The following is a 128359-nucleotide window of genomic DNA, read 5'->3' on the forward strand; positions in this document are numbered from 1 at the left end:
GCCAGGGGAGCCATGCTTCTATCTATTAGGGCACTCCTCACACTTAGGTAAAACTGGTGGGTTGGTTAGGAAGTTAGAGAGTAGGAGATAGTCAGTGAGTCCCGACCGAGTTTGGCAGAGGCTGGTTGGAGTGGGTTCCAGCCAGCTCCAGACTGCGGCCTGCGGAAGGCGAGGGTACACGGAGCTGCGCCTGCATCCCATGCGGAAGCATCCTAAGAAAGGACACGAAAGGAACTGTGTTGCAGTGAGTGAGCAACGAAGTCATAGCAACAGGAGAGGAGCATCAGTGAGAGACCAGCTAGAAGCAGGCTGCCTCCTTCTGAAGCGCAGTAGCGGTAGCCAGAACACCGAGGGAGTAAGGATCTCTATGCCGTTACTTCAGAGACTGGCAGGACAGTTGATTCCACGTTGACTGCCCGACCATATACCCAGGAGGCAGGGTGGCAACTTGTGGGGGCCGGGGCATCTCTAGGGTCCCTATAAAAGCCTCAGGCCACCAGTCATACGGGTTTGTCCTATCCATCAGGGGGACAGAGAGGAAGAGACTTAACATCTACAATAGTTGTGAGGACCTCACCCTGGAGCTCAGTAGGGAGGGACTACAACGCCCAGGCGCTAGAGGAAGGCTATTGAATTCCACCTGGATAAGGGGACTCTGGATTTGCCTTCAGACCGGCCGGACTCTGCCTGCCCTGTGATCTGGTGCTCTGGACTGTGGATGCTGAAGCCTTCAGTAAAGGTTAAGAGACTGCAACCTTGTGTCCTCGTTATTCACTGCGCCTTACATCATCCCTCATCCACCATCTACAAAACCTAAGCAGCGTCGGTCACCCTGACCGAATACCACAGGTGGCGTCACGAACATTATCCCTTTAAAGACATCCCCCCACAATTTACAGCGGACGTTCCCCTAGGGCCACTGACCGGGTCAGCCATCGTGACATCCCCACTGAGTACAGAAGAAAGGCCCGGTACCGAGTAACCCCTAGCCCTTGGGGGCGCTGCACCCCCTCTCCATAACCCATACTAGAAAGTGAAATAGCTTTTATGCTGTGGACACCCTTGATGCTGGGCACGTATTTACACGTCCCTCTTTTTATCTACTTTTGGTGTTGGAGAAACCATTTCACTTTCCGCCTCAGGCATCAGAATTGTTGGCTATCTGTCTTCCTATATATTTGCACCATATTTCCATATTTAAAAAAAAAAAAAAATACAGACGGGACATATTTTAGAAGCATCTGCAGCATGTGTCATGGTGGCACACAAGATGGATACAACTTTCTCCTTGATGGCCCCAAAGATATTGCGTTAATAAATTAGTCGAGAAGGGGAAGCAGAGCTATTCAATTTAAGCAACAGTAATCTAGATAAAAGGGTTAATAAATGAGAATGACATTCACTTAGCAGCGACTCCGAGATTTATTTATGCGCATATCCATCACAATTTATACGTCTTGTCTCTTCTCTTTAATATTTCGCTGGGGTTGAATTACGAGCCCTTTATTGCTGTAATATTCTGAAACATGTCTGCTGTGAGGCTGCAGAAACAGCAGCTGCTTTATATCCGCTCTCAGCTAGCAGTGTTTTCACGGGCATGTTCACAGTTGAGTAACGCTATCCACAAGTTTCCCATAATACCATTTGCCAAATTGACCCAACGCTTTCTCGCGTGGCACCAATCCATTAAAATTCATTTGGAAAATATATGACATGGATCTCCTGGGGATATACTGGATGTTCTGACAAGTACCTGTTAGAAGACGCCAGGTGCTGAAGATTACACCCTAGGGGGAGTCCATGGTAGGTTTTGGTGCCAAATCGTAGTTGTCCTGGCATAGTCTACTGGAAAGATGAGAGCTGCTTTCGTAGGATCAACAAGAGTGGTAGACTGAAGATCCTGAATGAGCTTGAGTCAAAAGGGAGGTGACAACCATTCAGGAGAAAAAGTGCCCAAGTACCATACTGGGCGCAAGCGGTGATGTCTAGTGGCCTGACATTGGACTACTATCTATGGCAAGTGACAAGATAGGGTCCAGCTCACCGGCATGCACTGTTTGAAGATCTGGAGCAAAGGACGCATCCATGCCTTGGACGTGAATGATTGCAAAGAAAGAAAAATCCTGCTCCACGAAAATCCCAAAACTCCTCTTTATTGGTGAAATAAATGTTAATTAATTGGGTAATGAACATGATTAAGGGTTTTTACTATCTGAAACTAATTGTTTTATCTACTACCATGGCATTCTATTCACACCAATAAAGAAAAGTTTTGGTAATTTTCATGGTGCTGGATTTTTCTTTCTTTGCAAGCAAGTGGCAACCACTGGTTAGTGGAGATAAGGGACTGGCCTGAGAGAGTTTGGAGTCCAATACCATCAAAGACGAACCATCTCCGATGCTGCAAGAAAAGACCACTGTCAAGTGTCACCATCGTGCCCCATGGTTGTCATAGACAGATACAAAGAATTGTATACTGTAACCATCAAGCCCATATGCCTTGTAGGATTGTAACCTGGAAGAGTTGTAAGTGCAATAACACTAGAGACAAAGCACCTGCGAAGCCACAAGAAAAGACTTGGGTATACTACAGTAATAGATCACAGATGCACAGGAGTCAACGGTGTGATGCAGCAGCAAAAAAGGCAAACAAAGTTCTAGGATGTATTAAGAGAAGCAAAGAATCTAGATCATGTGAAGTAATTATCCTCCTCTACTCCTCCTTGGTCAGGCCTCATCTGGAATACTTTGTCCAGTTCTGGGCACCACACTTAAAAAAAAGTCATTGAAAAACACGAGCAAGTTCAGAGAAGAGCTACCAGGATGGTGAGCGGACTGCAAACTATGTCCTACGAGGAACGGTTAAAGGATCTGGGAATGTTTAGCTTGCAAATAAGAAGACTAAGAGGAGACTTAATCGCTGTCTTCAAATATCTGAAGGGATGTCACAGTGTAGAGGGATCAGCTTTATTCTCATTTGCACTTGGAAATACGAGAAGCAATGGAATGAAACTGAAAGGGAGAAAATACAGATTAGATATTAGAAAATACATTTTGACAGTGTGGGTGATCAATGAGTGGAACAGGCTGCCACGAGAGGTGGTGAGTTCTCCTTCAATGGAAGTCCTCAAACAGAGGCTGGACAGACATCTGTCTGAGATGGTTTAGTGAATCCTGCATTGAGCAGGGGGTTGGACACGATGACGCTTTAGTGTTTGGTATTAACGTGAATGAAGAAATTATAGTATGAAGTTTTGGAGCATATATTTCAGTACTTGTTGAACGAACTAAATTAAAAAAGGTTAAAACATTTTTTTTTTACTGTTATTGGACATTTTTGTCTAAATAAAACAAAAAAAAAAGGAAATGAATACCTCTGGTTCTATATAATATGAAAAATGATTTAAAGAAAGCACAAAAAAGCACTATGAGTTCCGAAAGAAAAGGCAAAAAAAAAGTTAAGGGCGGATTATATCGTATTAAAAGGCACACATTCCAAACGATTTTGCTGTGGACATCAAGGCCCAAAAAACTCCCCCTGGGCTTGAAAGCGATAAAAAGGAGTTGTCTTCATGAGGCAACCACTTTAAGTAATGGATATATTTAGATATGAAGGATAAGTGTGCCCTTGAAATACGCACCGGTAGATTTTACATTTCTATAAATCGGCTGTCGTTTCTGTAGCGCTTTAATGAAAACAGGATAGCAGAGTCTGGATCTGAGGCTTTGATTCATCTGGTATTAGGGGTCAATATATCCTTTTTCTGAGAAAAATACATTGATCTAAGTGGAAGTGGGATCGTAGTTTACGTCACATTGTGGATCGGCCTTTAATGAATTATCCTACTGTAAAAAAGGAAAGTGAAGCCACAAGAAGAAAATATGTTTAATACTGGGCAATAAAGAAAGGAGACGAAGAAATGCGTTGATCCAAAAAATTAAGCCGAAGTCCCAGAGAAGGTCGGAGTACCAGAAAATTCAAGCGTCCACACAATTATGTGCCATAGAAAGTAGAATTGTTATCCATTCAACTAATGAAACCAATTGTTTTGCCGGCTGCTTGTTATGGGTTTACACCACAAAGGATCAGAAAGGAGTTAGAACTAAAGGATCCTCCAGACGACGTTAAGGCTTAGGGTACCGTCACACGGTGGCATTTTGATCGCTACGACGGCACGATTTGTGACGTTCGAGCGATATATCCGTGACGTTCCAGCGATCTCGCTGTGTCTGACACGCTCCTGCGATCAGGGACCCCGCTGAGAATCGTACGTCGTAGCAGATCGTTTGAAACTTTCTTTCGTCGTCTAGTGTCCCGCTGTGGCGGCATGATTGTATGGTGTAACAAAGGTGTGCACGATATTGTATACGATGTGCGCATAGTAACCAACGGCTTCTACATCACACATACGTCATGAAATTATCGCTCCAGCGTCGTACATTGCAAAGTGTGACAGCAGTCTACGACGCTGGAGCGATATTGTTACGATGCTGGAGCGTCACGAATCGTGCCGTCGTAGCGATCAAAATGCCACTGTGTGACGGTACCCTTAGGTTCTAATTGTATAAAGGACCCAATAGGTCCAGAAGAAAACCTCATAACGAGATGACTTTGGGGCTTCTCACTTTTCTTTTAAGATCTATTTCTCATGGGATGATCATGTTGGACTATAGAATACAACAGCTGCAGGCTTTTGTTGTAGAGGAACTATCTTGAGCAAACGTCCTGTTAACTGTTATATTTTGTGTAAGTACCTGTTGTTTCTCTAGAACAGGGGTGGGGAACCTCCAATCCTTTTCTACAGCCCCTGCGTAGATTTGCAGGGATTGCAGTGCTCGGGCAGGCAGCCCTATTTTGCCTGCCACTGGACTTTTGATTGCAACTTAAACTGCTAGCATGTGCATGCAGCTGACATAACATTGGTCTGGGCTTCTGAACCACCAATGAAGACATCAGCCCCAGCGTCTCCTATGTGATGTATATGCTCCAGCCCCAGTGTCTCCACTGTGATGTACATGCTCCAGCCCCAGTCTCTCCTATGTGATGTACAGTATATGCTGCAGCCCTGGTGTCTACTATGAAATGTATGTGCACCAGTCCTGGTGTTTCGTATGTAATGTATATACAGCGGTGTCTCCTATAAGATGTATATCCAGCAGCGTTCCAGTATATTCTATATGATGTATACAGAAGTCTCAGTGTCTCCTATGTGATATATATACAGCAGTCTCAGCATATCCTTTGCGATGTATAAACAGTATAGCAGTCTTGGTGTCTTCTATGTGATATATATACAGCAGTCTCAGTGTTTCCTATGTGATTTATATATAGCAGTTTCTGTGTCTTCTATGTGATGTATATACAGCAGTCACGTGTTCAGCAGTCTTGTGTCTCCTATGTGATGTATACCTCAAACCTCCCACTGTGTGAGTTCTATAAATGTAATATGATAACATGAGCAGTGATGAATTTTCCAGTGAGGAGACCTGCAGTGTAATAAACATCTGTGTTTGGAACAACTTACAGCTGCAGGATCTTTACGAAATTTATCACAAAAATATCACCTGAGCTCCAGACCGATGCAAACCTGGAAAATCAGTTATGAGCAACAGCATCATCAATACCACGTAACATCACATGTCACACCAAAGAGAAGCAGTTCCAGCTGTCATACAGGTCCTTCTCAAAAAATTAGCATATAGTGTTAAATTTCATTATTTACCATAATGTAATGATTACAATTAAACTTTCATATATTATAGATTCATTATCCACCAATTGAAATTTGTCAGGTCTTTTATTGTTTTAATACTGATGATTTTGGCATACAACTCCTGATAACCCAAAAAACCTGTCTCAATAAATTAGCATATCAAGAAAAGGTTCTCTAAACGACCTATTACCCTAATCTTCTGAATCAACTAATTAACTCTAAACACATGCAAAAGATACCTGAGGCTTTTATAAACTCCCTGCCTGGTTCATTACTCAAAACCCCCATCATGGGTAAGACTAGCGACCTGACAGATGTCAAGAAGGCCATCATTGACACCCTCAAGCAAGAGGGTAAGACCCAGAAAGAAATTTCTCAACAAATAGGCTGTTCCCAGAGTGCTGTATCAAGGCACCTCAATGGTAAGTCTGTTGGAAGGAAACAATGTGGCAGAAAACGCTGTACAACGAGAAGAGGAGACCGGACCCTGAGGAAGATTGTGGAGAAGGACCGATTCCAGACCTTGGGGAACCTGAGGAAGCAGTGGACTGAGTCTGGTGTGGAAACATCCAGAGCCACCGTGCACAGGCGTGTGCAGGAAATGGGCTACAGGTGCCGCATTCCCCAGGTAAAGCCACTTTTGAACCATAAACAGCGGCAGAGGCGCCTGACCTGGGCTACAGAGAAGCAGCACTGGACTGTTGCTAAGTGGTCCCAAGTACTTTTTTCTGATGAAAGCAAATTTTGCATGTCATTCGGAAATCAAGGTGCCAGAGTCTGGAGGAAGACTGGGGAGAAAGAAATGCCAAAATGCCTGAAGTCCAGGGTCAAGTACCCACAGTCAGTGATGGTGTGGGGTGCCATGTCAGGTGCTGGTGTTGGTCCACTGTGTTTCATCAAGGGCAGGGTCAATGCAGCTAGCTATCAGGAGATTTTGGAGCACTTCATGCTTCCATCGGCTGAAATGCTTTATGGAGATGAAGATTTCATTTTTCAGCACGACCTGGCACCTGCTCACAGTGCCAAAACCACTGGTAAATGGTTTACTGACCATGGTATTACTGTGCTCAATTGGCCTGCCAACTCTCCTGACCTGAACCCCATAGAGAATCTGTGGGATATTGTGAAGAGAAAGTTGAGAGACGCAAGACCCAACACTCTGGATGAGCTTAAAGGGAACTTGTCACCCCGTTTTTTGAGATTGAGCTATAAATACTGTTAAATAGGGCCTGCGCTGTGTGTTCCTATAGTGTATGTAGTGTACCCCGATTCCCCATGTATGCTGAGAAATAACTTACCAAAGTCGCCGTTTTCGCCTGTCAATCAGGCTGGTCAGGTCGGGAGGGCGTGGTGACATCGGTGGTTCTTCCTCAGCTTTACGTTGGTGGCGTAGTGGCGTAGTGGTGAAGACACAGCGCGCGATCTGCGCTGTAATCCCTTGCATCGGTGGGGGCGGCCATCTTCCTGGGGCCGCGCGTGCGCAGATCGAGTGCTCTGCTGCACGGGGCTTCAGGAAAATGGCCGCGGGATGCCGCGCGTGCGCATTAGAGATCGCGGCGGCCATTTTCCCAAAGCCGAGTTTGCATCTCGGCTTTGGGAAAATGGCCGCCGCGATCTCTAATGCGCACGCGCGGCATCCCGCGGCCATTTTCCTGAAGCCCCGTGCAGCAGAGCACTCGATCTGCGCACGCGCGGCCCCAGGAAGATGGCCGCCCCCACCGATGCAAGGGATTACAGCGCAGATCGCGCGCTGTGTCTTCACCACTACGCCACTACGCCACCAACGTAAAGCTGAGGAAGAACCACCGATGTCACCACGCCCTCCCGACCTGACCAGCCTGATTGACAGGCGAAAACGGCGACTTTGGTAAGTTATTTCTCAGCATACATGGGGAATCGGGGTACACTACATACACTATAGGAACACACAGCGCAGGCCTTATTTAACAGTATTTATAGCTCAATCTCAAAAAACGGGGTGACAGGTTCCCTTTAAGGCCGCTATTGAAGCATCCTGGGCCTCCATAACATCTCAGCAGTGTCACAGGCTGATTGCCTCCATGCCACGCCGCATTGAAGCAGTCATTTCTGCCAAAGGATTCCCGACCAAGTATTGAGTGCATAACTGAACATTATTATTTGATGTTTTTTTTTGTTTGTTATTAAAAAACACTTTTATTTGATTGGATGGGTGAAATATGCTAATTTATTGAGACAGGTTTTTTGGGTTATCAGGAGTTGTATGCCAAAATCATCAGTATTAAAACAATAAAAGACCTGACAAATTTCAGTTGGTGGATAATGAATCTATAATATATGAAAGTTTAATTGTAATCATTACATTATGGTAAATAATGAAATTTAACACTATATGCTAATTTTTTGAGAAGGACCTGTATATAGTAAATATTGTAGAATAAATTTCAAGTTGATCATTTTGTACAGCCCCCGAGTGATGGTCTAAATATCCAAATGGCCCCCGGCAAAAAGAAAGGTTCCACACCCCTGCTCTAGATTCTAAGGGCTTGCAAGTGGACAATTTTTAATGCGTTTTTATTTCCAAAATGATCACTATTATGATTGTCCTCTGCCCATTGAATATAACATTATCGACAGCACATCTTCTATTTACATGTGATGATGTGCTGCCGATAACGATGATTTTTATGCCGGCATAAAATCATCGCACCCAACGTTTTGCTTCTTCACCATGTGATTGCTGGCATATTTGGACTGGCAAATAGTCAGGAAGGAGCCTTCCTATGAAGCTGATAATTGGCTTGTCTAAATGGGCAATATGTTTTTTTTCCTATGATCCTCCATTTTAGGATGATGCAGATAACAATGTTCTACATATTTTCAAAAGTTGTCAGGATGATTTATGAAATGAGCCATTTCTTCATGATTTTGACCTCCCGAATTCAAATCTGACAATGAATATTTTTAATTTTCTCTTGTTTTTATGATATTAAAGACATTTCCTTTTACTACTACATATAATTACTGCATTAAAGTTTCACTACTTTGAAACATTATTATTTTAGCAAATATAAAAATGCAAAAGATATTTTGTTATCCCAATTTTCTGATATTTAGAGGAAACTTAGCAACACCACTGCTAATTATAAACAGTTACAGAAATTGCACTACAAAATTTGGTTATCATTTACTGATCACTCATTTTTGCTTGTCTCTTGTATTCCAGCATCGGATCATCTCTTACAATTGTCCAACAGTAATCTGAAAGCATTGATGGATTCCATTTTCCTTAATATCTTTTTTTTCCATAGCCGCAATATCCTGGTGAAATTTCTCATGGTGCTCGTCGCTCACTGCTCCACATTTTAGAGGAAAAACGTCTAAATGCGAATGTATGAAATGAATCTTTAAAGACATGTTACAGCCAAGATCCTTATATGTTTTGAGGAGATTTTCCACCAACTATTCATAGTCATCTGCTCTTGAGTTTCTCAGAAACTTAGTTACCACTAATGTCAATGCAACACATACAGCCTTGTCCTTGCCCTGCAACAAATGGAGAAACTCCTCATCTTCAAGAAGTTTCACGAACCTAGGTTCAATAAAGGCTTCTTCCCTTATCTTTGCTTCACTCAACCTTGGAAATTTCTCAGTGAGAAACTTGAATGCTTCTGCATTTTTATTCATTGCCTTTACAAAGTTCTTCGTTAGGCCCAACTTGATATGCAACTGGTGGTAACAAAATCTTACGTGGGTCAACAAGTGCTGGATGCAGGACAATTGTATTCCCTGGCTGAAGTGAATGTCAGAGAGGCCAGTCTCCCCACTTACGCAGAAAGCGGCAGTACTTTGTTTATCCACCCTGGAGACCAAGTAAGAGGGCAACCACCTTTAAGTCACCACAGAGGGGGCCAAAAATGTTGGTCATAGTTCAGGCACCTCAACAGCTGTTTCATGTTGTCATAGGTTTCTTCCATGTGGACTGCATAACCAACTGAGATTGAAGGTAGCTGTTTGTCCCATTAAACCGTTCCTTCACCCACAATGTGCTGAGGATTCAGCTGACAGCTGAAATTTGCAACAGGTCATAAGTAACCTATCAGTTCCCCATTGATGACTGGATCATATAGGATTAGATTTTATTAAAGACTCCAATTAAATAAAAAAAATGAGTGTCTACAAATTCTGTATCGAATGGTAGAACCAAAGAATTGTCTCGATTAAGTCGAAGGAAACTCAGTCTGACCCTATGTGCCAATCGTCTGACTACCGTGATGACTAGTCTGTGAATAACCTTAATTCTTACTCAAACTTTTGCCCCATTTTTCAAAATGAAAATCACAGTGTCTGTGTTAATTGGTTGTGTCTCCTCAGACACATTAGGGTACCGTCACACTATAACATTTCGATCGCTACGACGGTACGATTCGTGACGTTCCAGCGATATCGTTACGATATCGCTGTGTCTGACACGCAGCAGCGATCAGGGATCCTGCTGAGAATCGTACGTCGTAGCAGATCGTTTAGAACTTTCTTTCATCGCTGGATCTCCCGCTGTCATCGCTAGATCGGTGTGTGTGACACCGATCTAGCGATCTAGCGATGCGATCCAGCGATGCGTTCGCTTGTAACCAGGGTAAACATCGGGTAACTAAGCACAGGACCGCGCTTAGTTACCCGATGTTTACCCTGGTTACAAGCGTTAAACTAAAAAAAAACAAACAGCACATACTTACATTCTGGTGTCCGTCAGGTCCCTTGCCGTCTCTGCTTCCAGCACTGTGACTGCCGGCCGTAAAGTGAAAGCAGAGCACAGCGGCTGTGCTTTCACTTTCACTTTACCGCCGGCAGTCACAGTGCGGGAAGCAGAGACTGCAAGGGACGTGACGGACACCAGATGTAAGTATGTGCTGTTTGTTTTTTTTTAGTTTTACACTTGTAACCAGGGTAAACATCGGGTAACTAAGCGCGGTCCTGCGCTTAGTTACCCGATGTTTACCCTGGTTACCCGGGGACCTCGGCATCGTTGGTCGCTGGAGAGCTGTCTGTGTGACAGCTCCCCAGCGACCACACTACGATTTACCTACGATCACGGCCAGGTCATATCGCTGGTCGTGATCGTAGGTAAATCGTATAGTGTGACGGTACCCTTAGACTTACGTTGGCCAAACTCGAAAGTATTGAGGGCTTCTGCAACAGTCAAATGCGGATGGGGACCCAAGATGGATGATTGTCAGGAGAGATAGGGATCCAGCATGTCTGATTCAGACTCCCGATCATTTTGTTTCTCCTGAAATAAGCCGTCGACAGAGATGTACGGCAGTGACTCTTTCTTAGGGAGCATAGCAACTCTTGGCTGAGCTAACGCTCCTGCATGTGGGAGAGTTGAATGAGATAGCTGGCGGTTGAACAATAAGCCAAATCATCGTTCTCCAGACTGACATCTACGCTGTATGGGGGGACTCTAGGCACTGTATGGGGGGACTTTAGGCACTGTATATCAGCTCCATTAACGTTAATAAAACTGCTGTACTACCATACACAACCTGCGAACAGGCGCGGCGTTACATTGAAAAAGAAAGCGGACATAGAAACATTAGAAACAGCAAGACGTGGAAACATTTTGCTGCGTTCGTATCTCGCTAGGTCATGTTTGTCTAGTAAGGTCCCGAATCAAAGACCTTCACAAGGTGGGCAGCTGGTGTCTCAATCCAAAAAAAAAAATACCCAATTTTCCATTACACTCGAATTCTAATTTGGCTTTATCTCTAGAGGAGATTTGGCCTTGGCCGCTCTGAATCTTAATTAAATCCTGATGAACTTTAAAGCTTTATTTTCCCACAAAAGACAGATTTATCCTTATCAGGTCTTAACGAAGTGTCTAATGTTTCGCCAAGTGGCAACCACAAGGTACAAGCAACTATGGATGATACTCCTGAAAATCTATCCGAACTAGAAATCAGGTAGGAAAGTGAACACAGAGGTGAACTATTGTTGGCTGAAGCCTGAAATGCATTATTTTTTATTCTCGTCCCACTTTAGCCCAATACAGGCATGCCATATTTACTGTACGTGCAGATACAGGGGTAATCTGCGGACAAATGGTGTTTAAACCCTGTGTAGTCAGCTTACAGGTAGAAAATGGAGGGTCATCCTTCTCCAGAATAGCAGCCATCACACTCTTGGGATGTATTGATGTCCACATCTGCCTTCAATAGTGTTGTATATATCCTGTGCACTCTACAAGGTGAAAAGTTTCCATTAAACACCTGTTCAGCAGCAGCCTTGCTAAAACAAACTTTAATAGGGAGTGCCCTTAAATTCTTTCTGGATTTTTTTTTTTTTAAGATCCAAACCGGCTTTTGTCCAAAAAAGGATAAAGCTAATCACTTTTATAGCACACACTTTCCATGACAGCCATAGGTTTGCCTGAATGACAGCTGCAATTTCCTTCAAGGACAGCTGCAATGCCCTCCCTTATTAACTACAATGCCCTATAGCAGAGCTGGGAAAAGTTTGGCCCGCGGTCCACATCCAGCCCTAAACCGAGACAGCCGAAGAGCTGAAAAGAGAGGCCCACTTCCCAATATCACCACTATTCACATCCTCAGGATGCAGACAGTGGTGAATACATTGGAGACAGGAGAAGAGCATCAGGGGAACAGAAGTAGCATGAGTATATGTTGTTTTTTTTCATATGTGTATGGAATGTTTACCTGTATATAGGAGGCTATGTGGAGGCTCATACTGTATATAGGAGGCTCATACTGTATATAGGAGGCTATGTGGGAGCTCAGACTGTATATAGGAGGGCTATGTGGGGGCTCACATTGTATAGAGGGCTATGTGAGAGCTCAGACTGTATTTAGGAGGCTATGTGTGGGCTCATACTGTATATAGGAGGCTATGTGTGGGCTCATACTGTATGTAGGAGGCTATGTGTGGGCTCATACTGTATATAGGAGGCTATGTGTGGGCTCATACTGTATATAGGAGGCTATGTGTGGGCTCACATTGTATGTAGGAGGCTATGTGGGGGCTCATACCGTATATAGGAGGCTATGTGTGGGCTCATACTGTATGTAGGAGGCTATGTGTGGGCTCATACTGTATATAGGAGGCTATGTGTGGGCTCATACTGTATATAGGAGGCTATGTGTGGGCTCACATTGTATGTAGGAGGCTATGTGGGGGCTCATACCGTATATAGGAGGCTATGTGTGGGCTCATACTGTATGTAGGAGGCTATGTGTGGGCTCATACTGTATTTAGGAGGCTATGTGGGGGCTCATACTGTATATAGAAGGCTATGTGGGGGCTCAGACTGTATTTAGGAGGCTATGTGTGGGCTCATACTGTATGTAGGAGGCTATGTGTGGGCTCATACTGTATGTAGGAGGCTATGTGTGGGCTCACACTGTAAGAAGTTATGTGTGAGCTCACACTGTATGTAGGAGGCTATGTAGGGGCTCACACTCTGCTTAAGAGGCTATGTGGGGAATACTGCATTTAGGAGGCTATGTGGGTGAATACCGTGTTTAGGAGGCTATGTAGGGACTCACTGTATTTAGGAAGTGATGTGGGGGCTCACACTGTATTTAGGAGTCTGTGGAGGCTCATACTATATATAGGGCGCTATGTAGGGGCTCATAGTGTATACAGTGTGAGGGCTCATATTGCATATAGAGAGGCTATATATGGGCTCACACTGTATCTAGAGAGGCTATGTGGGGCTCATAATGTATATAGGAGGCTATGTAGGGGCTCATGCTACATTTTGGAAGCTATGTGGGGGCTCATAATGTATTTAGGAGGCTATGTGGGGGCTCAAACTGTATTTATGGGTTATTTGGGAGCAAATACTGTATATAGGGGCTATGTGGGGGCTTATACTATATATAAGAGGCTATGTGAGGGCTCATATTGTATATAGAGAGGCTATATGAGGGCTTACACTGTATATATAAAGACTATGTGGGAGCTCATACTGTATATAGGGGTTTATGTGCGATCTCATACTGTATATAGAGGGGCTATGTGGGGGTTCATACAGTATGTAGGAGGCTGTGTGAGAGCAGAATTAATTTCAGCTTATTGTTTCAGCCCCCCTCCACAACAGTCACAGACACAGTCTCTGTTGTGGCTCCTCGGGCAAATGAATTGTCCACCCCTGCTCTATACCCAGGGGTGCTCTATACCCAGGGGTGCTCTATACCCAGGCTTACGTGTAGGTGGGCTTCTCACCATGTGCAGGGGAGCAGTATTGTGACATAGCCCATTTTTGGATCAGTTAGGCTAGGTTCCCATTGCGTTAGGGCAATCCGTTAAGCGCATAGCACTAGAGGATTGCGCTAACGCAATGTTTATTTTGGGGCCGCGTTCGCCGTCCCCGATCTGCGCTAGCGAGGGACGGACCCCGGATGCTCCTCGGACGCTGCTTGTCCATCACAAAAGAACGGCACATCGCTAGCGCGTGCCGAAAATGGCACGCGCTAGCGATGCGCTACAGGCAGAAATATCATTGCTGTCAATGGGTGCGCTAACGGACCCGTTGCACGGCGTTAATTGCGACATTTTCGCCGTGCAACGCTGTCGGTTAGCGCTAACCCATTAACGCAATGGGAACCTAGCCTTACAAACAAGGTAGCTAATGGTTGTGGCTGCCTTTCTGCCATCTGTTTAATTGATCTAAGGACATGAACATCAAATTTTTTCTGTTTGCAAAAACAAATCAATCAATAATACAAATAACATTAGTCTGATATAGATGGACGTGATTCAGTGATGAATATCTCATATTTCCAAGCTCTGTCCTTTTCTCCTTGGCACCAGCTTATACAGCAATTCTTATTATATCGCCTGCTGTTTGGTGTCTCCTCGCTTTCTCTGTAGAAGCCACTAGGAATAAAACCTAATCCATGTTCTCCCCAAACACAATTGTTTTCTGCATTTGCTTCATACTGTGTGAGTGAGTGGAGATGAAGTCACCTTGCGACCTGCTACACCCAGCGCCTGATCTGCTATTATTCGGTGCCGGAGAACAGTCGTAACATAACCTTTTCACCACTGGCCACTAAAACACAACACTACGTGCAGCAAAAGATTAAAGGGGGAATAAAACAAAATTGCAAACCTCATAGTGTCATAGTGTCAGGCTGTGTACAAACGTTTCATTGTTTTGCTTTTTTTTCCAACAGTTTTTGCAAAACTGGGGCAAGAACACTTTTGAGAACCTTAGACTTGACGTGTACGCCGATTGCTTTTCCCGACAAATGTATCCAGAGTACTCCATTCATGAGATGAGGGCCACACATTGGGCTTATACGTATGTGTGATGTGCATCATATTCCTCCATGTGGCACTCGATTGTTGGGGCATATTAAGCAGCTACTGCGAATTTGTGACTTGACTTTCCTTCGCCCTGGCCAAACTTTCTGCCCTAGCCCCAGGCAAAGGGAAATTGGCTTCTTTGCCTTCCTGTACATGAAACTCACACATATTTTTCAAAGTTGCATAAAAGTCACGTGAATAATGCCACCAGTCACCAGAGTACTGAGGAGCAGGAGATGATTATCAACTCTTTATTTTAACCCCCGGACCTATTAATTAGGGGCTTTTCAATAGTAGACAACCCCTGTAAGTGATTGATAACATGTTCAAATTTTCCTAACTCCCCCAAAAGTCTAATTACTGGGTATATCCCAACTTCTGCACAAGCTCTTTTGAAGACAGAGGTGCTCAATTACAGCGCAAACTGTGAGGTGGAGAAAAAAGGACATGGAGTAAGAGAACAGGTCCAAAAAAGAACGGAGATGGAACCAGAACCTCTAAAAGTACTAACAAGCTCCACCGTCATGTTACAGCAGTGTTCTCCAACCCGGTCCTCAAGAGCCACCAACAGGTCATGTTTTCAGGATTTCCTTAGTATTGCACAGGTGATGGAATTATTGCCTGTGCAGGTGATGCAATTAACACCTGTGCAATACTAAGGAAATCCTGAAAACATGACCTGTCGGTGGCTCTTGAGGACCGGAGTTGGGGAACACTGTGTTACAGCATAGTAGATATACTACTAGTATCTACTCTACTAGGAAAAGTGAAGAGATCGGCACTTCCACAGGAGAAATAATTCATTTTACCCTTCTTTTCACTTTTCCCGCTGTTGATGAGCCACACCAACTGGAACCATGGAACCCACCGGTTTTTCTCCCATGGATTTTCAACCTACAAAAGAGTAATAAGCTCTGATACTACACTACTACGATCTGACAAATGGGGCCCAGCACTAAACTGCCCTGCTGCTATACCTCATTTTCAACATATGCACCTTCTTCTGTCTCTTAAAAGGGACCCGTCACTTGTCATAAATGTGTATTTTTAATTTTCTGACACAAATGCCGCTGTTCTCCTGAACCCGGCGTTGTTTTTCTTTTGCTCCTGAGCCTCTCCGTTCCTGAGATACGGCCCTCTCTTCCCTGTATGCAAATCTGGTCTTGCTAGTCAACTGGGCGTGATCCTAAAGGAGACACCCATAGAAGACTTGATGACCACTCCCACTTAGTGGGAAAGACTAGATTTATAGACAGGAAAAAAGGGACCATATCTCAGGAATGGAGAGGAGCAGGATCAAAAGAAAAATAACGCCGGATTCAGGAGAACGAGGGCATTTACAACAGAGGAAAAAAATACATATTTATGGTAAGGGACAAGTTCTCTTTAAAGGAGTAGCCTTATGAAGATTGACATGCTTAATTATGGTATTTTAATGTCATAAAGACCGCCGTCCTTGGGCTCATTGTGTGAATTACAACCGTCAGCCATTGATCTATTTGAATGGCCACCACTATACTACATGTGCCCTGCATAAAAAGCTTGCCCTGATGATAACAGCATGAGACATTCCCTTTAAGAGCTCTACGATGCTTCCAGTACTTTGTAAGATGAAAAGAGTCTAATCTACGATGTTCTGCAGGATATACGAGTCCAAATACGATATCGTATATGGAGACAAAGAATGTTCAAATTGCCCTGGAGAAGAAGTAGTGGACTAGAGCCAAACAGCAGATCCAAGACTGGGAGTCTGGAGCCATTAGAGGGGCACACACATATCCGTAGGCATTTACGTGCACATGCTTTCTGGAATATAAAAGGTGGAGTATGTATGTAATGAGGATCAATTAAGGGTTCTAATTCCGGCGCTGCAGATGTGCAGACAGCTGGTGTGTATGCCAGAGGGTCAGTTGATCCATGTAAATAATTTCTACTTTTCACGTTTTATGTAAATATCGAGGGGGTAAATAACTGGTTCTCAGTAGCATACCTAGGGGCTTCAACACATAACAGAAGGAAAAAAATTCTCCAGGTGTGGTAATCATATCAGAACATTTGTAATTTCCGCTATAGATGGCGAGATTTTTGTTACTTATGAGCTTCCAGAAATAAACACTGTGACAAACCCTCAGCTGTGAGCTAGGTCAGGACCAATATAATATCACTATATTTGTAAACACGTAAAAAGGGTTGATTTTTGGTACTCTGGAACCTGTCATGTCACCCAATCTAAGGCCGGTTTCACACGTCCAGATAATTCCGGTAGCGGAGAAATCAGTACCGGAGTTATCCGTGTCCGTGTGCTCACGTGGCACATCAATGTGGCACACGTGCGGCAGCCGTGTGCCACCCATGTGCCGACTGAGGACCACACGGACCGTGCAGGAGACAGCGCTACAGTTAAGCGCTGTCCCCTGCTTTTGGTGCTGAAGCCGGCATTCATTCCTTCTCCCCAGCAGCGCTCGCTGTGTTAAAAATAAAGTTTGGAGGTCACCTCCCGCCTCCCATCCCTTGTGTGCCCGCCCGCTTGCAGAGAGATATTCACCCAGCTCCCGCGATGTCTCCTCTCAGCGCCGGCAGCCTGTCTTGTGTGAGCGGTCACGTGGTACCGCTCATTACAGTGATGAATATGCGCATATTCATCACTGTAATGAGCGGTACCATGTGACCGCTCACACAGGACCTGCTGCCAGCGCTGAGAGGAGACATCGCGGGAGCTGGGTATTTCTCTGCAAGCAGGCGGGCGCACAGGGGATGGGAGGCGGGGGGTGGCCCAAAACTTTATTTTTAACACACAAAAAAAACTTGATTTTTCATCTCGTCTCCTGCAGGGGACAAGAGATAAATGCCGCCTTCAGTACCACACGCTGTAAGCGGTTTCTCCTGCAGCAGTACGTGCACACGGAAGAGAGTGCACACTGTTCTTCGTGTGCGGGACATATTGCGGTACGTGCTGCCGGAGAAAAGCGGACATGTCTCCGTATTTTGCACACGGACACACGGTCCGTGAAAACACGGAGACATTTGAATGGGTCTACGTGTGTCAGTGTCTCCAATACGTGAGAAAACTGTCAGTACACGTACCGGAGACACTGACGTGTGAAAGAGGCCTAAGGCTGACTTCTTTCTGTTGCAAATCACTTTAAACGAAAAAGCTAAGTACACATTAACACTGAATGTTTTTTATTGTTCATTTTGTTGTTAAATGCAATGTTAAGCAATTTTCATAATAATTAAAATTATTGAAAAATGTTCTACCATTTTGCTGTAAGTCCTTTATTTCAGCACTGTAACAGGGATGGTGGAATCACTGTGCTGTGGTCCGTGGAGAGCCTGGAGGGACGTGACTAGGTGAGCACCTGACTTTTCACTAGAGCCCCTGATGGTGAGGTTAAACTTGGATCCCAATGAACTACTACAATGGTGCTACTCCAGGACAGACTATGGATGAACAGCAGCTGACCCCCAAGGGACTGGTAGCTGGAACGACGCAGTAGGAGGGTTCAAGTGATACAGGCAGGCACAGCAGGAACACAGGAACCATGGATACTAATGGGTATACAGAAAGGCATTGGCAATATGGGCTGGTATACAGATGAGCACTGGCAGGTGATGAATTGACCAGCTGGTATATAGATGAGCATTGACAGGTGGAGAGTTGACTAGCTGGTATACAGATGAGCACTGGCAGGTGCGGAGTTGACCAGCTCGTATACAGTTGAGCATTGGAAGGGGCAGAGTTGACCAGCTGGTATACAGATGAGCATTGGCACATGTAGAGTTGACCAGCTGGTATACAGATGAGCATTAGCAGAGTTGACCGGCTGGTATACAAATGAGCACTAGCAGGTGCAGAGTGGACCGGCAAGTATGCAGTTGAGCACTGGCAGGTGCAGAGTGGATCGGCAGGTATACAGTTGAGCACTGGCAAGTGCAGAGTGGACCGGCAGGTATACAGTTGAGCGTGGCTGGTGTGGAGTGGACCGGCTGGTATACAGTTGTGCACTGGCAGATGCAGAGTGAAGAGGCTAATATACAGTTGAGCCCTGGGAGGTGCAGTGTGGACCGGCTGGTATACAAATGAGCACTGGCAGGTGAGGGCTGGAACGGCTGAAATACAGATAGGCAAGCAAGTACGAGCAGACAGGTACTGGATAGGTAGACTGACTGATTGGAACTGGGGAAACTGACAACTAGCAAGCGTGCTGAGGACAGACTAACCACGTTGCTCAGACATCTCCATGCGGGAGGAGGTGCCTTAAATAGTAAGTGTCACACTGGTATTTGCTGGGGACACTATGACGGCACGTGCAGCCCATTAAGAGGGAGTGATCACGATTTTACCTTTCTATAGAGATGAAACATGGCATGGAAAGCATTTTCCATCTGTCTGATATTTTTATAAGTTTAGAAGTATTCGGCCAGCCTTACTGTGATGTGAGTGAATGCGTTATGATTGTCCCTTCACTATGAAGCCGAAATTACATCTTCCATAAATATCGGATCATTGCAAACCCCAATATTCATCACTGACCATTGGCTCCAGAGAGTCTGAGATAACTCTTTGAACAGAGGAAGTCCCTGTACTTCTCCGCCTCTGAGTATACGAATCCTAGACTTGTTGGCTGGTTCTCAGCAGATCCCCTGTGGTAATTACCTGTTCATGGAAGGAGGTCTTACTTCAGTGGAGGTTGAAGGGTCAGCTCTTTCTCACTTCCTCAGTTATAATTAATCCCATATGTTCAATGTGATGGTGACATGTCCCCTCTCCGGAGATTGCTTTATGGATTTTACAATTTTTCTCTACGACTCAGCTGAAAACCAAATATAAAAAAAAAAAAGTAAAAAAAACAAACAAACAAACATTTTTTTTTGTGTGCTGGGGATTGTGCGGCTGATCTGTTATAGTCTCTGCGCTGAACACACTGATCTCATATGTTCTCACAATTGCTAGGTTGCCGCTGATTTATAGCCTGACAGCCCGTTGTTCCGCCAGCCTAACCTTGAGCTCTGCAAACTGCATACAGTATAATGTACCCACTGTACCAATCTGAGCGACGCTCCGCCGCCAGAACTAGTAACATAAACTTGTCTCTCTGGTGACATACGGTGAGGACAAACTAATCCGTCTACTTTCCCCCTCAGTTCCACAAATATCCTGCAGCCCCTCCAATATAAAGATCTGTGCATGGCACTGAGGAAAATTAAATACAAGAAAGCAAAAGAAGCATTAACTATGTCACAACATGCTGCGCTCGGTAATAGCCTGGAATAAAATCAAGTTCTAGGTTGAAGTCGTTCAATACTTTCATATGTTCCCGCACAAAGGGCTGATTCTACTAAAACAGATCAATTTATGTGTCTGTTTATGGGGCATCCAGGAGTCCATCAGTGAGCGGAGGAGACAATAAAAAAGCAACGTGAAATCTATTGCAGGCTTAAAAAAGGGTTTTCAAGTATTTTCATATCGATGGTCTATCCTTAAAGTAGGTCATCAATATCAGATCAGTGGGGTCCGGCCCCCGGCATTCTCACAGATCAGCTGTGATTTCCTTCGGCGTCGGTAGGATATAAACATTGGACATCGAAACAATGGAAAACAGCAGACCTTAGGTATTGCAATTCAGCTTGAAAAGAAAAGGATCTGATTGGCACTAAAAGGCGTACAGATCTGTGGTGTCTGAACAGAGGGCCGGCGTTAGGCGCAGGCAGACCAGGCACCTGCCTAGAGCCCCAGCTCCTCCGGGGATCCCCAGCCAGTGGTGTGCCGCTAATACCACGGGGCCGTTATTGGGCCTGAACACATTCATACATCCAGGCCTCCATTGGATGGGATCCTGGGTGTTGGACCCCCATCAATCTTATATTGATGACCGATCCCATGGACCAGTAGAAGCGCACGCAGCGTGAAACGGCCGTAGTCCGTCTCCTACCTCCACCTTTTCTCTCTGCCGCTATGTTTTAACTATCGATGTGAATAAAGGATTACGCCAGGAACTGTGAGCGCAGCCTTTTTCTTTTTTTTTTATTCTGGACATTGTACTGTACTGCACACCGGCAGCACCCGTTCCCTCTCTTAAACCGGACCACCACAGGAGCTTCTTCAGTAAAGTACACAAACACCGGTGTCCCGGTCATAGAGCCGGGTTGGTGGCTAGTGCCGGGTTTCCTCTTTCCCATAGACTATACTCATACATTGGCCGCATGGAGCAGGCTCAGTGACTATCAAATGTATTTAATCTGATGAGCATGTGCAAAAGTCATTGCGATTCGTGGATCCTGTGTCATCAGGTGTTATCAGTAAACGTAATTCTGCCTCTGATGATAAGGAGCCTCCTGAAAACTCTTCCTGAAAAGACAAGAGGCTAAAATAGCAAAAGTGGCCATTGTGAAAATAGGAAATTTACTCATTTTGCTTTTCAATAAAGATGTATCACCTAGTTTAAGGGTACAGGAGTTGTGATACAATCACAGTTTTTAGATGTAAAACGTAGCAGAGCTCAGAAAGCTAACCCTGCCCACACCCCTGATTAGCATCTTTCTGTCTACCTTATATATTGACAGTAAGAGGCTAAAGAGTGAGAGGGGCGGAGTTGGACCAGGATGCCCGTGAGCACCAGTCCGGGATGTTGATAAAAAAACCCTCAATGTACTAAAACAACAGCACACAGCCTAATAAGTGACACATCACTGGAATCGGGGTCTCTGCCCCTACGTCATGTTACCCTCAGATTAAATAGCAAAAACCAGCTGACAGATTCCCTTTAAGTGATTATCTTACAGTTTTATGCTGCCTGCCCACATAGCAAAAGCAATTTTTAATATTTTCATGTGAGCTGCCTAATACTCTCCAGCCGTTGGCTTTCTTGGGAAATATGGATAGGACAGGTTAGATATTATTTCCAACGATTAGACAGGTGGCGTCAGAGGTGCCTGGTAGACGCCATCTTCATATAAGCCAAACGTGTCTCATTAAAGAGTTATGGCTGCCCAGTGATAGTTCCCGCTGACACTGACCCTACGTCTACGGCTGCCTGGGGCTTTAATAACTCCACATTGGTTCCTTTATTATTTCAGCAGTTCTAGTGCTGTAATCTCATCACAGATCCGATTTTCACTGTCTAATTAGTGCACAGCCCTAATTATAGTTACGCTGACTATTACAGAACATACAGCAGCACTGCGGAAATTAAACATATATGTATCCCCCGTCACTGAGAATAGAGGCTGTACGTATAAGGCCGGCTTCCCACATTCATCATTCATGGTCCTAGAAGGACCATGATGGTCGGACCGACCACTGGTCTCCTGATCTGGTTGTCGAATCTAGGTGAGGAGAACCACAGCCGGATCTGCCATTGTGGTCCGTTACTGGTCCATGAACGTTGGACTGGCGAACCGACCTAATAAGACGCCAGCAGATGCCGATTTATCATCACCATGTATAGGAATGTGGGGGTCTCATTTTGACGAGCGTCTGGGTTAACAATGAAGAGGACACTCCGGAATAATCAAATGGTTGTCCTAAGATAACGCTATAAATGTGTAAGTCCAGGAGAGCCCACACCAAGGCGCTAGACTACTGATTTCTGCCTGGAAAAGGGGACTCTGGATTTGCCTCCAAACCGGCCGGACTCTGCCTGCCCTGTGATCTGGTGCTCTGGACTGTGGATGCTGAAACCTTCGGTAAAGAGACTGCAACCTTGTGTCCTCGTTCTTCACTGCACCTCTCACCATCCACCACCTACACACCGGGAGCCCTGGGGATACACTTCACCTGTGGGAAGGAATACCTTCTAGCTGCCATAACATCACCCCAGCGGACCCCTTAAAGCAGCATCGGTCACCCTGACCGAATACCACAGGTGGCGTCACGAACATTTCCCCTTTAAACACCTTTCCTTTTACATGGACGTCCCACGGGCCACGGACCGGGTCAGCCACCGTGACATCCCCCTGCAAACCGAAGGACCCGGTACCGAGTACCCCACTGCCCACGGGGGCGCTCCACATGCAGGAGTGAGAGGGAGATAATGGAGTAGGCCAAGAAGGAGCCGGTGTTGCTCGGTGAAGATGTGCGTGTTGGTGCCGATTCCCTAATAAGGGGCTGTTGGGAGTAGTCAGTAATGGACAAAAAGCACTGCTAGGAGAAAAAGCGCATGGTCCATGTGTATATTGGATCTGTAATTGGCCTGGGATAAACATTAGGCCTGTTTTCCCTAGAAGATTGTCCTGAGCTTAAACCAGCACTTAGGAGTAATGGTGTTCTGGAGGTTCTTAACCTGTTGAGAATTGGTGGTGGGCTGGAGATTTAGAGAAAAGATTAGAGTTGGCTGAAACCACTGGTTCTGCCACAGTCCAATGTGTATGGGTGTATGGGTTCCCCCTACTCTTCCCCGACAGATGCCGTTAAGGAAGATAAGGATGTTTCAAGCAGATTCCACAACGAATTTACATCAAAGGATCACATGTCGCTTTTTTTCCCCCTCTGCTAGGATTTCGAAACCTCATTAAAAACAAACTCGCAATACAAACAGCAATGTGGTTTTTCTATTGAAGTCAATAGTGTTTAAAGGGGAGTTTGATGAGCATTTTGAACGGGATCTGCTTCAAAATCCATGTTAAGAAACTCCAAATAAACATAAAGGGCGATCAATGAGTAGAACAGGCTGCCACGAGAGGTGGCGAGATCTTCTTCAATGGAAGTCTTCATACAGAGACTGGACAGACATCTTGATAGATGGTTTAGTGAGTCCTGCATTGAGCAGGGGGTTGGACACGATGACCCTGGAGGTCCCTTCCAACTCCACCATTTTATGATCCTACGATAAACATGTCTTCAGGACCTTTATAAACAAAGCCTTGGATAAAGACAAGTGAGACTCTTGAGAGAACAGCCTGGGCTTGAAGAAGTGACCACCTGTAATCCAAACGCTGAGGGTTTTGCTTATTGAGGCCTTTGAGAGGAGACAATGTCCTCGATGTGACCTCTGTAAAGCACCACTAAGTCTCTGTACCTACACGTCGTACTGAAACCACCAAGCAAATTGTGCCTCTTAAAGTGACAGTAACCAAGAAACTTCTTGTATCACATGATCAGTGAAGGTGAACCAGTTTTCAGGTGGAGGACTCCATTACAGATTATGCATGTGGGCCCAGAAACCTCAAGTTACATCTGTGAGTTTCAGTATAGTAAAAAAAAAAAAAAAAAAAAAAAAATCACCTTGCAAAATAATGACTGTCTTTGAGGATGCATGTTTAGTCTCTGCATGCTCCTGAATAGAGGGTTTTGCAGGAGATTGGGCAGCTCCATCCCCTCTTCTAGGACAAATCCCATTGACAACAAGGACTTGGCATCCAGTACAGCTACAAAGCCCTAAAACTACATTGTCGTAATCCAGTAATCCGGCAGATCAGAGTGTCTGCCGCAAAATACTTTGTCTATCGGACAGGGATCTGGAGACGCCAGAAAATGGCATTAATTGTCAGCAGCGGGTATTGTGTGCGCAACGCAGGGCATCACTCCTAGGCTACTTCCTCGACTCGGATCTACTCTAACACCTTTATCCCGGATCCGCTATAATACTCGCCTCTGACCTTTTGTCCACGGCGAAACAATAAATGGATTGTAAAATTGGCCAATATTAGCGGATAAAACAGAAATAACTCTTAAAGGGCAACTATAGTCAAACTGAAATCTACAATCGCACACCATATTTATATAAATATAATATATATACAGTTAGGGCCAGAAATATTTGGACAGTGACACAAGTTTTCTTATTTTAGCTGTTTACAAAAACATGTTCAGAAATAAAATTATATATGTAATATGGGCTGAAAGTGCACACTCCCAGCTGCAATATGATAGTTTCCACATCCAAATCGGAGAACGGGTTTAGGAATCATAGCTCTGTAATGCATAGCGTCCTCTTTTTCAAGGGACCAAAAGTAATTGGACAATGGACTCTAAGGGCTGCAATTAACTCTGAAGGCGTCTCCCTCGTTGACCTGTAATCAATGAAGTAGTTAAAAGGTCAGGGGTGGATTCCAGGTGTGTGGTTTTGCATTTGGAAGCTGTTGCTGTGAGCAGACAACATGCGGTCAAAGGAACTCTCAATTGAGGTGAAGCAGAACATCCTGAGGCTGAAAAAAAAGAAAAAATCCATCAGAGAGATAGCAGACATGCTTGGAGTAGCAAAATCAACAGTTGGGTACATTCTGAGAAAAAAGGAATTGACTGGTGAGCTTGGGAACTCAAAAAGGCCTGGGCGTCCACGGATGACAACAGTGGTGGATGATCGCCGCATACTTAATTTGGTGAAGAAGAACCCGTTCACAACATCAACTGAAGTCCAGAACACTCTCAGTGAAGTAGGTGTATCTGTCTCTAAGTCAACAGTAAAGAGAAGACTCCATGACAGTAAATACAAAGGGTTCACATCTAGATGCAAACCATTCATCAATACCAAAAATAGACAGGCCAGAGTTAAATTTGCAGAAAAACACCTCAAGAAGCCAGCTCAGTTCTGGAAAAGTATTCTATGGACAGATGAGACAAAGATCAACCTGTACCAGAATGATGGGAAGAAAAAAGTTTGGAGAAGAAAGGGAACGGCACATGATCCAAGGCACACCACATCCTCTGTAAAACATGGTGGAGGCAACGTGATGGCATGGGCATGCATGGCTTTCAATGGCACTGGGTCACTTGTGTTTATTGATGACATAAGAGCAGACAAGAGTAGCCGGATGAATTTTGAAGTGTACCGGGATATACTTTCAGCCCAGATTCAGCCAAATGCTGCAAAGTTGATTGGACGGCGCTTCATAGTACAGATGGACAATGACCCCAAGCATACATCCAAAGCTACCCAGGAGTTCATGAGTGCCAAAAAGTGGAACATTCTGCAATGGCCAAGTCAATCTCCAGATCTAAGCCCAATTGAGCATGCATTTCACTTGCTCAAATCCAGACTTAAGACGGAAAGACCCACAAACAAGCAAGACCTGAAGGCTGCGGCTGTAAAGGCCTGGCAAAGCATTAAGGAGGAAACCCAGCGTTTGGTGATGTCCATGGGTTCCAGACTTAACCCTGCTGTTCTGTTGGTCAAAAATGACCGACTTTGAACTTCAATATTCTTTAAAATATTCAAGATGCGGCTCTGAAACCCGTGGCCGACCGACCCATCCTCATTTAAGTCAATCAACCACAAGTTTCAGAACCGCATCTTGAACACCCCAAAAAATACCAAAGTTCAAAATAGGTCTCCCCAGACCGAACAGAACAGCAGGGTTAAGGCAGTGATTGCCTCCAAAGGATTTGCAACAAAATATTGAAAATAAAAATATTTTGTTTGGGTTATGTTTATTTGTCCAATTACTTTTGACCTCCTAAAATGTGGAGTGTTTGTAAAGAAATGTGTACAATTCCTACATTTTCTATCAGATATTTTTGTTCAACCCTTCAAATTAAACGTTACAATCTGCACTTGAATTCTGTTGTAGAGGTTTCATTTCAAATCCAATGTGGTGGCATGCAGAGCCCAACTCGCGAAAATTGTGTCACTGTCCAAATATTTCTGGCCCTAACTGTATGTATATATATATATATATATATATATATATATATATATATATATATATATATATATATATATATATATATATATATATATATTGTATTGGAAGAAACTCTGGAGCATCTTTTTGCAGAACTCTGTGCTGTTCCCGATTTATGAATAAATTAACAAGGGGATGCCACTACTTCGCTCCTCAGAGGCGGGTCTCTGAATTAGCTTCACTGATTGGGCAACGTCAGGCAACGTAGGGACACACCCCTAATTGGGGTCATCCACTTTTTCATACATTTCTCAGGGGAGGAACGGTAAATGGCAACGTTTTAAGAAAAGATGCTCCAGAATAGTTATTACATGAAGAATACAACAATTCACTTGTCGGGGAAAGTTGACAGGCCCCCTTTAACATCACCAAAGACATTAATGGTGGGCTCCTTTTTTTTTTTGAGGTTGATGTCCCGATGTCTTCTGTCATCACTAAGAACATCCTTATATGCAAAGTATAGAAAAATAAAAAGTTCACGCAGTAAAACTTTCTACCCCTCAAGAAGCACCGATCAACCAGTCTGACTAATATCGTGAGTGACTGATTAATTACAGGTTTTTGTTCATACCCAGAACATTGCGTCGCCATCGTAAGACTCATTTACGTTCTTTAGAAAATGTCAATGTAACGTTCTACTTCAATTATCAGGATCAACCTCCTTCAAGCTGTGTACATACTAATTACCCTTTTGATTATTTGTTTTTCTTTTTTCCCCTTTTGATTATTTGTTTTTTTCTTTTTTCCTTAAAAAAAAAAAGGAAAGGAACTGCAGGAACTGAAAAGAATCCTTACCGTCATGTCATCACTCACCCCATATAAACCATCAACACCGTGGACGCAGATATACGGCGACATTTATTAACACTGATAGCCATTGGTTTATTCTATCATCTTGCTATTGGACTATTAATCAAAAAGGTGTCCTGCGGCACAAGTCATTAGCATGACAACCACATATAGGGTAAGTTTTGCCAACCACGGAGAGTAAATCAATACCCCGGTGAGATGAGAAGGATCAGAATTGGACTAATGACCAGAAATTTTTGACATTCTGGAATATACCGTATCTTTATCTCTTTTATGGAGAAGCTGGACCCTGTCATTATTGAGGGTGTGAATGCGAGAAGTGTGGCGGCGGTGAGGACATGCTCCATCACTAATGATCGGCTTGTGCGAAATTATCCAGAATTATATACTTTATAAAATATTAAATTATAAGTTATTATAATAAATCGCATATATGTTGATCATATATATATGTTGATCATTATATATATATATATATATGTGCATGCTATACACACACACATAAATAATAGGCAAAATAATGCAATAATAGCATTGCACTGACACCTCAAGGCGACCAGTGGTACTGCAGCCATGCTCTAATAGGCGTAAACTACAAGACAAGGGCTCCTGATTCATTGTGTTTCGTACAAGAATAAGAATCGCCAAATGCGGCAGGTTTTTGTACTATAAACCAAACATATCGACGTTAGGACACTGCAAATCAGATTAGATCTATACCTATTGTTTTTAGTAATATTTGCTTCAATTCCACAGTTATCCCTTATTCAATATGTACGCAAATGCAAGGGGTCTTGACCCTGCCCTTACCACTCTCCATCCTCTTTCTATCTTTCTCCTGTCCGAAATATCACACAAGCGCCATCACTCCCCACACCTCAGAGCAAGCTAAGATGCAAAGTCCTGATCTAGCTGCATCATTAGGACTTCAGTGGGGGTGTTCCGCAAACAATTTACATTTTAATAGATCTTGGAATAAAAGTAAGTTTCACAATTGGATGTGTTTATAAAAAATGTTCCTGTGCTGAGATAATCTTATAAATGTGTCCCTGCTGTGTACTGTGTAATGGCTGTGTCTGACCATGCAGCGCTGCCCCAGTTTATGGTCTGCACATACCACAGCTCCTGGCAAAGGGAGGAAGCAAAAGAGAATACACAGAATAAAACAGCATAAGAACGCGATCCAATGCGGTACTGTCTGTATACTCTTCTTTTGCTTCATCCCCTGCCCAGGAGCTGTGGAATAAGCAGACCATAAACTGGAGCAGCTCTGCATGGTCAGACACAGCCATTACACAGCACACAGCAGGGACACATTTATAAGATTATCTCAGCACAGGAACATTTTTTAAAAACACATCCAACTGTGAACCTTACTTTTATTCCAAGATCTGTTAATTAAGATGTATAATTGTTCACGGGACAGCCCCTTCAAATGAGCATACGCCGCCGGGAATAACAGTACCTGCGCAAGAATTTGATGGGAGAAGGCAGGTAACTCAGACAAAAATGACCTGTCAGTCAAGGAGCTTCTCATGGCAGGAGGCGAGGAAAGATGGAGAGTTATAAGTGCAGGATCAAAGCCCCCCGCACTTGCACATTATTTCCGTACATATTAGATAAAGGATAACTTTGGAGCATAACTTACTTAACTAAAGTGACAGATACAGTGACCCAACATAGAGTTGTTTGCTTTATGGTACCAAAACCTGCCGACAGGTTTGACGCCTCTCATCAGTGGTGAGCGCCTCCGTCTTGAGAGTTTATTTGCATATTTTTCCCAGAGAGCACTGTCGGTAAGATTCCCTACAAACACTAATGTATCAAACACAGTCGTTAATATCAAACTAACATGGAAAGAATATTTTATTTTTACCTATTTCTATATATGACCCCCCCACCCCTTAATCAGAGTCCGTGGTGCTCCGAGGAGCGGCCGCTCACAAGCTGTGGAGGATAGTGCGGTTTCGGAGCTTCTGCACGTAGTCCTCCGCCTGCTGGAAGCCGGTGATGGGTTGTTCTTTTGGAGGTGGTGGTCCCTCAACCAACTTGACGAAATAATGGCAGTGCACCTTATCCATGATACCAAATTTCCCCCGGCCGTGGATGCGAATCCGCTTCAGGTAGGTGCCTTTACCGGAAAAGGAGTCAGCTGAAAGGCGAATAAGACGGGCGTGTGGAAATAGCATCATATTTTATCTTCAGCCATCATATACATAATAACAGCCTTCCTTCTCTTCAGCTGCTCACCACAATAACTGACCCTGACAATGCCGCACTACTGTCAGCGCTCCGTCTATAGAACCGTACAACGTAACCAGATAACAGCTCATATGCTGCAGTGCCAGAGACCAGCGACCGGAAACAGCTGCTTGTAGGGAGCTTCCTGCCAGCATGTAGGGGATAGGTGAGGACCCCGCTACCGACAAGGGGGAACTCTGCTAAGACTACTAGGGGGCAGCAGGGAGCACAGCTGGGACTACCCAGGGAAGGGGGAACTCTGCTAAGACTACTAGAGGGCAGCAGGGAGTACAGCTGGGACTACCGGGGAAGGGGGAAATCTGCTAAGACTACTAGGGGGCAGCAGGGAGCACAGCTGGGACTACCCAGGGAAGGGGGAACTCTGCTAAGACTACTAGGGGGCAGCAGGGAGTACAGCTGGGACTACCCAGGGAAGGGGGAACTCTGCTAAGACTACTAGGGGGCAGCAGGGAGTACAGCTGGGACTACCGGGGAAGGGGGAAATCTGCTAAGACTACTAGGGGGCAGCAGGGAGTACAGCTGGGACTACCGGGGAAGCGGGAAATCTGCTAAGACTACTAGGGGGCAGCAGGGAGCACAGCTGGGACTACCCAGGGAAGGGGGAACTCTGCTAATACTAGGGGGCAGCAGGGAGTACAGCTGGGACTACCCAGGGAAGGGGGAACTCTGCTAAGACTACTAGGGGGCAGCAGGGAGTACAGCTGGGACTACCGGGGAAGGGGGAAATCTGCTAAGACTACTAGGGGGCAGCAGGGAGTACAGCTGGGACTACCGGGGAAGCGGGAAATCTGTTAAGACTACTAGGGGGCAGCAGGGAGTACAGCTGGGACTACAGGGGAAGGGGGAAATCTGCTAAGACTACTAGGGGGCAGCAGGGAGTGCAGCTTGGACTACCGGGGAAGGGGGAAATCTGTTAAGACTACTAGGGGGTAGCAGGAAGTATATCTGGGAATACTGGGAAAGAAGAAACTGCTAAGACTACTAGGGGGCTTCAGGGAGTACAGCTGGGACTACCAGGGAAGGGGGAAATCTGCTAAGACTACTAGGGGGCAACAGGGAGTACAGCTGGGACTACCAGGGAAGGGGGAAATCTGCTAAGACTACTAGGGGGCAACAGGGAGTACAGCTGGGACTACCGGGGAAGCGGGAAATCTGTTAAGACTACTAGGGGGCAGCAGGGAGTACAGCTGGGACTACCGGGGAAGGGGGAAATCTGCTAAGACTACTAGGGGGCAGCAGGGAGTGCAGCTTGGACTACCGGGGAAGGGGGAAATCTGTTAAGACTACTAGGGGGTAGCAGGAAGTATATCTGGGACTACTGGGAAAGAAGAAACTCTGCTAAGACTACTAGGGGGCTTCAGGGAGTACAGCTGGGACTACTGAGAAAGGGGAAACTCTGCTAAGACTACTAGGGGGCTTCAGGGAGTACAGCTGGGACTACTGAGAAAGGGGAAACTCTGCTAAGACTACTAGGGGCAGCAGGGAGTACAGCTGGGACTACTGAGAAAGGGGAAACTCTGCTAAGACTACTAGGGGGCTTCAGGGAGTACAGCTGGGACTACTGAGAAAGGGGAAACTCTGCTAAGACTACTAGGGGGCTTCAGGGAGTACAGCTGGGACTACTGAGAAAGGGGAAACTCTGCTAAGACTACTAGGGGGCAACAGGGAGTACAGCTGGGACTACCAGGGAAGGGGGAAATCTGCTAAGACTACTAGGGGGCAACAGGGAGTACAGCTGGGACTACCGGGGAAGCGGGAAATCTGTTAAGACTACTAGGGGGCAGCAGGGAGTACAGCTGGGACTACCGGGGAAGGGGGAAATCTGCTAAGACTACTAGGGGGCAGCAGGGAGTGCAGCTTGGACTACCGGGGAAGGGGGAAATCTGTTAAGACTACTAGGGGGTAGCAGGAAGTATATCTGGGACTACTGGGAAAGAAGAAACTCTGCTAAGACTACTAGGGGGCTTCAGGGAGTACAGCTGGGACTACTGAGAAAGGGGAAACTCTGCTAAGACTACTAGGGGGCTTCAGGGAGTACAGCTGGGACTACTGAGAAAGGGGAAACTCTGCTAAGACTACTAGGGGCAGCAGGGAGTACAGCTGAGAATACTGGGGAAGAGCTTGTACTACAAGAAAAGGGAGGGAGAGTCTTAAAACTACAGGGGGTCAGTGGGGAGTTCTACTTTGACTGCTGGAGATGTCACGGGGGAACTTATTTTTAAGCTTATATTCACCTTTCTGTCAAAATCAGTGGTCTGGAGATCACTTCTGGAGCGGTGGGGCTGCCGCGCTGATCCGGGGACAGGAATGCTGGGGTAAGTCCTGCCTGAGATAAAGTCCTGACCGCTAGTCATCCTACCCTGGCCAATCAGTGGCCTCAGGACTCAAGGTGATTGGCGGTCACGATGTCATCACCTCCGGTCCAGCACAAACAATGGCTCCAGAGCTGATCCCGGAGCAAAGCTTTTTTTTTTTTTTTTTTTTTTCCTTGATCTTTGACTGGCTGAACTCCTTTTGATATTTTTTACGGTTATACATTAAATCTTTATGGATCACTCCGTTCTTACCAACGTGTAGGTTAGATTTGTATTCCACATGGTGGTTTCTTACTGCCATTTCCTGAGCTTCTAACAAGACCTAAACCAGAAAATGTGCAAAAAAAAACAAAACAAAACAAAAAAAAAATAAAAAAAATGAATAATTATGGAATACAAAAACCACAAATTAATGTGGCATCTTACAACTTATAGCCTTTAGAGCCATCTCCTTCATTAGAAACAATCTGTAGCTATTCACACCGTACATCATTCCCATCACATAAGCTGCAGCGCCCCCTTGTGGCAGACGGTAACTCTGGTAGATGGCTCCCATCGCGAGAGACGGGCACCTTACATAGGGGCATCCATATATTCTCTCTATTCATTAGAGTGCCGTGAATGGCTGCAGAAAGTATCCAGAGGGAGAGGAGGGGGATGATGCTGCAGTTAGGTAGTCTCAGTGGGTAAGAGGGGAGCTGATCCTTCATCTGCACACACGATTAAAACAAATCAGGCAACAATTACAAGACCATATCGGACTGGGGTTTAAAGGGATTCTGTCGGCTGGATTTCACTCCTCAAACAATTTATATGAGCGTGTAGCTCTTTCAAAGACAAGTCCAGCAATACCTTTACATGGCCGGTCCGTTCCTCAGTTACTGAGAAATCAGCATTTTAATTGATATGCACAAAAAACTGAAGAGCTATGGCAGATCTGAAGCCACCGTCACTCCAGCTCTACTCCCCACCAAGCGCCGCCTCCTGCTGCCTGACTGATGACTCATTTGCATTAAGTCAAACAGCATAGAGGCTATCAGTGAAGCAGCTGGATGTAAAATAGAGCTGGAGTGACAGAGGCTTCAGATCTACCATAGCTCTTCAGCCTCATTTCCATATCAAATGAAGCGCTGATTACTGAGTAACGGAGTAACTGACCGGCCATTTAAAGCTATTGCTGGACTTGTCTTTGTAAGAGCTACATCCCCATATAAAAAGTTTGGTGTGGGGGGGGGACGGGGGTGAAATCCTGTTGACAGGTTCCCTTTAAAAGACATTGTCCACATCGATTTATTATTATTTTTTTTAATAAAAAAGGGGTGTGGGGGGAATAAGAATGTCATAAAAAAAATATATATATATATTGATACTCACTTCACCGAACACATCACTCATTTCATTGCTGTCGAGTTTCCCCGCTAGTCTCTACTTCCTTTTTCCCCTCTACACACAGGAAATGATGGTTCAGCCAATCACCAACTTGGTGTAACCACCTAGGACAGCGATTGGCTGAACAGTTATTTCCGGTGTGTTGCGAGAAATCGGGGAAAAAAAAGTAGAGACCAGCAGGGGACCTGGTAATTGGCGGCAAAGGATCGGTGAGGTGGGCATTACATTTTTTTCATGGCAATCTGACCCCCTTTTTCATTGTACCAGTGTGCAACTCCTTTTTCCTAATTAAACAAGGTGAGGTCAATGAAGGCAAATATATATATTTTTTATTCCTACTACAGATTAGCCTCTTTTTTACCTCTTTAATGATTTTTGCTCCTTTCTTGTCGTTGAACTCCATCTGAGCGATCGCCCGGTCTATAGACATCCCCTTGATCTGGAGATACGAAGAAAGGGTTAATGCTCCATGTGACTGATCCGTTATTACGCTGTCACTAATCAGGCCCCCGGAGGGCTCTGACGCTCGCTGGATAAAAGCCAATTCTATGAAAATCCGACATCATTTACATATCTCCGTCCGCCATCTAGATGAATTAATAACTTGGTTCAATTTCGCTTTGATGACCGAGAAACTCATTTGACAAAAATCTGCGGTTCCGGTGGAAGCTCTAGATTTAGGAAACGAGGAGCCGGCAGGGATTCAGTTTATGAAATGACATTTAAAGACAAAGCCGCCATCCCTGTAAGGAGAAGACCCAGTAATGTGGCTATGAAGCCCAAAGGGGAGGAAAGCCTCGGCAATGACCCGCTTTCCCTGAGGATAAAATTACGTTTACAAGCAGGCACCACTAGGTGCAGCTCACTGCATACACACTCCTCAACACTGAAATTGGATAACGAGCATGAAATCCCCGGACTTACATCCTTGGATGCTATCAATGAGGTTATTAATGGTTGTCTGCGGAACGTTCTGCCACAGTGAACGCACTAAGTAATCAAAATCCGCTGCTGGAAGCTCCTTTTGTGATTTCCGATCAATGGTTTCCCAGATGTCCTCGATGGGAGACAAGTCTGGAGACGCTGCAGGCCATGGTAGCATGGGCAGGCCAAGGTAGCACGGGCAGGCCAAGGTAGCACGGGCAGGCCACGGTAGCCTGGGCAGGCCACGGTAGCATGGGCAGGCCACGGTAGCATGTGTAGGCCATGCTGGCTGCTCATAGTAGAACATGCAGCCTGGCGGTGTTGTGTCGAAAAACAGCTCCTGGGACACTTTGGAGAAATGGCCGAACCACTGGTTCCACGACTGACCCATTCTGGAAGGTAAGTGAAATTTGACGTCACATACAAAGAATGAGGCGTCAAAGAGCATTTACACAAACCATCTGAAGGTGTCTGCAGGACACCGGGCTACGGGCCAGACATCGAGCCACAGGTGTTTCATTGACGTCGCGTCACCACATGGTGCAGAGCAAGAAGGCAATGGAGTCTGGAGTGGAGATCTGCCCTCTTCTGCGATGCACTTTTGTCTTGACTTTTGACACAATTATAGCCGGGCACTAGTCTGGAGACCATATGGAGAACGCCATGAAACGGCCTTCATGAGGGAAGATCTCACCGGTCCTACTCCTGGTGGGATGGCATAATGTGCGGTAGCCGGACCCCTCTAGTCTTCATTCCAGGTGCACTAACAGCTCGATGTTGCATTGATTTGGTCGTGGAACCAGAGGTGCTGCCATTCTCCAAAGGAGATGTTTTCCCAACACAACATCGCCGGCCTGCATGTTGCTCCTGCTACTGTGAGCAGCCTACGTGGCCTAAACATACTACCATGGCCTGTAGCGTCTCGGGACTCGTCTGCCGTTAATCACATCTGGCATGTTATTAGTTGGCAATCACAAAAGGAGCTGCCAGCAGTGGATCTTGATGAATTGCCTAAGTACGTTCAGCATGGAACACACGTTCTTCACCATGGTCACTACCTGCAACCAGTATACAGGTCACATGTGAAGAAGCAGGAAATATGGAGCTCTGCATCAAACAATAAAGGTATATTATAAAGTAAGGCAATTGTACATTTTTTTTATCTAACTTGGTGCCCTTTTTTTTTTTTGTTTAAGTTGGGCCCATAAGCCCTAATCTACACTTTTCTGGCATAAAAAGGAAGCACATGATTGCATATCCAACTTTTTCACCTAGCTTTTGTGACTTTTATTCAATTTTGCCACTTTTCTGGCAAGCGGGAGGGGGACGACCAATAGATTTACTAGAAACTGGAGTCAATTATGGTGGAAATCTACTCCAGCTCGTACCTGGCGAGTTTGTGGTGCGTACGTTGACCAAAGAGGTGCCAAATATATTAAAGGGGTTGTTCGGCTTAAGGCTTCAAGTCTGCCATCACATAGAGTGACTGCAGACTCGTGAATGCTCACATCACGTGCGCTGTGTGCTGTGAAGACTCTCCGGTGCCGGGCACGTGACTGCAAGTATGTGATTTGTATAGATGTGGTCACGTGCTGACTAGACGTGTGTTTTGAGCTAGGCCGGACATGTCTAGTCGGAATGTGGCTGCACTGTACAGCAGATAGGGCTGGTACCTGTAGATCAAGCATAGTACATACCAGTTTGGCCAAGTACCACATCTTGTCCATGCTGTACTTTATCTGTCTACGACAATGGTGAATTTCCTATGGAAATAAATGGGGGGAAAAAAGCGATATAACTGCCAAATACAATCAAAGATCAAATCAGGAAACTCCACATTTGTGGGAGCAAAACCCATTTGTGTGTATGGCAGCTTACAAAGCCAAAATGTCAAATGAGAGCTGAAATGCACATATCTAAATGGACCATCGCTCAGGATCGGTGTAAGATAAGTAATGCAAACTATCTACGAAATTGATCAACTTTTCATGCAGATTTTTGGTCATTAACATGGGTGGATATCAGCCCCTTAACGAGAATTGAGCCACCAAAGGCAAGACCATGGGACCTTGCTTACTGGGCCAACGAAAATCACTGGAAACAGAACATTAATACAACGTTTCGGTTCCCGTACAGCATCAGATTGCAAACTCGGCTTCAGGAAAATGGCCGCCGCGATCTCCATCTGCGCACGCGCGGCATCCCGTGGCCATTTTCCTGAAGCCCCGGGCAGCAGAGTACTCCATATGCGCACGCGCGGCCTCAGGAAGATGGTGGCCCCCACCGATCACCAGGGAAATAGCGCCGATCGCGTTTTTTTCTTCGCAGGCGCAGTGGATTCAGAAGTTGGGCATGCGCAAACCACTACGCCACCAACGGAAATATATGCAAGATCTGGGGGAAGAAACAGCGATGTCACCACGCCCATCTGACCAGACCAGTCTGATTGACAGGCGAAAACGGCGACTTTGGTAACGTATTTCGGCAGCATAGGTGGGGAATCAGGGTACACAAAATACACTATTGTAATGCACAGCTCAGGCCCTATTTAACAGTATTTTTTATCTCATACTGAAAAAACGGGTGACAGGTTCCCTTTAAAGATCCAATCACCCGATTAACAAGAGCTTTCCTCGCCTGTAGGGTGATCGCTGGCATGTTTAACCAGTCCATGACCAGGCCATTTACCTCCCCCACCCACCTGACCAGGCACATTTTCGAGTTTTATCCTACATGCGCTTCTAACGGAGCTATAATTTTTTTTTCTGTGGGAGGAGGGATAGAAATGGTGATTTTTAATGCTCATTTTTTTCTATTTTATTGTAACTATTTTTCATTTATTTTACATACTGTGTCCCCCCCATAAGGTCTTAAAAGACCTTGGAGGGGGGGATATTTTAGCATATCAAAACATTCTTTTAATGGCAGAATTCCCTTATAACCAGGGCTGGTGTGCTACCTCAAGTTATAGGGGAATTTCAGCTTCCTGGCTATATATCAGAGCTGCTGGTTACCTAGGACCCAGCAGCTCCTGCTCCCTCTCTACACCCAGGGATCAAATGACTGCTGGGTCCAGAGAAGGAAGCACTGTCAGTGCTTCCTAATCTGTATACACAAGCACTCCCTCAGACATTGTGAAGGCAAATTCGGTATTAAACCGCATTTATCTTTTGGATGGGGAGTCTGGCGGCGTCTGACAGCCGGCTCCACACCACCATAGCTACATGACATCGTGGAAGCTGCAAATACACCCCTCAGATTTGCATGCAGTGTATGACATCCGGGTCCCTTGCCCCCTCCCGGCGTATGAAATCCAGGCCCCTAACCATGCTCTGTGCCTTTACTAACATGTGGCAGGATGGCCGGTAGTGCAGAGCTCACAGATACCAGTGCGGTCCTGCAATAGGAGCCATGGGGGTAACAAGTCCGGTTATGATATTTCTTCCCTCCTATATCTCCCCCATCACCTGTGAGTGATATTATTGAAAAGCAGAAAAAACACAGAGTCCAGACCTCCTCTGGTATTAACATCAACACTACGCCCCCGCCTGGAGCTCCATGGTCAAACAGCTGCATGCAGCCTTACATCACCAAGCACAATGCTGATCGTCGTATGGAGTGGTGTAAAGCCGCCATCACCACTGGGCTCTGGAGGAAGCATGCTCTGTGCTGTGACTGATCACACTTCTATCTAGTGTCACATGGACAAGTCTGGATTTGGTCAATGTCAGGAGACTGTTACCCGCCTGACTGCATTGTGCCCATTGTAGTTTGGTGGAGGAGGGATAATAATAGGGGGTTGTGTTTCAGGGGTCGGTCTCAGCTTCTCTGTTCTAGTGAAGGGAAATCTTAATACTTCAGCACAAGACATTGTGAACAATTGTAGCTCTCACTACATGACTGTTCCCCATGACTGTGCTCTGTACACAAGATCCATAATGACCTGTTTGGGCGAGTTGGTGGGATTAACGTGACCCATAGAGCCTGGACCTCAACCCCATCAAACACCTTTAGGATGACAAGAATAGAGATGGTGACACCGGCCTCTCCTCAACATTTACCATAACAATGTGCAGAGCGCTAGTTGAACATTTGTTAAAATGCTGCAGCATAGGAGCAGCCAAAAGCTCCAGAACGTACGCAGGGGTGGCATTTTAACTGAAAGAGTCTCTGGATGCAAAATCCCCCAAAGGGGACAGCGTGCAAGGGCAGAGTCCCCCCCAAAGGGGACAGCGTGCAAGGGCAGAGTCCCCCCCAAAGGGGACAGCGTGCAAGGGCAGAGTCCCCCCCAAAGGGGACAGCGTGCAAGGGCAGAGTCCCTTGTCCTGATTTATTCTAATTTTAACCCTAATGCGACAGATGCTACAATAATCACTACTAACAGGAATATGACAGACTCACTGCAGGTCGCCGAGGTTCACCAGGAAGTTGAGGAGGGTAGACCACCCTGTTCTTCATCTCCCAGTTGCGTCTCTCCAGGGCAGCGCTGGTGTGGACACCGCTCTGAGATAGGACACTGCTGGTGGCCGACAGACTGAAATACAATTATTATACGAGATCAGCGAAGTCCAGGAACCTAAGAATCTAAGAAAACTTTAAGGTGACTGAAAAAAAAAATGAAAGGAAAAAAAAAAGAAAAGTTGGTCACTAAGGGGTTAAAACATTATGGATTGTTTTTCCCCAAAAAATATAAACTTTTTTTTATGCAGAATGTTATATTTGTACATTGCAATACTTCTGACAGAAACCTTCCATTTCCATCTGATAAATTAGTTGTTGCATTTGCTCCCAAATGCAGAACCTAGAGCCAGAACACCGAGACTGCTGTGTACACGCCACACAGGAGACACCGAGACTGCTGTGTACACGCCACACAGGAGACACCGAGACTGCTGTGTACACGCCACACAGGAGACACCGAGACTGCTGTGTACACGTCACACAGGAGACACCGAGACTGCTGTGTACACGTCACACAGGAGACACCGAGACTGCTGTGTACACGTCACACAGGAGACACCGAGACTGCTGTGTACACGTCACACAGGAGACACCGAGACTGCTGTGTACACGTCACACAGGAGACACCGAGACTGCTGTGTACACGTCACACAGGAGACACCGAGACTGCTGTGTACACGTCACACAGGAGACACCGAGACTGCTGTGTACACGTCACACAGGAGACACCGAGACTGCTGTGTACACGTCACACAGGAGACACCGAGACTGCTGTGTACACGTCACACAGGAGACACCGAGACTGCTGTGTACACGTCACACAGGAGACACCGAGACTGCTGTGTACACGTCACACAGGAGACACCGAGACTGCTGTGTACACGTCACACAGGAGACACCGAGACTGCTGTGTACACGTCACACAGGAGACACCGAGACTGCTGTGTACACGTCACACAGGAGACACCGAGACTGCTGTGTACACGTCACACAGGAGACACCGAGACTGCTGTGTACACGTCACACAGGAGACACCGAGACTGCTGTGTACACGTCACACAGGAGACACCGAGACTGCTGTGTACACGTCACACAGGAGACACCGAGACTGCTGTGTACACGTCACACAGGAGACACCGAGACTGCTGTGTACACGTCACACAGGAGACACCGAGACTGCTGTGTACACGTCACGTAGGAGACACCGAGACTGCTGTGTACACGTCACGTAGGAGACACCGAGACTGTTGTGTACACGTCACGTAGGAGACACCGAGACTGCTGTGTACACGTCACGTAGGAGACACCGAGACTGCTGTGTACACGTCACGTAGGAGACACCGAGACTGCTGTGTACACGTCACGTAGGAGACACCGAGACTGCTGTGTACACGTCACGTAGGAGACACAGACTGCTGTGTACACGTCACGTAGGAGACACAGACTGCTGTGTATACGTCACGTAGGAGACACAGACTGCTGTGTATACATCACGTAGGAGACACAGACTGCTGTGTATACGTCACGTAGGAGACACAGACTGCTGTGTATACGTCACGTAGGAGACGCTGAGACAGTGGTATATACATCATATAGGGGAAACAGAGACTGCTATATATAAATCAAATATGAGAAGCAGACTGAAACGGAAAGTGAAAAAACCCTTTAAGGTTGAATTCATCCACCCCTACCTGTAGGAATCTGGGAGACTTGCTAAGTGGCAAAAAACAAACAAACAACAAAACTACAGAAGCCAATCCCCCCCCCCCCCCCCCGCATCTGTATTTGTTATACTCACCCCCGCTGGATTCGGGAAAGCGACCCCCATAGAGCTGTAAGAAAAACATTAATATCATTAATATCAGTGTATGTATGAGGGATCCGTGCGCACAAGTAGCAGCCATGAGGGCAGGAGCCGCCTTATACCCGGGGATCCTCTCCCACCACATGCACCTACTTCAGCTTGATGGTTCCCAAGTGATAATGTGTGACAGACGCTGATCCCCCCCCAGTAACACAGAACATGGCTGATAACAGGGGCGCCCTCTCTGGGGCAGGGAGCCGCCATCTTGGTACACCTGCAGAAGCTGCTGATTCCTGGAGGTCCCGCCACCTGGTGTACTCTGTGCCCCCCAGCCTGTAGTGCGCACTGACACCTGCAGACCCCCGGGCCGCTCCGCTTTCCCACCACATCAGCAGCACTTGTCCCCATTATTACACGTCCTGGCCGGGACCTGACACCACAAACCACTCACCGCCTGCCCCGGCAGTGACACCGCGTCCTCCCCGATACTCACCCGCAGACATGGACGCCGCCATCTTGGACAGTGTCTCACTTTACGACAAGCTCGCTGTCAGCGCTCACATGGGAGCCGGTTCTTTACGACAGCAACGCCGTGAAGTGCTGCATCGTGCTGAGGAAAGACAGCGCCGAAGACGGTAATGGGGGAGATAACCTGCCCCGTACACTACATGCCCACCCTGTGTGCCACACAGGAGTGCCCTATGTATAGCATGTGCACCCTGTATATAGTATGTACTCTCCGTATATAGCCTGTGCACCCTGTATATAGTATGTACTCTCTGTATATAGCATGTGCACCCTGTATATAGCATGCACTCTCTGTATATAGCATGTACTCTCTGTATATACTATGTGCACTCTGTATATAGCATGTACTCTCTGTATATACTATGTGCTCTCTGTATATAGCATGTACTCTCTGTATATACTATGTGCTCTCTGTATATAGCATGTACTCTCTGTATATAGCATGTACTCTCTGTATATACTATGTGCACCCTGTATATAGCATGTACTCTCTGTATATACTATGTGCACCCTGTATATAGCATGTAAACTCCGTATATAGCCTGTGCACTCTGTATATAGCATGTACTCTCTGTATATAGCATGTACTCTCTGTATATACTATGTGCACCCTGTATATAGTATGTACTCTCTGTATATACTATGTGCACCCTGTATATAGCATGCACTCTCTGTATATAGCATGTACTCTCTGTATATACTATGTGCACTCTGTATATAGCATGTACTCTCTGTATATACTATGTGCTCTCTGTATATAGCATGTACTCTCTGTATATAGCATGTACTCTCTGTATATACTATGTGCACCCTGTATATAGCATGCACTCTCTGTATATAGCATGTACTCTCTGTATATACTATGTGCACACTGTATATAGCATGTACTCTCTGTATATACTATGTGCTCTCTGTATATAGCATGTACTCTCTGTATATAGCATGTACTCTCTGTATATAGCATGTACTCTCTGTATATACTATGTGCACCCTGTATATAGCATGTACTCTCTGTATATACTATGTGCACCCTGTATATAGCATGTAAACTCCGTATATAGCCTGTGCACTCTGTATATAGTATGTACTCTCTGTATATAGCATGTACTCTCTGTATATACTATGTGCACCCTGTATATAGTATGTACTCTCTGTATATACTATGTGCACCCTGTATATAGTATGTACACTCTGTATATAGCCTGTGCACCCTGTATATAGTATGTACTCTCTGTATATACTATGTGCACCCTGTATATAGCATGTACTCTCTGTATATACTATGTGCACCCTGTATATAGTATGTACTCTCTGTATATACTATGTGCACCCTGTATATAGTATGTACTCTCTGTATATACTATGTGCACCCTGTGTATAGTATGTACTCTCTGTATATAGCCTGTGCACCCTGTATATAGCTTGTACTCTCTGTATATAGCCTGTGCACCCTGTGTATAGCATGTACTCTCTGTATATAGTATGTGCACCCTGTATATAGTATGTGCACCCTGTATATAGTATGTACTCTCTGTATATACTATGTGCACCCTGTATATAGTATGTACTCTCTGTATATACTATGTGCACCCTGTATATAGTATGTACTCTCTGTATATAGCATGTAAACTCCGTATATAGCCTGTGCACCATGTATATACTATGTGCACCCTGTATATAGTATGTACTCTCTGTATATACTATGTGCACCCTGTATATAGTATGTACTCTCTGTATATACTATGTGCACCCTGTATATAGTATGTACTCTCTGTATATAGCATATTCACTCTGTATATAGCATGTACTCTCTGTATATAGCATGTGTACCCTGTATATAGCATGTACTCTCTGTATATAGCATGTACTCTCTGGATATAGCATGTTCACTCTGTATATACTCTGTATATAGTATGTACACATTGTATATACAGTCATGGCCAAAAGTATTGACACCCCTGCAATTCTGTCAGATAATACTCATTTTCTTCCTGAAAATGATTGCAATCACAAATTATTTGGTATTATTATCTTCATTTAATTTGTCTTAAATGAAAAAACACAAAAGAGAATGAAGCAAAAAGCAAAACATTGATCATTTCACACAAAACTCCAAAAATGGGCCAGACAAAAGTATTGGCACCCTCAGCCTAATACTTGGTTGCACAACCTTTAGCCAAAATAACTGCGACCAACCGCTTCCGGTAACCATCAATGAGTTTCTTGCTCTGCTGGAATTTTAGACCATTCTTCTTTGGCAAACTGCTCCAGGTCCCTGATATTTGAAGGGTGCCTTCTCCAAACTGCCATTTTTAGATCTCTCCACAGGTGTTCTATGGGATTCAGGTCTGGACTCATTGCTGGCCACCTTAGAAGTCTCCAGTGCTTTCTCTCAAACCATTTTCTAGTGCTTTTTGAAGTGTGTTTTGGGTCATTGTCCTGCTGGAAGACCCATGACCTCTGAGGGAGACCCAGCTTTCTCACACTGGGCCCTACATTATGGTGCAAACTTTGTTGGTAGTCTTCAGACTTCATAATGCCATGCACACGGTCAAGCAGTCCAGTGCCAGAGGCAGCAAAGCAACCCCAAAACATCAGGGAACCTCCACCATATTTGACTGTAGGGATTGTGTTCTTTTCTTTGAATGCCTCTTTTTTTCTCCTGTAAGCTCTATGTTGATGCCTTTGCCAAAAAAGCTCTACTTTTGTCTCATCTGACCAGAGAACATTCTTCCAAAACGTTTTAGGCCTTTTCAGGTAAGTTTTGGCAAACTCCAGCCTGGCTTTTTTATGTCTCGGGGTAAGAAGTGGGGTCTTCCTGGGTCTCCTACCATACAGTCCCTTTTCATTCAGACGCCGACGGATAGTACGGGTTGACACTCTTGTACCCTCAGACTGCAGGGCAGCTTGAACTTGTTTGGATGTTAGTCGAGGTTCTTTATCCAACATCCGCACAATCTTGCGTTGAAATCTCTTGTAAATTTTTCTTTTCCATCCACATCTAGGGAGGTTAGCCACAGTGCCATGGGCTTTACACTTCTTGATGACACTGCGCACGGCAGACACAGGAACATTCAGGTCTTTGGAGATGGACTTGTAGCCTTGAGATTGCTGATGCTTCCTCACAATTTGGTTTCTCAGGTCCTCAGACAGTTATTTGGTCTTCTTTCTTTTCTCCATGCTCAATGTGGTACACACAAGGACACAGGACAGAGGTTGAGTCAACTTTAATCCATGTCAACTGGCTGCAAGTGTGATTTAGTTTTTGGCAACACCTGTTAGGTGCCACAGGTAAGTTACAGGTGCTGTTAATTACACTAATTAGAGAAGCATCACATGATTTTTCGAACAGTGCCAATACTTTTGTCCTCCCCCTTTTTTATGTTTGGTGTGGAATTATATCCAATTTGGCTTTAGGACAATTCTTTTTGTGTTTTTTCATTTAAGACAAATTAAATGAAGATAATAATAGCAAAGAATTTGTGTTTGCAATCATTTTCAGGAAGAAACTGAGTATTATCTGACAGAATTGCAGGGGTGTTAATACTTTTGGCCATGACTGTAGTATGTACTCTCTGTATATAGTATGTACTCTCTGTATATAGTATGTACTCTCTGTGTATAGTATGTACTCTCTGTATATAGCATGTACACCCTTTATATAGCATGTTCACTGTATATAGTATGTACTCTCTGTATATAGCATGTGTACTCTGTATATAGCCTGTGCACTTGTATATAGTATGTATTTATTATTATACACTTTTTATAGCGCCATTTATTCCATGGCGCTTTAAACGTGAAAGGGGGCAATTATAGACAAATACAGTAAACATGAGTGAAACAAGGCACTAACAGGTACCTAAGGAGAGAGGACCCTGCCCGCGAGGGCTCAGTCTGCAGGGGATGGGTGAGGATACGCTAGGAGAGGGTAGAGTTGGTTGTACAGCAGTTCAGTAGGTTGAGGATCACTGCAGGTTGTAGGCTTGTCGGAAGCGGTGGGTCTTCAGGTTCTTTTTGAAGGTTTTGATAGTAGGCGAGAGTCTGATGTGTTGTGGTAGAGAGTTCCAGAGTATGGGGGAAGCACGGGAGAAGACTTGTATGCGGTTGTGGGAAGAGGAGATAAGAGGGGAGTAGAAAAGGAAATCTTGTGAGGATCAGAGGTTGCGTGTAGGAAAGTATCGGGAGACGAGGTCATAGATATATGGAGGAGACAGATTGTGGATGGGTTTGTATGTCATGGTAAGGGTTTTGAACTGGAGGCTCTGGACAATAGGAAGCCAGTGAAGGGATTGACAGAGAGGAGAGGCCGGGGAATAATGGGGGGACAGGTGGATTAGTCGGGCAGCAGAGTGTGTGTACTCTCTGTATATAGTATGTGCCCCTATAGTATGTGTATATACAGGGTGGGCCATTTATACACCTAAATAAAATGGGAATGGTTGGTGATATCAACTTCCTGTTTGTGTTAGTATATGGGAGGGGAAAAACTTTTCAAGATGGGTGGTGACCATGGCGGCCATTTCGAAGTCAGCCATTTTGGATCCAACTTCATTTTTTTCAATGGGATGAGGGTCATGTGACACATCAAACTTATTGAGAATTTCACGAGAAAAACAATGATGTGCTTGGATTTAACGTAACTTTATTCTTTCATGAGTTATTTACAAGTTTATGACCACTTATAAAATGTGTTCAAAGTGCTGCCCATTGTGTTGGATTGTCAATGCAACCCTCTTCTCCCACTCTTGACACACTGATAGCAACACCGCAGAAGAAATGCTAGCACAGGCTTCCAGTATCCGTTGTTTCAGATGCTGCACATCTCCTATCTTCACAGCATAGACGATTGCCTTCAGATGACCCCAAAGATAAAAGTCTAATGGGGTCAGATTGGGAGACCTTGGTGGTCATTCAACTGGGAGACCTTGGTGGTCATTCAACTGGAAGAAAATGTCCAGCTTCACCGAATCCGTGAAAAAAAGTTTTCTTTATTCGCAAACTTAAACATGGAGGATACAAACTTCAGCACAAACCATATGGGTAAGAATCTATACGCGTTTCTGGAGACTAAGCTCCCTTAATCATGACATACGTATACTTTTTTCACGGATTCGGTGAAGCTGGACATTTTCTTCTTTTGGATTCTACACGCCTGGACACAGCGGGTCCGTGCTCCTGAAATTTGACTTATGCATCACGGGTGAGCTGGTTTATATTCCGTCATTCAACTGGCCCACGACAACCAATCCACCTTCCAGGAAACCTTATGTAGGAATGCTCGGACCTGACACCCATAATGTAGTGGTGCACCATCTTGCTGGAAAAACTCAGGGAACGTGTCATCTTCAGTGCATAAAGAGGGTAACACCTCATCATTTAGCAATTTCATATATCCAGTGGCACTGAGGTATCTTTGTACCCCATATACCACACCATACCATCAATTTTTGTGTTCGAACAGTCTTGGAGGGAGCTATCCACTGTGGGTTAGTGTCAGATCAATAGCGGTGGCTTTGTTTGTTAAATTCACCATTCACAAAAAAGTTTGCCTCATCACTGAACATAATGTTTTTCCACCCTGTACTATGTACTCTCTGTATATAGTATGTACTCTCTGTATATAGTATGTGCCCCTATATACAGTGTCTATGTGCTGTATAGACATCACATAGGAGATACTGAAGCGGCTTTATATACATCACATGGGAGACATTGAGATTGCTTTTTATGCATCACATAAGAGACATTGAGAATGCTGTATATACATCATAAAGGAGACAACGAGACTTCTGTATACACATCACATATGAGACACTGACTACTGTATATACATTACATAGGAGACACTGAGACTGCTGTATATACATTACATAGGAGACACAGACTGCTGTATATTCAGTACATCACATAGGAGACACTGAGACTGCTGTATATACATTACATAGGAGACACTGAGACTGCTGTAAGTACATCACATAGGAGACACTGAGACTATTGGGCATCCCTGGTAAAAAAAAAAATTACTGTTATTGTGAACAGTTAAGCAAGTTGAAGATGAAATTATCTCTGAAACGCCTAAAGTTAAATATGACACGTTTCCTTTGTATTTTAGGCACAAAATAAATAAATATATTTATGTTTTACATTTTGAAAATTACAAAAATGAAAATGGGCAGATGCAAAAGTCTGGACACTCTGGTAGCACCCTTTTGGAAAGTAACACAGCTTGTAAACGCTTTTATAGCCAAAACAAACAGGCAATTGCTGGGATAACACCTTACACGATCGTGCTTGCTCATTACTAGTAGCCAGAGAAGAGACTTTCAATTCTTGATTGAGGGATTTTCATCGACTTTTTCTTTGAAAATTCTTCCAGTTCTGTGAGATTCCTGGGTCGTCTTGCATGCTTGGCCATTTTGAGGTCTTGCCACAGACTTTCAATGATTTTAAGATCACGAGACTATGAGGGCCATTGTAAATCCTTCAGCTTGCCCCTTTTGAGGGCGTCCATTGTGGATTTTGACGTGTGTTTAGGATCATTATCAATTTGTAGAAACCATCCTCTATTCAACTTCAACTTTTTTACAACTGTATATACACTACCGTTCCAAAGTTTAGGGTCACCCAGACAATTTTGTGTTTTCCACAATAACTCATACTTTTATTAATCAAATGAGTTGCCAAATTAATTGAAAATCTAGTCCAGACATTGACAAGGTTTGAAAAAACTGATTTTTATTTGAAATAATAATTTTCTCCTTCAATCTTTGCTCCCTTTGCAGCAGTTCCAGCATTGCAGACCTTTGGCATTCTAGCAGTTAATTTGCTGAGGTAATCTGGAGAAATTTCACCCCATGCTTCGAGAAGCCCCTCCACAAGATGGTTTGGCTGATGGACACTTTTTGCACCATACGGTCAAGCTGCTCCCACAACAGCTCAATGGGGCTGAGATCTGGTGACTGCGCTGGCCGCTCCATTACAGATAGGGAAGAAGCCGGCAGCTGGTATTCTAAATAGTTCTTGCATAATTCGGAGGTGTGCTTTGGGTCATATTCCTATTGTAGGATGAAATTGGCTCCAATCAAGCGCTGTCCACAGGGTATGGCATGGTGCCGCAAAATGGAGTGATAGCCTTCCTTATTCAAATTCCCTTTCACCTTGTACAAATCTCCCACTTTACCTGCAACAAAGCAACCTCAGATCAACACATTACCTCCACCATGCTTGACAGATGGCGTCCGACACTCGTCCAGCATCTTGTCAGTAGTTCTGAGTCTCACAAATCTTGTGTGTGATCCAAACACCTCAAACTTGGATCCGTCTGTCCATAACACTTTTTTCCAATCTTCCTCTGTCCAATGTCTGTGTTCTTTTGCTCATATTAATGTTTTCCTTTTATTAGCCAGTCTCAGATATGGCTTTTTCTTTGCCACTCTGCCCTGAAGGCCAGCATCCCGGAGTCGCCTCTTCACTGTAGACGTTGACACTGGCGTTTTGCCTGTACAATTTAATGAAGCTGCCAGTTGAGGACCTGTGATGTGTCGATTTCTCAAACTTTTTTTTGTACTGTAAATCGGTCACTGGCAGTCACACATCCTTTTTCTGAATGTTATGAAAATGTAGGTTTGCAAAAAGAAAAAAAGTATTAAAAGGTTTACAATATGACCAATGCTTTTGGGACCATGTCACTGAGTGTGTCCGTCTCTGATGGCACAAAATGTTGGCTCTTATGTCAATTCTTTAATATTCATGTTCCGACTCCTTAGGTGACACGAGGATGGGGGATCCGGACCGGATACTCAGCGCATCCCCCAACTGGTACTGCAGCCGTTCCAGTGACGCAGCCGGGGGACTTTTTGGCTTCGCTGCTCGGAATTCGGTCTACCTGCTGCGCATCAGCCCCCAGGAGCCGGGATTTTATGGTAACTTTCTGTACAGCACTGTGGAGCTAGAATACCGTATATACTCGAGTATAAGCCAAGACCCCTAATTTTGCCACAAAAAACTTGACTCAAGTATAAGCCTAGGGTGGAAAATGCAGCAGCTACCTGTAAATGTCAAAAATAAAAATAGATACCAATAAAAGTAAAATGAATTGAGACATCAGTAGGTTAAGTGTTTTTGAATATCCATATTGAATCAGGAGCCCCATATAATGCTCCGTACAGTTCATGATGGGCCCCATAAGATGCTCCATACAAAATACGCCCCATATAATGCTGCACAAAGGTTAATAATGGCCCCATAAGATGCTCCATAGAAACATTTGCCCCATACAATGCTGCATAAAGGTTGATGGCCCCATAGATTATGCTGTTGCTGTGATTAAAATAAAAAAAAAATCACATACTCACCTCTCGTAAGCCTTTGCAGGAGTTTTTTTTTTTTTGTTAATTATTCTAATTTACTGAGATAATGACTTTTGAGTTTTCATTGGCTGTTAGCTATAATCCTCAACATTAACAGAAATTAACACGTGAAATAGATCACTCTGTTTGTAATGACTCTATATAATATGAGTTTCACTTTTTGTATTGAAGAACTGAAATAAATTAACTTTTTGATAATATTCTAATTTTGTCAGACCAGGCATTATTATATGGCAGACTTGAATGACCGTGTGATGGAGTCATCTGCACCTTTTAATTTTTCTACGTGTTTTTAGCTATAGGTGAACTACAAATCGTGCCTCCTATTGCAGAAGGGTCCCCATTTTAGTAGGGGTGGGGGTGTTTCTAAGTAATGCATACATTTTAAGGTTTTGTATTCTTTTCCAGGGGAGTTGGTCGGACATACGGAGAGGGTGTCCGGCTTTGCCTTCTCCCAATACTCTGGTCAGTCTCACCTCTGTGCCAGCAGCTCTGATGACGGATCCGTGAAAGTATGGGACACCCAGACGAAGAGTTTAGTCACAGAACACAAGCTCCACCGGGTAAGAACCGACCGTTTGTCCGTATAAGTAAGTGCCCCCTTTATATTCCACCTGGAACAGCTTTTATGACCTCCCATTCTACATCCATAGACATTTTGGAGGTGTCCGTGGGAATTTTTGCCCATTCATCCAGAAGAACATCCCTGATGTTGGGGTGGGCCGGGCTCACAATCTCCGTTCTCGGTCATCCTAAAGATGTTGGATGGGGCTGAGGTTGCAAAGCAATTATTGACCGATTTTATATTCTTCCACCAACCATGTCTTTATGGACCTTGTGCACATGAGGCACAGTCATGGGGGACAGAAAAAGGGTCTTCCCAAAACTGTTCCCTCATTGTGAAAGATCATATTGTCCACAATATCATGTGCTGAAATATTAAGATTTCCCTCCACTGAAATTAAAGTGCCGATCACCGAAAAAAGCCAATAGTGTTATTCCTTCTCCACCAAACTTTTCAGCGGACACAATGTAATCAGGCAGATAACATTCCCCGGGCAGTCACCAAAACGAGACTCGTCCATCAGGGCAAAGTGCCTCGTCCGTGGGGGGGCAAGGGGCTGGATGTTATACACCAGGGTAGGGAGGGTGGATATCATACACTGGAGGCAAGGGGCTGGATGTTACACACCGGGGGCAGATGGACCGTGTGGCGAGGCCACATATTATACAAAGGGGGCTATGGGGCTGGATGTTATACACCGTGGTGGCGAGGCCACATATTATACAAAGGGGGCTATGGGGCCAGATGTCATACACTGGGGTGGAGAGGACAGATATTATACAACTGGGGCTATGGGGCCGGATGTTATATACTAGGGTGTGGGTAGATATTATAGACCGGGGGCTATAGGACCGGATGTTATAGATATATTTTGGGTGCTGCACCACTTGGTTTACCATCTCAGCATGTAAAGCGGTCATCTATAGACTCCATTTGCATAAAGACTGGCAAATCCACTTATTAAGGTAGGGCCGGAACCCCTTCCGATGTGTATGGAGGTCTCCCATTTCAAAGGCCCGATCCTTTTTGTTTTCAGGATAGATGAGCCATCATTAGTGGACCTGCATATATATATATATATATAATCCCAGGACTCTGGGATAGGTGTAACACTTTAGTGTGTGTTTCTTACAGAACACGATCTCTGCTCTCCACTGGTCTCCCCTGGTGAAGGACCTGCTGGTAACCGGAGACGAGAAGGGCATCGTGGTTTGCTTTTGGTGTAACCGTAATGATGGGCAGCAGTTTTTCCCAGAACCGAGGACTATTTTCTGCTTGTCCTGTGCACCGCACCAAGAAGATCTTCTGGCAATAGGGTAAGTAGCTCATAAAAATCTCGAAGGCTTGGGCTACGCAGTAACGTTGGCCTACTCTTCCTAGCTCAAAGAGGTGGATCCGTCCCAACTAGGATCCTCTTAAGATGCCCATATGCCAAACTGGGGTGGTTGACATGAGTATCACATGCTGGTGATGCCCCTATCAGTTACTCTACTGACTCACATAATTATCATACAATTGCCCACCTTCCCAAGGTACAAGGACGGTATGATTGTCATCATAGACCTCAGCCGTAGAGGAGACGTCACGCATCGGTTGCGGGGACACGATGATGAGATTCATTGCCTGGCATGGTGCCCACATCCAGGGGAGGAAGACCTGTATCAGAAGCAGGAGGAAACGCAAGGTATGTAAATGACCTCGCATGCAAAAGCCCAGTCCAGGTATTCATAGCACTTCTACTGTACGCAGGGTGCTATGTAAGCGCAGTGCAGCAGGATTTAAAGGGGATTTTTTTATTGATTCAGTCTCCTTTTTCATTAATTTTATTTATGTCATTAGAAGAGAAATAATGCACGTGTTGTGTGTTTTTTGCTTTGATTGTTCCATTTTTATGCTGTAGTTAATTAATTTGTGTTTATTAAGTTTTGTCTGGGGGCGGCCATTTTGGAGACACACATTTCTTCCTTTTATAGTCTGTAGATACAGTACAAGGTGTATGTGCTTTATGGTAGCCGCAGTCCATGAGAACTATAGGTTTTTTTTTATCCTTATGATATTGATTACCTATTCAAATGCCCATAAACCCCCTTTTAATTTTGATAGAAATGTAATTATTACATTATTTCGGAATTGATGGATTTCAGCCTCCCCCCCCCAAAGAATGTTAAGCTGGATGAACACGTTAAGTTCATGTCGGCTGAATGTAATGGTTTCAACAAGACTGGTCAAAAATCTGATGTGCGGGGGCATCACAGGTTTTAGACCCCCAAATGGCAGATCGAGGGAAAGAAGGATCAGTGATGTTGGATCTCAGCCTTCATCTGCTGGTCAGTTTGTCTTATCTAGGCTTCACTTGTCTTTCATTAGAAAAAAAAAAAAGTGTCCACACTTTATCAATAACAGCGCCACTCTGGCAATTAGGCTGGGCCTGGTATTGCAGCTTAAATTCTTGGTGGTGCTTGATGGCCCCTTTATTCAGCAGAATCTGGGGGTCAGACCTCCACAGATAAAATTATCCTCCCATTTTTGTCAAAAGTCTGTATCCAGCTTAAGAGACCCCTGTTGTTTCTTCTCTACCCCCCTCCCCACACTTTTTTGACCCTTCCAGCACTCCGTCAGCCGTACGGTACAATCTAAGACATTGTGCTCCATGAATGTCAATATTAGGCAGAACGAGGGATCAGTGAATGTTTTTCCTGCACGGCCGTATATGAATATTTCAGGCCGGCGGTCCGGCAATCCTTTTAAATCTGTTAGTCTCTTTGTTAGAGATGCTAAAAAAGAATGGAAGATATAGACGGGTGCATTAGTAATCCCGAAAACACGCCGCTCTTCACCTCTGCGGCGCCGCTTCTCTCTGTGCTGGTTTTGATATGGATTTTATGTTGCTTTTCATCAGGAGAAGAACCGAATGCAACCAATGGTGATCTCCTGCCGGAGTCTGAGAATAAGGGCTGCTACCTGGCCTCAGGCAGCAAAGATCAGACCATCCGGATCTGGAGTTCCTCCACAGGCAAAGGTAGGAGCCCTCCAGGTTTATTTACATTAATGGAAAAGTTATTTGAATTTTCACATCTTCATATTTCAGTTTTATATCCCCCATCAGTGCGGACAATTTCGAAGAGTTTTATAAAAAAAAATCCGCTTTTATTTATATTGTCTTTTGCATAATCTACATGGCTAAGGGGGCATCTGAAGTCCTGCATGGACGCTCTGCTGACATTTTTTTCCCCTTAAGGGCTAGGCTCTTATTGGCTGGTTGCCTGTTTAACCCTGTGACGATCTCCCAGTGCAGCAATTCTCCTGCTTCCTGTGATGTCACATCGACCGAGTAGTTCCTTCTCTTCTGGTGGAGCGATTCTCCTGCTTCCTGTGATGTGATATTGACACAGCAGTTCCTTCTCTTCCGCGAACGTCATGTTGATTGGCGGCCGGCTGTCAATCTACAGGACGTCAGCAGTGACACCCCATTGGAAGAGCAGAAGAGAAGGAACTGCTCTGTCGATATCGCGTCACAGGAAGCAGGAAAATTGCTCCACCAGAAGAGAAGGAACTGCTTTGTCGATATCACCTCACAGGAAGCAGAAAAATCGCTCCACCAGAAGAGAAGGAACTGCTCTGTCGATGTGACCTCACAGGAAGAGGGAGAACTGTTTGCAGGAGCGGTCTGTGATCGATCTGGACCGGGAGAGATTGTTGCAGGGCGGCATAGACAGGTAGTTGGCAAGTAACTAGCTGCCGATAAGGTCCTAGCCCCATAGAGGGGGAAAAAGTTCCGAACAACCCCTCTAGGTGGATGTTGGTTGTCTATGGCTACTTTTATTGTGACCCACCCCTTTTTAAAAGGGTATTCCCATCTCATGAAGTGATGGTATGTCGCTAGGATTTGCCTTTCCTTTCTGATTAGTGATGGTCTGACCTCTAGGATAAAAATGGGGTCAGACCGCCCCTTTCAGCAATGAAGGGGTGGCCATGTTGATCAGCATTGTTGCTCCTTCGCAATTCATCATATCTCCTTAGCCGCGCTCCTAGACCACCCAATTGTGCAGGGAACTCTAGATGACGCCATTAACTTAATTCTCATAATCAGTGGGGTTCTTGTGATAAGCCATCACCTTATGATCGATGGTAGTCCCATTCCTAGGACACCACGGGTGCAGCATCAATTCAGCACTGTGACCTCCTCATACCTCCTTATCGGCGCTCCCCACATCCAGTTGTCCAGCGATCTGCAGCTGACCCCATTAATTTCATGTTCAGATTTGCAGGGGTCTCTGAGTTTTCTGATCTTGAGATATGCCATCTCTTATTAGATGGGGACACCCCGCTCACATGATTCCTACTCGATTTTGCGTTTCTTAAGAATTATCGGGAGTGCTTAAAGATGTGTGATTGATGTCCGCAGCGTTACTTCATACATTTTTAGGTTTTGTGTTTTTATTTACTACAAATTTTATTTTTTTCTTTTCCCCTTTAGGCGTTACGACTCTGAAGTTGCCATACCTGAAGAGGCGAGGAGGAGGGATGGATCCTACGGTGAAGGAACGCTTGTGGTTGACCGTCCACTGGCCTCATGGGCATCCGACCCAAATAGTATCCAGCTGTTTTGGGTTAGTGATGAGTCTAACCCAAGCATGTAATAGTACCCCAGAAGCTGCGTCTCAGAGCTCGCAATAACTTGGTTTTGAGGGTTCCCCTCTGTCGAAAGAAATGTGCATACTGCTCACAATTGGGCAAAGTTGTGCCAACAGTTGAGCTACATTCATCTCTCTCATTCAGCTAGTCTGGTGGTCTCCAGTGCCTATAATGGGGTATGTGTATTTTGTCGTCCATTGTCTCCGCAGGGGTGAGCTGCTTCTGTGGGATTTAACTAGGAGCGGAAAGCAGAAATGGAGTCTTCTGGGCTCCTCGGAAGGGCAAAACCATTCCCGAATTGTGTTCAACCTTTGCTCCCTAGTCACAGAGGAGGGGAAGGAGCTGCTTCTGTCGACATCTATGGATCGGGATGTGAGTTTTGTTCATGTGATGTTAAGCTGCCACTCATTCGAAGTGGCGCCTATGACACTGCCTCTTCGCGACGTCCTACCTGCAGAAATGGTGCCAATTATCTTTTTCTAATGACCACAACACCTGCCAGTCGGGCACAGGATTTGTAGAAGTGACTTAATCGTCTCCCTTTTCATGAGTTTTTGGTTATAATACCGCTATACAGTGTCTTTACTGTTACTTACTACCGTGCTCACGTGCCGTCTTCTCCGCATAGGTGAAATGTTGGGACTTGGGCTCCCTCTCTTGCTGTTGGTCGTTGAGCTCGCTCGGAGGCTTTGTGTACAGCCTGGCGTTCTCCCCAGTGGCCTCGGGGTGTCTGGCGGTCGGAGTGGGGGACGGTATGATTCGCGTCTGGAACTCCCTATCTGTCGTTAATACGTACGATGTGAAGACGCTGTGGCAAGGGATCAGATCGAAAGTGACTGCGGTACGTACGCTCACTCCGGTATCTCCAGCGTCAGACGGCTGGCAGTCCTGTGCAAGAAAATTGTCTCGTGCCGACTAAAAAAGGATTGTCGAAGTTGCCTATATGGGGTTTTCTCACTTGAACCTTTCCTCTCCGCAGCTCTCCTGGCATCCAACTAAAGAAGCCACTTTAGCCTTTGGGACGGACGATGGAAAAGTTGGCATTTATGATGTCTTTTCCACCAAGTAAGACCTAGAACGTTGACCACCGAGTATTTTCTTCTCCTGGCAGATAACAGAAAGTAATACCTGAGTTATTGTTATTTCTGAGTCTTTCTTTAACATATTAAAGGGTATGTTTCATCCTCCTTTTTTTTTTTTTTCTTTTTTTTTTTTCGAGAGCTCAGCACTCGTTCCCCTGTCTCTCAGCTTCCTTCTTGCTGGAAGGGATGGTGTGCTGCCGATCGCTGACCGTTCGGACCAGAGGCACGGTGGCAGGCGCCGCTCGCCCAAATTTCTTTTTTAGTTGTTGCCTCTGCAGCATTGTAAAAGGACATGGGCACAAAAGCTGGTCGGATCTAGCACTTAAAAGTTCTGCGCTCTTCGCCTAGGAGACCAGCCACCTCTGATGGACTATGGAGGTGGCCGGTAACCTTGGAAATGGGCTGCAGAGCGTAGTTTTGAGGAAGGAGAGGATTTTTCTTTTTTTCACACGTATTCAGACAATCCCTTTAAATAGGAAAAGGAAAGATAATATTTTTTAAGTCCATTTCACCCTTTTTCTTGCCCCTTTGCAGACCCCCTCAGATTTCCAGTACTTACCATAAGAAGACTGTGTATTCCATGTCCTGGGGTCCTCCGTTGCCCCCATTTTCTTTTGGTAAGATAGAGTTCGTCTGTTTTCTACCTGTGAATCACACAAACTACAGAAATAAACTCTACTTTTGTTGTCGTGTGTATTTTTCACCAGGTGCTGAAGGAGACCGGCCTCCATTCACCCTGTATAGTTGTGGTGGGGAGGGGATTATTTTCCAGCACAACCCCTGGAAGTTGACTATGGAGGCCCAAGATATTAACAAACTTATCCGAGATACAAATGACATTAAAGTAAGTTTGTCTCTCTGCACGGGCTTGTACTCAATATATCTGCACACTTTCCATGTGCGCGGACTCTAAAAATACATAAGGAGAGACCTGTCAATCATGCGGAGCTGGCGGGGAGTAGTCATCCTGGTCGCCTCGTCCCTGGCCCCTGATGGGCGCCTCGTCCCTGGCCCCTGGTGGTCGCCTCGTCCCTGTCCCCTGATGGTCACCACGTCCCTGGCCCCTGATGGTCGCCTCGTCCCTGGCCCCTGATGGTCGCCTCGTCCCTGGCCCCTGATGGTCTCCTCGTCCCTGGCCCCTGATGGTCGCCTGGCCCCTGGTGGTCGCCTCGTCCCTGTCCCCTGATGGTCGCCACGTCCCTGGCCCCTGATGGTCGCCTCGTCCCTGTCCCCTGATGGTCACCACGTCCCTGGCCCCTGATGGTCGCCTCGTCCCTGGCCCCTGATGGTCGCCTCGTCCCTGGCCCCTGATGGTCGCCTCGTCCCTGGCCCCAGATTTGTGGTATATATTATAAAGTATGTATTTGGGATAATTGAGCCTGGCAAAACATGGGTCAACATGAATCATTTGACAGGTTCTGTTTAAAGTGGTCATTCGGGGCGAAACAGGCTGATTGCTCTAGGCTAGACGGCCATCTAATGTGCATGAGTAAAGAAAGGGTACAGGGGTTTGGGCCACTTTGTGCGCTAATTAGCTTCGTTTTCTGAATTTTTCAGCACAAGTTACCACCACATACGGAATTAAGTTGGAAACCAGACTGCGAACATTTAGCTATTGGTAATGAAGATGGGTACGTAATCTCCCATAATCTAGATCTACCGTAGCAAAGCCATTGGTGGCCGTGTAGATGTGGCTTTGAACCTTTTTTTCAACCACGGACAATTTTCATTTCTCCTCCTTTTCTTCCGAGAGCCATACTTTTAATTTTTTTATTTTTCCGTTATAATAGCCATATGAGGGCTTGTTTTTGTTTCTTTGGTTTTTTTTTGAGGACGAGTTGTAGTTTTGAATAGCACCATTACTTTCACCACATAATCTACTCCATGGCGAGAAAAATATTCCAAGTGCTGTGAAATAAAAAATTAAATTCCGTTATTGTTTTTTGGGGTTCTTTTTTCTCAGCGTTCAGTGTTCTATAAAATTACCCTGGTAACATGAATCTCCAGGCCGGTACTGGAGATACGAATATTTAATATTATTATTATTATTAGATTTGTATTTTTTTTTTTGCATATACTTGAAAAAGTGCTACATTTGGAACGAAACGTCAAAAGAAAAATTTATAAATAATTGTGCTGCCTTTTATTTATTTATTTTTTCTTTTAATGTTTTTGTGTAGTCGACCTATGCAGTTGGCCTTCATAGGTATACAAAGATAGCAGCAGTGGGGGTCTTCGGATGGCCCCCTGCCATCTGGGTGCTAATAGGTGCATGAATTGGTGCAGACGAAGGCTACACGTCAGTCATCAAAGCTAGCTCTGGACGCTGCTGTTAGATGCTGGCTGTATAACACATCCAGCACCTACAGCCAGATCGAGTCCACCATCAGAGGACCCCCTTCTTCAGGCTGGCTTCCCATTCCGGCTCATGGAGAAGAGTCCCTCTGTTGCCCCTGTGCCCACCTCAGTATCAGAAGAGGGACTCTGTGAGTGTGAGCTGCTTATATCATCGTTTTTCTTTTTTGTGTATTTGCAGGAGTGTCGAGATTTTTCGGGCTCCACATCTTCAGCTGATCTGCACCATTCAGCAGCATCATAAAATTGTCAATGCCCTGCGCTGGCACCATGACCACTGCGAGGATCCCACCCTGAGCTTCCTCCTGGCATCGGGGTCCAATAATGCTGTGATCTACGTACATAACCTGAAGGGGGTGCTAGGTGAAGTGCTCTAGTGTAAATATAGTTTATATCTGTTTACCTGTGCTAAGAGACTCCTAGAAATGTGCCCCCTACCATCTACTGTGTAATGGCTGTGTCTGAACATGCACAGCTGCTCCAGCTCATGGTTGACACACAACACTGCTCCTGACCAAGGGGAAGGATAAGTCACTTATGATAAATGAGTATACAGATCAAACATCAGGGGCGAACAGCTGCTGCTTTCTGAAGTAACACATTTCCCTGTCTGTTTCATCACAGGAGCGAGTATTTCTGCCTTATTTCCAGCCCTCTGAGCTCATCATAAATCAAGTCAGTGACACAGGAGCTCAAGTGGCCGCTGAGCTTATATGTCACTAACTTAATTTATGATGAGCTCAGACAGAAGGCTGGAGACGCTACAAAAATACTTGTTTCTGTGATAAAACACGCAGAGAAATGTATTGCCTCTTAGCTGCGAGCCCCTGCTGTTTCATCTGTATACTCACTTATCATAAATGACTTATGCGTCGGTCTGGCCAGGAGCTGTGTTATGTTTCGACCATGAGCTGGAGCAGCTCTGCGTGGGCAGACACAGCCATTACACAGTACACAGCAAGGGCATATTTATAAGATTATTTCAGCACAGGAACATTTTTTTTAACATATCTAATTGTGGAAGTTATTATTTGAAGATGTATTGATTAAAATGTACTTTGTTCTTTGGATAACCCCTTTCATGCACTTATGGGATCTTATTTTATGTTGTGTTGCTGCAGAGAACTCTGCTGAAGATCCAGTCACCATCACAGATCCTTTTCGGACCCTGTCAGGACACACTTCCAAGATCACCAGTCTGTCTTGGAGCCCTCATCATGATGCCAGACTGGTATCTGCCAGCTACGACGGCACCTCTCAAGTAAGAAGAATTGGGAGATAATTATTGTTGTTCCTTTTGGGGTTTCCAATACATTTCACACTGGAACATGGTGGGCCGTCATCCGTGCAGTCTTGTGACTTGTCACTTACGGCGGTGATGCCACTGTTGGCACTTATGGCAACTTGTTACCATGGTCATGGTACATGGACAAGATGAGCAAGACGGCGCCATGTTCTTGAGTACACAGTGGACATGTGTTGCTGGAATAGACAAATATGTTAAAGGGGTTTTTCCACTTCTAGGATATTGATGGCCTATTCTCAATTTCTGGTCTATGGGGGTCTGATAACCCACCAATTAGCTACGTAAACCATGTACGGAGCCACAACAGCACAGCTCTGCCGTTCTCAGTACTGCAGCTCAGATCACATACCTGGAAACGGCCATTAAAGGGGTATTCCCATCTCCAAGATCCTATCCCAATATGTAGTAGGTGTAATAACATTAGCAAATGCTTCCAATTACAAATGTAGTATAGTTTTTCTCATTCGCTGTGTCACTTTCCTCATATGCAGGCATTGCAGGACCTTAGGTATCCATGGTTACGACCACTGATATAGCGACAGTTGGCTAGTTCCTAGCGTCGTAACCAGGGATACCTAAGGTCCTGCACATGAGGAAAGAGACATAGCAAATCAGAAAAACTATACTACATTTTTATTTGCTAATTTTATTATTATTATTACACCTACTACATGTTGGGCTAGAATCTTGGAGATGGGAATACCGCTTTAAGTTTAAAAATAAAATCATCCACAAAGATGGAGACCCCTGTATGTATCAGTCTGTAGATTATCCTCTATTCATACAATAGGGAACAACTTTCTGATCTCTGGGGTGTTTGACAGCTGGGACCCCCATGGATTCTTCCTAGCGCTATTTTTGGGGATCAGTTGGACCCCATTTATCAGTATTAATCTCCTATGGTATGGAAATGACTCCTAGTGGACGTATTCTTGTACTGTAATGCATGTGGATTGGTAAAGCCTATTAGTAGTTTGCTTGCCTGATAGCACATTTTAGATTGTGTGGCTAAAAAAAAAAAAAAAACCACTATGTTTTGTATATCTCTCAGGTGCACATAATTCATGAGAGCAGATGGAGATTTTTTTTTTTTTTTTGTCATTTTGAGGTCAAAATATTTCTAAAATGATCTCCATCACCTCCCATAGAAATCAAGGCTACCTATATACCTTATAAGCAGCCTTTTCTTAAAGCGGTATTTCCATGTCCTAAAGATATGCCTTCTTTATGATCGGTGGGTGGTTGACGGATGGAAGGGGCTGCAGCGCTGGTGTACCCCTGCGGCCTTGTCACTGTTTCCTACACTCCAGACACTGCTGGGAATTACCGCCTGCCCCATTAATGTGAAAGCAGCTTCCTATACGACCAGGTGGTCCAAAGATTGCACCACCACCGATCATAAAGTGATGAGAGAACATAGTAATATAGACTTGGCGCTCGCTCACAAATCCACATAGCAGCTGTAGTTTCCGGTCTGTGCTACGGCCGCAACTCTCTGCCCGACCGAGGGTCTACTTACCCGAAATTAATAGCATCATATATGACTGTGAGGTTGTTGGTTCAAATTAGAAGACCGAGAAGTGTGCCGGTAACACAGAGCACAAAGTATGGTCGTGTGAATAAACTCTTACACTGCCTGACCTGCACAGATGACTTTTCAGCAATCTCATTATCATCACAGTCTGGTAACCGTAAATTACTCAGAATTCACCATTCACTATAGGTGACGATACAGCTCACTTCCTCCCACTTGCTGCATAGAGCATGTCCACAAGAATCTTCCATTGAAGTCAGTGAATCGTCTCCAATCGTCAGGTTCCTGGTGTAAAATATCTCTAAATGCTGTTATAAAATAATAATAAAGTAATAAAAAAAAATAGATAAAATTGGAAGAAAAAAAACAGGTTAGAAAAAAAAATGGCCGGTGTGAATCATTTTTAAAAAAAAATCCTAGGCCTTGCGCTCCTTTGTCGTTTATTTCAAGGTTAATGAGTCCATGTTTCCATTTCAGGTTTGGGATGTGCTCCAAGAGGAGCCGATCAGTAACTACCGGGGGCACAAGGGGCGATTGCTGTGTGTGCAGTGGTCTCCAGTGGACGGCGACATGGTGTGGACGGGGGCAGACGACTTCTGTTTACACAATTGGTCCATATCAAAGCAGGAGCACAGCAGACCCCCCAAAGGTCAGTTCTGACTTTTTTTTTTTTAAGGGGCATTCATTTAGAGTCTCAACTCTTAAGCAGAAGTCCATCTGTGAAGTTTCACAGGTAGTGTTCCTTGGGAAAAGGTATGCAAATTATCTCAACTCCAGAAGGACAAAACCTCCTAGAGGTAATTACCCTGCAAGTCCGGGTCTGACCCATATGGAGGTGTGAACCATGACTTAGGACAAGGTAGTGGACTGGTTGGTGGCTTCCCAGAGCCGTGTCCTCACCCAGCCAACAACAGTTTTGAGACTCTCAAATTTTGGTTCTTACACCCAACTTTTGTGTTTTTATATCTGTTAGTCGGATGTTTCTCTACTTACCGAAATACAAGTATCAGCAAGTCAAATACTTTGAGTTTATGTAAAAACTCAACATTTACAGTGGTGATCCTTATTTTCCAAGATGTCTGCCCTTCGTCCTGGCGCCTGGATATCAGCTTCTGGGCCAAATCCTGACTTGATGACCGCCCATTTGTTTCTAATCAAAGTTTAGGGTTTATTGCAACTTCTGTGTTTTTTTTTTATCTTCCCCCTTTTTTGCCGATTGGTTCTCAATCCGCTTGAAATCTGGGGAGTTTCCTGGCCATCTATGTAAAATGTTCATGTTTTGTTCACCGACCCACTTGGTTATCACTTTTGCCCTATGACATGGTCTCCATCATGGAAAAAGCCTTCTTCATCCCTCAGTTGCTCCTGTAACGTTAGGAGAAGTTGCTTTTGGAGGATGATTACATCCCATTCTTTATTCACGTCAGCGTTCTTAGGCAAAATTGTGAGTGAGCCCCCTCCATGATGAGAAGCCTCCATACATGAAGGGTCTCAGAAGGCTTTACTGTTGACTCATGGTAGTTATCACCTTTTCTTCTCGAGACAATCATTCTTCCAGATGTCCCAAACAGTCTGAAGGGGACTTCATCAGAGAAAATAACTTTCCCCAGTTCTCTGCAGTCCAATCTCGGCACTTCGTGCAAAGCTAATTTCTCGGATGAAGCCTCCTTCAGATTGTTTGGGACATCCAGAAAAATGATTGTCCGGAGAAGAAAAGACGAGTGCTACCATAAATCCTGTGTGATGCCATCAGCAAAGCATCGTAAGACCATTCATGTGTGAGGACTTTTCATTCATGGAGGGAGTTTGTTCACAATTTTGCCTAAGAACACGGCCATGAATAAAGAATACGACCTAAACATCCTCCAAAGAGCAACTTCTGCCAATGATCCAAGAGTAATTTGGTGATCAACCATGCTTTCTCCATGATGTAGATGGTGTCTCAAGGCAAAAGTAATAACTTAGTGGCTCGATGAAAAAAACTTTTTGGGTCCATGGCCAGGAAACTCCCCAGATTTCGATCCTACTGAGAACTTGTCAATCCTCAAAAAGTGGAAGGAGAAGAATGGGCAATGGTTAGGATTTGGCCCAGAAACTGACATCCAGCTTCTTGGCCGAATATGTGATATTTGGTGAATGACATACTTTCGGTTAAGGTGTTAGACCCATGTTTGTTAAGGACGAAGTAAACTTTCCTAGACAGTTTAGGCCGCAAGTTACTGCGGCCGCTGCCTGCAAATCCATCACCTTGGTCAGCTGTTGTTCTTCCCATCTTTGGGGATAGCTGTGGAACGTCCCATGGTTCTATGTCGTCCCCCCAATGTTATTTAATGAGAACAATGGGTTTTCGTACTTACTGTACAATCCTTTTCTCATTGAATACATTGGGAGATACAGCTCCTACCTTATTTTTGGTTCTCCTGTCCGAGGGTCAGTTCCTGTTGACTGTGGGTCTTTTCTTCACCAGATTCTGGTTCCTGGTTGTTTCTCATTATAAATTTTTTTAGGGGTTGCTCTCCTACCGATTTCTGAGCTGCCTAGTGTCCTTGGAGAGGGTATAGCCCACCAGATGAGGTCGAGCCCCTTAGTAGAAGGGCCCTTACCGACGACCAGTGTCTCCCAATGTATTCGGCAAAAATCCAATTTTCACCTAAACTGAAAAAAAAAAAAAAAAACTTCTGAGTATCTCCCACCATTGTTCTAACCATAGCAAAAGCAAAACTTTTTTTTTTTTAAATTAGGTAAGAAGTCCATTGACCTGGAAAAAAAACGTACTCTTCAAGTCAAAAGCAAGGCCAAGAAAAAGAAAAAGACGGAGAATATTTCTCAAGAGGTCGTCGGAGAAGTGGCGAGCAGAGAACCAGAAAGCCCTAGTTCCCCAGCACAGAACGGGACCTCTGACCAAGAAGACAATGGGGCCTGTCCTGAGATCGTGCCTGATAAAACAGCCCCGCGGGAAGGTATTGTAAGATGTCTGTCTCCGAACGCCGGATCCAAGTGTACGACCTCGAACGTCTCAACCAGTACAGACAGAAAGTTGCACGAATGCAAATTGTAGCCACTTGCGCCCCTCTTGTTTCAGCGACGAGCCTCCCACCCAAAAAAAAAAAACACCTTTTGACATCTCTTATTGAAATGTCAAAACAACTCTACTGCGGTATAAATAATTAAGTGAGAAAAAAATGAAAAAGTTTGATAAGTATGTAAGCTGTCAAAGTACGGCCAAGACCTCGACGCTGATTCTTCCGCCATAAATGATGCATTGGCGTGAATTATTTACAGCCGCAGGAGAGGTTCCCCTGACCCCAATGACCTGCGCTTGTTGCAGCAGGAACGTCTCTCAGGCGAGGGTTATATCCTCCATATTGATTTACGATCTACAGAATTATAATAAAGCTTCACATGATATAATATCTCTAGTTTTAGTACTTTTAGTTGCTTTGGGGCTTGAATATAATAAACACATACCACATTACTTAGCATTGACCAGATAGCTCATTCTTATACTGCAGGGATCTCCCGCTCGCTGACCTTTGCAAGATTACAGCTTCTAACAGGCCACCGACAGCATGCTGGGAGTTGTAGTACTAGAACTGCTTGGCAGCCAAAGCTTTTTGTAAGCCGGTAATGTACAACACAATTAACACCTCCCCTCCTTGTATAAACTTAGCTGCCGCTGACCCTCCGCCCGTGTCCGAAGCTTCCCCTCTGCCCATTGTTGAGCAGCGCAGCCCAAGCCCAATGATTAGGAGAACTGCACCCAGGAAAGAGCAACCAAAGGAGAAAGGAGGTTCGTATCCATTTGCTGGACGATTCATATCAACTTGTAGTAATTGCCAAGATTTTAATATTAATTTAACAATTGCTTGAATAGCAATTCCCTAATAAAACTATATTTTTGGAATCTCCGCGAGTGCACAGAATTCACTCCTGTTGTGAGGCCCCAAGCAAATGACAGACCCCTGTAGCCCCATTGAGTGTTCATGTGCATGGAAAATATATTTTTATTATTATTATACCTGACCCTCATCATATTGCATTTATGTCAACCCCTAGACCTCCAAAGCCGAAAGAAGAAATCCCGTTCTCTACTTCCGATTAGCACCAGCAAAGACCACCGCTCCAAAGAAGAGCAACATCGGGACTGTGTGAATTTGGCAGCCGTCCTGTGCGCCAGTGGAGGTAAGGGTGTTTCAGAATGTAACCCCCTACTGTACCTACCTGGCAATGGGGTTACCGTTGACCCTAGTTTGCAGTTTCAGGTGAATTTAGTAGAAATTAGGTAATGGTAATCCATGTCTGACCACTAGGGGGCAGCCACAGCTTCAACTGTGACCACCCCCAATCGCTAGAGTGAGGGTCTCTATAGTCATCTGTGCAGCCAAAGTGAAGAGGTTGAATAGAGCGGTGGACTGCTCACGTGTTAGGGGGCTGACTGAAGCGGCCGAGCGCTGGCTCTTTTAACCCTACTTTCATTGGAGTGTCACCGCACATGTCAACCGACGCGCTAGCTAAACTAGTGCATTAAAAAGGACCTGTAACCAGACTCTCCCCTTATTTTATTCCCACTGCTCCCCCGAGTTTGCCCTATTTAGAAAACAAACAGTACACCATACAGTTCCAGAGATACAGGTCTTTTTATTTTTTTTACAAAGAAGGCAGTTATGCAGACCTGCCCCTGAGGATCCTGAAAGCCACTCCCTGTTGGAAAAGACTGTAAAAAGTGGACACTTTTAAAATAGTAACTAGTGATGAGCGAGTGTGCTCAGATAAGGTGTTATCTGAGCATGCTCATGTGCTAATAGAGTATCTTTGACGTGCTCGAGTCGCTGTGGCGGCATGTCTCGCAGCTGCGGCGACTCAAGCATAATATTCGAGCACACCAAAGATACTCTTTTAGGACACGAGCATGCTCGCTCATCATTACTAAGGACGCGTCTGTGAACAACAAGCAGAATAGTGAATACAGCTCTTGAGGGGAATGGGGTGTAACACCTGCTGTAGAGTTAGGGGCATCTATACATCTCCTGAGCAGTCCTCGCTGCTGCTTACCCCGTAATCTGGCAGACATATTGTGCCTGAATACTGACTGTCTCCTCCTTGTTGTCTCTTTACAGAATCCTCCATGGGGAGAAGTTCTTTGAATGATCTTTCATCTCATCTCGGCCTCTACAGCGATAGAGCGTCGCTGCACCGACTCATGGAGGAAGAGGGTCAGCAAAAAATTACTTTTCTGACTTCTACCTATTGAATAAGCATTGACATTAGTATTTACAGGGAAACTGTCATCAGAAAATGTCCTGTTTTAAAGTTTTTGTGTGGCATGTTTTTTTTTTTTTTTTACAAGGTTCTTTTTTTTATCATAAGCAAAATGAGAAATATTGTAATTTTTACACTGGCCACCAAGGTTTTTTTTAGACTCCTACTTGTGCTGTCTGGAAGAGTTTACACCAGTTTCCTTATCAGAGGCAGGATTAGGCTATGTGCACACGTTCAGGATTTTTCAAGTTTTTTTGGCCGTTTTCCGCGGAAAAAACGCTAAAAAAAGCTTACATTAAGCATCCCATCATTTCAATGCATTCCGCAATTTCTGTGCACATGCTGCATTTTTTTCTGCAAAAAAAAATGCAGCATGTTCATTAATTTTGCAGATTTTTCGCGTTTTTGCCGCTATATTATTGCATTGGGAAGTTCTGGAAAAATCCACGAAAAATCCGCAAAAAAAAATGCGATAATGTGAAAAAAACACATACGAATGTCCTGCAGAAAAAGTCCAGTTTTGTTCAGGAAAATTCTGCAGACATTCCTGTGCACATAGCCTTACAGTCACTGATGATAACACCTCTATACACAGCTGATAACGACAGATCCACTAATCTCAATAGATGTCACAGCCCCCCTCCCTTCACATTTACTTTTTCACATGTTCATTATATGCTTCAATACAAAAGCTAAGGGTCGGGATTTGACCATTATGGCTAATGTACATGTGTTGTTTCCTGATACAACAGGAGGTTAGTTTGAAAGGTCGGTGTGAAAATTGCAAGATTTCTCATTTTTATTTTTAATACAGATTGTGATGCAAGGAAAAAAAAATATTGCTGAAAAACTAACCAGATCTCCCAATAGAAACTGATGATGAAACTTGGGTATGTATGAGTGTAGCTAGAGCTCCCTTATAAAATGTTGTGGAAGACGGTTACATGACATGGTAAGACTGAGCTCCGCAACAAGTCACAAGGTAGTTATACTGCATTAGTTAGGTATCTTCCAGGCAAAGATATCAAAGCAGACTGGAGTCTCAAGCTGTGCTGTTCAAACTTTGATGAAACACCAAAAAATGGGGAACATTGAGGACTGTTGACTAGTGATGAGCAAGTGTACTCGTTGCTCGGGTTTTCCCGAGCACGCTCGGATGACCTCCGAGTATTTATGACTGCTTGGAGATTTAGTTTTCATCACCGCAGCTGAATGATTTACAGCTACTAGCCAGCTTGATTACATGTGGGGATTCCCAGGCAACCCCCACATGTACTCTGCCTGGCTAGTAGCTGTAAATCATTCAGCTGAGATGATGAAAACTAAATCTCCGAGCAGTCATAAGTACTCGGAGGTCACCCAAGAGTGCTCGGGAAAACCCGAGCAACGAGTACACTCGCTCATCACTACTGTAGAGGCTTTGGTAGGCCAAAGAAACTTGATGCAGCAGATGAAGGACACATCATACTTTCCTTTTGAAATCGGAAGATGTCCAGCAGTGCCATCAACTCAAAACTGGCAGCGACCAGTGGGACCCAGCTACACCCATCTACTGTTCGAAGTGGTCTTTATGGAAGAATTGCGGCCAGAAAACCATACCTTCTAGATGGGAAAAAAGGCTAGCGACTAAACTATCTTCATGCAAACTATGGTGTAGGAAAATGGCAGTACGTGCAGCTTTACTTATGTAAAAATAGCTTAATTTTGTAAATTTTTCCATTCTGCTTGTTTTTGCAGGAAAAGCTCACCTGGAGAGCGGACACTCGGAGCTCCAGCACCAGATCTCGCTGTGGAAAGGAGACCTGAAGGGGGCGTTACAGCTAGCTGCGGAGAGGGGCGAGCTCACAGACCAGCTGCTTGCTCTGGCACCAGTGGGTAGGTATTGGGAATGTATATATTGTCAGCCCTCTAGAACTATTCAATAATACGACAATTAAAGGGTTATCCACAACTTATCGACTACTGGGACCACCAGCAATCTGATGCCAAGTCCAGATTTGAATGAGCCGGTTTAGGGACCCCCCAAGATGTTGAGTCCTGTTTACGCCACTGGTTGAAAATCACTGTCATTGTTCCTTTAGCCGGATACAAAGTTTGGGTTTGGACAGTTGAAGCCTACGTGAAGCAGCTGTGCTTCCAGGAACAGTACGTAAAGGCGGCCACCCATCTCCTCTCCATTAATAAGGTCTACGAGGCCGTGCAGCTCCTGAAAGGAAACCACTTGCACAGGTCGGTAGCTCTGCGGAGGGTTATAAGGGGGGATTCAGCTCTTCTTTTGGTTTCTCAGAGCTGAAGGGTGGGATGTCCGTTTATAAATTTGGTTTGCCTTGCAGAGAAGCCATTGCTGTAGCCAAATCTCGTCTGCAACCAGATGACCCCATACTCCGGGATTTGTACACTAGCTGGGCCACGGTACTGGAGCAAGATGGCCACTACTCCATGGCTGCTAAGTGGTAAGGTTGGGCCAGATAGCAGGACTAAGTAGGTAAAGGACTGGGTGAATGGTCAGGATTATTTGCTTCCCTCAGCCTGATTATTATTATTATACATTTTTATAGCGCCATTTATTCCATGGCGCTTTACATGTGAATACGGGGCAAATATAGACAAATACATTAAACATGAGCAGATAACAAGGCACACGAGTACATAAGGAGGGAGGACCCTGCCCGCGAGGGCTCACAGTCTGCAGGGGGTGGGTGAGGATACACTAGGAGAGGGAAGAGCTGGATGTGCGGCTGTTCAGTAGGTTGAGGATCACTGCAGGCTGTAGGCTTCTCGGAAGAGATGAGTCTTCAGGTTCTTTTTGAAGGTTTCTATGGTAGGCGCGAGTCTGATGTGTTGGGGTAGAGAGTTCCAGAGTATGGGGGAAGCACGGGAGAAGTCTTGGATGCGGTTATGGGAAGAAGAGATGAGAGGGGAGTAGAGAAGGCGATCTTGTGAGGATCGGAGGTTGCGTGTAGGTAGGTACCGGGAGACCATGTTACAGATGTATGGAGGAGACAGGTTGTGGATGGCTTTGTATGTCAGTGTGAGGGTTTTGAACTGGAGTATCTGGGTCTGATAAAAATGATATACAAATTGCTTCATCCGAGAGAAAGAGGTCTGGAACTCTAGCGCCACCTATTGGAAGTAGCAATCCTAGATGTCATTATCGACCCTTTAACAAGCCTTGTCACATGACTTATGATAATAGCCAAACCAGATACTCTGTTTGTAGACAAGTGTATCAGGGTGTTTGCCTCTCATCAGTGCAATGCAAGAGGTCTGCTTTGTCTCTCATCCAGTCAAATCAGATCTCTCGCTTTGCGCTGATGAGGGGCAAACACCATGAAACACTTGTCTGAAAATAGAGCACCTGATTTGGCTTTTATTCTAAGTCATGTTGCAAGGCTCGTTAAAAGGCCAATATTAACTTTTAGGATTGCTACATCCAATAGGTGCCACTAGAGATCAAGTCCTCTTCCCAAAAGTCTCCTTACACTTAATATTTGGACACTGAAAGTCATATATTCTTTTGTTTGTTGTTGTTGCTACCCTGGTGATTGTATGTTGAAATTTTTGCCGTGTACCCTTTACACCATGTGCAACTAAAGGGGTCGGTTAATGAAAGTCTAACTTGTCCGTATGTTATACTAGGAGTGATTGACCTAGATGGGGATACACGAACTTGGCCGATTCCTCTACAAGGTTGACCATATGTGGCATCTCTGCTGTGATACAACTTTTTGAGGGATTTCTTAAAAAAAAAAAAAAGTGCGAATTCCCTTTAGCCTGGCGCGGAGAATTCTGTTCCTGCATACAATACACCAGAGAAACTGGCCTAATGGAGACATCTCCGAGCAGTAGCAAAGGGGTTTTATTTTCTGTAGAACCTCATTGATCACTGACCGTAATTCCGCCCTTCTGTTTTACCCGCAGTTTTTTAGGGGCATCATCCCCGTATGATGCAGCTAAGGTCCTGGCCAAGAAGGGGGACCTGCTGTCTCTCAGCACGGCCGCTGAACTTGCTTTAATATCCGGAGAGAAGACTTTGGCAGCGTCGTTCGCCCTGCGCTGTGCCCAAGAACACATCGCTGCTAAGAACTGGGTTGGAGCCCAGACATCTCTGAAGCAGCACCCCACCCTCATGGTAAAATACTTCAGTAATCCATTAGCAGCCAGCCAGTCTGCTACGGACATCACTTCTTTTTGGGTTTAGGAAGAATGTGTAAGTTCTGCTTATATATATTGGGTCATTTTACAGGGGCACGGGCTAGTGTTTTGTACCAGTGAGCTGCTGTTTACCCACGTCGAGGACAAGACACCTGTAGATTGGAAGACGCAGACCACCCCATGTTTGCATGATTGGGTCGGACATGGCAGCGAGGAGCCCTTCATTACTAAACTCACGGGTCTGTGGCAGGTGGAGTACGGACTGTGCTCTGAAGACCAGTACAATGAGGTGTGTCAGCAGCTGCGGACATCAGACACGCCGCCAACCACGGCCAACACCAGCCCCAAGCAGGTAACCGAGCCATGCGTAATTGTCGCATGGTATTTACATTAGTTGTACGTTTCTTAAAAGGGTATGCCCAACTTATACAGCGACATGCCATCACATTATGATCAGCTGGGGTCCGACAATCAGGACTGATTCTGAGATGAAGGGGCCACAGCACTGGTGTAGTTGTTCCTGCACAGCAGCACTGTCTATCTATTTTCCATCACTTTATGAGATTGAAAAACCCTTTTAAAAGGGTTTTAACTCAACAAGACAATCTTTTCTCATGTTGACCCCTTAGCGACAGCTGCCATAAACTGACGGTGGATGTGCGCTATCACTTTATGAAGTAGGATCAAGGGTACAGCCATGGGTGCCAGCTGTGTCCCATAGCTGGCACCCTACCCTAACTGATGCGACCGGATCTACCTCGGATCACATTAGTTTACCCTTTTAAATTCCACTGTCAACCGTGGCCGCGGCACGTAAAAGGACCCCAATATGGCAGCCATCACTAAGGACGAACATCGGCATCAGGTGCCATAGCAGCCAGGGACATACGACTGGAGATCGTTGTTTTTACAGTACACTGTAATATTACAATGCAGTGTATTGAATATGCGATCAATCAATTGCAGGTTAAAATTTCCTAGATGATTGAATTAAAAGTGTAAAAACATTAAAAACATTTTTTTTAAAACCATATAAGTTTAAATCATCTCCCATTTCCCCAAACATAAATGGTAAAATAGAAAAAAAAATCATATTTGGTATGTAATTGCCTGCACTAATAAAATATACAAAGATTTATTTCATAAATGTCAAAGCGAGAAAAAAAAGAGCAAAACACCAGCAAATGCGTTTTTCCATTTAGGAGGTCAGGATAATTTTTGTGAAGTGCAAGAATTTTCATCACAAGTAATAATATCAATTAAAATAAGGTGTATTAAAAGAAAACCTTTTTGACTGACCGTGTCAAAATGTAGCCTGGGTTCTGCTATGGAAGAGACCAGACATGTCGCATAATAAACGTAATCAAGTAGAGGGACAAGGATCACGTATCGATAGTTAGGGTTAAATGAGGTATCGTCTTGTATTATGAATATGAATAACTTACCCAAATATCCTATAGTATGCCCACTCTAAAATAGTAATTTTAATTAAAGTGCTTACCCATATTGAAGAATATTGCACAGGAGCGGGCCGTACCCCTAATGTGCGTTTCGGGGTACCTTTTTCAAAAGAGAGTATAGTAAATGCCCAAGGGCCGATGTTCTATATCCTCTCTAATTAGATCGCACAGTTAGCGCGCATGCGTACTGTCATATACCCTGAAAGTAAATCCTTCAGTTCCGGCACTCACCAAGGGCACATGTCTAGGAGAAATGTCTGGGTCAATGTATGTTTAATAAGAAGCTCCATGAAGCCTTTCGAGCAATTATTGGCCCGCTCCTCCTATCCAGTTTTCATAGAATCCTAGAATGTTAGAGTTGGAAGGGTCCTCCAGGGTCATCGTGTCCAACCCCCTGCTCAATGCAGGATCCACTAAACCATCTCAGACACGTCTGTCTAGCCTCTGTTTGAAGACTTCCATTGAAGGAGAACTCACCATCTCTCGTGGCTGCCTGTTCCACTCATTGATCACCCTCACTGTTGAAAAGTTTTTTCTAATATCTACTCTGTATCTTCTCCCTTTCAGAACCATTTTAAACCATATTAGTTCAGTTTCAAGTGAGGGGAGGACCTGTACCCGTAGACCCCTGGGTATTATCCCCTTCATGACATATTTTTCCCCCCAAAAAAACGTTGTTCCACCACGTCCTAGTTCTTCTGTGGAGTAGTGGTTTCAATTTATGGATCTCTCTCTTCTTAGGATTTAAAATCAAATTAGTGTCATCCTTAAAAGCCTCATTGATCTGAGGAATCTCTGGCTCTGAAATCCATCTATGTCTGTCGAACAGCCGTGGGGACTCGAACATATTATTCGAGCACGCCAAAGACACTATTAGCGTACGAGCATGCTCAGATAACACCTTAACATGCACACTCATCACTAGTATTATTGTGATGTATTTTTAATTGTTCAATAAACTTGATAACGTACTCCGTTTTTTCTGTTTTCTGTATGATTTTCATCACTGGTTTGTATTCCTTATCCTGGTTATGTTTCTAATCACGCAGCTGCTTCTCCACATCGCCCATGAGGTGGCGCTGTCTGCTCTGAGCTACTTATCAAAGAGCTGGGATGAGATGGCGGCAGCATTACTCCGCGCCCTGTCCCGCTGTCATCACGCCGGACAGTTCACGTTAATGCAAGAAATTTCCAAACTGCTGATTCCAAAAGGTAAGGATTGTACCTGATCCGAAGTCACACTTTTTCCGGAATTGGCATTTTTTTTCCAAACTGCTATCCACCATGTGACCTACAAGTGGCCATATAACGCATTTACCTGTCAATCAAGTATTTCTTCCCACCCGCTATCCCTCTGCTCGGCCTAGTGTGCATGCGTGCTCAAAGGGGAGAGGGGAATAAGCACCCTTTTTTTTTTTTTTTTTTTTAACCCCTTCATGACCCAGCCTATTTTGACCTTAAAGACCTTGCCGTTTTTTGCAATTCTGACCAGTGTCCCTTTATGAGGTAATAACTCAGGAACGCTTCAACGGATCCTAGCGGTTCTGAGATTGTTTTTTCGTGACATATTGGGCTTCATGTTAGTGGTAAATTTAGGTCAATAAATTCTGTGTTTATTTGTGATAAAAACGGAAATTTGGCGAAAATTTTGAAAATTTCGCAATTTTCACATTTTGAATTTTTATTCTGTTAAACCAGAGAGATATGTGACACAAAATAGTTAATAAATAACATTTCCCACATGTTTACTTTACATCAGCACAATTTTGGAAACAAAATTTTTTTTTGTTAGGAAGTTATAAGGGTTAAAATTTGACCAGCGATTTGTCATTTTTACAACGAAATTTACAAAACCATTTTTTTTAGGGACCACCTCACATTTGAAGTCAGTTTGAGGGGTCTATATGGCTGAAAATACCCAAAAGTGACACCATTCTAAAAACTGCACCCCTCAAGGTACTCAAAACCACATTCAAGAAGTTTATTAACCCTTCAGGTGCTTCACAGCAGCAGAAGCAACATGGAAGGAAAAAATGAACATTTAACTATTTAGTCACAAAAATTATCTTTTAGCAACAATTTTTTTATTTTCCCAATGGTAAAAGGAGAAACTGAACCACGAAAGTTGTTGTCCAATTTGTCCTGAGTACGCTGATACCTCATATGTGGGGGTAAACCACTGTTTGGGCGCACGGCAGGGCTTGGAAGGGAAGGAGCGCCACTTGACTTTTTGAATCAAAAATTGGCTCCACTCTTTAGCGGACACCATGTCACGTTTGGAGAGCCCCCGTGTGCCTAAAAATTGGAGCTCCCCCATAAGTGACCCCATTTTGGAAACTAGACGCCCCAAGGAACTTATCTAGATGCATAGTGAGCACTTTGAACCCCCAGGTGCTTCACAAATTAATCCGTAAAAATGAAAAAGTACTTTTTTTTCACAAAAAAATTCTTTTAGCCTCAATTTTTTCATTTTCACATGGGCAACAGGATAAAATGGATCCTAAAATGTGTTGGGCAATTTCTCCTGAGTACACCAATACCTCACATGTGGGGGTAAACCACTGTTTGGGCACATGGTAAGGCTCGGAAGGGAAGGAGCGCCATTTGACTTTTTGAATGAAAAATTATTTCCATCGTTAGCGGACACCATGTCGCGTTTGGAGAGCTCCTGTGTGCCTAAACATTGGCGCTCCCCCACAAGTGACCCCATTTTGGAAACTAGACCCCCCAAGGAACTTATTTAGATGCCTAGTGAGCACTTTAAACCCTCAGGTGCTTCACAAATTGATCTGTAAAAATAAAAAAGTACTTTTTTTTCACAAAAAAATTCTTTTCGCCTCAATTTTTTCATTTTCACATGGGCAGTAGGGTAAAATGGATCATAAAATTTGTTGGGCAATTTCTCCCGAGTACGTCGATACCTCATATGTGGGGGTAAACCACTGTTTGGGCACTCGGCAGGGCTCGGAAGGGAAGGCGCGCCATTTGACTTTTTGAATGGAAAATTAGCTCCAATTGTTAGCGGACACCATGTCGCGTTTGGAGAGCCCCTGTGTGCCTAAACATTGGAGCTCCCCCACAAGTGACCCCATTTTGGAAACTAGACCCCCCAAGGAACTTATCTAGATGCATATTGAGCACTTTAAACCCCCAGGTGCTTCACAGAAGTTTATAACGCAGAGCCATGAAAATAAAAAATAATTTTTCTTTCCTCAAAAATGATTTTTTAGCCTGGAATTTCCTATTTTGCCAAGGATAATAGGAGAAATTGGACCCCAAATATTGTTGTCCTGTTTGTCCTGAGTACGCAGATACCCAATATGTGGGGGTAAACCACTGTTTGGGCGCACGGCAGGGCTCGGAAGGGATGGCACGCCATTTGGCTTTTTAAATGGAAAATTAGCTCCAATCATTAGCGGACACCATGTCACGTTTGGAGAGCCCCTGTGTGCCTAAACATTGGAGATCCCCCAGAAATGACACCATTTTGGAAACTAGACCCCCCAAAGGAACTAATCTAGATGTGTGGTGAGGACTTTGAACCCCCAAGTGCTTCACAGAAGTTTATAACGCAGAGCCATGAAAAAAAAAAAAAAAATTATTTTCTCAAAAATGATCTTTTAGCCTGCAATTTTTTATTTTCCCAAGGGTAACAGGAGAAATTTGACCCCAAAAGTTGTTGTCCAGTTTCTCCTGAGTACGCTGATAACCCATATGTGGGGGTAAATCACTGTTTTGGCACATGCCGGGGCTCGGAAGTGAAGTAGTGACGTTTTGAAATGCAGACTTTGATGGAATGCTCTGTGGGCGTCACGTTGCGTTTGCAGAGCCCCTGATGTGGCTTACCAGTAGAAACCCCCCACAAGTGACCGCATTTTGGAAACTAGACCCCGAAAGGAACTTATCTAGATGTGTGGTGAGCACTTTGAACCCCCAAGCGCTTCATAGAAGTTTATAATGCAGAGCCGTGAAAATAATAAATACGTTTTCTTTCCTCAAAAATAATTATTTAGCCCAGAATTTTTTAATTTTCCCAAGGGTAACAGGAGAAATTTGACCCCAATATTTGTTGTCCAGTTTCTCCTGAGTATGGTGATACCCCATATGTGGGGGTAAACTACTGTTTGGGCACATGCTGGGGCTTGGAATTGAAGTAGTGACGTTTTGAAATGCAGACTTTGATGGAATGCTCTGCGGGCGTCACGTTGCGTTTGCAGAGCCCCTGATGTGCCTAAACAGTAGAAACCCCCCACAAGTGACCCCATTTTGGAAACTAGACCCTGAAAGGAACTTATCTAGATGTGTGGTGAGCACTTTGAACCCCCAAGTGCTTCATAGAAGTTTATAATGCAGAGCCGTGAAAATAATAAATACGTTTTCTTTCCTCAAAAATAATTATTTAGCCCAGAATTTTTTATTTTCCCAAGGGTTACAGGAGAAATTGGACCCCAAAAGTTGTTGTCCAGTTTCTCCTGAGTACGCTGATACCCCATGAGTGGGGGTAAACCACTGTTTGGGCACACGTCGGGGCTCAGAAGGGAAGTAGTGACTTTTGAAATGCAGACTTTGATGGAATGGTCTGCGGGTGTCACGTTGCGTTTGCAGAGCCCCTGGTGTGCCTAAACAGTAGAAACCACCACAAGTGACCCCATTTTAGAAATTAGACCCCCCAAGGAACTTATCTAGATATGTGGTGAGCACTTTCAACCCCCAAGTGCTTCACAGACGTTTACAACGCAGAGCCGTGAAAATAAAAAATCATTTTTCTTTCCTCAAAAATTATGTTTTAGCAAGCATTTTTTTTGATTCACAAGGGTAACAGGAGAAATTGGACCCCAGTAATTGTTGCGCAGTTTGTCCTGAGTATGCTGGTACCCCATATGTGGGGGTAAACCACTGTTTGGGCACACGTCAGGGCTCGGAAGTGAGGGAGCACCATTTGACTTTTTGAATACGAGATTGGCTGGAATCAATGGTGGCGCCATGTTGCGTTTGGAGACCCCTGATGTGCCTAAACAGTGGTAACCCCTCAATTCTACCTCCAACACTAACCCCAACACACCCCTAACCCTAATCCCAACTGTAGCCATAACCCTAAACACAACCCTAACCGCAACACACCCCTAACCACAACCCTAACCCCAACACACCCCTAACCATAACCACAACCCTAATTCCAACCCTAACCCTAAGGCTATGTGCCCACGTTGCGGATTCGTGTGAGATATTTTCGCACCATTTTTGAAAAATCCGCGGGTAAAAGGCACTGCGTTTTACCTGCGGATTTTCCGCGGATTTCCAGTGTTTTTTGTGCGGATTTCACCTGCGGATTCCTATTGAGGAACAGGTGTAAAACGCTGCGGAATCCGCACAAAGAATTGACATGCTGCGGAAAATACAACGCAGCGTTTCCGCGTGGTATTTTCTGCACCATGGGCACAGCGGATTTGGTTTCCATATGTTTACATGGTACTGTAAACCTGATGGAACACTGCTGCGGATCCGCAGCCAAATCCGCACCGTGTGCACATAGCCTAATTCTAAAGGTATGTGCACACGCTGCGGAAAACGCTGCGGATCCGCAGCAGTTTCCCATGAGTTTACAGTTCAATGTGAACCTACGGGAAACAAAAATCGCTGTGCCCATGCTGCGGAAAAACTGCACGGAAACGCAGCGGTTTACATTCCGCAGCATGTCACTTCTTTGTGCGGATTCCGCAGCGGTTTTACAACTGCTCAAATAGAAAATCGCAGTTGTAAAACCGCAGTGAAATGCGCAGAAAAACCGCGGTAAATCCGGCATAAATCCGCAGCGGTTTAGCACTGCGGATTTATCAAATCCGCAGCGGAAAAATCCGCAGAGGACCAGAATACGTGTGCACATACCGAAACCCTAACCCTAGCCCTAACCCTACCCCTAGCCCTAACCCTAACCCTACCCCTAGCCCTAACCCTACCCCTAACCCTACCCCTAACCCTACCCCTAACCCTACCCCTAACCCTAACCCTATTCTAACATTAGTGGAAAAAAAAAAATTTCTTTATTTTTTTATTGTCCCTACCTATGGGGGTGACAAAGGGGGGGGGTCATTTATTATTTTTTTTATTTTGATCACTGAGATAGATTATATCTCAGTGATCAAAATGCACTTTGGAACGAATCTGCCGGCCGGCAGATTCGGCGGGCGCACTGCGCATGCGCCCGCCATTTTGGAAGATGGCGGCGCCCAGGGAGAAGACGGACGGGACCCCGGCTGGATCGGTAAGTATGATGGGGTGGGGGGGGACCACGGGGGGGGGGGATCGGAGCACGGGGGGGGGAATCGGAGTGCGGGAGGGGTGGAACGGAGCACGGGGGGCGTGGAACGGAGCACGGGGGGGCTGGAACGGAGCACGGGGGGGTGGAACGGAGCACCGGGGGGGTGGATCGGAGTGCAGGGGGGGTGATTGGAGCACGGGGGGGTGATTGGAGCACGGGGGGAGCGGACAAGAGCACGGGGGGGAGCGGAGCACTGGACGGAGGGGAGCCGGAGCAGTGTACCGGCCAGATCGGAGGGCTGGGGGGGCGATCGGAGGGGTGGGGTGGGGGCACACTAGTATTTCCAGCCATGGCCGATGATATTTCAGCATCGGCCATGGCTGGATTGTAATATTTCACCCGTTATAATGGGTGAAATATTACAAATCGCTCTGATTGGCAGTTTCACTTTCAACAGCCAATCAGAGCGATCGTAGCCACGAGGGGGTGAAGCCACCCCCCCTGGGCTAAACTACCACTCCCCCTGTCCCTGCAGATCGGGTGAAATGGGAGTTAACCCTTTCACCCGATCTGCAGGGACGCGATCTTTCCATGACGCCGCATAGGCGTCATGGGTCGGAATGGCACCGACTTTCATGACGCCTACGTGGCGTCAAAGGTCGGGAAGGGGTTAAGCGTTGAGTCTTTGCAGGTTTTTCCAATACTTTTGTGTAGCATCTATCCAAAAGTGGACTGTCCCTTTAAATAACCATATTTCACCTATTTTCCAGCAGCAAAGCTCTGTCCGTGCTGTAAGACATGAAATCTCTTTTCCTTTGTTCTCAGGTTGTGATGAGCTAAGAGGGAACCTCAGCCCAGAGAATAAGGAGAGCGTGGCGGCGTGCGACAGCGTGCAGGCGTTCCTCGCTTACATCAAGCTTTACGAGACGTGGTGGAGTCAGTCAGAAGTGAAGATGGAGATCTCTTCTGGAGAAGGTGCAGACCTCGCTGCCCCAGGGGAGGAGGATTCTCCAGAAATCCTGTGTGACTTCGGGGTGCTGCTATCCGACCTGCATGTCGGCTTCCAAAACGCACAGCGGGAGATTGCGGATGTCCAGCAAGCTCTCCGCGAGATGATCCAGCAGCATCAGAGGAACCGGCAGATCCACGATAGTTCTCTAGAACTAGACCAAGACTCAAACCCAACATCGTCATCCGAGACCGGTCCTGACGACAAGAGCCAGACGTGAGTAGACTGTGAGACTCCCATGGATTACTTTCTCCGTAAGCTCCGAAATTAATTGTCAATTGGTCGTTTTTACAGCTCTAACCCAAATCCGGTCTCGCTAACGGAGCTGATGAAGAAGCTTTCCACCGCGAACCATAAACTGGCGGATTTTCCTGAGTACTTAAAGGTAAGGAAAGCGTTTTAAAGTGGCTCAGTTTTAAAAAGGTCATCAAACCGTGCCGGACTAGGATGTCAAAGGCCCACCGGTAACATTGACTCTGGTGGGCCACTCTTCAGCTACATGCAAATATCACATTACCCTTATTCACAAATTTGCCTATTTTTCTATGTAATAAAAAGGGGTAGTTTATTAAATGAATGTTGAGCTGAAACAAGTGTATTGTGCCAACTATTTCTCATATAAGCCGAGTTGAGAGCCCATTCTTGCATGGGGGCCCACCGGAGGATCCTCCTGTTCTCCTGTGGGCCAGTCCGAGCCTTGTCATCAATATTAGATGGGGGGGGACCAATACCCTGTACCCACAGATGAGGTTTTTTTCAGCTCTGACAGTATATCGTAACCATTACTGAAAATTGCACCCCTGCTCTCGTTCACTTCGGCACTACCTGGGAACTGATGTGCCTGGTGCTGCAGCTAATTCCTACACACTTGAATGGAGCTCTGGCTGTAGCATGAGGCGAGGCCGAACGTACAGGAGCACCCCAAGGGTTGGCGTTAAAGGGTTCTGGTGATCACGTCGGACCCCTACAATAACCCATTAATCGATCTTAATAAATTCTGGTAAACCATTTTACGTTGTGAATATGGGGTCAGCCTAAGTAAAGAGCAGTGTTTGCCCCCTTCTAAATCATTGCAAGTAATATACCGAGTCAGGGCATTTGGCTTTATCTGGGGGTCTTTTGCTCTGAGTCTTGTCCTGTATTATACAGCCACCCATTCATCGGACAGTAAGTTGGCAGCCATACTACGTCTCCGCAGGGCTTGAATACATGACCCTAGATAACGGCCGGTGTCGTTATATTCCCGCAGGTGCTGCCATTCCCCGATGTCCTGGAGAGCTGCCTGGTCATACTTCACCTTCCATCTTCTAAGAAGACCCCATCTGTGCACGGACAAGCGATGAGTCTCCTGCAGCTGCACGGCTCCAGGTCACCGGACCACCAGAAAGTAGCCAGCAAATTGATATCATCATTACAAGGGCCGCAGCTTAAAGACTAAGCTTAGGACTTGGCTTATTGCTGCTCCCAGGCCTGCAATAACCAGTGCACTAGTGCCGGCATCCATCAGCTGCCTTTGCTTCTCCTAGAAGCTGCATACTATAGTCATCCATCCGCTCTGTGCATCTGGGTTATGGACTATGCTCTCCGCACTGGAATGGTCTAACCGAGGCCTTAAGATGCATGGAATATGCTGCACTGTAGCTTTAAGGGCCACTCCGTATAACAGCAGTGATGTCCTTCAATGCCAAGGATCCCTTGCACCATCATTCCCATGAATCTATCATTTAAAGTGCACTCATCATACATATTGCAACTTTTCTTGCATTTTTTTCTTTTTTTGATAAATGGATGTATTTTTGGCTAAAAAATAATCTTTGCAATTGGGCTTTAGTACAAATTTTGCCTTCTATTATAGCCTCTCGTGTGACATTTTCTATTGCTGGTTGAAAATGAGCTGAGTGAGAATCTGTCAGTGAGTTCTGACGGGAGAGTTGACTTTATTCTGAGCTCCTCTCAGCTAAATTATGGCCAAATGAACATTGTCCTAAACATTGTGGTAAAAAAAATCAGCTGAGAGAAGTTCAGAAGAAGATCGATGAGCTTCCTTCTGAACCAGCTCGCTGACAGATTCTCAGTCAACTCACTGCAACCAGTAATGATAATAGGCTATAGAAGGTAGACAGAGCAAAATTTTTCAAGAAACCATACCGACGGGAAGTTTAAGTTTTAGGAACCTCTGTCCTTTACACGTAAACTTAATACATGGCTATAAGTCATAATTTAATGAGTAACCAATGTGAAAATAAGCAACTTTGTAATATATCTCATCAATGAAATGCGCTTTTCTCCTCCTGGACTGATCATTCATTCTCAATTCAGAGGTAAAATCCGTATTCCGTGTTACTGAAATAGATGAGGACAGTTGGAGCTCATAAGAGTCTATGGAGGGAGGAGTCAGAGGCGCAGTAGAACTTTATGAGCACCAACTGTCATCTCCTTCCTAAGTAATGGGAAAGTGTTCACTAAAGACACATTTTACCTGTTAATTGAGAATGAAATATCTGTTCAAAATCTAAGTTTCTTATTTTCACTATTGACTTGTGCGAAAAAATGAAAAGGAAAGCTACTCTTTAATATTTGGGGGACACTGGACCACTGCTGCCACTAGCAGCCTGCTGTACCCTTATGGCTACTTTTAACATTAGGCTGTGGTGTACACATTGTTCTCTGAATGATCAGGAACAGATCCCATAAAGCGAGGATGGACGATGCTATTAATGTAAAGGGATTGAGGATATTGCCATCTTGTACATTTAAATGCCATATATGTATAGTAGATGCCACCTGTTGGACTGGCATCTGTCTTAAGTGGCGAGCTTGTCGGGCCCCAGTTATTATCAGAGGGGATGTGGTCAGAATAATAGCAGGGGGCTCTGACAAGCTTGCCACTATCAGTGGGGGTGTGGTCAGAATAATAGCAGGGGGCTCTGACAAGCTCGCCACTATCAGTGGGGGTGTGGTCAAAATAATAGCAGGGGCTTTGACAAGTTCGCCACTCTCAGTTGGGGGTGTGGTTAGAATAGTGGGGGCTCTGACAAGCTTGCCCCTATGAGTGGGGGTGTGGTCAGAAAAATAGCGGGAGTTCTGACAAGTTCGCCACTATCAGTGGGGGTGTGGTCAGAATAATAGCTGGAGTTCTGACAAGTTCGCCACTATCGGTGGGGGTGTGGTCAGAATAATAGCAGGGGGCTCTGACAAGCTTGCCACTATCAGTGGGGGTGTGGTCAGAATAATAGCAGGAGTTCTGACAAGTTCGCCACTATCAGTGGGGGTGTGGTCAGAATAATAGCTGGAGTTCTGACAAGTTCGCCCCTATCAGTGGGGGTGTGGTCAGAATAATAGCAGGAGTTCTGACAAGTTCGCCACTATCGGTGGGGGTGTGGTCAGAATAATAGCAGGGGGCTCTGACAAGCTTGCCACTATCAGTGGGGGTGTGGTCAGAATAATAGCAGGAGTTCTGACAAGTTCGCCACTATCAGTGGGGGTGTGGTCAGAATAATAGCAGGAGTTCTGACAAGTTCGCCACTATCGGTGGGGGTGTGGTTAGAATAGCGGGGGCTCTGACATGCTCGCCCCTATCGGTGGCGGTGTGGTCAGAATAATAGGGGCGAGCTTGTCAGAACTCCCGTTATCAGTGGGGGTGTGGTCAGAATGACTTTGTATAGGAAATCTGCCACCTCTCCACTGATTGGGCCCCGTTCTCAGGAAAGATACAGATCACCTTGGTGAGATTTCCATCTACTACTGCAGGTCCTGCTCGGGCTCGCTGCTCCACCCCGATTTTGATGACAGGCTGCAGCGGTGACATCGTGACTACGATGCAGTCGCTGTGCTTAGCAGACATCAAAGACTGAATTTAAGCAACGGTCTCGACAAAAAACCGACTGCCTCCACGGTGTGCTACCCTGACCCAGATGCTGTAATGGGCAGCTTTTACAGCCTGACAGACATGGGAGAAACATCTGCTGTAAATTGATAAGACGCGTTTCACCACAGCTTATGATGGCCTGAAACGCGTCCTATTGATTGATTGAATTAAAGACCAATTCACATGAGCACCCGGGACCTTACTGAAATCCAACAGAGCGATTGTAACTCTTATCTGTCTTTGTGTGGTCTGATTTATAACCACATCAAAGTTGAAATGGGAAGGGAAACAAAGATCCCATAAAAGCAAAATGGTCGGCAATAGCGCAATACAAGCCCTTAAAATTTGTAACGGAACCCAATTTTGAAAATTATTTTTAGCCCCAAAGACATACATTTAAATAAAAAGTATTAAACAAAATGGTTGTGGTCAACCCCTTTAACACCAATGTGGCCGTTTTACTAGAGGCTACGTGTACTGTTCATTCCTAATGTTTCAGAGCAATGCGGCTGTTTTACTTTTGATATTCAGAGGACGATGCGGATATCGATCACAGCTTGGAAAAATATAAATGCACATTGCATTCATTACTGAAGAAATTGTCCTAGGGGGCAAAAAGTATTCTGGTCAGTCACGTGGGCCATGTCCTCCCTGTACCTGTGTGTACCGGGGCATGTGGCCAATATATTCATGGAAATGACACTGTGACCTAATTGTACTATATGTTGTATGTACACATTTTTACTGTCATGCCAAGGAAGACTTGCATTTTCTTTTTCTCAAATATCAAAAAGTTTAAGTTGTTGCTGTTTGTCATCAATTATGTGGTTATAAATCGATTTATGGAGAGTTCGGGTGCATACAAATCGGTCACAATCAGCCAAACAGTTGCCAGTAGCTTAACAAACGAGCAAAAAATGCTCATTCGTCCAATAGGTGGCGATAGTTTCTCCACTGCCTTTCTGAAGAGGCTATTTGCATATTTAAATTCCTAGAGGAGCATTCCATGGCCTATAAGTCTCCTTACACCAGCTTGGTACTCTCCACAAGGAGAAATGTTGCCCCTTAGACATCCAGAGGCTTCTCATAAAGCCAAATATGATCTCCTGCTTTGCATTGATGAGTGGTAAACACCTGAAACACATCTGAAAATGGAGCTTTTGATTTAGCTTTTTTTTAGCTTAATTCATGGAACAAGGCTTTTTAAAGGGTGGATACTGATTTTTAGGATTGCTACATCCAATGAGAGGTGCTAGAGTTGAAATACTCTTCTTCTCTGAAGATGCTCAGGTGAAATTACTTTTAAGCTCGTTTACAAATAACTGTTATCGGCAGCACTTCATCGTATGTAAATAGGACATGCTGCCAAGAACAATGGCAGCATATGTGCAGATAATGAATTATTTCCAATCATTCAGTATGTGTAAGAAATGTGGTCTGCCTTTTCTAAAATAGGCTATTAAAAGACCAAAGATTGGCAAACATGTTCCCATCTAATGTCGTACATCAGCTAGTAGAAGGGCATCAGTACCCGACAAATGGACAGGGCCATGAAAGGGCGTCAGTACTCGAGAGATGGACAGAAGGGCATCAGTACACGAGAGATGGACAGCAGTAGAAGGGCATCCGTACACGAGAGATGGACAGAAGTTGAAGAGCATCAGTACACGAGAGATGGACAGCAGTAGAAGGGCATCCGTACACGAGAGATGGACAGAAGGGCATCAGTACACGAGAGATGGACAGCAGTAGAAGGGCATCAGTACACGAGAGATGGACAGGAGTAGAAGGGCATCCGTACACGAGAGATGGACAGCAGTAGAAGGGCATCCGTACACGAGAGATGGACAGAAGGGCATCAGTACACGAGAGATGGACAGCAGTAGAAGGGCATCCGTACACGAGAGATGGACAGAAGTTGAAGAGCATCAGTACACGAGAGATGGACAGCAGTAGAAGGGCATCCGTACACGAGAGATGGACAGAAGGGCATCAGTACACGAGAGATGGACAGCAGTAGAAGGGCATCAGTACACGAGAGATGGACAGAGCAGTGGAAGGGCACTAGTACACGAGAGATGGACAGAAGTAGAAGGGCATCAGTACACGAGAGATGGACAGAAGTAGAAGGGCATCAGTACACGAGAGATGGACAGAAGTAGAAGGGCATCAGTACACGAGAGATGGACATAGCAGTGGAAGGGCACTAGTACACGAGAGATGGACAGAAGTAGAAGGGCATCAGTACACGAGAGATGGACAGAAGTAGAAGGGCATCAGTACACGAGAGATGAACAGAAGTAGAAGGGCATCAGTACACGAGAGATGGACAGAAGTAGAAGGGCATCAGTACACGAGAGATGGACAGAAGTAGAAGGGCATCAGTACACGAGAGATGGACAGCAGTAGAAGGGCATCCGTACACGAGAGATGGACAGAAGGGCATCAGTACACGAGAGATGGACAGCAGTAGAAGGGCATCAGTACACGAGAGATGGACAGCAGTAGAAGGGCATCAGTACACGAGAGATGGACATAGCAGTGGAAGGGCACTAGTACACGAGAGATGGACAGAAGTAGAAGGGCATCAGTACACGAGAGATGGACAGAAGTAGAAGGGCATCAGTACACGAGAGATGGACAGAAGTAGAAGGGCATCAGTACACGAGAGATGGACAGAAGTAGAAGGGCATCAGTACACGAGAGATGGACAGAAGTAGAAGGGCATCAGTACACGAGAGATGGACAGAACAGTGGAGGGGCATCAGTACACGAGATAGACAGCAGTAGAAGGGCATCAGTACACGAGAGATGGACAGCAGAAGGGCATCAGTACACGAGAGATGGACAGCAGTAGAAGGGCATCAGTACACGAGAGATGGACAGCAGTAGAAGGGCATCAGTACACGAGAGATGGACAGCAGTAGAAGGGCATCAGTACACGAGAGATGGACAGAGCAGTAGAAGGGCACCTGTACATAAGAGGTGGACAGAGCCATAGAAGGGTGTCAAGCAAGCAGTTCTTCCTTGAACAGAAAGACTCCATGATGATAACATGTCCCTGACATCCTATGCTCACAGCCCAACTTTGCGTGGCTTGATTGGCAGGTTTCTTCTAAAGGCACCATTCTCTTCCCAGCTCACAGCATGAAAAAGGTAGCAGCCTTACAAATCTGGGTTGCGGAAGCTTGGTGGCGAACAGCCCAGGAGGCCCCCAGCGTCCGAGTGGAGTGAGCCCTCGCTCCTGGAGGGGGATGTTTTGTCTTCGAGACAATAAGCCTCCAGGATCCAGCGGGCAATAGTAGAGTTGGAGGCTGGGAGTCCCTCAGTAATGACTAACGAGTCTGATCGTCTGAAGGATGCTGTCCTTGAGAGGTAGGAGCACAGTGCTCTGACTAGAGCCAGGCTGTGGAGAGACCTTTGCAGGTGGTGGACAGGCAGAAAGATGGAAGGACAATATCCTCATTGATATGGAAACGGGAAACCACCTTAGGAAGGAAGGAGGGCACTGGATGAAGAACCACTTTATCCTTGTGAAAGACAAGAAAAGGGGAACGGCGCGATACAGCCACTAATTCAGAGACCCATCTAATGAAAGTGATTGCAACTAAAAAGGCAACCTTCCTGGAGAGAAGGGAGTATGAGATATCCTGAAAGGGCTAGAAGGGGGATCCTTGAAGAACGGACAAAACAAGGTTAAGGTCCCACAGATCCATGGGGGGACGATATGGTGGCACTAGCCGAGCAACACCCTGATGGAAGGTCCTGACTTTAGGCGAGATGCCAAACTTCGTTGGAACAGGATTGAGAGTGCTGAGACCTGGCCCTTGAGGGTACTAAGACAAAACAAAATAGTCCTGACTCTAAAAATGCCAAAATAGATGGAAAAGGATATTTGAGCTGTGTGTCTGTCTTCACACCAGCAAAAAAAAAAAAGGCCTTCAGGGATCGATGATAAAATACGTGAAGACTAAAGTTACCGTCACATTAAGCGACGCTGCAGCGATCCAGACAACGATCCCAATCGCTGCAGCGTCGCTGTGTGGTCGCTGGAGAGCTGTCACACAGACAGCTCTCCAGCGACCAACGATGCCGGTCCCCTGGTAACCAGGGTAAACATCGGGTTACTAAGCGCAGGGCCGCGCTTAGTAACCCGATGTTTACCCTGGTTACCAGCGTAAACGTAAAAAAAAAAAAAACACTACATACTTACATTCCGGTGCTGTGCTTCTCTGCACTGACTGTGAGCACCAGCCGGAAAGCACAGCGGTGACGTCACCGCTGTGCTCTGCTTTCCGGCTGGCCGGCGCTCTCAGTGCAGAGAAGCAGAGCGCCGGGGACAGACACCGGAATATAAGTATGTAGTGTTTGGTTTTTTTTTACTTTTACGCTGGTAACCAGGGTAAACATCGGGTTACTAAGCGCGGCCCTGCGCTTAGTAACCCGATGTTTACCCTGGTTACCAGTGAAGACATCGCTGAATCGGCGTCACACACGCCGATTCAACAATGTCTGCAGGAGGTCCAGCGACTAAATAAAGTTCTGGACTTTCTGCTCCGACCAACGATGGCACAGCAGCATCCAGATCGCTGCTGCCTGTCAAACTCAACGATATCGCTAGCCAGGACGCTGCAACGTCACGGATCGCTAGCGATATCGTTCAGTGTGACGGTACCTTTAGGTTTCCTCGCTTTGATTAGTCTCAATGACCTGGGAAAATGCCTGGTACGCAGTTAGTCAACTTGCTTTCATACGTTCTGTGGAAACTCCCATACCGACCAGACCTATTCTCTCAGGGTCCCCTCTTCCACTAGAATTTGCGGTCTCTCAATGGCATGACCATTGAAGCCGAAGTCCTGAGGAAGGTAGGCTTCTTTCTAGGCCAGTCCGGGGCCACCATAATTGGAACTCTTTCCACCTTGATCTTAATGAGTCTAGGAATCAGGGGAACAGGTGGAAAAAGGAATGGAAGTTGAACTTAAGACCATGGAATGACCAGGGACTCATTACCGCTCGCCAGGGGTTGTGAGACCTGGCCACGAACTGAGGTACCTTGCGATTCATCCGATACACCATCAGTTCGACATCGGGAACACCCCAGCTATGGCAGGTCTGTTTGAACACCGATGGGTTGAGGGACCATTCGACCGAGGAGAGAACCTGACGACTTAGGAAGTCGGCAGCCCAGTTGTCAACGTCTGTAATGTGGACTGCTGAGATTGCTGGCATTTTCTGTTTGACCCAGACCAGAGTCCGTGAGAACTCCTAGCATGACAAAATGGCTGTGTGTCCTGCCCTGGTGGTTTATGTATGCGCCGGCGATGGCATTGTTGGATTGAATTCGGACTGGTCGGTCCCACAGAAGGTCCTGCCAGTGGAGAAGAGCAAGGTAAATGGCTCTGATTTCCAGCAGATTGATGGGAAGGGAGGCTTCCCATGTATTTCAGCAACCCTGGACTGTGTGATGAAGGAAGACCCCTTGCCACCTGAGGAGACTGGCGTTCATCATAACAACGTGCCTGCTGAGAGGTAGGAATGATTTCGATTTCCGAATGGAGGAGAGAGTCCACCATACCAGAGACTGACTCACAAGGAGAGACAGAAGTATCAAGGGAGGAAGTAATTTTGTCTCAAACTGACAGAAGTGCCAGCTGAAGGAAAGGAGGATGGAACAACCGCTTCCATCGCGGTACTCATCCTCTGGGAGAACTTTGGCACGGGTGGTATCAAACAACATGCCTACGAGAACTATCTGTGAGGATTTAGCTTTGTTGATTATTCAGACTAGGCAATCAAGAGAATTTGGGACCAGTCCTGGAAGGACGGGGCCCTTGATCAGCAGGTCGTCCAGGTAGGAAATGACTACAATTCCTTTGGAATGAAGAATGGCCATGACGGTCGCAATAAACTTCGTGAACGCTCTGGGAGCAGTGGCCAGAGCGAAGGGGAGGGGAAATGAGTTGATAGTGCTCCCCCGCCGCAAAAATCAGAAACGTCTGATATGTCAAGCAAATCGTAATGTGTAAATATGCATCCTGAAAGTCCACTGAACAGAGGAACTCCCCGGGCTCCATGGAGGCAATCACTGAGCGGAGGGATTCCATCTGGACATGGCGATGGTGCACCTGCCTGTTTAGAAGCTTGAGGTCCAGGATCAGACGGAGTGAGCCATCCTTTTTTGGAACCACTAAAAGGTTGGAATAGAAATCAGAGAAGCGTTCCTGTGAATGAACGGATATGATGACTCCTGTCCGGAGGAGTCGATCGCTTTGAAGAAGCCATGAACCTGAGATACAAATCTTGGAGGACACGACCTGAAAAACAGTTGGCGTGGGAGAGAAGAAAATTCTATCCTGTAACCTGTGGAAACAATCTCCCTGAATCAGGCGTCGTCGACTAAGGAGAGCCACGCCTCTCAGTAGAGTAGAAGACGACCACCTACCCTGAAAGGATTCCAAGGTGGGGGTGATCTATCAGGCCAAGGGAGAACCTATTAGATTGGGCACTGGAGGATCTGGCAGAACAGCCCTTGGAGCACCATGCAGAGGCTGCTTTGAAGGACACTTCCTGGTGTCTCGCTGAGGGAAAGTCCTGGAGGAGAATTGACAAAAGGGCCGAGTGTGAAGAGAACGTTTACGTATTGGCTGGGGAAGGGAGGTACTCTTACCCCCAGTGCCGTCCGCAATGAGCTGATCCAGCTTAGACCCAATAAGACGTGAGCCCTGAAAAGGAAGATTGGTAAGAGACTTTTTGTATGTAGAATCCACATTCCAGGCTTTGAGGCAGAGCATCCTGCGTCTGGCTACAATATTGCTGGCAAAACAGGCCAAACATCTGGCAGTGTCAAGGGACGCAGCAAGCAATTATTTACCTGCATGAGCTATCTGATCTGCAATGTCAGCAAGGTCTTCTGGTGAGGCTGTTGATAAAAATGCCCTGCCAAAGCTTTGTTCAGTTGGAAACCAACTTGGCTACCCATGTGGAAGCAAAAGTGGGGCAGAGAGAAGAGCCAGCAGCCTCAAAGGCAGACTTGGAGAGGGCTTCAATCTGTCTGATAGTGGAGTCCTTGAGGGAAGCATAGTCTGCAAGGGATAGGACCATCATAGCAGACAGGAGAGAGACTAGTGGGTACAGAGCTGGGGCTTCTGTTTGCTGAGGAAATCGGGACCAAAGGGATATAGAATATTTCCTCCTGCCTTGGAAGCACTTTTCTGGGTGCTCCCACTGTTTGGCAAAAAATCGCCTCAAACTCCTTGATTGGCAAAGACCCCAAGGAGGGAATTTAGCCTTTTTGATTAAGTCAGAGTGGTCTGGAGGGAAACTCTCCTCATCCTTAATATTGAGGGCCTGATTGACGGCCAATATAAGACTGTATACCATGTCCTGGAGTTCAGAAGATTGGTCTGCGTCAAGGTCAGGATCAGACTGGGAATCGAGATCAGACCCAGGGTCCCTTTTTAGGAAGGAGGAATGGGAAACCGAGGACATCCTGGATGATGTGAAGGAAGAAGGGAACCAGAGGAGGAACTGGAATGTGTCCGCTTACCCTTGATCTGCCATGTTAAAGATGACAAATAGGAACCTGTGATTAGTTTGGAGGAACGATCTGAACGCCAGAGGCAGCTGAAAGCTTAAGCAAGTGTTCAGGGGCCGGTACCAGGGACTGGGATATCTTGCTAAGGTCAGATACTGATTGCGAAATAGCAATGGCCCACTCAGGGGGAGGTGTGCTAGCAGCCCAGGTGTCAGGGGTGGGAGGCTTCTGCAGGGCCTGCATGGTGGAAGGACTGCAGTCCAGGGAGCAGGCCAAGGCCTGACCTATGGGCCACTACTTCTTGCAGAGGGCAAAGGCTTAGGCCTCTTTCACACTTCCGTCGGTACGGGTCTGTCGCAATGCATCAGGCCGAAGTACCAACGGACGTTGTGAAAGTTTTGCACGACGTGGGCAGCAGATGTAGTTTTTCGACGCATCCGCTGCCCATTCTGCAGTCTGGGGAGGAGGGAGCAGAGTTTCAGCCATACGTGCACGGTTGAAAATGGCGGATGCGACAGACAAAAAAAAACCATTCACTTGAACTTTTTTTTGTGATGACAGTCCATCAAAACACGACGGATCCAACGCACGACAGACAAGACATGTGGCCATCCGTCGCCAAGGCTATGGGCAAAAAACGCATCCTGCAAGCACATTTGCAGGATCCGTTTTTTGCCCAAAACAATGGATTGTGACGGAAGTGTGAAAGAGGCCTTAGTGAATAGTGGTGTGGGAGGGATGGAAGCGCAACTCTCTGGGTCTGTGCATATGTAGGGCCAGTGCCTCCTTGGGGCTGAGACAGAATTGTGAGGAGGGCTAAGCCTAGATGGAATAAAAATAGACTGGACAGAGCTTAAGTTAAAACCAAGCCCACCATTGTTTTTCTTGTGAAATTCTCCATAAGTTTGATGTGTCACATGACCCTCTTCCCATTGGGAAAAAAAAAAGTTAGACCCAAAATGGCCAACTTCAAAATGGCCACCAGGGTCACCACCCATCTTGAAAAGTTTCCCCCCTTCCATATACTAATGTGCCACAACCAGGAAGTTAATATCACCAACCGTTGCAATTTTATTTAGGTGTATCCATATACATGGCCCACCTTGTATTTAGTAATTGTAGCTTTTGTTTTTTTACCATTTTTGATAAAAAAACAAAAACAAAGAGACAATGAAATAAAAAAAAAATAAAAAAATAATTTTAAGTAAAAATAAAGTGAAATCAAAGTAAAAATAAAAATTAAAGCTGTAACTAAAATTGCTATTTTAAAATTATTTTCACTTTTATTACAATTTTGTAAAGTAAAAATAAAATTAAAATAATTTAAAGGCAACAGACAAAATAGCATCTTTTCCTTCAATTTTGAAACCAACTAGAAAAAAAAAAAATGTAATTACTGACCTCTGATTTAATAGTATAGTTAAAGTTTGGGGTGGAAAGCTGTTTCTACATTGGGAGAATCAAGAATCCAAAAGGAACTTATAAATTTAGTCTCTGCTGCACAAATTCTCTCTACTAAAAAAAAAAAAAACCAAAATGAAATATCTTTATTTTACAAGTTTAAAAACATAAATAAATATTTACACGCGTCTTAAACTCCAGCTTACAATAATTGAGACGGATTACAAAGTCCGCTGGGTTTAAAAACCGCGAGACTTACAAGGGAACGTTGTGGATTTTTTTTTTTTCCAATGCTTTCAGTTATTTATTACATATTCTTTATTTTACAGGGTGACATAAGGAACAGGGCAGTGTTTGTTCTTATGTCAGGGATACAATATACATAAATAAAGGATACATACATTCCACATTAAAAGGCCTTAAACCTCTTTTTTTCCCCCCATTTTTTAAAAAAGGGCATAAAAATGGCAGGAGGCGGCCGAAGCATCAGAAATCGGTCACTAATAAAAATAAAACATCTGTTCTGGGTATTTGTGCCGCACGGCAGAAAATATTAAATACAATTCATTTTATGTTCATTACACCATCATCAGCGAGTCAGAATCTTTTTATTGGGAGTCAATATATTTGGTTTCTTCATACAATGAGACTGTGTGCAGCGTTAAATACATAAGAGTCCGCCATTAGTTTTTTGTTGATTTAATACCAGAAGAAAAGAAAAAATTCCGAAAATTTCCAGGTAGCTACTGACACCTTTGATACATAAGAAGCCCTGTGTGATACCAATGAAGCATGGCAAAGATTTTCAGGCACACTGGCTTTACCCCACATGGTCACATTCACTAGATTTAAATAGCTTCACATTAAAAAGGAAAGGCATTGCACGTTCTTAAAGGGAAGCTTCACCTTGTATTATTCCAATTCATCTAAAATTAAAATAAATAACTTTGAGAAGTCTTAAAAAAAACAAAAAAAACACAAACATCCTGAGTATGCAGCATCTATATGTCGTCATGGTAACAGACTACAAACCCAATGTAGTCAGCCGTAATTTATTTTGTCCCCAAGTTAAAAGGGGTCAAACAAACTGTGGCTCTCCAGTTGTTGGGAAACTACAACATCCAGCAAGCATCTGTCATGACATGCTGGGAGTTATAGTCTCACATCAGCTGGAGTGCTGCAGGTTGCCGACTCCTGCAGTAAAAAGTTGGTAGCGTACATTTGGTAGGCAGGTGCGGCATGGGACAGACGGTTGTCAATAGGACGACAGAAACGGACTAAACGTTTTTTTGTACGGTCGAGAAGAGTAATAGGAGATTTTCAATGAAGACTTTTTGCAAAGTTGCTTCATTTTGCAATTTAAATGGTTTGAAACAGAATGAACTGGTCACAAAAGAAGACATTTCACTTTAAGAAGGCGTCTAGAGCTGGATAACTTAAATTAGCTTGCTAGTGTTCAAGGATATATATATATATATATATATATATATATATATATATATATATATATATATATATATATATATATATATATATATATATATATATATATATATATATATATATATATATATCCTTGAACACCAACAAGCTAATCTATAACTATATATATAGACCTTTGTGTTGGTCTCCATTAATCACCAAAATTCATCATATGAGATCAGAAGAAGAAAACGAAAAAAACTTTGAGACTCCTCTTAGATGAATCTTCTAACAATAGGATTAAAGTGGGAACAGTATCAGATTTACCTTCTAGAAGGCCACCTCTTGTATTTCAGGCTGGAGGCAATACATGCTGCGTTAAGAACTATAATGGGGTTTCGCCTGCGATCTCTTCAGGGGTTGCAGTCAAAGAATCAGGTCTCCAAAGAAAGAACATATGCAGATATATCTGTACCTGGATAGGAAACAAGTGCCACAATATTGGCGAAGCAGATGCATCTGTATCAGACTGCAAATCCAATGAAGAGCCAAAGGTCTATTCTATGGTGCAGCCAGAAGAATAGTGGAGAACCTCTGTAAAAGGCTCTTTTAGCTAAGCAACAAGGACAAACACTGACCTGGTCAATGCGATTCTCACAATGCTCCAGTTAAATAGTCCACACTGAAAGCAAAGGAAATGTTTGCCGTTGCACAATAATGAGCGAAGGGTTAACATGTTTCTATATGCCACAGCCCACAGAATTGGTCATGTGTGGAGAAGTGGTTTTTTTTTTTGACGATTACTACGTTTGCAAATTTTTTTTTTTTTTCTTTTTGTAAGATGCTGACGTCTGAGTAAAAGTTTTAAAACAATGTATATATGTGACAGCTCTGGCACAATGTTTGTAGACACAGTCATTTTTTGACAGCTGTTTAATCTACAGCTGCCTCGGGAAAAAAATTGCCCTTTGTGGAAGCGATGTGGCAGAGACGAGCAAATCTACGAGAGACGTGGGAGAATATAGGAAGATGACGTAGCATATTGTCAGGAGATAGGAGACCAAGGAAAGGATGTCTCATTGCTGTCCATTGTTGATGAGAGACATGATGCTAATTTTCTCCTCGGCCTCCTCGCTCGACTTGGGGGCGACTCCTGTTCCCAGCCCGTATAGACGTCCGCAGTATTTGGCATCGTCAATGTGGTCCTCGAAAAACAGCTGGCGCAGAAAAACAAATAAAGTGTAACACATTATAAACTGGCACAGTACATCAGCATGTCATTAAAGGGGTTATTCAGGACCATTTTTAGATCTATTTTTCTTTTACTGTGAGCCTAAAAACCAACAGGCAGGAGATGCCAAGTACCTGTCTGTTTTACCCAACGCCGGCACATAGCCGTGATTGTCTGCTCCTGCTGGCGATTTAGTTGCTCCACGTCAACAGAACAGTTGTTCTTCCCGGCTGCTCTGTCGACAGGACGTGACTGCTGCAGGGAGCCGGCTGTCAATCAGCATGATGTTGGCAGTCATGCCCTGTCGACAGTGCGGAGCAAAAGAGAAGCAGCTGGTCTGTCGAAGCGGAAGCCACAGAATCACCATCAGGAGTGGTCTGTGACTCCTCCATGCTGGCAGAGATTCGTGCAGGGCACAACACAATTTTCCAGCACGTGCAGCGATTCTCTGGAATGATCCAGAACACGTACCCACCTCTTTCATACGGAAGAACGCCATGCCGGTCAGAAGGGAGTCAGAACCTGCTTGATGCTGCCGACCAATCCTTTGTAGATCTAGCTGATCGGCCACCTCTTGCAGACCACCCTGTACAAGAGAGGAGTCAATAAACACAGTTTGAGACAAGAAATACGTTTCAGTAAGGTTCTACTATTTAATCTACTGTAATCACCATCACATGAGAAAACTGCAAATCCATTGAGGGGGGTGGAAATGGGGGGGGGGGGGGGGGAAGGTCCTCGGTAGTGATTGACAACCTTCCCTGCACAATGCATACAGATGGCTGTCAATCACTAAGTAGGACCGCCCAATGGACTCTAAACACAGAGTCAACATTAAAAAAAACAAATCCTACTAAAGCCAGAAGATTTTATATCCCACCTTAAGATTTTTGCAGCTCTTCATTAAATATTTTACATCGTAGATGGATGGGAAGAAAAGATTCAATATATGGAAGAATTCGTGTTCCTCCTCTGGAAGTCGGGAGTCTGTGAGAAGTTTCACCATATAGCCAAAGTCGTATCCGCTGCAGTGAACAGAAACAAATCAATTAGATGGCGGGACTAAACGAGGACAGAACAACATAAATTTGCTATATTCGCTACAGGTTAGCGAATTTCACACCCAAATTGGACTTGCTTATTTGGCCGAGCTGTGCATTCATCTTTATAAGAAAGTTGGGGGGGACACGGTTGTTTATGAGATGGCTATTTTAAGTTATGAAGGGGCTGCTCACTACTTAGATATTGATGACGTATCCCCATGATAGGTGGTCAATATTGGCACCGCCAGTAATCAGGGAGGGTATAGAGAGAACAGCACAGCTTCGTATACAGTGCTAGTTGCCATTGCCGGACACAACGGCTCATCTCCTGTTGACTGACTGTCTCCAGTCAAGGGCTCTGGAGTCGGAGCCCATTTTGGTGGAGTCGGAGTCATGGAAATTGAGGAGTCGGAGGTTTGGCTTACCGACCCCACAGCCCTGCTCCGTACCCAACAGATTTTGGTAAATTTAACCTGAAATGTTTGGCCACTTAAACATGAACTTGTAGGCACGTGAAGCCTTGATCATACAGATATGCCATAAAGCCATATGGTGGCACAGCGACGTGGCACAAGCCTCACCTGTGGAATGAGAGCCACTTCACATTATCACACAGAACCACTCCAGAGGTCATGAGTAACTCTGCGAACGTCAGCGTGTCGATACCTTCTTCTTCATGCTTCTGGAACTGAAGGCCGGAGTTTGCCAGCAGATCGATGGAGTCTTGAGAATACATATCCTCTCTGCAAGACGAGAAATACAACGCTGACGCATTGGTAGAACTTTGGACTAAGGTGGGTGCATTGGTTTCACACAGGATACCTGAAAACTGCTACAAGAACGAGAAGATATACTCTAGTTATCAAGTTTAAAGGGGTTTTAGAGGCCATCATCCTCCGGCAACCCAACTGACCTGGAGACTGACAGGCCGTGACGCACATATTCCCTTCACTGTCTCCTCTGGGCCTTATCTGACCGTTTAATGAAAATATCCAGCGTATTGGAATTACAGCAATCGTTTTAGCAATTATTACACTTACGTGAGATTAAACTTGAAGTTGAATTGCCAGGTGTTGGTCCCCGGCGGGTACTCCCCCTTTTCATTCATGAAGGTGAGACCTAGTTGTATAATCTTTAGTAAGTCTACATTGCAGCGCAGGAGCTGGTATTGATAATCTATGGTGCTTCGAAACTCTCCAATCGGCCTCACGACCACACCGGGAAACTCTGTGTCCTGCAAACAAAATAAAGTATAATTAAAGCAAACATAAGGTTATCGAGGATCGGAAGTGGCGAGGAGGGTCCTATGTTTTAAAAGCCATTTATACCGTCCCTCTGAATATTGCTGATACACGGCTATTTACAAGCGATCAGATGATTACAGGTTCAAGTCCCCTATTGGGACTAAAATACAGAGAAAAAAAAAATCTAAAACTTAAAATACAAGAGATTGCCCCATTAACCCCTTAAGCCCCGAGGGTGGTTTGCACGTTAATGACCGGGCCAATTTTTACAATTCTGACCACTGTCCCTTTATGAGGTTATAACTCTGGAACGCTTCAACGGATCTTGGCGATTCTGACATTGTTTTCTCGTGACATATTGTACTTCATTTTAGTAGTAACATTTATTCGATATAACTTGCGTTTATTTGTGAAAAAAACGGAAATTTGGCGAAAATTTTGAAAATTTCGCAATTTTCCAACTTTAAATTTTTATGCCCTTAAATCACAGAGATATGTCACGCAAAATACTTAATAAGTAACATTTCCCACATGTCTCCTTTACATCAGCACAATTTTGGAACCAAAATTTTTTTTTGTTAGGGAGTTATAAGGGTTCAAAGTTGACCAGCAATTTCTCATTTTTACAACACCATTTTTTTTTAGGGACCACATCTCATTTGATGTCATTTTGAGGGGTCTATATGATAGAAAATACCCAAGTGTGACACCATTCTAAAAACTGCACCCCTCAAGGTGCTCAAAACCACATTCAAGAAGTTTATTAACCCTTCAGGGGTTTCACAGGAATTTTTGGAATGTTTAAATAAAAATGAATATTTAACTTTTTTTCACACAAAATTTATTTCAGCTCCAATTTGTTTTATTTTACCAAGGGTAACAGGATAAAATGGATGCCAAACATTGTTGTACAATCTGTACTGAGTACGCTGATACCCCATATGTGGGGGTAAACCACTGTTTGGGCGCATGGCAGAGCTCGGAAGGGAAGGAGCGCCATTTGACTTTTAAATGCAAAATTGACAGGAATTGAGATGGGACACCATGTTGCGTTTGGAGAGCCACTGATGTGCCTAAACATTGAAACCCCCCACAAGTGACACCATTTTGGAAAGTAGATACCCTAAGGAACTTATCTAGATGTGTGGTGACCACTTTGACCCACCAATTGCTTCACAGAAGTTTATAATGCAGAGCCGTAAAAATAAAAAATCATATTTTTTCACAAAAATGATCTTTTCGCCCCCAATTTTTTATTTTCCCAAGAGTAAGAGAAGAAATTGAACCTCAAAAATTGTTGGCCAATTTGTCCTGAGTACGCTGATACCCCGTATATGGGTGTAAACCATTGTTTGGGCGTATGGCAGAGCTCGGAAGGGAAGGAGCGCCATTTTACTTTTCAATGCAAAATTGACTGGAATTGAGATGGGATGCCATGTTGCGTTTGGAGAGCCCCTGATGTGCCTAAACATTGAAATCCCCACAAGTGACACCATTTTGGAAAGTAGACCCCTTAAGGAACTTATCTAGAGGTGTGGTGAGCACTTTGACCCAACAAGTGCTTCACAGAAGTTTATAATGCAGAGCCGTAAAAATAAAAAATCATATTTTTTCACAAAAATAATCTTTTCGCCACCAATTTTTTATTTTCCCAAGGGTAAGAGAAGAAATTAGACCACAAAAGTTGTTGTGCAATTTGTCCTGAGTGCGACGATACCCCATATGTGGGGGTAAACCACTGTTTGGGCGCATGGCAGAGCTCGGAAGGAAAGGAGCGCCATTTGACTTTTCAATGCAAAATTGACTGGAATTGAGATGGGACGCCATGTTGCGTTTGGAGAGCCCCTGATGTGCCTAAACATTGGAACCCCTCACAAGTGACACCATTTTGAAAAGTAGACCCCTTAAGGAACTTATCTAGATGTGTGGTGAGCACTTTGACCCAACAAGTGCTTCACAGAAGTTTATAATGCAGAGCCGTAAAAATAAAAAATCTTATTTTTTCACAAAAATGATCTTTTCGCCCCCAATTTTTTATTTTCCCAAGGGTAAGAGAAGAAATTAGACCACAAAAGTTGTTGTGCAATTTGTCCTGAGTGCGACGATACCCCATATGTGGGGGTAAACCACTTTTTGGGTGCATAGCAGAGCTCGGAAGGGAAGGAGCGCCATTTGACTTTTCAATGCAAAATTGACTGGAATTAAGATGGGACGCCATGTTGGTTTGGAGAGCCCCTGATGTGCCTAAACATTAAAAACCCCCACAAGTGACACCATTTTGGAAACTAGACCCCCTAAGGAACTTATCTAGATGTGTTTTGAGAGCTTTGAACCCCCAAGTGTTTCACTACAGTTTATAACGCAGAGCCGTTAAAATAAATTTATTTTTTTTTCGCAAAAATTTTTTAGCCCCCAGTTTTGTATTTTCACAAGGGTAACATAATAAATTGGACCCCAAAAGTTGTTGTCCAATTTGTCCTGAGTACGCTGATACCCCATATGTGGGGGGGAACCACTGTTTGGGCGCATGGCAGAGCTCGGAAGGGAAGGAGCGCCATTTGGAATGCAGACTTAGATGGATTGGTCTGCAGGAGTCACGTTGCATTTGCAGAGCCCCTGATGTACCCAAACAGTACAAACCCCCCACAAGTGACCCCATATTAGAAACTAGACCTCCCATGGAACTTATCTAGATGTGTTGTGAGAACTTTGAACCCCTAAGTGTTTCACTACAGTTTATAACGCAGAGCCGTGAAAATAAAAATTCTTTTTTTTTTCACAAAAATGATTTTTTAGCCCCCAGCTTTGTATTTTTACAAGGGTAACAGAATAAATTGGACCCCAAAAGTTGTTGTTCAATTTGTCCTGAGTACGCTGATACCCCATATGTGGGGGGGAACCACTGTTTGGGCTCATGGCAGAGCTCGGAAGGGAAGGAGCGCCATTTGGAATGCAGACTTAGATGGATTGGTCTGCAGGCGTCACGTTGCATTTGCAGAGCCCCTGATGTACCCAAACAGTAGAAACCACCCACAAGTGACCCCATATTGGAAACTAGACCTCCCATGGAACTTATCTAGATGTGTTGTGAAAACTTTGAACCCCCAAGTGTTTCACTACAGTTTACAACGCAGAGCCGTGAAAATAAAAATCCTTTTTTTCCCCACAAAAATGATTTTTAGCCCCCCAAATTTTTATTTTCCCAAGGATAACAAGAGAACTTGGACCCAAAAAGTTGTTGTCCAATTTGTCTCGAGTACGCTGATACCCCATATGTTGGGGTAAACCCCTGTTTGGGCGCACGGGAGAGCTCGGAAGTGAAGGAGCACTGTTTTACTTTTTCAATGCAGAATTGGCTGGAATTGAGATCGGACGCCATGTCGCGTTTGGAGAGCCCCTGATGTGTCTAAACAGTGGAAACCCCCCAATTATAAATGAAACCCTAATCCAAACGCACCACTAACCCTAATCCCAACTGTAACCCTAACCACACACCTAACCCAGACACACCCCTAATTCTAATCCCAACCCTAATCCCAACCGTAAATGTAATCCAAACCCTAACCCTAGCCCCAACCCTAGCCCTAACCCTAACCCTAACCGGAAAATGGAAATAAATACATTTTTTTTAATTTTATTATTTTTCCCTAAGGCTAGGTTCACATTGCGTTAGGGAAATCCGTTTAGCACTAGCGGATTGCGCTAACACAATGTCTTTTTAGGTGTCGTGTTTAGTGGTCGCGTTAACGTCCCCGCTCTGGAAGATCGGGGATCGGACCTCGGGCGCGCCGCGGACGCTGCAAGCAGCGTCTGAGGCGCGCCACAAAAGAATGGCACCTTGCTAGCGCGAGCCGAAAATGGCACGCTCTAGCGATGCGCTACACCTGAAAATCACATTGCTGTCAATGGTTGTGCTAACGGACCCGTTGCACGGCGTTAATTGTGACATTTTCGCCGTGCAACGCTGTCCGTTAGCGTTAACCCATTAACGCAATGTGAACCTAGCCTAACTAAGGGGGTGATGAAGGGGGGTTTGATTTACTTTTATAGCGAGTTTTTTAGCGGATTTTTATGATTGGCAGCCGTCACACACTAAAAGACGCTTTTTATAGCAAAAAAGTTTTTGCGTCTCCACATTTTGAGACCTATAATTTTTCCATATTTTGGTCCACAGAGTCATGTGAGGTCTTGTTTTTTGCGGGACGAGTTGACGTTTTTATCGGTTACATTTTCGGACACGTGACAGTTTTTGATCGCTTTTTATTCCGATTTTTTTGTGAGGCAGAATGACCAAAAACCAGCTATTCATGAATTTCTTTTGGGGGAGGCGTTTATACCGTTCCGCGTTTGGTAAAATTGATGAAGCAGTTTTATTCTTCGGGTCAGTACGATTACAGCGACACCTCATTTATATCATTTTTTTTATGTTTTGGCGCTTTTATACGATAAAAGCTATTTTATAGAAAAAATAATTATTTTGGCATCGCTTTATTCAGAGGACTATAACTTTTTTATTTTTTTGGTTATGATGCTATATGGCGGCTCGTTTTTTGCGGGACAAGATGACGTTTTCAGAGGTAACATGGTTATTTATATCCGTCTTTTTGATCGCGTGTTATTCCACTCTTTGTTCAGCGTTATGATAATAAAGCGTTGTTTTTTGGCTCGTTTTTTTTTTTTTTTTTCTTACGGTGTTCACTGAAGGGGTTAACTAGTGGGCCAGTTTTATAGGTCGGGTCGTTACGGACGCGGCGATACTAAATATGTGTACTTTTATTGTTTTTTTGTTTTTTTTTTATGTAAAGAAATGTATTTATGGGAATAATATTTTTTTTTTTCTGCTTTATTTAGGAATTTTTTTTTTATTTTTTTTTTTACAAGTGTGGAAATTTTTTTTTTTACTTTTTCACTTTGTCCCAGGGGGGGACATCACAGATCACCGATCTGACAGTGTGCACAGCACTCTATCAGATCGGTGATCTGACATACAGCCGGGCAGGATTAGAGCTGCAGCTGCAGCCTGATCCTGACCCGGAAGTGCTCCCTGCAGGACCCGGATGCAGCCCGGCGGCCATTTTGGATCCGGGGACTGCAGGGAGAAGACGCTCGGTACACGGTGAGTACATCACCGTGTACCGATCGTCTCAGGGAAGCCCGCAGGGAGCCCCCTCCCTGCGCGATGCTTCCCTGCACCGCCGGCACACCGCAATCATCTTTGATCGCGGTGTGCCGGGGGTTAATGTGCCGGGAGCGGTCCGTGACCGCTCCTGGCACATAGTGCCGGATGTCAGCTGCGATAGGCAGCTGACACCCGGCCGCGATCGGCCGCGCTCCCCCCGTGAGCGCGGCCGATCGCATATGACGTACTATCCCGTCCATGGGAATTAAGTCCCAGGTCACCTGGACGGGATAGTACGTCATATGGGATTAAGGGGTTAAAAATAAAGCAATTACAAAATTAAAAAAAAACTACATATATTTGGAGCTGCTGTGTTCATACAGGTCCGATATATCCAAATATAAAATAAATGAATTTTAATCAGCTTAACGAGAAAAAAAAAAATCACTAATATTAAACACAATATACATATTTGGAATCACACTGCCAGGTCAGTTTTACCATATAGCGAAAATGGTAAATTAACAAAAAAGAAAAGTGGATTTGAACTTTTTTTTGTAATTTCAATATACTTGGAATTTATTTTCCCGCTTTTCAAGGTATCGCCGCCCCACCCGTTCTCGGCAGAGTGCGACGTATCAACAGACAACCGCGGCACAATAACATCACTAAAAGGGAACCTGCACCACCCCCCCCCCCCTCCCCCCCCCCCGCAGCACAGCCATCACTCCGGGCGCCGCCTCATCTTGCAGCATTATCGTCCCCGACGCCTGCGCTGTAAGTACGAAGGGAAGTGCAACTGCGCATGCCTGAAAAAAAAAAAAAAAAAAAATGCGAAAGCCCAGGGGACGATAATGCAGCAAGAGGAGGCGGCGCCCGGCGCGCACAGGCCCTGAGTGACGGCTGTGCTGCGGCTGATAAGGAAGGAAAGTCGCGCCTCCAGGACAGTTTCACGGTATGAGGCGGCACATTTTATAAACTTTTATTTCTGCGTGTGCAGGCATCATAACTAAAAGAGCCACCTTGTCAGAATGCAGCATTTGTGCTGCACAAGGTGGCTCTTTTCGTTACAAACGCCTGAGGGGGGTGACAGGTTCCCTTTAAAAGCTCTGGCAAGTATCCAGGGTGCAGAGCGGCGATGGAAGTAAACAAATGTGCAAGACGACTTCACTGCACTCAGACAAGCAACACTCGCATTCAAATCAGCCCTCACCTCTGCTAAACAGGCCTACTTTACAACCCTCGAATCTTCCCTATCCTGCAACCCCAAACAGTTATTCAAAACCTTTAACTCCCTCCTCCGCCCCCACTGCCCCCTCCAACCTCCCTCATCTCTGCTGAGGACTTTGCCACACACTTCAAAAATAAGATAGACCAAACAAGGCAAGTCTTTATTGTTCAACCACCACAACCCCTTTGTATACCAGACCAATGCCCAAACTCCATAACCTTCCTCTCCAACATCACTGAAGGGGGGCTTAATTGTCTCCTCTCCAAATCGTAACTCACCACTTGTGCACTTTAGGCTACTTTCACACTAGCGTCGGAATCTCCCCGTCGCAATGCGTCGGGCAGAGATTCCGACGCTAGCGTTTGACGCACTGCACAACGGGTGCAGCGGATGCATTTCTCAGGCGCATCCGCTGCCCCATTGTGAGGTGCGGGGAGGTGGGGGCGGAGTTCCGGCCATGCATGCGCGGTCGGAAAAAGCGGTCCGTCAGGAGCAAAAAACGTTTCATTTAACGTTTTTTGCTCCTGGCGGTCCGCCACAACACGGCGCAACCGTCGCACGACGGTTGCGACGTGTCGCAATGCGTCGCTAATGTTAATCTATGGGGCAAAAACGCATCCTGCAAACAACTTTGCAGGATGCGTTTTTTGCCATAACGCATTGCGACGTCTGGCAAAAAACGCCAGTGTGAAAGTAGCCTTACCCCACATGCCATCCCACCTCCTCCCAAACCTCACCACCACACTTATCCCATCCCTAACCCACCTCTTCAACCCATCACAACCGCTATGTCCAGCTATCGCCCAATATCGCTGCTTCCATTTGCTTCCAAACTTCTGGAGCAGCACGTCCACGCTGAACTTTCCTCCCACCTCTTATCTAACTTGCTCTTTGACAATCTACAATCTGGTTTCCGTCCCCATTATTCCACTGAGACAGCCCTGACCAAAATTACTAACGACCTACTTACAGCCAAAGCTAACGGACAATACTCTGTACTCCTCCTTCTAGACCTGTCCTCTGCTTTCGACACAGTTGACCACTGCCTCCTACTACAGATCCTCTCCTCCTTTGGCATCAAAGACCTCGCCCTATCCTGGATTTCCTCATACATTTCCAGCCGCATATTCAGCGTCTCCCACTCCCACACTACCTTCTCATCCCACCCTCTCTCTGTTGGAGTCCCCCAAGGCTCTGTTCTAGGACCCCCTACTCTTCTCAATCTATACACTCGGCCTGGGACAACTCAAAGTCATATGGATTCCAGTACCACCTTTATGCTGATGACACTCAGATCTACCTCTCTGGCCCAGACGTCACCTCTCCGTGGTCCAGAATCCCAGAGTGTCTATCAGCCATATCCTTCTCCTCTCGCTTCCTCAAGCTCAGTGTGGACAAATCTGAACTCATCATCTTTCCTCTCTCTCACAGATCTTCCATACCTGACCTATCTATCGCAATTAACGACATTACGCTTTCCCCCATACCGAAAGTCTGCTGCCTCAGAGTAACCCTTGACTCTGCCCTGAGTTTCAAACCGCACATCCACGCTCTTTATACCTCCTGTGGCCTCCAGCTCAAAAATATCTCCAGAATCCGTCCTTTCCTCAACCGTCAATCTACTAAAATGCTTGTGCACGCTCTCATCTCCCGCAACATCCTTTTCTGTGGCCTCCCTGCTAACACCCTTGCACCTCTCCATTCCATCCTTAACTCTGCTGCCCGACTAATTCATCTCTCTCCTCGCTACTCCTCCGCTTCCCCCCTCTGCAAATCTCTTCACTGGCTCCCATTCCCTCAGCGTATCCAGTTCAAATGACTAATACTGACCTACAAAGCCATCTATAACCTGTCTCCTCCATATATCTCTGAACTAATCTCCCGATATCTTCCCTCACGTAATCTCCGGTCCTCCCAAGACCTCCTACTCTCCTCCACATTTAGGACTTCAACACAAATGATGATCAGAAGGCACTGAATATTCATACAAAACCCACAATTTTATTATACACAAATATTAAAAGACAATATGACCAAACTAGGGGGATGGAACACCCGACTATTCAAACACCATCGCTATGTGTTGACGCACCACCGTGGTATAACAAAGCGCACAGATAACTCCCACATGGGTATTAATACGGAGGATCTATAGTTCAATAAATAAATAGAACCACATCCACATAAATAATTATATTAGTCCTCCCTCAATACCACCCCTGTATATCAGTCAGAACCGACTCCCCATATAATAAAACCCATCCAAACCCCGTAGGGCTCATAGGAAGGCAAACGGTATAATTACCTCAGGTCGGTAACGGGGAGAGGGACTCTGTCGCTGTCACCAGGCACGTGCGTCAGCCCCGACGCGCGTTTCGGACTCCTTTTTCAAGGGGCCTCCTCCACACTTATCCGCTCCCCAACCAACCGCCTCCAAGACTTCTCCCGAATATCCCCCATCCTCTGGAATTCTTTGCCCCAACACATCTATCAACCACATTCGGATTATTCAGACAGAACCTGAAAACCCATCTCTTCACGAAGTCTACAGCCTGCACTGACCCCGCTGCCTCCTCACCACTACCGGAGCTACCGCCTCACCAACAGCTCCTGCAACCCTCAACCTATTGTCTCCTGCCCACCATCCTGTAGAATGTAAGCTCGCAAGGGCAGGGTCCTCGCCCCTCTGTATCAGTCTGTAATTGTTACTCTGCTTACTGTAAGTGATATCTGTAATTTGTATGTAACCCCTCCTCATGTACAGCACCATGGAATCAATGGTTCGATATAAATAATAATAATGAATAGTGTTATTCAAAAGTATAACATACAGTTATGTGGAAGTGAGAAAAAAAAATTATGGCTATTGCAAGGGGAGGAGGACACCAAAATGGAAAATAACCAGGTCATTAAAGGCCGCTTTAATCTGCAGCTCCAGCAAGAAAACTCACTCTACAAACAAACACTCAAAGCTGCCTGAGCCTGGCGCAGTGACGCAGGAAGGCTCACAAGGGAGAGAGGAGTACAGATTGTTAGAGCAGCTGTTCAAAGCAGCTTCTAAAAGTGCATGAACTAGGCAGCTAAAACAGCACTTTATGCATCGCATATGTTCAACCTTTTCCATTTTTTTTTTGCACTTTCGTTTTTTCCCTTTTCTTTCAACAGCCATAACGTTTTTAATTTTCCATTGATATAGCCATACAATGACTTGTATTTTGTGGGCCAAGCTGTACTTTTGAAAGATACCATCCATTGTACCATGTAATGTATTGGAAGATGGGGGGGAGGGAAATCAAGTGTAATTTTGCTGTGTTTTTTTTCCCCTTTACAACATTTATTATACAATAAAAATTACTTTGCATCATTATTCTGCAGGTCAGTATGCTTAGGACGATACCAGTAGTTTTCTTTTTTTATGTGGTGAAAAAAAATAAATACATTTTTTTCTTGTGTCACCATTTCCCGAGACCCATAATGGTTTTTTTTGCGTTTTGGGTGATGGAGGTGTGTGGTAGAGGGGCTTGTTTTTATTGATAATATTTTGAAGCAGATACAATGTTTTAATCGCCTTTTATTGTATTGTGTGTTGGTGAAGTGGGAGAAAAAAAAAAAAGACAATTCTGGCCATACATTGATTGGGTTATTCAATTTTAGATTCTGATAAATTTGACTTACTGACGTGGAGATCACGTGTGTATTTTTATTTTTTATTTGCTTCATTTAATGGAGAAAAGGAAGGATTCCAACTTTTATTTGAAAAATATATATATATATATATATATATATATATATTTTTTACTTTTTATTGTATTTGTTAGTCACCTTCGGAGACTTGAGCCTGCGATCATCTGACTGCTTGTGCCATACACAGCAGTACCATAGTATTGCAATATATAGCAAGAATCCCATCTCCTATGAACATCGGCCAGTCTGGCTTTCCCCCTTCCCTCAGTGTTAAAGATTCAGATCTCCAAAGTGTGGATAGGGAAGAAAGTAGGTATAGTCTCGCCAAGGGCAGTCAAAACAAGCTACAGGAGAAATGCACATGATATCAGTACAGAAAAGAAACTGTGCCGATATGAGCTAATAAAGAAAGCAGTACTCTGGGTATACACAGAGCTCATATCCAGCCTGTTTTACTGAGAGGGACACTCCCTTTAAAAAAAAACACCTGAAACATGGATCAGGCAGCAAACTATATCAGGGAGACGGAAACTTATTTTATTGATCACTAATCTAAGTAAAAATCTATCACTATGTGAAGACTGGGAGAAGTGATCCTATAGCACTCACCATTGCAATGTATCCATAGGTGCGGACAAGCTCTCTGATCTTGCGCATCTCCTCCTCCAGGTTCACTGCCCAAACCTCACAGATCACTTGACTGTTGTCCACCACGGCCGCCGGCATCGTGATCGGATGTGGAGCAATTTTTGGGCGATGACTTGGAAAGACCGAGGCAGGAAGAGGCTCGTCCTGGACAGAGGGAGGGTTTTACACCTGTGTGTTTAATGGAGAGATTAATTACACAAAGTTCTAGGAATCTAATGCCGTCTGAACCATAGGCAGAAAGCAATCTGGACAGACTGCTGCAATACAGGATGATACAGTAAAGTATTTCAGAGAAAAAGGGGTTTGGCAGTTTCGGAAAACCCCTGTAGTCTCCGCCGCTGCTTCCAGTGTTATTGTCTGTCACATCAACAGCGCTGCAGCCAATAACTGATCTCCTGCAGCACCGCCGATGTGACATCAATCCTTCAGAGCTGGAGTTGGTGAGAGAATGAATAAAATGCAGATTTTTAAAAACAAATTGAAACCTGGATTTTCTAAAACCCTGTAAACAGAGAATCCTACGGAGAAAAAGAGTACACCCCTTCCGACTTTTTCACACCCAAACTAGTCTGATTGACAGGTTTCTCCACATACATATACGGACACCTGTCAATTAAGCCAGGTGTGGAGAAGCCAAAAGAAGCTGCCCAGCCAATGGCCATGCCTGAGAACGGGCTGTTAGCGTAAAAGTAACGGGTTCCCCTTTAATATGTTGCCAAAAAGCAAGGGTCTGACATCCAACACTCAGCAGAGACATTTCAGATATGGCTGTCAGCGACCACATCTGGCTTTATGGATTTGGGTGGAAGCATCTGGCTGCCAAAATCATGGAATGAAAGGAGTATCCAACATAGATGCACGAACCCAGAAATCCAAAATAACCATCTGCATCACACTATCAGAGTCCTTTGGAGAAAAAAGGAAACTAAAAGGTTGTAAACTATTTTTTAACTGATGACCGATCCTTAGGATAGGCCATCAATGTCTGACTGGCCAGGGTCCGACATCCGGCACCCCACCGATCAGCTGCCAACTGTGCACGGTCGGCGGCGGTAATCAATGAAAAAGTAGTGGCCAACCTCTAAAATTACCACCAGGAGATCGGGAATAGATATTTTGCACCGGTCGTCGTCCTCTTATGATTGCACAGATACACAATACCATACATGCGTGCATGTAATAAATATTGATAAATGTGACATCGCTGGTCCCAGTAAAATTGGGATAAAATTGCAAAACAAAAGGCAATTCCACCATTGTCTTTTGGGTTTCTTTATGCAGTTCCTTTGTTGAAAGTGACCTGTCAATATGATTCTCTAGGTCCGTACGATTCTGGAGATACAGTACCCAAGTTTATATATGGATTTCATTATTTTATTTTAATTTGACTGCTTGTTCATTGTACATGCAGGATTATGTGCAAGGAGCTGAGTGGATAGATAAAATAGGGAAAAGTATAACTTTCATTAAACCCCTACGCTTGCTGACTTGAGTCCAGTGGGCAGTCCTTTCAGTAATCGACAGTCTATGTAGTGGGTATACAGGTTTGGCTGTAAATCCCATTGGACTCCTTAGTAGAGGAAGAGCAGATGTTTAGGAGGTATAAATTACATATTATACAGTTTTTTGGGAAAAGATTGGGTATTATCACTCAGCTCCTCCTACCCTATAAGAAGACAGGTTACTGCCAAAGGTAGACCTCTGCCCAATTTTACTTCTGTCATAGGGGAGCCAGGCTATTAAAAAGGTCAAACTTAGTGCACTGCTCTCTCTCCTTCAAATGGGGAAGATATGTTCAGGCAAACCCTGGACGAATTGTTGGAAAAGGCAGCGGACAAAAAGAAAGCACTGCCAGAACCCAAAGTGGCCAAGAAGCGGTTCTTTCATCCCCTTAGAATCAACCACTCTCATATAGGCCCTCATCATCTCCCACCTCGACTACTGCAACACCCTCCTCTGTGGCCTCCCCGCTAACTCTCTTGCACCGATCCAGTCTGTCCTCAACTCTGCTGCCCAGCTAATCCACCTCTCTCCTCCCCTCTGCAAATCCCTCCACTGGCTCCCAATTCCCCAACGAATCCAGTTCAAACTACTAAAGGTACCTTCACACTCAGCAACTTTACAAGGAGAACGACAGCGATCCATGACGTTGCAGCGTCCTGGATAGCGATCTCGTTGTGTTTGACACGCAGCAGCGATCTGGATCCTGCTGTGACATCGCTGGTTGGAGCTAGAAGTCCAGAACTTTATTTGGTCGTCAGGTCGGCGTGTATCGTCATGTTTGACATCAAAAGCTACGATGCCTGCAATGGTTTACATGGAAATAACAACCAGCGAGAACGATAAGTGAGTCGCCGTTACGTCACTGGATCGCTCCTGCATCGTTCTGGAGCTGCTGTGTTTGACGTCTCTACAGCGACCTAAACAGCGACGCTGCAGCGATCGGCTCGTTGTCTATATCGCTGCAGCGTCGCTGAGTGTGACGGTACCTTAACACTGATCTACAAAGCCATCCATAACCTGTCTCCTCCATATATCTCTGAACTAATCTCCCAATATCTTCCCTCACGTAATGTTTGATCCTCCCAAGACCTACTACTCTCCTTCACACTTATTCGTTCCTCATACAACCGCCTCCAAGATTTCTCCCGAATATCCCCCACCTAAGGTTTACTTGGAGTTTTAAAGGTCCCAAGAAATCGTACTGCCTTAATTTGGCAGAACGCATCCAATGCTAAAGAAACAGAGTTCTATACTCTGGATGTTCGAAGAACTATCCTCAAAGGTCAAGGAGGAAGGACCAGAATGTCTTCATACAACACTTTGGAAAAAATAAGGGAAAAAAAGCTTCCAAGAGCACGATTGCAAATTAGATTAAGAAGGCAATTTGTGGAGCTTACGGAAACCAAGAAATGGTACCTCCAGAGCCCTTTACAGCACACTTCACCAGAGCTATGTAAGTCTCATGGGCTTAGAGGGCAAGCACCTCCATTGAGCAGATCTGCAAAGCTGCAACCTGGTCCTCATTCCACACCTTTTCAAAACATTACAGACTAGATTTAATGTCTAATACCGATTTGGCCTTTGGAAGGAAGGTTCTCTGGGACATTGTCTCACAATCTGCGACGGATCCGTTTTTTTTTTTTTTCAACATTTGATGGCAAAAAAACTGATGTGCGCAAGTAGCCTTAGGCAATGTTCACTTGTCCAGTAGGGACGGGACAAAACAGATCCAGCAGCAATTCCTTGGAAAAAAGTTGTGCAGAGCTTTTAAGTCTTTTTTAGAATAACTGATCTCTGCTGAATCCATTTTTTTTTTCATTGAAGACTATGGAAAACTAATCCGCTTCTACCATTTGTAATGGATCCGTTTTTTGCTTATTGAATCCAGTAAGAAAAAAAAAAAATTTAAATCAGTTTCAAATAAAAAAAAACAAAAAACAAAAACATGTCTGATTTTTTTTTTTTTTCAGAGATGCCAATGTTTAAAAAAACAAAACAAAGCAAAAAAACAGAAAAACATAGATCCAGCAGAGATCAGGTGTTTAAAGACGGACTAAACAGTTGGGTCTGCACAACTTTTTGCCAATGGATTGCCGCTGGATCCATTCTAACGAATCACTACTGGACATGTGAAAATAGTCTCATAGGAACTCGGCCGTATGTTCGGCTACTGCCATCATCTTGGGAGTGGGGACAGGTTTTAAAACAACAAAAGAGAAAAAGATCAGGATTAGTGATTAGCTTTTTGCTAACAGAATGACTTCGTTGTGCTCAAATACTACGTTCTACTCATCGCAGCTGGATGTCTCATGACTGTTCAAAAGCCGCAACACATACATGGATTCCCTGCTTGTTAGACAACCCCTGTATATGTCACAGCTGTTTTAGAGCCGTGAGACATGCAGCCACGGCGACTCAAACATATTTGAGCACGCCAAAGTCACTCAATTAGCACCTGAGCATGCTCAGATAACACCTTATCCCAGCACGCTCGCTCATCACTAATCAGGAGATGGATAGAGTAAAGGCCCCTTCACATTTAGCGACGCTGCAGCGATACCGACAACGATCCGAATCGCTGCAGCGTCGCTGTTTGGTCGCTGGAGAGCTGTCACACAGACCGCTCTCCAGCGACCAATGATGCCGGTAACCAGGGTAAACATCGGGTAACTAAGCGCAGGGCCGCGCTTAGTAACCCGATGTTTACCCTGGTTACCATGCTAAAAGTAAAAAAAACAAACACTAGATACTTACCTACCGCTGTCTGTCCTCCAGCGCTGCACTCTGCTTCTCTGCTCTCCTCCTGTACTGGCTGTGAGCCGGAAAGCAGAGCGGTGACGTCACCGCTCTGCTTTCCGGCTCACAGTCAGTACAGGAGGAGTGCAGAGCACAGCGCTGGAGGACAGACAGCGGTAGGTAAGTATGTAGTGTTTGTTTTTTTTTACTTTTAGGATGGTAACCAGGGTAAACATCGGGTTACTAAGCGCGGCCCTGCGCTTAGTTACCCGATGTTTACCCTGGTTACCAGTGAAGACATCGCTGGATCGGTGTCACACACGCCGATCCAGCGATGTCTCCAGGGAGTCCAGCGACCAAATAAAGTTCTGGACTTTATTCAGCGACCAACGATCTCCCAGCAGGGGCCTGATCGTTGGTCGCTGTCACACATAACGATTTCATTAACGATATCGTTGCTACGTCACAAATAGCAACGATATCGTTAACAATATCGTTATGTGTGAAGGTACCTTTAAACAGAAAGCAAATTGCAGAGTTGCTTATTTGTGTACGGACTACCTAACCATACCCATCTAAGAATCGGAGGTCTGTATGGTGACACTGACGAGTCTGCAGGCAGGTAAGCCTTAGGAAAGTCTCCAGCATGATGGCACTTCTGCACCCGGGAGCGGACGCCATTCAAAATATGAAGCTGGATCCTGCAGGAGCTTTCCATCGGCAATTAAAATTACCGGTATTTAGGGCAACAACTATTTTTAACAGAGACATTATTTAACGGCGCCTCGCGATTCCTCAACTCCTTCCTCCTGTCTTCGGCATAAATATGACAGATGGGGGAGGGGGCGTAGCCTAACCCTCCTATGATAAAAGGATTTTGGGAGGTGGCAGGACCACCCGCACTCTGTTATAAAGTAAACGGCAAACTTCTGATTTTGCTGAAAGAACACGCTGAATCTATGAAGAGGTGTCTGCCTTTAAATTAATATGATGGACACATATCTTACTTTCGGGGGGCCCTCTACTCATCAGTCAACAAAAAGGCCCCACAATGCCCAAGACCGCCCGCGGGTCTCCTAATTCAATAAGCTTATATGTGGCTATCAGCAGACACGCCGCTGGTCCGGACATTGAGATCCGTACAAAGTGACCGTGTTTTGGGGAGAATGCTCATCGTTTGGTATCTCAGCAAAGGGGGTTTTCCACTTGAAGGAATGTGGACTCCAAACGCTTATACCCAAGATAACAGATATATAAGTTAATAATAACAAATATAAATTTAATAATATTATTATTATCAGGTACTCACTCTCCCCCACTCCAGCGCCAGTTCCTGGCAGCTGCGTTGATATTGCATCAACAGTGCGCATTACCGCTGCAGCCAATCACTAAGCTCACAGGACTGTGCCGTTTACCTCAGCAACTAGCTGTTATGGTCAATGATGCTACCGACATGATGTTACCGCTGCAGCCAATCACTAAGCTCACAGGCTGGTGCCGTTTACCTCAGCAACTAGCTGCTATGGTCATGTATGCTATGGACATGTTACCGCTGCAGCCAATCACTAAGCTCACAGGCTTGTGCCGTTTACCTCAGCAACTAGCTGTTATGGTCATGCATGCTACTGACATGATGTTACCGCTGCAGCCAATCACTAAGCTCACAGGCTTGTGCCGTTTACCTCAGCAACTAGCTGTTATGGTCATGCATGCTACTGACATGATGTTACCGCTGCAGCCAATCACTAAGCTCACAGGCTTGTGCCGTTTACCTCAGTAACTAGCTGTTATGGTCATGCATGCTACTGACATGATGTTACCGCTGCAGCCAATCACTAAGCTCACAGGCTTGTGCCGTTTACCTCAGTAACTAGCTGTTATGGTCATGCATGCTACTGACATGATGTTACCGCTGCAGCCAATCACTAAGCTCACAGGCTTGTGCCGTTTACCTCAGTAACTAGCTGTTATGGTCATGTATGCTATGGACATGTTACCGCTGCAGCCAATCACTAAGCTCACAGGCTTGTGCCGTTTACCTCAGTAACTAGCTGTTATGGTCATGCATGCTACTGACATGATGTTACCGCTGCAGCCAATCACTAAGCTCACAGGCTTGTGCCGTTTACCTCAGTAACTAGCTGTTATGGTCATGTATGCTATGGACATGTTACCGCTGCAGCCAATCACTAAGCTCACAGGCTTGTGCCGTTTACCTCAGTAACTAGCTGTTATGGTCATGCATGCTATGGACATGTTACCGCTGCAGCCAATCACTAAGCTCACAGGCTTGTGCCGTTTACCTCAGTAACTAGCTGTTATGGTCATGCATGCTACTGACATGATGTTACCGCTGCAGCCAATCACTAAGCTCACAGGCTTGTGCCGTTTACCTCAGTAACTAGCTGTTATGGTCATGCATGCTACTGACATGATGTTACCGCTGCAGCCAATCACTAAGCTCACAGGCTTGTGCCGTTTACCTCAGTAACTAGCTGTTATGGTCATGCATGCTACTGACATGATGTTACCGCTGCAGCCAATCACTAAGCTCACAGGCTTGTGCCGTTTACCTCAGTAACTAGCTGTTATGGTCATGCATGCTACTGACATGATGTTACCGCTGCAGCCAGTGCACAGAGCAGCGATGGGAGCGAGAACCTTCTGACTCTGTATACTGGCTGGAGCAGTGAAGTCGCCACCATCCATCACCGTAGCACCAAGGTTTGTGTATGGGCCACAAAAGTCTATCTCCTGACCCAGACTTAAAGGGGCTGTCTGGCCCAAAGCTTGTAGCGTACGGCCAGACCACCTCTAACAGCCTCAGAGGCGTATACGAGGCTGCAGCCACTGCACACAGACACGATCCGTGGTGGGGGACCCCCGAGAGGTGTACACTGGGCCCACTGTCTGGAAAGTTAATAAAAAACCTTTAAATATGCAATGAATGATTATGGCGGGAAAGAACCTTAAAGGGTTTTCTACAGAGACTTTAACACCATTATTATTAACTTAGTAACAGTCACCCTCCCCAGGTCCTGTGCTTACAGCCGGTGACCGCTGCAGCCAATCCCTGTGAGGTGCAGTCCTACAGGCTAAGGACCATGTCTCACTATGAAGGTGGCATCATACCGTGCATGGCGGTATATACATACTGTGTACACAGCTCCCCTGCAGCCGGCGCAGTGACATCTGCAGGGCGCACACAGGCCTACACACCGGGCCTCACCTCCCGAGCTCTGTCCTGAACCGCCGCGCAGTCGTTTGTCTAACGACCTCTCTATGGTTCCGCCCGCTGCTAACTGCCCGGCTGCTCCAGCTCGTCGTCTCTATGGTGCAGGAGGAGAAAAAAAAAGCAGCAGACAGCCGCGTACCGTACAGCGAGACGCGCACACAGCCGTGATCTAAGCAATGCGCATGCGTAGAGCCGAAAGCGCGTCCCGAGAACGGCGCAGGCGCAGTTCTTTACTTGACTCTGCGCATGCGTATAGAATTGTGAGCGCTGCCGGGCAACACGCATTATCGTTGTAACTGTACATGACATGCCTGAAAGTCTACCGCCATCTGGTGTTCAAAAATAATAATGCTCCCACAGTCTAACCCAAATACAGTACAATATCATTATTATTATTATTATTATACATTTTTATAGCGCCATTTATTCCATGGCGCTTTACATGTGAATACGGGGCAAATATAGACAAATACATTAAACATGAGCAGATCATGCCAATCTAGCCCATGCCATACATGTGGTGATAATAACCCCTCACTACCGCAGGTGATTTACACCTTAAAGGGATTGTACGCTTCTTTAATGGGTCTACGGTGGTGGAGCTGAAGGAAAACTCCTATACTCCCCTCCGCACTCAGTACAGTAATACCCCCCTCCCACTAGTCTCTAGAGCGGGAGCTGTCAGGTGACCTCTGCAGCCAATCAGTGGAGAGTTGGGTGCTGATTGGCTGCAGTGGTCCCAGCTGGATGCTAATGCCAATAAAGGGTGAGGCTATGTGCACACGTTCAGGATTTTTCGCGTTTTTTTTCTGCCGTTTTCTGTGGGAAAAACGCGTAACAAATGCATACATAAGCATCCCATCATTTTAAATGCATTCTGCAATTTTTGTGCACGTGATGTGTTTTTTCCGAGAAAAAAAGCGCATCGCGGTAAAAAAAAAAAAACCGCATGTTCATTAATTTTGTGGATTTTTCACGTTTTTCCCACTATTTAATGCATTGGGAAGCTCCGGAAAAAAAGTGTCAAAAATGCGAAAAAAAGGCGAGAAAAACCCCCAAAAAACGCATGCGGATTTCATGCAGAAAATGTCCGGTTTTGTTCAGGAAATTTCTGCAAGAAATCCTGACGTGTGCACATAGCCTGACAGTGCTGATGCCTGGGAGGTGAGTATAGTTTTTTTTATTATTTACACCACTCCAAGAAATGGACAACCATTTATATGTCTAAGCAAATTCTTCAGTCACTTATTGCTGTATGAGGACTGTTAAAGGGAACCTGTCAGCAGGATTGTGCCCAGCAACCTACAGACAATGTCAGGTCAGCGCAGTTATACTGATTAACATGATACCTGAGTGATGGAATCTGTCTTGTGGTTGTTGTTCAAACGTTAAAACTTTATTTGCAGTTTTCAGTTAATTATATGCTCGTGCTCCAGGGCGACCTGTGGGTGGGGATTAATGTGGTGCTCTGGGGTGGGGCTGAGGGCAGGACTGAGGGCGGGGCTTTATGTGGTGCTCTGGGGTGGGGCGGAGGGCAGGACTGTGGGCGTGGCTTTATGTGGTGCTCTGGGGTGGGGTGGAGGGCAGGACTGTGGGTGGGGCTTTATGTGGTGCTCTGGGGTGGGGCGGAGGGCAGGACTGTGGGTGGGGCTTTATGTGGTGCTCTGGGGTGGGGCGGAGGGCAGGACTGTGGGTGGGGCTTTATGTGGTGCTCTGGGGTGGGGCGGAGGGCAGGACTGAGGGCGGGGCTTTATGTGGTGCTCTGGGGTGGGGCGGAGGGCAGGACTGTGGGCGTGGCTTTATGTGGTGCTCTGGGGTGGGGTGGAGGGCAGGACTGTGGGCGTGGCTTTATGTGGTGCTCTGGGGTGGGGCGGAGGGCAGGACTGTGGGTGGGGCTTTATGTGGTGCTCTGGGGTGGGGCGGAGGGCAGGACTGTGGGTGAGGCTTTATGTGGTGCTCTGGGGTGGGGCGGAGGGCAGGACTGAGGGCGGGGCTTTATGTGGTGCTCTGGGGTGGGGCGGAGGGCAGGACTGTGGGCGTGGCTTTATGTGGTGCTCTGGGGTGGGGTGGAGGGCAGGACTGTGGGTGGGGCTTTATGTGGTGCTCTGGGGTGGGGCGGAGGGCAGGACTGTGGGTGGGGCTTTATGTGGTGCTCTGGGGTGGGGCGGAGGGCAGGACTGTGGGTGGGGCTTTATGTGGTGCTCTGGGGTGGGGCGGAGGGCAGGACTGAGGGCGGGGCTTTATGTGGTGCTCTGGGGTGGGGCGGAGGGCAGGACTGTGGGCGGGGCTTTATGTGGTGCTCTGGGGTGGGGTGGAGGGCAGGACTGTGGGTGGGGCTTTATGTGGTGCTCTGGGGTGGGGCGGAGGGCAGGACTGAGGGCGGGGCTTTATGTGGTGCTCTGGGGTGGGGCGGAGGGCAGGACTGTGGGCGTGGCTTTATGTGGTGCTCTGGGGTGGGGCGGAGGGCAGGACTGTGGGTGGGGCTTTATGTGGTGCTCTGGGGTGGGGCGGAGGGCAGGACTGAGGGCGGGGCTTTATGTGGTGCTCTGGGGTGGGGCGGAGGGCAGGACTGTGGGCGTGGCTTTATGTGGTGCTCTGGGGTGGGGTGGAGTTCAGGACTGTGGGCGTGGCTTTATGTGGTGCTCTGGGGTGGGGCGGAGGGCAGGACTGTGGGTGGGGCTTTATGTGGTGCTCTGGGGTGGGGTGGAGGGCAGGACTGTGGGCGGGGCTTTATGTGGTGCTCTGGGGTGGGGCGGAGGGCAGGACTGTGGGTGGGGCTTTATGTGGTGCTCTGGGGTGTGGCTGAGGGCATAACTGAGGGCGGGGCTTTATGTGGTGCTCTGGGGTGGGGCGGAGGGCAGGACTGTGGGCGGGGCTTTATGTGGTGCTCTGGGGTGTGGCTGAGGGCATAACTGAGGGCGGGGCTTTATGTGGTGCTCTGGGGTGGGGCGGAGGGCAGGACTGTGGGTGGGGCTTTATGTGGTGCTCTGGGGTGTGGCTGAGGGCATAACTGAGGGCGGGGCTTTATGTGGTGCTCTGGGGTGGGGCGGAGGGCAGGACTGTGGGCGGGGCTTTATGTGGTGCTCTGGGGTGGGGCGGAGGGCAGGACTGTGGGTGGGGCTTTATGTGGTGCTCTGGGGTGTGGCTGATGGCATAACTGAGGGCGGGGCTTTATGTGGTGCTCTGGGGTGGGGCGGAGGGCAGGACTGTGGGCGGGGCTTTATGTGGTGCTCTGGGGTGTGGCTGAGGGCATAACTGAGGGCGGGGCTTTATGTGGTGCTCTGGGGTGGGGCGGAGGGCAGGACTGTGGGTGGGGCTTTATGTGGTGCTCTGGGGTGTGGCTGAGGGCATAACTGAGGGCGGGGCTTTATGTGGTGCTCTGGGGTGGGGCGGAGGGCAGGACTGTGGGCGGGGCTTTATGTGGTGCTCTGGGGTGGGGCGGAGGGCAGGACTGTGGGTGGGGCTTTATGTGGTGCTCTGGGGTGTGGCTGATGGCATAACTGAGGGCGGGGCTTTATGTGGTGCTCTGGGGTGGGGCGGAGGGCAGGACTGTGGGCGGGGCTTTATGTGGTGCTCTGGGGTGGGGCGGAGGGCAGGACTGTGGGTGGGGCTTTATGTGGTGCTCTGGGGTGGGTCGGAGGGCAGGACTGTGGGCGGGGCTTTATGTGGTGCTCTGGGGTGGGGCAGAGGGCAGGACTGTGGGCGGGGCTTTATGTGGTGCTCTGGGGTGGGGCTGAGGGCAGGACTGTGGGTGGGGTTTTATGTGGTGCTCTGGGGTGGGGCTGAGGGCAGGACTGTGGGCGGGGCTTTATGTGGTGCCTTGTGCAGGCATGTACTACGGAGGACAGAGAATGAACTTTAATCCAATATTGCGGCCAGCATGCAACCGGCGGGTAAGGAAAGGGTGAATCAAACGCCCAAACACTCCGCCTCTATGGCTAAAAATTGTTCCCTCCAAATTCAGGTGACAGAGTTCCTTTAAGGAATTGCATTTCCCAGCCTCACATTGCACAAGTAAGGCCGGCGTCACACTGGCGTTTAAAACGGCCGAGTGCAATGCGATAAAAAATCGCATTGCACTCGGACCAATGTTAACATATGGTGCCGCACCCAGCAGCCGACTTTTTGTCGGCCGTTTTCCTCGGTCCGAGACAATCGCAGCATGCTGCGATTGTCTCGGACCGAGGAAAACTCTCAGCTCACTCGCACCCATATAAGCCTATGGGTGCGAGTGAGACAGTGCACACCACTTCGATATCATCCGAGTGATGTGCGTTGTAAGCGGACCCCAGCAATGGAGGAAATGGAGAAATTCATTTCTCCGCCTCCTCCGCAGCTGTGCTCCGATCCTCCTTGTGCGAGAATCAGACACATGACACTTGGCTCCTGCTCTGCTGCGAGCAGGAGCCGAGTGTCATTAGCATATCGCATCCGATGTTCTCGCATCGGATGCAATACGCTAGTGTGACGCCGGCCTAATGCTTAGAACCTGTCTTTCCCTGCCTTCTGCTGGTGGTAGGTGTCTCCTTGTCAGATCTTACAAGCAAGAGGCAGGTAGACAGGCTGAAGCTACGACACATAGGACACATCGGAGACTCTGCACACAACACTCACAGCTAAGGCCGGAGTCACACTACAGCGAGATACGGCCGAGTCTTGCAGGCTAAAAACAAGCTCTGGCACCTGCACTCCGGAGCGGAGCGTGCGGCTCCATGTACTACTATGCGGCCGCACGCTCCGCTCCGGAGTGCCGGTGCCAGAGCTTGTTTTTAACCTGCAAGACTCGGCCGTATCTCGCTATGTGTGATCCCGGCCTAACGCAGAGAAACAGACTCACTGACTATACCACTTCTCTCTTATATTATATAGTTGATATCTGACTCTAACAACGGCAATCATTGTGCCAGCTGATCGCTGATGTTAACCTCTTAAATGCTGCTATCAATCACTGAAAACAGCATTTAAGTGCGTGGATGTTAGTTTCGGAGCCCATCAACTCCCCCTCGTCGTGATGGCAGGGAGTCGATCGATAGCTAAGAAAGGGGGGCAGGCTGAAGTCTTCCAAGCCTGTCATGTGATCTCTTCTATGATGTCCAGACTGTGGCTGGGTGTCATTAAAAGACTGACATTCTACAGCAATACTGTGGTATTGGTTTATATGGTAGAAGCTATCAGACGATCACAGGTTCAAGTCCCTTAAAGGGACTAACAAATAAAATAAAACCAATAACATAGTAAAATCCTTATACATGTTTGGTATTTCCATAATTGTACTGACCTGGAGAATCATGTTTACATGTCATTTTTACTGTACATTGATATCGGCAGGTTTGGCCATCATTAGTCTAATGTATATGGGGGCCTTCATAATTTTGCCTCACATTTTTTTGCTCTACAATTTTGTTTCACATTTTTCCATCACATTTTGCCTCAGATTTACATTTTTTTTGCCTTTTATTTTTACCCCATAATTTTTGCCTCCACAATTTTACCTCATATTATTTGCCTCCACGTTGTTACTTTATTCTATTCATCAAATTTTAGCTAATTTTTTACCTGTAATTTTTGGCTCCACGTTATTACCTCATTTTTTGCCTCAAATTTTACCTCACATTTTCTGCCTCCACATTTTTGTTTTATTTTTTATCTCGCATTTTTACCTCACATTTTACCTCACATTTTTGCTTTACATTTTGACCTTACATTTTTATCTCACATTTTTTGTCTCCAGATTTTTGCCTCACATTTTTATCTCACAAATTTTATCTCACATTGATGCCTCCATATTTTTGCCTTTCATTTTTACCTCAAAAATTTTACCTCACATTTATGCCTCCATATTTTTGCCTCTCATTTTTACCTCATATTTTTTGTTTCCATATTGTTACCTCATTCTTTGCCTCACATTTTTTACCTGTCATTTTTGGCTGCACATTGTTACCACATTTTTGCCTCACATTTTTTGCCTCCACATTTTTGCCTTGCGTTCTTACCTTACATTTTACCTCTCATTTTTACCTCACATTTTACCTCACATTTTTGCTTTACATTTTGACCTTACATTTTTATCTCACATTTTTTGTCTCCAGTTTTTTGCCTCTCATTTTTACCTTCTTTTTTGCCTCACATTTTTATCTCACAAATTTTACCTCACATTGATGCCTCTATATTTTTGCCTTTCATTTTTATCTCACAAATTTTACCTCATATTTATGCTTCCATATTTTTGCCTCTCATTTTTACCTATTTTTTGTTTCCATATTGTTACCTCGTTCTTTGCCTCACATTTTTTACCTGTCATTTTTGGCTGCACATTGTTACCTCATTTTTGCCTCACATTTTTTGCCTCCACATTTTTGCCTCCCATTAGTCCATCGCCTCCTCATTTCTCTGTGCCGTGCACTGATGAGGACATGAATTAATAATAGGAGCTGAACGATGTTTTGTTCATTATCTTATTGTGTAACTGAATCGATTGCTAGCAGGGACTTATCTCCACCAGATAGCTGATCCTGCACTTATTATCTGTGTTGTACAGTACATGTGAAATATTCAGTAACCGCGTTTCACAATGACCGAAATTTACTTCAGAAAACATTTTTCTATCTCTTTCCATTGGACTTTCCTCAAGGACGTTCATTGCTGTTCGACTTTTTTTTTTCTTACCTCTGACCCTACCCTGAGATAGATTTTTTGCACTATGGCACCTGATAGTAGAGTACAATCTGTGCATAATCTCACTTCTATCACTTCAGGACAAAATGTAATAAATGTTTTTATTATTCTGTTTCTTTTTCTTTCAGTGTTTATTTACACATGTTATAATGATACTCTTACTCCTTGAGAAAGCCACCTGACAAAACGTGCGTTGGAGTTCAAGGGTGTCCTTATGGTAATTTTCTTTCCCTGAGATATGCTATATTGGGTGGCATATCTGCTGAGGTGTCTGTATATGATTTTCTAATTAACAACCCACTTGGATTTATTTAATGCATGGTAATATACACTACTCAAAAAATAAAGGGAACACTTAAACAACAGAATATAACCAAGTAAATCAAACTTCTGTGAAATCAGACTGTCCAATTAGGAAGCAACACTGATTCACAATCAATTTCACATGCTGTTGTGCAAATGGAATAGACAACAGATGGAAATTATTGGCAATTATCAAGACACACTCAATTAAAGAGTGATTCTGCAGGTGGGGACCACAGACCACATCTCAGTACCAATGCTTTCTGGCTGATGTTTTGGTCATTTTTTAATGTTGGTTGTGCTTTCACACTCGTGGTAGCATGAGACGGACTCTACAACCCACACAAGTGGCTCAGGTAGTGCAGCTCATCCAGGATGGCACATCAATGCGAGCTGTGGCAAGAAGGTTTGCTGTGTCTGTCAGCATAGTTTCCAGAGGCTGGAGGCGCTACAAGGAGACAGGCCAGTACACCAGGAGACGTGGAGGGAGCCGTAGGAGGGCAACAACCCAGCAGCAAGACCACTACCTCAGCCTTTGTGCAAGGAGGAACAGGAGGCACAATGCCAGACCCCTGCAAAATGACCTCCAGCAGGCCACAAATATGCATGTGTCTGCACAAACGGTTAGAAACCGACTCCATGAGGATGGTCTGCTGAGTGCCCGACATCCACAGATGGGGGTTGTGCTCACAGCCCAACACCGTGCAGGACGCTTGGCATTTGCCACAGAACACCAGGATTGGCAAATTCGCCACTCGTGCCCTGTGCTCTTCACAAATGAAAGCAGGTTCACAGTGAGCACATGTGACAGACGTGACAGAGCCTGGAGACGCCGTGGAGAGCGATCTGCTGCCTGCAACATCCTTTAGCATGACTGATTTGGCAGTGGGTCAGTAATGGTGTGGGGTGGCATTTCTTTGGAGGGCCGCTCAGCCCTCCATGTGCTAGCCAGAGGTAGCCTGACTGCCATTAGGTACTGAGATGAGATCGCTCAGACCCCTTGTGAGACCATATGCTTGTGCGGTTAGCCCTGGATTCCTCCTAATACAGGACAATGCCAGACCTCATGTGTCTGGAGTGTGTCAGCAGTTCCGGCAAGATGAAGGTATTGAAGCTATGGACTGGCCCGCCCATTCCCCAGACCTGAATCCGATTGAACACATCTGAGACATCATGTCTCGCTCCATCCACCAACGTGACGTTGCACCACAGACCTTCCAGGAGTTGGCAGATGCTTTAGTCCAGGTCTGGGAGAAGATCCCTCAGGAGACCATCCGCCACCTCATTAGGAGAATGCCCAGGCGTTGTATGGAGGTCATACAGGCACGTGGAGGCCACACACACTACTGAGCATCATTTCCTTGTCTTGAAGCATTTCCACTGAAGTTGATAAGCCTGCAATTTGATTTTCCACTTTGACCTCCATCGGATATTAGTTGTGATTTACATTGATCATTTTTAGGTTTTACTGTTCTCAATGCATTCCACTATACAATGAATAAAGATTTACTACTGGAATATTTCATTCAGTGATATCTAGGATGTGGGATTTTAGTGTTCCCTTTATATTTTTGACCAGTGTATATTTATTTATTGACCATGCTGCTATATTATTCCCCTTGCTAAATATATTTTTATGTGTTAGTAAAAATATGTTTGTTATTGAATACTCCAGTGTTTAGTCACATTGTTCTGAGTAAGATTTATACAGTTACATAGTGGATGTTCATTATATAGTGAATATTCACACTAGAGATGAGCGGTGTTCGAGTCGAACTGTTCGTCAATTTCAAATTCGAGCTGTTTTGGGCGGTGTTCGAGTCGTTCGACGAATTCGAACAATTTGCTTAAAATTCGGCTGTTCTATTTTCTGTTCGATAACTGTTCGTTCACCAAAAGCCTAACTTGATTTGCACATTAAAACTGTTTATCATTGTTAATAGACTGTTTCAGTGTATAGTGGGCGGGAGGGGCGGGGGATAGATCTGTGCTGAAATAATGCCGATCTCCATTTTTTTTTTCTTTCCCGCATTTACAATGTGCATGTGATGCACACAAGCAAGGGCATGTGTCATTGGCTGTGTATGTCACATGTCCTTGCCCTATAAGAACCAGCCATTTGCCCCATCGCCGCCATTTCCTCACTGCTGCAGCTTAGTGTTAGATGGCACCGCTGCTGCTGTGGCCGCTATACAGACAAAGGCTGCCGTCACACTAGCAGTATTTGGTCAGTATTTTACATCAGTATTTACAAGCTAAAACCAGGAGTGGAACAATTAGAGGAAAAGTATAATAGAAACATATGCACCACTTCTGTATTTATCACCCACTCCTGGTTTTGGCTTGTAAATACTGATGTAAAATACTGACCAAATACTGCTAGTGTGACGGCAGCCAAAGAGTGTTTTTTTGGAGCGAATTTTCAGAGAGATAGGTTTAGGGAGTCGGGAGGAGTCGGGACTAGTTGTAATATCAGCCCTTTTCAGGGTAGGTTACAGCAGTTCATAGCACTGTTTGCCAGGCAGGTCTGTGCCAGTGCTGTGCAAGTGTGTGTCACAGCATTTGGTGTAATTTAGCTCAGCCAATCCTTTTGGGCTAGTAGCATTGTCTGATAATCATCTGAGTAGCCCACCTGTGAAGCTAGCTACACCGCCTGTATATATAAATTTTTACTGCATCTAACCCAGTTAATAGTTTTGGGCCTAGGGGCAGTGTCTGCACATCAGCAGAGTAGCCCGCCTGTGAAACTAACTACACCGCCTGTGTATCTCAATTTTTACTGCATCTAATCCAGTTAATAGTTTTGGGCCTAGGGGCAGTGTCTGCACGTCAGCAGAGTAGCCCAGCCACCCACCGCCTGTTTACCTAAGTACTATTTTTAACGGCATCTGGCCCAGGAAATCCTTTTGGGCCTAGCAGAATTTAGTGCTACTCAGCAGCGTACCCCACCCATGAAGCAAGCTACACCGCCTGTTTACCTAAGTACTATTTTGTAACGGCATCTAGCCCAGGAAATCCTTTTGGGCCTAGTAGAATTTTTTGCTACTCAGCAGCGTACCCCACCCATGAAGCAAGCTACACCGCCTGTTTACCTAAGTACTATTTTGTAACGGCATCTAGCCCAGGAAATCCTTTTGGGTCTAGCAGAATTTAGTGCTACTCAGCAGCGTACCCCACCCATGAAGCAAGCTACACCGCCTGTTTACCTAAGTACTATTTTGTAACGGCATCTAGCCCAGGAAATCCTTTTGGGCCTAGTAGAATTTAGTGCTACTCAGCAGCGTACCCCACCCATGAAGCAAGCTACACCGCCTGTTTACCTAAGTACTATTTTGTAACGGCATCTAGCCCAGGAAATCATTTTGAGCCTAGTAGAATTTAGTGCTACTCATCAGCGTACCCCACCCATGAAGCAAGCTACACCGCCTGTTTACCTAAGTACTATTTTTTAACGGCATCTGGCCCAGGAAATCCTTTTGGGCCTAGTAGCAATTTCTGCTACTCAGCAGAGTACCCCACCCATGAAGCAAGCTACACCGCCTTCTTCCTTTCTCAATCTAACCCCTCGGCTCTGGGGTGTCCACTCTCCCTCCAGCTCTCTCCTTCTCACAGGTGGACTACCGCGTATTTTCACACTGAGACGAATCTTTTGGGCCCAGGCATAAGAAGTCGTCGAGGTAATGGATAATATGTGCCGCCTTACAAACGTCCATGATGACCCATTCGAGGAAGCAACTAAATGCCTCAAATAGTGAGCAGGATATGGAGCACCCATGGGCAAACAGCTATCTATGTAGTATGCTCCTTCACAGAAGCAGCCCAATGGGAGGACACTATTCGGAGGCACAGGTAGTAACCGGAACGCCCCCTCAATGTCTGTTTTGGCCATTAGGGTGCCCCTTCCCAACTTCTTGACCCGCCTAATTGCCTCGTCAAAGGAGGTACAGTACATAGTACTGTACTTGGTTCCGCGTCAATGTTGTCGTTTACTGACCTGCCCCTTGGATATGAGAAATGGTGGATCAGTCTGAATGTATTGGGTTCATTTTTGGCACAACTCCCAACGGGGGTACCACTACGTCTTCTAAGGAAAGTGTACTGAATGGACCCGCCGCCATTCTACCTAAAGATATTTCTTTTTTTCTTTTTTTTGTCAAGACATCTGGGTGTTGGTAGAGTGAGTTTAGATTTTGACTCCAGCCTTTCTTGATTTTAGAAGGGCATGACATGCCTATATCTGTGTCTCCACCTCCTTTTACTCCTCCATCTCTTTTCTTTTCGCATGACTATATGTAGTTGTGACTTTTCCATGTGTTTGTTGTGTCTTCTGAGCAGTTTGTCAGCTTTTGTTTGCCTGCCATTGGTTTCAATGGGGTTCGATGGTGTTCATCGAACGTTTGACGAACATTCGTTGAACACGTCCCTGTTCGACGAACCGAACCCGAACACTAGGGAGGTGGCTCAACACTAATTCACACGTTATGTGTATTGATTCTTTGTTCCTTTTTTTGTCCTGACTCCTGGCAGAGTCTTTAGCTACATCATGCATTAGAGCTGAGAAAACTAACCCTGCCTACACCAGGCTCTCTATGTACAATGTCTATTGACAGTAAGCTGCTTATCACAGGAGGGGGTGGAGTCGGATGCCTTGGCATGCAGCAGCTAGTCACCGCAATCATAATGTCCTACTGATAAAACTTTCATTGCAAGTAAACAATACCACACACAAAAAATCCCTTGACAATTGGCTGATCGTAAAGTGTAAAGTGATCGTAAAGTGTCCCTCTGCAGGTATCATCGGCGATCAGTTGTTATCTATAGAGAACCCTGCTGGAAATGTGTTGTTTTCTAGCAGCGCCATCACAGGGAAAATTGAACATTGCATAGCTTCCATTAAAATTAATAGAATGTCTGTGAAATGCCAGATAGGGCAGGTCCTTCAAAACTTTAACTCTGACCAAGAGATGAAGACCTCTTAATTCCCTAATTGGGTTTATGAAACTTTTGTTTTGTAAACCTCTGAGATGAATGGAACTCACTATATTTTTTTGCACTCTTTGCAGTTTCATATTTAATCGCCAGTTTTGCTTTGTTCTTCAATTCCAAACAGAAAAAAAAAAACACAATTCTTGAATTTCATTCAGTGACCTTTTCCCTGCATTCATAGTGTTCTGGGAGATACTCGTGCCTGGAAGGATTATCATGAGATCTTGGCAAGTAGCAAAGGCGGTTATAGCAAGGAACGTGATCTGCTCTCAACTCTTGTCAACAGGGAATCGGTCACCAAGTTTTTTCTTATCTCATATGAAAGCAGGGGCAGAGACCCTGATTCCAGTTATGTGTCACTTACTTTGCTGCTTTCTGCAGGGTTTTTTTTTTTTACAAAATCACTGCAGTTTTCTGAATGCTGAGCTCTGTATAACCCTGCCCACACCACTGATTGGCAGCTTTCTGTGTACACTGTGCATAGGCAGAAAGCTGCCAATCAGTGGTGGTGGCAGGGCTCTACAGAGCTCATGAATATGGAGGACTACATGGCAACAGATTAACTAATCTTCTAGTGAAAATCTCCTGCTGATAAAACAGTGATATTATCTCAACTACAGCAAGCAGCCCAGTAAGTGACACATCGCTGGAATCAGGGTCTCGGTCTGTACATTATGCTGCTCTCAGATTAGGTGGCAGAAGCCTGGTGACATATTCCTTTTAAGGTCCTGCAGTCTTAAAAAAAATGTATAATTCCCAGCCTCAGTATTGCTTACACATTTATCACCTTCATCGATGGCATCTTGTCTGCTCTGATCTATTATGCACATCTATAGTCAATGAAAGAGGAGAGGATTAAAAAAACACCATGGCTTCTTTCTTCTATAAATAGCGCCATCCTGACCTATAGGTTAAGTCTGGTATTACAACTGAGGTGCATTGAAGTGAATGGGGATGAGCTGCAATACCACGCACTCTGTGGGGACAGGTGACTGTCAGATGATTTTGTCAGGTCTCGACAACCATCTCATGTTTACGAGGGTCTCCAAACCCTTTGTCGCCGGCAGATGATAGGTTGGGCACAGTGTAGCAGTCTTTGGCAGCCCCATTCACAATGGAGGCACATCTTCCTCTCCGTTCAGACGGTAGACTTCAGAGACCCATTCTCGGGATCGGTGGGATCCTCAGTGATCAGCGGGATCCTCAGTGGCCAGAAAGGTATCACCTGTCCTGCTACTTTAGGATGGAGAAAAAGCCACCGCCAGAAATATCTGGCAGCGGCTCGCTGTAGGAAAAACATGGATGTTTGACGGAGCCTAGCGTACACGTTTATGGAGAGACATTGCTGTCGATCAAGCGACAACCAT

The 128359-nt window shown here is 45.3% G+C and overlaps 3 protein-coding genes across 4 annotated transcripts; 1 reads left to right on the top strand and 2 right to left on the bottom strand.

Annotated features, from left to right (window-relative positions):
* Positions 1–29303: 29303 nt before the first annotated feature.
* MRPL22 (mitochondrial ribosomal protein L22) lies at positions 29304–41221 on the bottom strand. Its single transcript, XM_069763509.1, has 7 exons — positions 41104–41221; positions 40605–40638; positions 38747–38879; positions 36043–36108; positions 33783–33860; positions 32285–32354; positions 29304–29607 (listed from the first exon to the last, which is right to left on the bottom strand). The coding sequence occupies exons 1-7, from the start codon at positions 41123–41125 to the stop codon at positions 29396–29398; spliced, it is 615 nt and encodes a 204-aa protein (XP_069619610.1). The 5' UTR covers positions 41126–41221; the 3' UTR covers positions 29304–29395.
* GEMIN5 (gem nuclear organelle associated protein 5) lies at positions 41114–83796 on the top strand. The gene is made up of 29 exons (XM_069763508.1): positions 41114–41245; positions 48908–49063; positions 49919–50073; positions 51210–51391; positions 51608–51759; positions 52975–53094; positions 54553–54685; positions 54920–55082; positions 55339–55551; positions 55690–55775; positions 56327–56409; positions 56500–56636; positions 57350–57423; positions 58329–58510; positions 59269–59408; positions 61465–61636; positions 63729–63947; positions 64658–64777; positions 65044–65169; positions 66105–66200; positions 67984–68121; positions 68328–68475; positions 68580–68699; positions 70168–70378; positions 70493–70753; positions 72911–73073; positions 78946–79345; positions 79424–79514; positions 80379–83796. Exons 2-29 carry the CDS (start codon positions 48919–48921, stop codon positions 80565–80567), a joined length of 4419 nt encoding a protein of 1472 aa, XP_069619609.1. The 5' UTR covers positions 41114–41245; positions 48908–48918; the 3' UTR covers positions 80568–83796.
* Positions 83797–94190: 10394 nt separating this feature from the next.
* Positions 94191–115216, bottom strand: CNOT8 (CCR4-NOT transcription complex subunit 8). 2 transcript variants are annotated; one of them, XM_069763510.1, is made up of 7 exons: positions 115023–115216; positions 107516–107722; positions 96669–96862; positions 96210–96371; positions 95466–95610; positions 95061–95171; positions 94191–94571 (listed from the first exon to the last, which is right to left on the bottom strand). In XM_069763510.1, exons 2-7 carry the CDS (start codon positions 107630–107632, stop codon positions 94431–94433), a joined length of 870 nt encoding a protein of 289 aa, XP_069619611.1. In that variant the 5' UTR covers positions 107633–107722; positions 115023–115216; the 3' UTR covers positions 94191–94430. The 2 variants fall into 2 exon arrangements, with proteins under 2 accessions (XP_069619611.1, XP_069619612.1); XM_069763511.1 differs by having other exon boundaries at positions 114949–115075.
* Positions 115217–128359: the final 13143 nt, after the last annotated feature.

The sequence above is a fragment of the Ranitomeya imitator genome, chromosome 4, assembly GCF_032444005.1.
Source record: "Ranitomeya imitator isolate aRanImi1 chromosome 4, aRanImi1.pri, whole genome shotgun sequence".
Lineage (NCBI taxonomy): Eukaryota > Metazoa > Chordata > Amphibia > Anura > Dendrobatidae > Ranitomeya > Ranitomeya imitator.

Bases quoted from the DNA above. Each gene is read 5' to 3' on its own strand.
- MRPL22 (XM_069763509.1), bottom strand. From the start codon at position 41,125: ATGGCGGCGTCCATGTCTGCGG. The intron at 36,109-38,746 runs GTGAGTCTGTCA...TTATTTCCATAG, and splicing joins GTGAACCTCGGCGACCTGCA to GAAATTCACCATTGTCGTAG. The intron at 33,861-36,042 runs GTATGTACTATG...TCGTATCTCCAG, and splicing joins TGTGGTACTTGGCCAAACTG to ATCAAGGGGATGTCTATAGA.
- GEMIN5 (XM_069763508.1), top strand. From the start codon at position 48,919: ATGGGGGATCCGGACCGGATACTCAGCGCATCCCCCAACTGGTACTGC. The intron at 58,511-59,268 runs GTGAAGTGCTCT...GTGTTGCTGCAG, and splicing joins TAACCTGAAGGGGGTGCTAG to AGAACTCTGCTGAAGATCCA. The intron at 65,170-66,104 runs GTAAGGGTGTTT...GTCTCTTTACAG, and splicing joins CGTCCTGTGCGCCAGTGGAG to AATCCTCCATGGGGAGAAGT.
- CNOT8 (XM_069763510.1), bottom strand. From the start codon at position 107,632: ATGCCGGCGGCCGTGGTGGACAACAGTCAAGTGATCTGTGAGGTTTGG. The intron at 96,372-96,668 runs GTAAGTGTAATA...CTCGTCTTGCAG, and splicing joins AACTTCAAGTTTAATCTCAC to AGAGGATATGTATTCTCAAG. The intron at 95,611-96,209 runs GTGAGGCTTGTG...TGTTCACTGCAG, and splicing joins AAGTGGCTCTCATTCCACAG to CGGATACGACTTTGGCTATA.